This window comes from Sminthopsis crassicaudata, chromosome 1, assembly GCF_048593235.1.
Source record: "Sminthopsis crassicaudata isolate SCR6 chromosome 1, ASM4859323v1, whole genome shotgun sequence".
Lineage (NCBI taxonomy): Eukaryota > Metazoa > Chordata > Mammalia > Dasyuromorphia > Dasyuridae > Sminthopsis > Sminthopsis crassicaudata.
Genome location: NC_133617.1, coordinates 750,325,591 through 750,466,986, shown reverse-complemented (window position 1 = coordinate 750,466,986; position 141,396 = coordinate 750,325,591). Strand labels below are relative to the sequence as shown.

The following is a 141,396-nucleotide window of genomic DNA, read 5'->3' as shown; positions in this document are numbered from 1 at the left end:
GGTTCTAAACATGTCCTTGCTATGCATTTCCAATCACTGGGGGTTAGGATTTCATAAGCCAAATTATCTAGTAACATCTTAACTTAAGACGATGTAGCCCCATAAAGAGTGCAACCCTTTTTCAAATCCTTAATTTTTTCCAGATCAAAAGGAGTGTATCTTTTCCTTTTTGACCTGAAGAGTCAAGCACTTTAACCACAGGATATGCATTTGTTTTTAAATCAGATATATCCTGTCCTTTTTTATTTATTTATTTATTTGTTTTTGTCTTAACCAGTGCCTTTTGTAATCTTGTCTTAGGCTGCTTCATAGGTGGTTCTGATGGCTTTACTGCCTCTCCCTCTCCTCCTTCTCCCTTCACCCATGAAGGGTTAATTAAGGGGGGAGAGTCACAAGATGGGGAATGCTCTAATGGCTTCTGCTGTGAAGCACTGCACTCAGAATTGTACTTAACTCCATTCTTCTGTGATTCTTCATCCTTTTCACCTAGTTTATCTGGATCCTCCCCTTCCACTCTTTCTTCTTTTTTCTTATTCTAATAGTTAAATAATTTCTTAAAGCCAATTGTATTAAATTTTGTATATAAAGTATTTCTTTGGAAATTGAGTCAGGTCCATTATAATTGTAGTATTCACATAATTGCTCTCCTACTAATTTCCACTACTCTGGATTTAATTTTTTCCCCTTAGAGAACCAAAGAGATGTGTACTGTACTGTTTCAAAAAGTTCAATGATCTGCTCCCAAGTTGCAATTAAACTTTGATTTTTTTTATCAGGCTGACCAAGCTTTTGACACATTTCCCTTTTGGGGGAGAAATCTCTTTTCTAAACATTTGTTCCATTTTAGCTGGAATACTACTTTAACCCTTTAACAAAGTTTCCTTGTACTCACCCTAATTTCTGGGTCAGGGAGACTTTTCCACTGAAATCAGGATCATGTCAATCCCACATTCGAATGCCAAAATATAATGTTCTCTATTGAGGTTTTCTTGGGGTCTCTGGAGGCCTTCATTTCAGTTCAGGAATCACCACAAGTACAGCCAGGTGTTAAAGTCCAAATCCTTTGTCTCTTGCAAAGTCTTGTCTCCTTTCCTGGGGCCGGTTAGCTTTCTTAGAGTCCAGATCCTTTATTTTCTCCTTCCTGGGGGTGGGCAGTTTTCTGGAGAGCCTTTCAGTCTGGCCTTGGTCTTAGTTGGGAAAGTACAGGAGTCCAGGCCAGCCACCAGGAAGATTGAAGATGGAATTGAATTTCTCTCCTTGGTTCTGAGAGCTTAAGCTCCTGCTGCAGTCCTTTGCCTTCTCTCTGAATCTCTCTGAATCTCCCTGGCTGAGGTTTCTACTTTATATGCTCCCCACTGAGTATCCACCAATCATTATATCACTAGGAAACCATTACTTGTTGTAGGATGAAATCAATGCTAAACTAGAGTTAACCATTGTCTCCTCAATTCTACTCAGTACCTTGTTTCAAGTTCTGGCTCATATCATAGAACATTAAACTGTAGCATCAGGAAGAAATTATATACTCCTCCTCCCCTAATCAGCAATAATATACCACCCCTGACCTGTTAACTTAATGCTAGCTTTTAAACAACATATCTAATAACAAAATAGACTAGCAGCTCTGAAACCCAGCTAATTCTGGGAACCTCTAAGTTTTCAGGTCTTCCAGGACAGTATGATGTAAGGAGAGGTGCATTTACTACTCTTCTGACCTGTTCTCTAGCCTGTGAACAAGTACTCTGGGACTGTGACCCAGATCTGAGTATGGATAATGTAACCAAGTCCTGCTCACAGTGCCAGCAAAGGGACCTGGTAATCTCCTTCAGACCAGTTGTCCAGTTCCCTTATATTTGTGGCCTGAGAGCTCCAGAAGCAGATGCCGCTTCTGCCATCCCAAATATTTTTTTAATTTAAAGTTGTTTGGAGAAGGCGGAGCCAAGATGACAGTAAAGTCAAGGATTCACCTGGGCTCCCCACGAACCCTACCAAATACCTTTAAATAATGACTCTGAATAAATTTGAGAGTGACAGAACCCACAAAAAGATGGTGGAGTGACACAATTTTCCAGCTCAAGACCACTTAGAAGGTATTCAGGAAAGGTCTATCACATCTGGATGAGAGTGACCTGCTATCTAGCACAGACCTCTCCATCACAGCCCCAGCCCCAACAAACCAGGATCAGGCATTGGGAACCATTGAATCAGCAGCAGCCACGGCTGCTTGAAGAGGCAGACAGTAAGGGGGTAGAAGGAGATTACAGGGGTCTGTAGGCAAGACTCTGTTGCTTTGCCCATCCTTAGATCTGAATCCCAGCATTCCTAGCTGGCAGTACCAGGGTAGGAACACCAATTTGTGGTCACCGTGGAGTGGGGATCTTCCTCATAGTTTCAGAGTAGAAAAAAGTGCTTGCGGTCACTCATAAACCAGAACCCAAGTTGAGGGATTAGTAAACACCTTTCTGTAGGAAAGAATTGAAAAGTTATAGATCTCCAGAACTAGTTCTGAAAACAACTGCATAAAACCCCTGAAGCGTGGGACAATGCACCCTCCATCCAAAAAGAAGCGGCTGGACTCTAACCCTAAAGTCAAGTAAAAGGCTGGGAAAATGAACAAGCAACGTAAAAAACAAACAAACAAACAAAAACCCTGGCTTTAGAAAGTTACTATGTGACAAGGAAGATCAAAATCCATGCTCAGAAGAAGATAGCAAAGTCAAAGCTCCTACATCCAAAGCCTCAGAGAAAAATATTAATTGGTTTCAGGTTAGGGAAGGGCTCAAAAAGGATTTTCAAAATCAAATGACAGATAGAGGAAAAAACGAGAAGAGAAATGAGAGATACAAGAAAATCATGAAAAAGAGTAAATAGCTTGGTAAAAGGGGACTCAAAAAACAGCAAAGAAAATGACACCTTGAGAAACAGACTAAGTCAAATGATAAAAGATGTGCAGAAAAAATCTTTTCTTCCAAATTTACATTAGATTCAAATATACTTTTGCAAACTGTGCCATCCAGAATATTAAACTGTAGCCTCAGGGAGAAATTATATATATATATATATATATATATATATATATATATATATATATATATATATATATATATATATATATATATATATATATATATATACACACATAAAGAAGATTGCTTTTAAAAGCAGAATTGTTCAAATGGAAAGAGAGGCACAAAAATTCACTGAAGAAAAAAAATTCCTTAAAAAAGAGAATTGGACAAATAGGAAAGAAGGTACAAAAGCTAACTGAATAAGTGAGTAGAACCAACAAAACATTGTTCACAGCAACAACAAAATTATGTGATGATTAATTTTGATGGACATGGCTCTTTCCAACAATGAGGTGATTCAGGCCAATTCCAACAGACTTGTGATGGAGAGCCATTTGCATCCAAAGAGAGGACTATGGGGACTGAATGGGGATTACAACATAATATTTTCACCTTTTTTGGTGCTTGTTTGTTTGCTTGTTTTTTTTTCCTTCTCATTTTTTTCCCTTTCTGATCTGATTTTTCTTGTGCAGCATGATAAATGTAGAGATCTGTTTAGAAGAATTGCACATGTTTAACCTATGTTGTATTACTTGCTGTCTAGGGGATGGGGCAAAGGAAGGAAAGAGGAAAAATTCGGAATATAAAGTTTTGCAGAGGTGAATGTTGAAAACTATATTTGCATGTACTTTAAAAAAATAAAAAGCTATTTTTTAAAACTAACTGAAGAAAATAATTCCTTGAAAATTAGAACTGAGCAAAAAAAAAAAAAAAAAAAGAGCTTAGACATCCATCATCTTTCAAGAAATTAACTGGAATTTAGCTATAACATTCCTTGGAATTTTCATTTTGGAATCTCTTTTGGGAAGTGATTGGTGGTGATTATTTTAGCCTCTGTCTCAAAGATATCTTTATTTATTTTTTAAAATTTCTTAAAAGATATTGGCCAGGCTCTTTTTTAAATCATGGCTTTTGGGTAGTCCAATAATTCTTAGATTATCTCTCATGGATCTGCTGTCAGTTCAGTTATTTTTCCAGTGAAGTATTGTACTTTTTTTTTTTCTACTTTTTTATTTTTAAAATTTTGTTTGACTGATTCTTGACATTTTGAGTCACTGATTTACATTTGTGCAATTCTAATTTTTAATGAATCATTTTTTTCAGTTATCTTTTTTACCTTCTTTTATATTTGGCCAATTGTATTTTTAAAGTACTTGTTTGAACTTCTCCCCTCCCCCCATTTCTCCAAATCTCTTTGTTTTCAATTTCTTGTTTTCACCAATTTTTGTGCTTCCTTTTCCAAGCTGTTGGCTTCCTGCCCAAGTTTTCATAACTCTCCAACTTAGCTCTCATTTCTTTCTTCTCTCTTTTAAAATTCTGAGTTTTACAAGATTAGAAGGGAAGTAACAAATTGGGAAAACATTTTTACAGTTAAAGGTTCTGATAAAGGCCTCATCTCCAAAATATACAGAGAATTAACTTTAATTTATAAGAAATCAAGCCATTCTCCAATTGATAAATGGTCAAAGGATATGAACAGACAATTTTCAGATGATGAAATTAAAACTATTTCCACTCATATGAAAGAGTGTTCCAAATCACTATTGATCAGAAAAATGCAAATTAAGACAACTCTGAGATATCATTACACACCTGTCAGATTGGTTAAGATGACAGGAACAAATAACGATGAATGTTGGAGGGGATGTGGAAAAACTGGGACACTGATGCATTGTTGGTGGAATTGTGAAAGAATCCAACCATTCTGGAGAGCAATCTGGAATTATGCCCAAAAAGTTATCAAAATGTGCATACCCTTTGACCCAGCAGAGCTACTACTGGGCTTATATCCCAAGGAAATACTAAAGAGGGGAAAGGGACCTGTATGTGCCAAAATGTTTGTGGCAGCCCTTTTTGTAGTGGCTAGAAGCTGGAAGATGAATAGATGTCCATCAATTGGAGAATGGTTGGGTAAATTGTGGTATATGAAGGTTATGGAATATTATTGTTCTATAAGAAATGGCCAACAGGAAGAATACAGAGAGGCTTGGAGAGACTTACATCAACTGATGCTGAGTGAAATGAGCAGAACTAGGAGATCATTATACACTTCAACAATGATACTGTATGAGGATGTATTCTGATGGAAGTGGAAATCTTCAACATAGAGAAGAGCTGATCCAATTCCAATTGATCAATGATGGACACCCAGAAAAGGAACACTGGGAAATGAGTGTAAACTGTGATCATTTTTTTGTTTTTGTTTTTCTTCCCAGATTATTTTTACCTTCCGAATCCAATTCTTCTTTTGCAACAACAACAACAAAATTGGGTTCTGCACATATATATTGTACCAAGCATATACTATAAGATATTTAATATGTATGGGAATGCCTGCCATCTAGGGGAGGGGGTGGAGGGAAGGAGGGAAAAATTCGGAACAGAAGGGAGTACAAGGGATAATGTAAAAAATTACCTATGCATATGTACTATTAAAAAAAAAAGTTATAATTATAAAATTAATTTAAATATATAAAAAATAAATAAAATAAAATTCTGAGTTGGCCCCTCGTCCAAGTGAGACAGTCCTTTTCAAAATCCTTCCAAGCTATCTTAAGGTGGAAAATTGGTTCACTCTGAATGTGTGTAGATTCTGTCACTTCAAAATCCATTCAGAGGCTTGATCCAGTATTGATTCTGAAGGAAACTGGGAAGCTCAAGCAATGTCCTGACTTCTCACTACTTATCTTACCTCCATCTAAAATCCTTTCAAGAAATTATCAAGAAAAATTTCCCTGATATTCTAGAGCCAGAGGGAAAAACAGAAATTTAAAGAGTCCACCAATTATCTTCTGAAAGAGATTCAAAAATGAAAACTCCCAGGAATATTATAACTAAATTCCAAAGCTCTCAGATCAAGGAGAAAATATTGCAAGCAGCCAGAAAGAAACAGTTCCAAGTATCATGGAGCCATAGTCATGATCATGCAAGATTTAGCAGCTTCTATTCTTAAATGACAAGAGGGTTTAGAACATGATATTCCAGAAGGCAAAGGAGTTGGGATTACTATGAATCACCTATGCAGAAAAACTGAGTGTAATTCTTCAGGGGAAACCATTGATATTCAGTGAAATAGAGAACTTTTAAGCATTCTTGATGAAAAGGCCGGAGATGAATAGAAAATTTGATTTTCAAATATATATTTCAAGAGAAGCATAAAAAGATCCTCATGACACAAATTCAAAGCCTTCATCAATACAAAGACTCTTTGGAGGCTCTCCAGTTTTTCAATGTCCTTCCTCATTTGGAATGCCCAGAATTTCTCATAATACTCCAAATTTAGATCTGTCAAGTGAAAACTTTCTAATAATCACAACTACCAAAGGTGAAATAAGATGTTTATGAAAGTAATGAGTTCTCTGTCACTAAAGATTTTCAATCAAAAGCTAGAGATGACTTGTCAATGTTTTAGAATTTTTTGCTGTGATTTGCTTTGGATTAGATGACTTCTGAGTCACAGAAATCTGAAATTCTGTGGTATAGTCACCTGTGATTTTATGAATCCTCTGAAGGAGTGAGCTGATGTCAAAGAGGATACAGAGGGCGGCACCACGTCTCGGCTATACAGAGATGTCAAATATGCCAAGCATATGGCCCAAACACTCCCAAGTGAAGTCTGAATCATGTTAAAATGGAGTTGGGAAAGGTTTAACTAGATTAATTTCAATGCAACTTAGATTATGTTATTTTGTGGTTTTCTAAATCAATGTGCAGAGTGCTGGGGTTGGTTTCTATTTGAGTATTATTCTACTGGGGTACTACTGTATTTGGAGTTAAAAGCCTTACGTATTCCAAGTCTGAAACTGCCTATGATCACTGGGCTCCATTCATAAGACGAGAAATCAGATGATTCCTAGGCCTTGTCCAGATCTAAATCTTAGATTACTTTATGACAACTTAAAAGGTGATTTATGTCATAAAATGGAACAATGTATAGAGCAGGTAGCCAGCCTCAAAGAAATAAAATTTTGATGGTAGAATTTTAGGTTGTTCTGTGGTTTCAGTCATATCCAACTTTTTGTGACCCCATTTGGGACTTTCTTGAATAGAATATTGGAGTGGTTTGACATTTCCTTTTCTAGATCATTTTACAGATGAGGAAACTGAGGCAAAAAGAGTTGAATGTTTCATGTCCACGGTCACTCAGCTAGTCAGTGTCTTGAGTGTCTGAGGCTGGATTTCAACTTAGAGCTTCCTGACGCCAATCCCAGCACTCTTTCCACTGTGCTACCTGTAGGCCCTAGGTATTTTTAGGTTATGTGATGTTTATTTCAGGTCTAGTAATCTCTGCCCCAAACCCCTCAGCTGTTCTTTTACTCATAAGGACAGCCTGACTTCCTTAAATAATGGAATCCAGAATTAGGCTTTAGACATGAGTGACTTTTACCCATGTCTTCGTTTCTGCAAAACGGATTTTTTCACTTTTAGTGTCCAGAAAAATTACTGGGTTGTTTTTAGTCCAGACACAGCTACTGGCAACTGTTAGAAGAGTGGTTATGACTCAGGCCCACTGATCACAAATATTCTATCATAGGGACTTACCTGGATAGATTCTTCCCAGTTTTAACAGCCACTTCCTCCTGGTTCCACAGCTGCATTTGATGTCTAAGTCTGTCTTGGTATTGTTTTTTGGGGTGGAGGAAGTTGAAAAGAGGAAATGTGTCTGGAGACCTCACCAACTCAACAGTCCCTTAATCCAAGAGCAGTATTTTGCATCTGGTTTTTCTTTTTTTTTTTTTTTTATTTTTATTTTTTTTATTTTATATATATATATATATATATTTTATAATATTATCCCTTGTATTCATTTTTCCAATTTACCCCCCCTCCCTTTATTCCCTCCCCCCGACGACAGGCAATACCATACATTTTACATGTGTTACAATATAGTCTAGGTACAATACATGTGTGCGAATATCACTTTCTTGTTGCACAATAAACATTAGAATCCGAAGGTACATGCAACCTGGGCAGACAGATATTAGTGCTAACAATTTACATTCCCCTCCCAGTGTTTCTTCTCTGGGTGCAGCTACCTCTGTCCATCATTGATCAACTGGAAGTGAGTTGGATCTTCTTTATGTTGAAGATTTCCACCTCCATCAGAATACATCCTCATACAGCATTGTTGTTGAAGTGTACAGTGATCTTCTGGTTCTGCTCATTTCACTCAGCATCAGTTGATTTAAGTCTCTCCAGGCCTCTCTGTATTCCTCCTGCTGGTCATTTCTTACCGAGCAATAATATTCCATAACCTTCATATACCACAATTTACCCAACCATTCTCCAACTGATGGACATCCATTCATCCTCCAGTTTCTAGCTACAACAAAAAGAGCTGCCACAAACATTTTGGCACATATATGTCTCTTTCCGCTCTTTAGTATTTCTTTGGGATATAATCCCAGTAGTAGCGCTGCTGGGTCAAAGGGTATGCACAGTTTGATAACTTTTTGGGCATAATTCCAGATTGCTCTCCAGAATGGCTGGATTCTTTCACAACTCCACCAGCAATGTATTAGTGTCCCAGTTTTCCCACATCCCCTCCAACATTTGTCATTATTTGTTCCTGTCATCTTAGCCAATCTGACAGGTGTGTAGTGGTATCTCAGAGTGGTCTTAATTTGCATTTCTCTGATCAGTAGTGATTTGGAACACTTTTTCATGTGAGTGGATATAGTTTCAATTTCTTCCTCTGAGAATTGTCTGTTCATATCCTTTGACCATTTATCAATTGGAGAATGGTTCGGTTTCTTATAAATTTGGGGCAGTTCTCTATATATTTTGGAAATGAGACCTTTGTCAGAACCTTTGTTTTTAAAAATATTTTCCCAATTTGTTACTTCCCTTCTAATCTTGTTTGCATTAGTATTATTTGTACAGAAACTTTTTAGTTTGATGTAATCAAAATCTTCTATTTTGTGATCAATAATGATCTCTAGTTCTCCTCTGGTCATAAATTCCTTCCTCCTCCACAAGTCTGAGAGGTAGATTATCCTCTGTGCATCTGGTTTTTCAAAAGCTTTTAGTTGTTTTGTTTATTTGTTTTTCGGAGGCAATTGGGGTTAAGTGACTTGCCCAGGGTCACACAGCTAGGAAGTGTGATGTGTCTGAGGTCACATTTGAACTCAGCTCCTCCTGATTTCAGGGCTGGTGCTTTATTCACTGCACCACCTCGATGTCCCAAAGGCTTTTAGTTTTCTCTTAATTCTAATTTCAAAATCTCATTTCTAGCCTATTCATGTATAGCCATTTAGGACAAGAGGAGAAAGTCTTATTCATTGAGATAAGTAAATAGTTTGGAAGAGACTAGCAAAAAAATGTAATCAAAGAGTAAATTAGTGGAAAGAATATTTGATTTGGAGTCAGGATTCTGGGTTTCAGTCTTGGCTTTGCCCCTGGGTAGCTGTATGACCTTGAACAAAACCTTTGAGTTCTGTGAGCCTCAGTTTGCTCATTTCTAGAAGAGTTGAACTTACCAATATCTTAGATCTGTTTCAGCTCTATATTTATGATCCCTGATTTTCTGATTTGCAAACTGGAGAGCATTGGGAAAATGAATGAACAAATTGAGATATATGAATATGATGGAATATTATTATGTCAAGAGAAATGACAAAATATAAGTATATGTGAAATATATAAACTGATAAAGTGAAAGAAGTAGTTGTGAAAATAATCTATGCAATGACTACAAGAATATAAACAAAAAGAATAAAATGAAGCTAAATGAAAATAAAATGTTTCAGGGGGAATTTGGGAGAATTCAGATGAATCCCTGCCTTTTCTCCATCCACTTGGCTCTTCATTCTTGAAGGACTTTTTGCAGTTTTTTTTCAATTTATTAAGCATTTATTAATGCTATTTTTCCTTTTTCTGTTTATTTTATTTTTTTCTGGTTATACATATACCTTCATTTTAAAATTCACATTTCTTTATGAATCCTGTTGGAAAAGAAAAATCAGAATAAAAGGGGAAAACCATGAAAGGAAAAAAAAAAAACAGAAGAAAAAGGGAAAAATAATGAATCTATAGCATGAGTTGATTTACATTCAGTCTCCATAGTTCTCTGTCTGGATGCAGATGGTGTCTTCTGCCCAAAGTTTATTGGAATTGCTTTGGATCATTGAACCACTGAGAAGAACCAAGTCTTTCATAGCTGATCTTCACACAATTTTGCTGTTACTGTGTACAATGTATTCCTGGTTCGACTTGTTTTGCTCAGCATCAGTTCAGGTAAATCTTCCTAGGGCTTTCTAAAATCAGCTTGTTCCATTTTTTGTAGAACACTAATATTCTATTTCCTTCATATACCATGACATTCTTTTTGCAGTTTTTAACTTTCATACTATTCCAGCAAAGGAGGAATGTAGCAGCATCAAACTCTCCATTTAATGCATCTGGGAAAGATGGCTAAAAAGTTCACTCTGATAGGAAAACATCATCCAGTATCCGAGAAAGAAATGAAGATAGCTAACTTTATATAGAATTTACAGTGTGCTAAGGACTTTACAAATGTTATCTCATCTGATTCCCAAAACATTTCTGGGAGTAAAGACTATTATTGTCACCATTTTACAGATGGAGAGACTTCATCAAATAGAAGTTAACTAATGCCAAGAAGCACCTAGCTAGTAAATATCTGAAATTAGATTTGAACTCTCTTGGCCCAGTTTAGCTGTGGCAGCTGAGCTGGAGGTAAGGGGCACAGAACTGGGAATGGGATCCATTAGACCTTGCTTTTTTTTTTCCCCCTGAGGCTGGGGTTAAGTGATTTGCCCAGGGTCACACAGCTAGGAAGTATTATATGTCTGAGATCAAATTTGAACTCCAGTCCTCCTGAATTGAGGGCTGGTGCTCTCTCCACTGCGCCACCTAGCTGCCCCTAGACCTTACTTTTTAAAGCATCATCATGTGGCCTTTAGTTTATAGTCCTCCAAAGGATGGCCACATTATGGGTAATGGGGGATTGTCTTTAACCAAACCAATAGGTCATTCTTTAGTTCAGGGCAATGCAACAACTGAGTCGAGAGCCAGCTACAAACAAGAACCGCACCAACTACTAGAGATGCAGACATAGAAATGAAAAGCACTGCAGAGAGCTTATATTCCCTTGAGGAGCCAGCATTCCTGAAATGGAATATTCCACTATATATCTTGACCTATTACCTTAGTGTCCTGGGCAACCCCAACTGCAGAGTATGTGCCAATCTGGATTGATAAAAGGGGCGTCCTTGCTTGGGGTTCTCTACTTCAGTGGGATCACAAGTCTTGTTCCCCCAGACCTTGTAGACATGTAGATTTCTATTAGCTCACTCTGTCTTGTACAAACACACCCATGCTTTAACAACTTCTCAGGGGCCTTTTCCAGTTTAGTTTGCCCATGGTGAATAAATGTTCTTTTTTTTTATGAGGGGACAAGTGATGGTTTCAAAGCTTTTATAAAGTCCTCCCAAGCCACATTTCTTCCATTACACATCTCAATGATGCATCAGGAGATATTCAGTCCCAAAACAGAATTTTGTCCAAGTTTTCTGAGAGGACGCCACCAGATCTGAAGTCCACATGTGGGGGGGGGGGGCTGGGTGAATTTAATATGATTAATTTAATTTGATTATACTTATATCTACTCGTTGATCATCAAGGTTATGCCAGAGAAACAAGGATCTCATAGAGCTCCCCAGTTAGCCAGTCATTGAGTAAATGCTTGTTAATCGATGGCGGAATTGCTCACAGTCTTTGGAGGCTGAAAAGGGCCAGGAATATTGTGACAATCGGTAGAGCTGGAGTGTAAGAGAATATCCAGGGGAAGGCTCCGGTGGACTGTGGGTCTGTTTACTGAGGACGTGTCACCAGACTCATCGCCCGTGGGCTAACCATCTGCTGAGGAATTGTTTTGACCACACCAACTCATTAAGAAACCTACTAAGGCATGGAAGAGTGAAAATGAGCAAAATGTGCACACACCGGGCTCTTCCAGCCAAGGAGCCACCTACCCGAACCTCCCATCTGCTTTCACAATTAGCTGTGTTGACTGTTCACAGAGCTTTGGTTTTTGTTGGGTTTCTTTTCGTGTCTCTTGCCACTTGGCTGCAGGGTGAATTTGTATAATTGGAATTTTAAGAGATGATCTAAATGGATTCTATCTATGGGAGAAGATCCCCCAGAAGTCCTGGTGGGTGGGTGGCATTGGGCTAATTGCATCAAATCCCAGAATATATTGAGGAATCTCAAGGGAGGTTGGTTTATTATCGATGAAAGAAAAACCGGTTGAAAAGAAAGTTCTGTTGCTTGGCCTCTGACCTTATTCCTCCACTGAAACTGCTCTGCCCAAGGTTAAAGGGATGGATCAGGGTACCCCTGAGTTTGGTAAACGCTCTCAGACAACTTGATGAGATTATAAGTCATGGAGCTTGCTTTCGAGGCACTTGAAGGGCACCTCTAGTGGAAGTAGCCCATTGTTCTAGACCTTTGAGGGAGAAGGACAGAAAGTCTCCGATTACTTCCCATTGACTGGAGCTGCATCCAAGACGCTTAAGGACCAAGAATCCTGAGGGGGATTGCGAAAAGGAGATAGTGATGGAAGTAAAAATGATCAGCATTGAGCTGGTGAAAAGCTGAATAATTAGAAAGTGAGGGAACAATTCAGAGATCCAGAGAACCCTGGGTACCATCACATAGATACTAATAGAGGGGAAGAGAGCTCTACAGTTTCCTTCATCACTTAGGGCTTCCCTCCATAACCAGAAAGGTTCCTTGAGTTCAAGAAATTGAACAATATAGCACTACTGTCTATCTACCCAGGTTACTTATACCTTCGGAATCCAATACTTAACGTGCAACAAGAAAATTGCATTTACACACATATATTGTATCTAGGTTTTATTGTAACACATGTAAAATGTATGGGATTGCCTGTCATCGGGGGGAGGGAATGGAGGGAGGGGGGGATAATTTGGAAAAATGAATACAAGGGATAATATTATTTTAAAAATTATTCATGCATATATACTGTGAAAAAAAATTCTAAATAAAAAAAAGAAAGAAATTGAACAAAAAGGAGGCAGCCTGACCAGTCTCACTTTCTTTACCTGATAATGAATGACTAAGAGTGAGTCTATGGTAACCCTGCCTCTCCCTTGGGTAGAGAGAGTAGGTTGGATTTAGGGGAGAAGAAAACTTGTGGACTAGGCTCCTATGTCCGAAAGAGGTTGGGGAGACGATGGTTTTTGCAGCTGGGAAACCCAGACTGGAGTGATGACAGGGTGGACAGAATCGATGGGGCAGGTCCAAAGGCGGCTCCAGGGTTTCCTTTTGTTCCGGGAAGGTCGTGTATCTGATGCGTTTTAGGAACACTTCTTTCATGCTGGTGCCTGGGATGAAGCAAGATGCTGTCTGTGTAACACTGACTTCAGGGTCGTCCTTCCCCCCTCCCCCACTCAAACCATGGGCTAGATCCCAGAGGGTCAGTTCCTACCCAGCCTCCACAGGCTCTAGCAGGAACAATGAGGGGCTGGGGCTTCTGTCATTCACAGGCCCCCATTGCTGTCCTTCTTACCGTCAGCCAGTTAGAAAAGATATTTACTTACTAAGCTGACAAGCTGGTACTACCTGAAGATATTTACTACAAAAACTGCTCCTCCCCCAGAACAACAACTGGCATCATCTCTCCCTTTACACTCCCAAGTTCCTTGGGGATGCTGCCTTGGTTTTAAAGCAGAAAGATGCTGAGTCACATGATCAGAAACACGTGGAGCAAAGAGGCAACTCAGCTTCCTGGCCCCAGAGTCCCTTTCTGCCTTTATAAAGGGCATATGTGTCCTTCTTCCTTCCTCCTTCCTTCCTCCTTTCTTCCCTCTTTCCCCCCCTTCCTTCCTTTCCTTCCTTCCTTCCTTCCTTCCTTCCTTCCTTCCTTCCTTCCTTCCTTTCCTTCCTTCCTTCCTTCCTCCCTCCCTCCCTCCCTCCCTCCCTTCCCTTCCTTTCTTTCCTTTCCTTTCCTTCCCTTCCCTTTCCTTCCTTCCTTCCTTCCTTCCTTCCTTCCTTCCTTCCTTCCTTCCTTCCTTCCTTCCTTCCTTCCTTCCTTCCTTCCTTCCTCCCTCCCTCCCTCCCTTCCCTTCCCTTCCCTTCCCTTCCTTCCTTCCCTTCCCCTTCCTTCCTTCCTTCCTTCCTTCCTTCCTTCCTTCCTTCCTTCCTTCCTTCCTTCCTTCCTTCCTTCCTTCCTTCCTTCCTTCCTTCCTTCCTTCCTTCCTTCCTTTCCTTCCTTTCTTCCTTCCTTCCTTCCTTCCTTCCCTCCTTCCCTCCTTCCCTCCTTCCCTCCTTCCCTCCTTCCCTCCTTCCCTCCTTCCCTCCTTCCCTCCTTCCCTCCTTCCCTCCTTCCTTCCTTCCTTCCTTCCTTCCTTCCTTCCTTCCTTCCTTCCTTCCTTCCTTCCTTCCTTCCTTCCTTCCTTCCTTCCTTCCTTCCTTCCTTCCTTCCTTCCTTCCTTCCTTCCTTCCTTCCTTCCTTCCTTCCTTCCTTCCTTCCTCCCCTCTTTCCCCCCTCCCTCCTTTCCCATCATTCTTCCTTGCTTCCTGTCAGATCTCTGGCCGTGGTGGTGGGTTGAGTGCCATGAGGATGAGCACGGGATGTTTTCTGACTTAGCCACCGGGGGAGCCGTGGGCCGTCTGGTTCTCATCCCAGATTCCCGGGACCACGCAGCCGCCGCTGGCCCGTCCATCCAGCGAGTCTTCACGGAACAAGGAGGAGAGCCCAAAGCCGGGACGATCGCCCTCTGGGCACATGCGCCAATCCGGCGGCCAGCGCGGGGGGGGGGGGGGGGGGAGCGCCTTTGGGCTGTTGAAGGGACACGCGGCGCTTCAGAGACGGTCACATGACCGGGATGGCGGAGCTCCGGCCGCAGCTCCGCTGCCCCCCCACACACACACATGAGAACACGGTTTCCCGGCGGGCGGCCGCGGGTGGGGAGGAGCCACTTCCCGGCGCGACGGTGGGAGGGAAAGGGCCGCTTGGCCACGGAGCCCCCTGGGCCGGAGGCAGCTGCGACAGCAGCACAGGAGCCCCCCCCCCCCCCAGCCGGACCGGGCGCTGCCCCCGAGGACGGGGCCCGTGCCCGGCCGGTGCAGGACGCCGCAGCATCGCCCGCAGGCAGCTCCAGATTCTGACCGAGGGGAAGCCGCGTCCGCAGCCCCACGGCCGGGGCGGAGGGGGGCGCTCGCGCCCGCTGACAGGGGGCACAGCCCTGGGCTCCGCTCCCCGCACCGAGGGAGTTTGGAAAGTGCCCCCCCCCATCCTCAGCACCCGCCGGCTGGACTTGTCTCCCAGTGCTGGGACAGTGTCTGGCGCCCGGTGGGGGGTTGGCGGTCGCTCACTGACCGGACCGACGGCGGGCCCGGGGCCCCGGACTGGGCTCCCTCCCCCCCTCAGAAAAAAGGCCAGAAGATAGGGGAGGGGGGAGCCCCTCCGAGCCAGAGCGCTGGGTCCCGGTGGCCAGCAGAGGGCGACAGAGCGTCCTCCCCGCAGGAGCCCAAGCCCGGCTGGGAGTCTGGTTCTGGAACGTCCCGGGCCCCGAACTCCGGGCTCCGTCGGGGGCCCGCCCCTCCCCCACCCCGAGAGGAGCCCGTCGGTAGTGAAGGGAGCAGGAGCTCCCGTGGCTCCCGCAAGCTGCCCCGCCGCCAGAGGGAGCCCGGGCGCCGCTGGAGTCCCTCCTCCCCTGCGGAGGCTCCATCCCCGGCCCGGTGCATGGCACCTGTGCGGCACCCACTCTGGGCCAGGCGGGGGGGGTGCTCGGGCGTCGCCCTCCGGAGGAGGCAAACATCCAAACACACCCGAGTGCCGAACCACAGAGGGGGAGCGCGGGTCTAATCTATGTTAGACTACGGAACGAGACTTCCAGAGGGCCGGGGGGGGGGGGGGGGGGGGGGGAGAGGGGGCAGCGGGAGGGGGCCCAGGAGAAGGCGGGCGGAAGCAGCCCCAGGCTCTCCTGGAAGGCCGGGGAGAAAACCGCCAGGGGCGCTGACGTGGGTCCCGCGTGTGGGCTCCGTCTGCTCCGGTGGCTGCGGAGGCGGGTTCTTAGCTGTCCCCTCTCTCATTCTCTCCCCTCCAGCGCCCAGGAATGCAGCTCCTTCCGCAGAGGCTCCCCACTTACTCAGCGGTCACTCAGCCCGCAGTCTGTAGACACCCCGCATGTCCGTATCTGGAGCCATTGCCTGCCCCCCTCCAAGCCCCGGCTCTCGCTGCCCCTAATCCAGGCCCCATCACCGCGGTCACTTGTGTGAGGTCTCCCGACGGGTCCACGGCCTCCAGTCTCTCCCCTCCCCCACCTCCGCCCAGCCCATATTCTAGGAGCCTTTGTCACTCCTCCTCAGCAAGTCCCGCGGTCCCTCCTTTTGTCTAGGATGAACAGAGCAGAGCCCGGGGCTCTGGAGTCCTTGTGACCATCCTGGAACAAGTGACACCTCCACAGGCACAAAGTATGGATTCTTCCCCGTCCTAGAGCACAAGACACCCCTGGGCTCCAGGACTTTGCACATCCTAGGAAGTTTAACATGCTGGCCGGCATCAAGAGTTTTAAGGAGAGGAAAAAGAAAAGGCCGAGAAGGAGAGTGGGGAATCCCGGCCTGTGTCAGTAGACTAGAGAAGAAAAGACAGGAAAGAAGGGTCCTGGGGCACTTGGAACTGAGTCGGGGCTAAGAAGCTCTCTCTGTGTATTTGGACTTTTGAATGGGCCTGGGATGGACAAGGGAACTGGAAGTCTGCGGAGGAAGGAGCTTCTCACGCTCTTAAGAAGGACGGTGTGGATTTCTTGGTGCCATTAACCGGGAAGTCACGCAATAACAATCCTAAAAAAATTGAGAAAGGATGGTTGAGACTTGTTTTTTCATTTTCTATAACAATAATTTTTCATTACAATTACATAGAACTTGCGTAGCCATTCCTCGATTGATGGGCATCTCTTCGATTTCCAATTCCTAGTCACCACAGAAAGAACTGCGATGAATATTTGGGTACAAATGGGTCCTTTTCCTTTTTTTGAATCTTTGAAACAGACTCAGCAGTGATATTGCCAGTTCAAAGGGTCTGCTACATCCCTGCCCTGTAAAGTTGGGGCTTCCAGGGACCTTGGAGGGCAGCGGGCCCAAGACTCTCATTTTATAGCTGAGGAAATCTAGGTGCAGAGTGGCTAAGTGACTTACCTAAGGTCACACTGCAGTAAAAGTCTGAGACGGGATTCCAACACCAGTCTGTCTGACCAGTCCAATGGCTCTGCTGGCCATCTGAGAGCTCCCGAGCCTCTGGGTCAATGCCAACAAGAAAGGGCCCCATCCTTGGAGGGGGCTCTCTCCCACTTGGACAGATAGCCCATCAGGTGGTATTTTTGCACCCCCAGATCTATCTCTGCATTCTTCCCTGTGCGATAAACAAACAGTCCTCCAACACCCTGCAAGCTCCCGGGTGCAGCAGGGAGAACGCACTCCTGCCAGCTGGGGCTGGGCTGCCACTCACTATCTGCTCCCTGCTCCAGCGCCCTTTATTCTGCCTTTCCCAACAACTTCACGCCCTTGGCCATTCTCGTCAGTGAGTCACGTTCCCACACCTCTGGCTGCCAGGGCAAAGAACACCTGGCTCCTCGTCATTTCCTTCAAGTCAAGCTGAGCTTTGTGCAAGTTCAGACGAGGGAGCTCGGTGTCTCCACCTCGCATCTGACCCTCTCCCCTTCCCACCAAAGGGAAGGGCCTTTCTTGTTAGTCTTCAGTCCCCAACAACGTCGTACATGTGCTTTGTGTGCATTAGGCAGGATAATGAACATTTGCTGAGCTGAAGCAGACGGAATAAATCGTGACTTATTCTGAAGACATTTTCAGTGATATAAAACCCAAACTTCTATAACAACTTTTCTAAGTGTGTTGTGCCTGCAAGAAAAACACGAGCAATCTGTGGGGAAACGTTGGGTAGGCAAATCTCTGAGTCTGTGGTTCACACGCAAACACGAGTGTTTTTGCACTGGACACCCCCATGTCTGCAATGTTCCAGCTCCTCACCTCCATCTCTTAAAACCTGTTTCATTTCAAACTCGACTCAGGAAACACCTTCTGCAGGAAGGACTTTCTTGGCCCCTCCTTCTCAAAGAGCCGGGTGTTTAATTCCTATTTATGTTGTATTTATTCTGCATATACTCAACATAAGTACACGGTACTGCTCCCTAGTAGACTGCAAACTCCTTGAGCAAAAGGGACATTCATCTTTTTCATCATTTTATCTTTTTCTTTTTGTGCCTGTCATAACTATTAAAATTTTTGGTACATAGTAGCTTCTTAATAAATTATTTTTTTTAAAAAATTCTTAATAGTATCTTATTTTTTCCAATTACATGTAAAGTTAATTTTCAACATTTATCTTTGTTAACACTGAGCTCCGAATTTTTCTCCTTCCCTCCCCACTCCCCAAGAGAGCAAGCAATCTGATGAAGTTTATGTACAAGCGTGTCATACATTTAATAAACTCTTAAGGATTAGTTGGTTCTTCAAAGTTGAACAGCACTACCATGAAAAACCATTTGGGGGCCTACAATAAGTAGGAAATGTTAAAAAAGGAAAAGGAGAAAAAGAAGAAAAGTGGAGTTCTGGAGGGGAGGATCAAGAAAAGGGACAGACGGCACTTCCTGCCCACGGGCAGGTTCAAAAAGATGCCATGTCCTGGCGAGACTTAGATGAACTAATGCTGAGTGAAACGAGCAGGACCAGGAGATCATTATACACTTCAACAACAATACTGTATGAGGATCAATTCTGATGGACGTGGCCCTCTCCAATAATGAGATGAACCAAATCAGTTCCATTTGTTCAATAATGAAGAGAACCAGCTACACCCAGCGAAAGAACTCTGGGAAATGAGTGTGAACCACTACATAGAATTCCTAATCCCTCTATTTTTGTTCGCCTGCATATTTGATTTCCTTCACAGGCTAATTTTACCTTATTTCAGAGCCCGATTCTTGTGCAGCAAAATAACGATATGGACATGTATACATATATTGTAGTTAAGATATACTTTAACATATTTAACATGTATTGGACTACCTGCCATCAGGGGAGGAGGTGGAGGGAACAGAAGGTTTTGCAATTGTCAATGCTGAAAAATTACCCATGCATATATCTTGTAATATAAAAAGCTATAATAATAATAATAATAATATGCCATGTGCACAGTACTTGGCACAGGGCTTCACAGCAGGAGCTCTTGGGCTGGCCCTTGAGAGATGTGTGGATTTTTAGCAATGGGGACCCGCTCACCGTTGGAGCTGGTAGGAATTGTTTGCTGGTGAATAGGAGGCAAGATCGGCCGGGGAGTGTTTGCAGACGTGGAGCGCCTCCTCCTGCTTTCCTGTGCTCTCCGGGACGGCCCTCAGGGCCAGGAGCCCTCCTCCTGCCCTTCTTTCTCTCTGGGGAGCGGTCTAATGCCTCTGATGCAGCCTTCTCTTCACGGATGACTCTCAAGCCAGCGTAGCCAGGACTTGTCCGATGGGTAGCCTGTCCGTGGGGTGCTCTGCCGGAGGCAGCCCCCACCTGGACTTCGGGGCCCGGACAAGTATCGTTTCCTGTCTGGGGGGGGGCTTTAGTTGGCTGCTGGCCTGGGGCTGAGAGTGCCCAAGAAAGGCCTCCATGACTTACCATCTCTTATCCTGACCCTGATAACTGCTGTGATCTCTGGCTAGCCCCAGGGGGCCAGAGACAGCATCTGCTCCCTTTATCCCTCTGCTCTTGGGTTAAGGAGAAGGATGGTGACCACAAGATGAATGTCCCAAGGTCGTAGGGCCATAGTCCAAGAACTTGGTCCGTACCGGTGTGCCGGCAGCCCCAAGGAGCCAGCCACTGCCCCAGCCCGGGAGCTGGGACCTGACAGAGGCTGATTGGTCTATTGGCCATCCTGCTTTCAGAAGACAGCCTGAGGGGGGGATGCTGGGGATAACCTGCTTTAAGTTGCCCCCCCTTCCTTGGGCTGTGGCAGGAGACAGCTTGCCCCGGTGCTGGGGGACGCTCTCCAAGTTCAGTTGTTTCTGTTGTTCTTGGTCCTTGTTTCTGGAAAAGACCTCGACCACCGCGTGAATCTGGCAGAATGACACAAAGGGCTGCGGTTCGCTCTCATCAGGCGGGGGACAACCCAGCCTCTGGGGTTTGCAGCGCTCTCCAGCCCCCACCACTGGAAGACTGTTCTCACCGGGCCCTTCTTGGGACAGACCTCCCCTGACTCACCGAGCCCCCACACCCTGCGCCAGCCCCGGCTGCGATGGCTTGCCAGTGTGGCTGCTGCCCCTGCTACAAGGAGCTGGCGACGGGGGACCCGGAAGTGGACGGGCGTCGCTGCAAAGGGCGCACCCAGAGGGCCCGTCCTCCCTGAACGCCCCACACCGTTCTTGCAGCTTCTCAGTGAACGGCCCTGGGTAAAAGCCAGCTGCTGACACTGCCACGAGGGGCCACGAGGGGCCACGAGGGGCCGCGGGCTGGTTGGTTCTCGGAGGACCAAGCCGACATCACTACATTGGGATAAAGGTCAGACTCCCCCAAGCTCAGAGCCTCTCCTCAGACCGGGCCCAAGTTGTCCCCGTGGACTTTAGGAGGGCGTGGTCTAACCTGAGCATCTGCCATTTCTTTTTGAAACTAGGATTTAACGAGTCAATGATTCAGGGGAGAGACTTAACAGGTGACGGATTGTGGACAACGGGCAGAACGGGGGGGCCGCTCCCCAAGGATCCTCCTCGGGACAGACGCGGTCGGAAGCATCCTGGTGACGACGTGCCAGTATGAGTTGGGGTCTACATGGCCCACACCCGTAGCCCCCCAACATTCCAGACTAGTTCTTGCAGGGGGCCATGGAACTTGTCAGCAGCTGTCCCACCAAGCCATCAATTCCAAGTTGGCCAAAAATCCTTGTCTCTCCCCGACTTCCCAAATGTGTCCCTGTTTTCCCACCAGTCTCAAAGCCTCTGCTTTGCCTCCCTCCTCCCCACTGCAGCCCCTTTCTGTGGGTTATCTCATCCCCTCCCCCCCAGACCCATGGCCGCTGCCCCAGTCCAGGTCCCCTCTTCCCTGAACAGCCGACGTCCGGCCAGCGCCGAGTTCCAGCACTTTGCTCCCAGTGTAGTCACTGGGAACATCCCGGGGTGTTCTAACATAAGGAGCAGCACAAAGATATTTTTTTAAAAAAACCAGAAGTTTATTGGTCTTTAAATGGCTCAAATTGCAAGTAAAAGAATTGGGTAATGGCATCAGCCTAAGACAAAGGAAGTCTCTGTGTCCCCCGGCTTCATAGCACCTCGGTACCCAGATAAAGGTCGAAGCAAAGTCCCGATGTTAGTGGTTAGGTTCCCTGGTTCGGTAAGACTGAAATGAGTAACATGAAGACAGACCAGCGTCCTGGACGTGGTTACAAGAGGAATTCTGCACATGGGATAGCCTAGGAAATGGAAGATGGACACACAACCCCTCCGTGACATGGTTACCGTGACAAGCCAAATGCGCGTCTCGAGTCTGCCGTGGACGGCTGCGGGTGCTCGCTCGCCAGCTGGGACGCCTGGGCCTTTCTGCCCTGTTGCTTCTGATCCTCTCAGACCTCCCCACACTGGGCCCGTCTGCCTCGGGGCAGCGCTCACACTGGGGGGCAGGTGCCAGAACAGGTTTCTGGAAAGTGAGTTTGCCGATACCAGCTCCGAGTATGAGGAGGTGCTGGCCGTTCTTCGTCAGTGAGCACGCCCAGACCCTGCCGGCTCTGCGGGTTACCAACGCCAGCGGGCCACGAAGAGGTTCCCGATCCTTGGGGAGTGACCAGCGGCCAGGAGGACCTTCCCCCTCAGGGGCCTCAGCTCGGGCACCAGGCCCGCGAACCGGACACCGAAGGGCGGCTCATGACGTACGGCCAAGTCCTGGGCCTCACGGAGGAGGAGGTTCTCCCACGAGGGGCCCGGCCGGACTCGCCGCGGGCAGGACCGGCTCCTCTCTGTCCCTGCAGACCGCTCTGTCTTCTGACCCGATGTGACTGGCCCTGGATTCCAAGCAGCGGGGTGGCCGGCCTTCCACACTGGGGGAGCAGACCAGCCCGGCTCCTCGGCCAGAATCATCCACATCACAACTGGCCTCCTCCCGCTCCGGTGCACGGAGACAACGTCCAGGGTTTCCGGGATTCGGGCAGAACGGGCTCAGAACCGGGCAGCAGCCTGCTGGTCTCCAGATTTTAAGTTAAGGCGTGTTCCAGCATCTCCCCATGCAAGCTGGCGGCCCGCCTTTCTCTCCGTGACCCCCCCAGGCATTAGATCCAGGCAGATCACGGGCGCAGGGCCGATCCTTTTCCAGAAATCAGCCGGACGCCCGTTACTCTCTCAGCCACCCCGTTCACAATCGTCGTTTCTCAAGGCAGTAGATCCGAGACTTGTTAAATGTATAAAATGTACCATCCCTCCACCACCCCCACCCCACCCCACCCCCCCTTTATTAGAACAGCTCAGGAATCACTGCCCGTGAGGCCCCCACGTGCACATGCGCCCCTCCCTCACGCACGCGCGCCCCCTCCCTCCCTCCCTCTCTACATTCCGGAGCTGTGATCATGGAGGCGATAATGAAATGGGCCGAACGCCGCTTCATGGTGAAGCCACATTAATCCTTGCGTTCCTCAGGGCAGTTCCGGTTCATGCTGTGAGTGATACGTGACCATTTCCAAAATGCGAAAGTAATTTCAGTCATTTGAGCCTTCCATGGCAATGCTTATAAATTATATTTATTAGTGTGGTCAAGACAAGGAAGAAGTTTGGGCCGGGATTATAAAATGCAGCATCTCTCTCTGATCCTCTTGGCCAAGCTTTTCCTCTTCTTCTTTCCATTCTTCTCTTTGCTGTCTTCCATCTTCCGAGCTCGAATTTCCCTCATTAAATCAAAAAATACCTGGAACAACCAAAGAAGATGTCCGTTAGGGGAGGACGGCTAAGGAGGCCGGGGGCTTCCGGCCTCCACGGGTCACTAAGGATGCCCAGGTTTGTCTGGGGGAGATGAGAGGAAAGCCAAGCTGTGGAGAAGGGACCCAGATTCTGGGGGTCACAGAGTCCCAGACCCATCCTCTGCAGGTCAAGGAACCCCCCAAAAGGGGCAGGACTTGCTCAGTTTCCCCCAGTTGTGGAGCTACAGCCAGGCTGGAAAGTGGGATCCTGGAACCAGACCCAAGACGTGTAAAGAGGGAAGGGCCTCAGCGTTCACCAAACTCAATCCCTTCATTGACAAGATGGGACGACTGAGGCTCACAGAGAGGGAGTGACTTAAGGGGGAGGGGTCACAGAGTTTGGGGCAGGATGTGCCCCTGAGCCCTTCGGGCATCAGGTCCAGATGCTGCTGCTACTGTACCTTACCCACCATATCCATCATGGCACCCTTGACATCCTGCTGCCTCCCCCGCACCATTCCCATGCACGCTGGCTCTCCCTTCACATTAGATTCAGTCTACATGCGGACACTGGGGTGCTTGGGGCGCTCCCCCGGCTGCCCCCCACCTCGGGCGTCTAGGGAAGTCCTGAAAACCCTGGGTCTCCTGATTCTGATTTCCTCTCTACCCTCTGGCCCCCCTTCCTCCTGTGAGACTGAGGACGGGCTGGGGAGGGGGGAAGTTCTGGCACAGGGGTCTGGGAGAAGAGCACCCACAATGCCCAGGAGCCACGGGGAGAAGCTGAGGGGATCGTGAGGGCCCCCCTCCTGCTCTTGGAGAATCCTCTCCCCCAACCCCCAACCTGGCTCCGTGGCCACAGAACGTTCTCTACGTGGAGGCGAGTGGCTGAGCACCGTCTGCTCCAGCAGCGAGGGAGGACAATTGTGAACTCAAGGTGAGAGCACATCCACCATTCCTGCAAAGCAATGCCTGCTGGGAGTCAGCGGGGTCATCACCGAGCAAACCCAGCTCGGGACGTTTTCAGTCTCAGTTTTAATGACAGGATTCTGAAGGAATGACTGATCTACCTGGCGTCTGAAAGCAAAAGGGGGGTGAGAACAGCTCCCCCGGGAAGTCCTGCACCAGCCTGGAAGAGCGCTTCACTTACTGAGCCTCACTCAAAAATGAGCTCACTCAAAAATGGCTTTTTTCATGGAAGGGGCTGGTTTTCTCCTCAGCATCAGAACCAAGTCCTGCTGACCGTGCTGCTGAGGGAGGGGAGCGCAGCAGCCCGAGTTAAAAAGGGCAAAGGCCCCTCTTTTAGTCCATCAGAGGATGTGCTCACAGGCAAGACCCCCAGAGACACATCAGACGTCTGACTGAGTCGGGAAGCAAGGAAGCTGCAGTGCGGCTCTGGGGGTCGGGGCTCCGCTTAGTCGCCCAGCCTCACACAGGGGCCAACGCCCAGACGAGGGGGACCAGCCCGGACCAGCCCGGCCTGAAGGCTCAAGCCCTGAAGGGAAACCGGAGTGATCCAAATGGAAGCTGCTTGGTGAATTTTTGCCTCAGAGTCAAATGACCAGGACAGAGGGCCGGAGCCATTGCCATGGCCCAAGGGGACACAGTCGAGTGTGGAAAGAGACCAGGACTTGGATTCAAATTCCAGCCTTCGCTGGCAGGACCATGGGCTTCATCTGCAAGAGGAGAGGGCCCCCCAGGCGAGCCCCCCGCTGCCACCTCACTCTAGGTTCCCTGAGTCTCTGCAGAGGGTGGACCAGCCCCCCTCAATTCCACCCGCCCATTCTAATGGGCCCCAGGGAGCATCCACACCCAACCGGCAGCACAGGCAGAGTCCATCACTAGCCAGGGAAAGCCGGCCCCCTTCTCTCGCTGCTCCTCCAGAGCTGACATCAGAGGGGGGGTGGGACTAGAGTCAAGTCCCACCAGCTCCGACAATCATGGGTTAAAGAGATGATGCCCCGGCCCAGAATCCTGCAATGATTCTTCCAGCGGAACCAGTAAGTAGCAGCCCTGTCCCATCCGGAGGCCAATGCCAAGGTTGGTCCTGAGGCCCCTGACTTTCACAGGCGATCACTCCTGAGAAAAGTGGGGCAGGAAGGGCCTCTCCTGGTTAGAGGTGGTGGGGGGAGAGGGGGCCTCTGGGGATAAAGGGGGCTCCTGACAATGCTGACTGCCTCAGGAACACTCCCTGGGGAAAGGCCCACTGGGCAAGCCTCCAGGGTTGGCTGACCCCTTCCCCTTCCCCCCATGTCGGCAGGCCCCCAGGGCTGGCTGCCCCCCCATACCCCCTTCACCCTCCGCCGGCCGCTGGGGCATTTACCTTATCGACGTTAGCACGAGTTTTGGCCGAGGTCTCTACGTAGTTGACATTCCACTGATCAGCTCTGTTTTTTGCGTCTTCTACAGAAACTTGTCTTTTATCTTCTAAATCTGATTTGTTACCAACTAGAAGAAAGGGAACGTTCTCATCCTCCTTGACTCTTAAAATCTGCTCCCTGGAAAAGAGGAAATCAAACAGTAAAAATGGGCACATTCTCACTCTATGTAAAAATATAAAAAAACCAAATGGAAATCTCCCCGGAGTCGTTCATTTCATTCTGTTTTGAAACACTGAGCTCACTTGCCGTTTGAACAGATAATCACTAAAACCACATACATGTTAGCATGTTTAACATGTATTGGATTGCTTGCCATCTAGAGGAGGGGGTGGGGGGAAAGAGGGGAAAATCGGAAACACAAGGCTATGCAGGGGTCAATGCTGTCAAATTATCCATGCATATGGTTTAAAAATAAAGTTTTTTAAAAAAAAAATAATAAAATTAATTAATAATTTTTTTAAAAGTTCCAAATACTCTGCCTTAATTTTTCACCGATAAACAATCACTGATTATATGAATATATTATATTTCGGCCATTTTTGGCCAAAAAAGCAACAGAAAAAATCCACGCGTGAGAAGATATGGGAAAATGGGGCAGGAAAAGGCAAGAGTTACAACGGCAGAGCCCCATCCAGTGCTCTATTTAGAATATGCTCAAGTAATATCGTATTAAATACTGGACAGCCTCAGGAAAAAATAAACAAGAGCCACAACTCTACAACAGAGTGGAGCTGGATTTCAAAAACCTTGTCAAGTTCAGTTAAGGAACTGCTTCGAAGTGAAGTGAGCAGAACCAGAGGATCACTGCATACAGTGATCATCACTCCACGACTGCGGATAATTTGGCTCTCTTCAGCAACACAATCATCCAAGACGATCCCAAATCTTCCGATGACAAATGCTCTCTGCCTCCAGAGAAGGAACTGACAGAATCGGAAAGCACTCACACACGCTTTTAAAAACATTTTCTTCATTTCAATAACAACATGGAGAGATATTTTTATGATGCACACAGATAATCCATGTTGAACTGTTTGTTTTCTCAATGGGGGAGAGAGTGAAAGAGGGAAGAAGAGAATTTAGAATTAACAGTTTTTTTAAAAAGTTAAAAATTGCTTTTACGTGTAATTGGGAAAAAAATGTTGATGAAATCCCAGCATTCTCAGCGGTGACTCATTTTCCTCATATGATAAAGCTGGAAATGGAGAACAGAGTCCCCCGTGTCAGGGGATACACATGTCTGAGGCAAGAAGCTCCTCCTGACCCAGATCCCTTTTTTGGGATCCAAGTTTCCCTGAACATGGGCCTGCAGAAAGTCCAGAAACTGCTGGGCAAGGGAGGCAGCCACAAAGTCAAGCCACATCGCTGAGTGCACCTTAAGAGAAAGTTGGGGGAAGGCCCTTGTCTGCAGGCCCCGGGATAGAATCTCAGGCTGTGAAAGAGCTAGAAACTGTGATGACAAAGAAGCAGCAAGGGACAAAGAGGGGCTGGGAGCACCCGCAGCTTGTCGGCGTGCCAGGAGAAAGGGACCGATCAGCGATCTACCTGAAGTCAGCAGTTGCTGCAAAAGACTCCAGCTCGGTGATGGAGAAGACACACAGGAAGCCCTCCCCGCTGCGGAAGTAGTTGTCTCTGATGGCGGCGTAGTCCTCCTGGCCCGCCGTGTCCAGGATGTCGATCTGCACCTCCTCCCCGTCCAGGACCACCTTCTTCCGGTAGCTGTCGGCTTTGGTCGGCTCATAGTCTTCTACAAACTGGAAAAGAATAAAGTCCCGTCTCAGCGGGCCCCCAGCCCACCCCGAGCCATGCGAGCCATGCGCACCCTCTCCCAGCGGAGGACCGAGGCATGCTGCTTTGGAGTCAGGGGCCCCTAGGGTGAATCCCAGTGCTGCTCCCCTTGCTCTCAGGCCCAAGGAGCTGCACTTTGACCCAGGGTGTCCCCATGTGACCCAGGCCAAATGGACATCAAGTTCTTCTCCCACACACTCAAGGCCTGCAAAAGCCCTTTATCTGCCTCTACTTTGTCATGGGAATTCCTGGGTGGAAAACCCTTCTACCTACGGCTACAGCCATTTCCTGCACAATCTTAGGGGACTTTTACAGGGTTTTCAGGCTTAAAAAGCACTTCATATACATAAAATCACTGGGTTTTATCTCTTTAAAATGGGATCTTGCAGACCCAAAACACTTACAAACTTGTCACGCAGTGGGCCTGGCACACAGTAGGTGCACAAAACTTATGGAAGCGAAGCAGGGCATTTCCTAATGAGATCCGGCTAAGAGACAGAAGTGGGGGCTGGCAACAGTGGAGACCCGGCTTCAAGTCTGGGCTGCCTCAGTCTCTGCATCTGGATTACGGCCCGAGCCCCTCCCACAAGTGCCCTGGGGGGGCCAAGTCCCCTCGTCAGAAACTCTCTGTGGCTTCCCAGAGGCTGGAAGTTAGGAGGCCCCGAGAACAACCCGTGCCTCTGCTTCCCCCGTGGGGCCTGGCAAGTGGAAGGTATTTTAGAAACACTCCCCCCTTATGTCACTCACAGAAATGGAGCCGATGTACAAACTTGGCTTACCTCGTCGTACATGAACTGTAGGGTCAGAGCAGATTTCCCCACGCCACCACTGCCCACCATGATGACTTTGTGCAGAGCCAGAGAATTCTGCCCTTTGGGCTTATTTGCCGCCATCTTTGGTTATGGAAGTCTCCCAGGAGGAAAGAAGAATCTAAAGCAAAAGAAAAGAAAATGTTTCATTCCATTCTCTCCTAGAGCTTTTAGTTCTGCGGGGACCCCCAGCTGAGAGAAGGAACAACAAAACCAGACCCTCGGGAACTCTCTGTGGAAAGAGATCAAGTGAATGAGTGTGTGTGTGTGTGTGTGTGTGTGTGTGTGTGTGTGTGTGTCCATGTCCCCAAGGGGGGCCCCATTACTGTGGCTCCAGGCCCACCTCTCACCCCAGCCTGGACTCCCTGATTAGCACGAGCCCACGTCCGTGGCCCCAGCAGCCTATGGCCTGCACAAACAACAGTGAACGACACTCTCGTCTACGGGACAGAAATGACATCTATTCCTCCAAAACTCACTTTTGAACAACTGACAAATGTCCCGTCTAAGCAGAGTTATTCTGAGTGGGTGGCGACCCTGTCAAAAATCTGCTGCCACCTTTCCCATCGTGAGACTCTGTCACATGCCCTTCGAGGGGACGGGAAGATTCGGAGTTGTCCCTTCCACGGGCAGCTCCCAACCCCCACCAACGCTGGGCTCTCCTCTGCCTTGTTTTTTAAGAGAGATCCTGGTGAGGAGGTGCCCTCCCCCAACAGCTCCATCACTGCCTCCTTTGCTACTGGCTGCCTTGCCCAGGGTAACCCAACCAACGAGGGTTTATTAAGAGCCTTCTAAATGTGCTAGGCCCTGGCCTTAGCAAAGAATGGGAAAACAGTCCCTGCCTTCAAGAAACTTGTGCTCTCATGAGGAGGGCTCCCCACAGGCTGTAGATGATTTAATTACCGATCAGCCGCAGAGGGAGGTACCAAGGGCAAGGAGAGCCTAGAAGGAGAATCGGGAGGAGATAAGCCTGCAAGGAAGGAGGCGGCCAGGTTACAAAGGCTCTAAGAGCCAAATGGGCAGGTGGGAGCCATTGTCTGTAGGAGAGAGAACCGGGACCTCGGCCTTGCTGCCACCAGCCTTTACTCACATGTGATTTTATCTTTTTGTACAGAATCTGAGCAAACAGGGGAGAGGCTGGGGGGGAATTCCCCCAATCTCCTGTTTCTGGGCCACACGAGACTCCTCCAGAAGGCAGCAGCCCAGCTTGCAGCCCGGAGAGTGAGCCAGCAAAGGCCGCCAGCAGCCCGGCCCAGACGGGCTGCCCCAAAATGCGAGATCCATGGCTCGGTCTTCCTTCCAGAGAAAAAACAAGTGCTCGATGCTCTCTGAAGGATCTGGCCCAACAAATACAAAGTCCAAACCCAAGCCTGGTTGGCTTCAGTCTGGGGGCCGGCCTCCTCTAGGAATCCTGCCCTATTTTGCTTGGACCCTTGGGGATGCCAACCTGTAACCCGCAGGTGCGGGGGGCCAGGGCTCCATGGGCAGGCCCCAAGGGGAAGGATGCAGAGACAAACAGAAGTGAAGATCTCAGTCAGCCGGAGACTCAGGGGACAGTGCTCAGGACCAGAGTTCGAGTGCAGCGTCAGGCCCTTCCTAAGCAGAGAGGTTCTGGACTCTGTCTCAGTTTCCTGACAGTGTATCATTTAAATGCCAGCTGGGATCAGAGGGACAAAGCGGCTCGGGCAAAGCTTCCTCACCCATCACAGAGGTCACAAAATGATGATTTTGTCTGATTTGTCTACCTAGTTTTAGACCTAGATACCTGGAGTGCTGCAAAAATTTCTCAGGCAAAAAGGAGCTGCGAGTGAAAACGAATTTAGGAAGCGCTGGCCTGAGAGACTTCTCCCCAGAAACACAAGCCCGTCTCCACCTGGGCCTGGCAGCAGAGGGGCGGCTGGACTAGATCCCGTCACCTTGTCCAGACCCTGCTTCCCCAGCTGTCACCAGGCCCCAGGCTGCCTCCTGCCCCCTCAGACGGGGCGGGGACAGACAGGAGAATCAGTTCACGACATCTCGACTGGCGGTCACCGGATCTGCCGCCTAGATTCTTCCTTCCTTTGACTCTAAGATAATTATTTCTGATAATGAAGACTCAAGTAGCGTCAATCCATCATAACTACTGTCGCTTTGGCCACAAGACTCAGTTATTACTGAATAAAGGTGGGAATCATTGGAGAATCATTTCCTTTAATGTTTAATGAGAGTAATTAAACAATAAGCAAGAAAGTAGCATGGCCTCATATGGAAATATGTTAAAAATGAATGTACCCGGCTAACATACCAGGCTGTTTGCTCGTGTGGGGGGAGGGGGTAAGGGAGAAAAAAAAAATTGGAATTCAGAGTCTTGATCTAACCATTCTGGAGCGCAACTGGGAACTCTGCCCAAAGGGCTGTCAAACTGCAAAGCCACAGCGTCCAAATCCAGCAGCGTCTCTACTGGGCCCGTATCCCAAAGAGAGCATAACAAAGGGAAAAGGACACATGTGCAAAAATGTTGTGGCGGCCTTTTTTGTGGTGGCAAAGAACTGGGAAATGAATGGATGCCCATCAGCTGGAGAGTGGCTGAATTAAGTGAGTGCATATGGATGTTATGGAATATTATTGTTCTGTAAGAAACGATCAGCAGGAGGATTTCAGAGAGGCCGGAGGAGACTGACAGGAACTGATGCTGAGTGAAACGAACAGAACCAGGAGAATTGTACATGGCAACAGCAAGATTATGTGATGATCAATTCTGATGGACGTGGCTACTAGTGTGACAGCAAGAATAGCAATCAAAAGGTTAAAAAAGTAGGACGAAGAGCTCCGGCCTCCTTAAAGAGAGCCCTCCCCAGACCCCAGCTAGATCCCCTCATCGTGGCTGGTCACTCAGGTCACAAATATGACCAGTATACAATTGTTCTTGTGGGCAGTGAGCTCACAGTCAGGAAGAGTGAGTCCCAAAGGGAAAGGAGTTCACTTAACCTTCAGACATGCATTCAATACATCGCAGGCCCTGAATTCAACTCCAGACACTTAACACTTTCTAGCTGTGTGACCCTGGGCAAGGGCCTGTTATGTAATGCTTGTAGCAAGAAAAGAATTGGTCAAAAGACAGTTTACAGATTTAATCATTAGGTTTCCAGGAAAAAGTCTAATCTTCATTTGCTTCGGATTCTATGGCAAATTAGCTCTAAGTTTATAATTTATGCATTCTACCATAAATAAGTAGCTTGAGCTCCTGGAAGAGCTGCCGGTTGTAATTATATAAAAGATCTCTCACTCTGAAGTTAAGCCTCGCTAATTTGAAACAGGAGGAACTGAAGAAAACTCTGCCTGAAGGGGACCGAGCTCCCAACATGCCTTAGTAGAGCAACTTTGAAGTTCATAGCAGACGAAAACACGAGCAAGAAATCCAATGAGAAATAATGCCACAAAAATTTTAAATAAAATACTAGCAAGGACTCCAGCAATATGTCACAAAGATCACAACCCGGTGGGAGATATACCAGGAATGGAGGGCTGGCTCAATGTTAGGAAAATTATCAACAAAATTGACTAAATCAACCACAAAAAACACCAGAAAACATAGGATTATCTCAACAGAAGCAGGAAAAGCTTTTGACAAAGTACAGCACCTGTTCCTATTAAAACTACTAGAGCACAGGAATGGCGCTTTCCTTAAAATGATAAGTGGGATCAATCTAAGACTATCAGTAAGCATTGTTTATAATAAGAATAAGCTAAAGGGGGCAGCTAGGTGGCACAGTGGATAGAGCACCAGCCTTGAATTCAGGAGGACCCGAGTTCAAATATGGTCTCAGACACTTAACACTTCCTAGCTGTGTGACCCTGGGCAAGTCACTTAACCCCAGCCTCAAAAAAAAAAAAAAAAAAAAAAAAAAAAAAAATTAAAAATGTTCTTTACATTTAATTTTATATATAACTAGAAAAAAACAATACCATTAAAAAAAAATTGAGAAGCAACAGAAAGTGACTTCTGTTTCCCTGATAAAGGAGCATGGTGCTCAGAAAGTCCTGGGATACAGCATGACCAGGTATCATAGATGTTCTAGGCCCAGGAGTTTGAAACACCACAGATCCAGGGAAGATCAACTCCAGGAGGTGGAGGGCAGCACAGGAAGTCAGGGTCAATTACACAAGATAATGTCAAATTGATCTCTCTTCTGCAAAATATGGCACAAAAAATAAATTAAAAAGGGAAAACATAAGAACAAGAAAACTGAATCAAATTTATATCATCCAGTAATAAATTCAGTATCTTAATAGATTTTCATAGGAACACAGATTCAAAGCTGAAAGGGACCTCCAAAGTCTCATTATTCCTCTTCAGAAATCCTAAAATCTAGCCAGAGAGGTTTTCTTCCTGGTCCTCTCACATGACAATCTTCCAGTAAGCCTTCTCATACAGCTCCTCATTGCTTCCATCTCTTAAAATCTCAGTTTCCTTTCCAGTTTACCTAAAAATAGGCTTCATAGGTGAAACCCTCCTTGATTTTTCTAGCTTCTAGTATTTTTCCCTAAAAAAAAATTACCATTTATTTGCTTTTGCTTGGTATGGTTTCAAACAGGTACCTTATCTCCCTAGACAAAATCTAAGCTCTTTGAGGGCAGGAACTGTTTCATTTTCGTTTTCTTATCCTTAACCCTAGCCCAGTGCTTAACACATAGTAGGTATTCAATATATTCTGAGTGAATGATTTGTGATCTCATCAACATAAGCGCTCCTCCCAACAATACACACTGGATCCCACTCACACCTTCTCATCCTCAGAGGCTGTCTATGTTCTCCTAGAAATCTTTCTGAGGAATCAGCCCAACGTGCTCCCCTGGGAGCCTCTCCACCTTGATAATGAACACCCTTGGATGCAGAAGGCAATGAAGGTTGTCCATGAGTGCTTCCCTGCTTCTGCTACGTAACCAGTTCACTTACAGTCATCTCTCTTTGATGACATCCTTTTCTTCATTATTATTATTTGGGCACACATTACTTCATGAAGCATGTTGAGAGAAAAATCAGTACAGAAGGGAAAAATCATGAGAAAGAAAAGAAAAAAGAAGTGCACATAGCGTGTGTTGATTTACACTGTCTCCAGAGTTCTTTTTCTGGTTGCAGATGGAGGCATCATGTGTCCAAAGTCTATTGGGATTGCCTTGGATGATAACATTCTTTACACAATTCTTCTGTGGAAATATGTTGTAATCCACTTACACCCACCACGTGCCTTTCCCTTGCTCTTTGGATGACCTTTTATTATTTGGGAACTATGGGATTCTAATGATTTGAAGTCATATAGCATCATTAAAAAAGATTTTTTTAAAGATAGGGCTTGGTTTCAAGGAGATGTTTGGAGTTATTAAAAACCAAAATATTTCCTGCAAAACACTTCAGCACATTTTCCTACTCTTATTTGATTTGGGGTCCATTTGATCTCCCAACTGTACGTCTGTTTCAACTCTATATACCGTGTGTGTGTGTGTGTGTGTGTGTGTGTGTGTGTGTGTGTAATATATTATATATATACTATGTACTCTCTGCCAGTGGTCCTCAAACTTTTTAAATAGGGGCCCAGTTCCCTGTCCCTCAGACTGTGGGAGGCCGGACTAGAGTAAAAACAAAAGCTCACCCTCTGTCTCCCCTCAGCCCATTTGCCATAACCCGGCGGGCCACATAAATGTCCTCAGTGGGCCACATGTGGCCCACGGCCGTAGTTTGAGAACCCCTGCTCTACGCTGATGGACCATCTCTATAAATACAACTGTCACCACCACTACCATTCACATTTATGGAGTGCTGTAAGGTTTGTAAAGAGATTTACATATGTTATCTCATTTAATCCTCACAATAAACCTGAACAGTAGGCACTGTTACCCACATATTATCGAGGAGAAAAAGAGCTCGATCACATCCCAATCACAGGTTTGCAAGTGAAATTCAAATTCAGGTTCTTTTAATTCTTAAGCCCAACACTCGATCCATCAGAGTAGGCTGTCTACCTGTACACGTGCTTCATCATCCACTTGATTTTTCCTGTGCACATAGTAAGAATATATGTATCCCTCCTTGGGAGACAGAACAATCATGGGTTTGATGCAATCAACACATCCACAAACAAAAATCTCCCTTTTCCTTTTATCCCTAACATCTTCCATGACACTGGAAATTACCTTTCGTGACTATAGGTCTCCTTATAGTACAATTTAACAATCAGATGATTGAACAGTGTTATCTCTGTTATTTCTTTCAAGGATTCTTAATGGTGATGAACATTTAAAAAGTTATGAGATGGGGCAGCTAGGTGGCGCAGTGGATAGCGCGCCAGCCTTGAATTCAAGAGGACCCGAGTTCAAATCTGGTCTCAGACACTTAACACTTCCTAGCTGTGTGACCCTGGGCAAGTCACTTAACCCGAGCCTCACCAAAAAAAAAAAAAAAAAAAAAAAGTTATGAGATAAGGGGCAGCTAGGGGGCGCAGTGGATAGAGCACCAGCTCTGAAGTCAGAAGGACCCAAGTTCAAATGTGACCTCAGACTTCCTGGCTGTGTGATCCTGGGCAAGTCACTTAACCCCCATTGCCTCAACCCCCCCCCCCAAAAAAAAAAACAAGTTATGAGATACCTAGATAAAAACAAGTCAAATACTTTTACAAATTTTAACAATAAGCAAAATGGACTCTTGAATTCATTAATTCATTAAACACCCTTCAGTTAGAGAATGAAATCAAAATGCCATCAGCTCCCTTCATGGAGGAAGACCACCATGCCCAGGCACTCAAAACAGCATACAATTCACTTGGTTTTCACAGGTATGACAGACAAGCTGAATTCAAGCCGACTCTGCGGTTTCTGGGAGGGCAGGTCCAACGTCACTGGATGAGTTCGATGAAATGAAGCTCCGTGACCCACCTAGTAAGAATGACCAGTCGGTACTCCAGAGGAATAAAGCCTCTTGCACCCTTGCAAGTTATTTCAGGAGTTCCCGCTCGCCCTGTTACCAAAAGCTGGGCTAGGATTAGCTTTGAACTTTTCATCCAACTATGTCACGGCTGACTAGGATTTCGCTGCTCCCGTTTTGCTAGCGCGCTGGGAAAGCTTCCCTCATCTCTATTTCATGGATGAATTTCATGTATCAGTTAGCAAACATGACACTGTCTTTAGCCTGATCCTTTAACACACAGAAATCACCCATCTCCTTCAGCAAAAAAGAAATGACTCGGACCTGAAAGAGGTGATACAAAAGTAATTTCTCACAGGATTTTAAACAGTAGGCTTTTAAAACGAACTCTGAGCAGGGAACTTAATCCTAAGAGAGGCCTGTGGGCAATCAGGATCCAAATCAAGCTGACACACAAGTTTTAGGCCAACCCTTTAAAAGTCCCAGGAATACACTTAAATAAATAAAACACAGCCAAATGGAAGCTAAAACGGAAAGCAGATTTTTCATTTTTTGAGTGCAATATTGAAATGAATTAATTATTGTGAGCCAATCTTATTTCAAAAGACAAAATGCAAAATCATATTATTTTTAAAAGAAACTCAACTTGTCCCATGAGTCATTTCTGCAAATGTAGCAGCTGGAACACTTGCATGTGCTCATGACTGCCAGCATGTGTGGCTTTGACTACTGCTCTGCCCAGCCTCCCACTGGCACAGGTGGACAGTGCTGCTGACCAGCACGCTCTCCTTAGCACTAAGAGGGGGAGAGAAGAGAAAAAAGCTTCGGTTGCAGGCCACTGACGTGTCCGACGTGGTTCCTGTGAGCAGAGAGCTAGCGGGGCGAGCATGGGTGGTGGTCAGTGGATTCAAGCAAGGATAAAGGAGAATATTTTCTAGGCTCAAGGCAGGGAAGCAAAGGAGAAATGTTTCAAACACAATTGGGACATCACGGTGATGGAGGCCGGCGTGGCTGGTCATCACGGGCATGGGACTTGTGCTTCCCAGGCTAAACTTCCAAGAAGTCAGGGTCACTGGAGACAGGAGGCCCTGGGGTTTAAACTTAAGAGAAAAGGGTGAAAATGGTGATGGCGGAGCGAGGGTCAGGAAGCAGCGGTGAGGAACAAGTGATATAGTGACTCCACCTCCAGCTCGTGAGAAAGGGGTCAGACAGCTGCCACGGTGGGACAGTTACATGGTGCCAAGATTGCAGCTTTAGAGCCCGAGGGGCAGGCCATCAGCTGTGATGATGGAGAAATGGGGGCTGAGAAAAGCTGAGTGATTAACGGGGACAACAGAAAAATACAGAGAACGAAGGGAGTCAGAAAGGGAGACTGAGAGCCTGCTGAGGCTGGGGGGGCACAGTGTGAGAGAAGTGGGGGGCACCTGTGGAGCGGCAGTAATGACCGGGGCTATCTGAAATAAGAGTTTGGGAAATGAACCGAGGCTCCTCCATCTCCTCCTGGGAAAGATCTCCAGGTGAGCAGCCTGGGGTTTTGAGCACGGCAGCGTGACTGCGTGTGACACTTGGAGCACACCCCAGATGGAGAGGAGACTTACTCTTCGGGGTACGGATAAAGCTGCTCTCGGCTTCCTGGAAGAAGCGTGCCGCAAGGGGGCCCACATGAACAAGGCGGAGGGGCCCGGGTCTCGCCTGTGCAGGCCTCCCGAGGCCTTTGGCCAATCATGCACAATTACAGGAATGCTTTCATGAAGCCCCACAAGAAGCTCCATCCTTTTTAACCTAAAAGGATTTAAAGGCCTCATTTATATTAGTGTGCAGGACTGTTGTTGCAGTTGTTACTGTCACGGTCTGCGCGAGGCCTAAAGTGCCTGTTTAACTAAGTAAGCCAAAAGGCACTTCATCTTCATAATCCCACATAATCAATGCACTCTGGTATGGGAAACCATCGTCACATCTGGCAGCCATTCTGCGGCCTGTGAAATCTCAACCGTGGAGAGGAGGCTCTGCGGGGAAAAATCTAGGAGCCGGAACAAGTTCTGGAATTGCCAGCAACTGGCTGACAAGCCTGTCCCTTGCAAAATAAGATGTTCCACAATTTAAGGTCCCATTTAAGGTTCAGTTTGTCTTCCCTTCCCTTTCCTTCCCTTCATCCAACTTGAGTTTAACGGATCTCCCTTGAATGCTTCTTGTCTTTTAAAGGTGGCAGCTCCATCAAGTGGGGGCCGGCTGAGGGGGCATGATGAGTTCCCCATTGCCCAAGACCTGCCCACCCAGGATTCAGAGAGCTCCTGACGTCCTTCCCCATGGCACAATCCCAATACACTGGCACATTCACCTGCTCGTTGAAATTTTTGAGTAAATGACTAAATACCTAACAATTTTCCCCTCAATTGTCCTTCCTGCCTTGACAATAGTCTGTAGAAAAAAATAAAAACCAATTATATGCAAGAAGAAATAATAGTAATAGCTCGAACTTTAGATGCTTGATTATCTCATTTAATCCTCACAACAAACTTTCAAGGTTCTATTATTCTATAATAATAATTATCTATTATTCTCCATTTTACAGATAGAGAAACTGAGTTTGAAATAAGTAGGTGACAGGCTCAGGGTTCCCCAGCCAACTTTTCTCTAAGGCACAATTTGAATTCAAGATCTGCCTGACTCTGAGTTAGGAGTTTGGGGTTGGACACTGTGTCATCTGGTTCTTTTTCTACGAGTTGGTCAGTTTGACTGACGGTCCCCCCTTCTTCTTCCTCTTTTTCTTTTTTCATTTTAAACTCTTTCTATAAGGGATGGTTGAAGGCAGGAAATACAGGAAGAATCCCAATGAGATAAAAAACAAAGAATCAATAAAAATCTGTTTTTTCAAAGAATAACTGGGGATTAGAACAGTCTGTAGCATCCTTTGTCACGAATGGAAGAGGCCTCCAAATTAAGGGATGGCAGGGGGAGTCAGGAAAGCAGGCTCACAGGGTCTTCTACCGGCAGTGTCTAAACTCCAGCAGACCCCTCTCAATCCCCCTCCTCTGCTCAACAGATGGACTGAAAGAGGGCCAGACCCAAGAGCCTCTGCGGCTTCCTTCCAACTCTGAATCTAAGATTCATCCTAGGATTCCATCCAAGATGGAAGCCGTTTGAGAACAACCCTCACAAGCTCTTTACCTTGCAATGCCCTCAGGTACCCAGAGCTAAAGGTGCCCCATCACCTCCGCTTGGCCGGCTCCTCCCAACCATGGCACCCATTTCTCTGGCCTCTCCAGTCATGTCAAGGCCTCCTTTCCCCCAGGGATCACTTGAATCTTAATTAGCAGAACAGAACTTCCTGAAGGTGGGGCCTGAGCCTTGGCTGAGTTTACTGGTGCTCTGTCCCATGCCCAGTGTGGCACGCTGGACACCACAGGCTGTGAGTAGGATTTAGGAGTGAGCCAGTCCCTCTGGAAGAAAAGCCCTGACCTCCAGCCACATGGCTCCCGGGGGTCTCTACCCCTTCTAATGCTCCTTATTGCCTGGACTCTACTTCTGATTCCACTTAAATAAAGCGAAGGAAAGAGGAATCAGGGGAAGCCAAGGAGAGCCTAGCACATAACAGCCCACAGGCTCAATAATTTACAGGCACCTTCACGGTCTCCTTGCGTGATTCCACTCTGTATGTTAAATGGGTCTGTTTTTATTATGAACTCGAAGCAACAACAAGCACCGTTATTCCCAACACAAAGGGAAAGAGAGTGCTATACAAAAGCGTGACTTTCTAGGGCAGGCGGCTCGTTTTAAGAGATATCTACATGCTTGTGTTGGAGAGAGTCACCTGTATCTAGAAGGAGGACTGTGAGCACTGAATGTGGAGCACAGCACAGGATTTTCATCTTCATTGTAGTTTGCTTGGTTTTTTATTTTTTCTTTCTCATTTTTCCCACTTTTGATCTGATTTTTCTTGTGCAACATGAGAAATGTGGAAATACGCTGCAAAGAATTGCATGTTTAACCTATATTGGATTGTTTGCTGTCTAGGGGAAGAGGAAGGAAAATCTGAAACACAAGGTTTTGCAAGGGTGAAAGTTGAAAACTATCCTTGCTTGTATTTTGAAAAATAAAAAGTCGCACAGGCTCTGGGAAGGCTTCTTAGACTTCCCACAATGCAGCGAGCCCCAGCACGAGGGGCACTTCAAACATTTCTCCCTTAGACTCTTTTTGATACCAATTCTTTTTTTTGTCCTGAACTGGAAGCCAAAAGAGCTCTCAAGCCTTGGTGGAGAGCAGGTACTCAATAATACAGTCACTGAAAAATGTAACAATTGCTTGTGGGACTGATTTTTGTATGGATTTAAAAACCACAAAACAGGGAGCTTTTCAGTCATAAGCAAAATAGCTGGTCTTTTAGAACCTCAAGAGGAATAAATCTATAAAAGAATTCTCCCACCATTCGCTTGACAAAGCAATAATTGGAAAAAGAAGGTATTATGTAGCAATCTCCACATCTAACTGCTTTAAGAGTCAAGAGTCCATTTAGTAAATTATTCTATTAGTGAATTATAATATCTGAATCCCATTTTTAAAATTCAACTTGAGGAAATGAGGCTTTCATCTTGTTGGCAGCCTATGCCAACTATTAAATAAAGAAGTAAATTTTTCTCTGATAATAATCTTTGTCAAAAATATAAGCAGACTCTCTCAAAGGCAAAATTCTCAAGGATTTTGTTTTCAAGAAGGCTGTTGCAAACAGAAGCCTCTTCCCAGCAACAACGAAGAATTTATTAGCACGTCAAGACCCCCAAGTAGGAATATTACTAACTGTATTCTTCCTTAAGAAAATTCTATGGCATAATCAGACCTTCATTAGGGAAACATGTGGCCTCAGACTTTTGTGATTGGTTAAATAATAATAATACAGTTTTGCCTGAATGAAGGTATACAGAAGGTTAATAAGATTAAGCTTCTGCCACAATACAGACCTATGATTTTGTTGGTGTGGGTGCTTCCTTGGTTAACACCGATGCTGGCCCTTCCTTACAAGCCTTAGTCTCTGAGAGCTATTGTGGTCAAATACTTCATCATCTTGGGTCTGCTCTTGGGATGATGAACCTCGTCAAAGTTCACTGGGCTGAACTCTCAGAGGCAAGACAAAGACGAAGACATCTTGGGTCTCTCCAGCAGGATTAGATGTGCTGGTTTAGGCTTCCACAGGCTAGAAGAACCTGGTGTGACCCTGATGCCACAGATTTCACCCAGACAACAGAGGGGTTCTTTGGTAAAAGCTCCATCTCTGCTCTGGAAAGACCTGTGCAAATTCAAAGGCGCGGTACCAGTTTTGTTCTTCTCATTCTTATGATGTCTTGATTAAAATGCAAAAAGCAGGTTGAGTTGGACTGAAGCTTCATGTTAGGTAAAGCAAACGGGATCAAGTCTAGGATGTAAGAAGCCTGGTTGGCTGACTGGGCAACGGAACCCTCCCTAGCTCTCCACGATGTTCTGGGTGCCCTGGACCAGTATTATAGCAATTTGGACTAAGTGGGGTGCCAAAAGCCATTCTTGATGAGAAAAAAATCGGACTTGGAGAATATTAAAATGCATTGTGAGGAGCAGCGGAGGGGGTTCCTAGTACAAGTCCTTTCAACGCAATAGTAGCCCCTGGACCCAGCCACAATGCTCTCTGGGCCCACTGTCTTCCTGGAGGCACTATCCTCCAGGCCCAAGAGTCCTGCTGTCTGCTTTCTCACTTGCCTTTGGAACCAAAGGGCCAAACCTGCCTCAGTGCGCCCCCTTCCTCAATTAGAATGAATGCCTGGAGAACAGGGATTGTCCCAGCTTCCCATTTGTACTTCCAGTGCTTGAGATACATTGAGTAAATTCTTATTCATTCACATTCATTTTATTACTCTTCAGTTTATGTAGCAACACAAGGCTTAACACAAAGAATTGGCTCAGAATGAACTATAAGGAAACAGGAGACTAAGGAGACTGGTTTGTGGCCACATCTAAACATTTGCTTCCTTAGTCCCTTTCTGACATCACAAGAAATGAATTTCCTTTCCTCCCTGTTTCAGATCCCATCCAGCCTCCTTTTTGCCAACTTTCCTGTCTCCTTAGGCCTCAGCTGGGGACTTCTCCACCAGACCCCAGGATGACCTCCTCACAGGCCTGAGGCCTTCTCTTGACTCTTCACCTTTCTAACTGGAGGATGGGGCCATGAGTTCCAAACTTCCATGTATGGAGAGAGCTTTGCTCAGATGCCTGGCTTCTCAAACTGATTTCTCCACCCGGTACCCTATCACTCTCCTTTTGTTTTATCTTTCTCCTATTAGAATGTAAGCTCCTAGAGGTCAAGGGCTGTCTCTGTCTTTCCATATAGGTAACCCTACCATATGGCACAGTTCCTGGCACACAGCAGGTGCTCAGTAAATATTTATTGGCTCCTGACTCTCTCTATAAACTATGGACCACAGACATGGCCCATAAGACTTAAGCCATTAAATTTAGAACTTCAGGACCGAGCAGTTCAGACTGGTGAGTTCCCACAAGGCCATGTCTGGGGCTGCCATGTTTCGCAACTCATCCAGCATCCATGTTGGCTGTCTTTTTGAGATCCAGCTTATAGCTGGGCTGGGAATGATAATTAAATCATTACCCTTGTTTCTGGAAAGAGGGTGACGATCCACTGCCCGAAGGCCTTACTTACTACCACCCCTGGGCTTCATATATTATCAATGCAACTGAGACAGGATCAAAGTATATTTTAGAAAGATTAATCTGGCAGCAATGTACTGGATGGAGAAGGACAGATGGAAGCAGCCAAACCAGCTAGAAGTCAATTGCAATACCCAAGTCTGAGAAGATACAGGCTTGCAACAGGCTGGCAGCTGGGAATTGTAAAAGGAAGAGAGATGCAAAAAGCACAGTCAAGAAGAAACAGGACTAGGTGTGCTGGTTCCTATTTGTTTTTTTTAATAAATAAATACATATGTGTGTGTGTGTGTGTGTGTGTGTGTGTATGTATGTATGTATGTATAAATAAAACACGGAACATATCAAAGATCATTGAGGGACTCTAGCTCAGGGGTGTGTGTGTGGGCTGACAAGAGGGAGAGATCAAAGGAAGATAATTAATACGACAAGATTTGCCCAAACTTTTGAAGGATGATTTTCCCTGAGGGAATCAAAAAGGTAGTTCTAAACCTGTAGGCAATTTGTTGTTCAGTTGTTTTTCAGTCAAGCCCAAGTCTTTATAACCCATTTTGGGTTTTCTTGGCAAAGATACTGAAGTAGCTTTACTACTGCCTTCTCCAGCTCATTTTATAAATGAGAAAGCTGAGGCAAAACTTCACTGAGGTAAAGTGACTTGTCTAACTCGTAAGTGTCTGAGGAGGGCTTTGAACTTGGGAAAATGGGCCAATAAAATGAGCTAGGAAGGAAATGGCAAAGCAGTCCAGTATATCTTTCCCAAGAAAGTCCCAAATGGGATCATGAGAACTCATAGACATGACTGAAACTACTGAACAACAATGTTCACAGCATAACAGAGAATTTTTTAAACGGCCATCGTAGCCTTCATGGAATTTGTTCTAGGACTTACAGCGTAAGTTGGTTGTATACAATTCCTCCAGTTTTAGGAAAACAAGCAGCTACATGCCCACCCTGCACAGTACATTGACATTCTTACACATTCATGACAGCTGACGAAACATCTGAGTTCGAGCAATATCCAGAAGGTCTGAGATTCTGACAACATCCATCTAGAAATTCCTTTAAAAATTCTCTGTTGGGTCTTCACTGAGCTAAATGGGATATAGCTTAATCTATCATTTTACTTTTAAATATATGGAAAGAGAACATAGCTCAGGTTCTCTACTACATTAAATGTTCAAAGTGGAACCTGTGATGCTAAACATTTGCTTCCTAAGTCCCTTTCTGACATCCCAAGAAATGAATTTCCTTTCCTCCCTGTTTCAGATCCCGTCCAGCCTCCTTCTTGCCAACTTTCCTGCCTCCTTAGACCTCATCTATACAATAGATGACTTAGTTCCATTTGAGGATGGTTGCCAAGAAAGCAGTGTAGAGAAGCAGATGTCACCAGCAAATGTAGCACACAGCAATGAATGATACTATGCAGCTCATAGTAGCCAGAAACCGAGAACAAAGTGGCTAATAACTACTGGAGAAATGAATGCTGAGAAAAAAGCAAATATGCCCACACTATTCAGCATCGATATTTCTACAACTGGTTCATCTCCAGCTCCAAATTTTAAATAAGTTTGTACGACAATGCAGTAGGAAGCCATCAAGGTATCAAGTGAAAATTGTTCAAGATCCTCCTGGCTCTCCTGGGCATTAAGAAGGAAGACGGACATCTCCAGGTAATCAGGTAAAGAAGACCATGGCCTTGGGATCAGGAAGAAGGGGCACCTATACCACCTTTCTCATTGGGTAATCAGAGGTCTCTCACTAAAGCTCCGTTCTACACGGGGACGATATCCCCTGTACCACCCTGAGCAATTGTGTAGCTTGGACAAGATACTGTGATGTGCCTCCAACGGAGGCGGAAACAAGTTTGAGCTTAGTCTGGGACACACGTGTCATCTTCTGTCCAGACTGCAGGAAATTTTTCCCCAACTTTTAAAGAACGTGCTATGAAATGAGAGGAATTTGCTTCTTACCTTTTATGTGCACAACGTTGTTTTAATAAGCTTGATAAGACATCAAAATGGTCACTGTCTCCAACCCTAGAAGAAAAATGAAATAGAATTCAATTGATTCTCTGAGCGACTGATATCTAAGCTCTCACCAAACTGAAGCGACAGAGTAGAGATGGGCTGAAGGGATGGGACTCCTGTGCAGGGGAGGGGTGGGTCTTTGTAAGGAGTGAGACTGGGGCGAAAGAGCAGAGTGAGAAAGCATCAGATGGATGAGATGAGGAAGAGGGGAGAGGAGGGGCTTCCGCTATACAGAAAGAGGCCGGGAGGGAGTGGAAGGAGAGGAGTCTGAGGGGGCGTGAGAAGGTTTGAAAGAGCTGCACAGTGGGACACTGGGCTGAAAAGGGAAATGCACAATTACTTGGTGGCCCTGAGAGCCTGGCAGACATGGTGGAACATGAATCTGTAGTGGATCCGGTGAGAACGGCTGCCTGATTTTTTTCCACCTTTGTTCAGCAGCTTGTGTGTAGGAGCAAAGGTGCCAAATGTGGGTGGGAGTGATCCAAGGCTGAGGTTTGGCAGGGAGCAATGAGAAGGGGGCCAAGGATTGGTGATCTGAGGAGCTCCCGAAGTCAACAGTACAGGGAGGAGAAGTTTAACTTTTTTCTATTCTAGGAAGTGCCTAAGGCTAGATAATGAGGCTTCTTGTAACTGTGTCAAGAACAAGAAAACGGAAGTAAAGCATTTTTTTAGTCCATGGAGTTTTGTGACATTTTACTGGACACAACATCGGACAACCAGGAAATCACATCTCATCTCTCTGCATTCGAGATTCATTATCTGTAGTAAAATGGGGCTAAAACTTGTCATCAGAGCTAAAAAGGTTGTTGTAAGGATAAAGGAGATAAAAGTTTGAAAAGCATTATATAAATGAGATAACTCAGATGGGGCCAGTGAGGGATGGTGGGTAAACTTCTTACTCTGGCTGTTGTTTCATTATAATGAAACAATAATAATAAAACATAAAACAAAAAATAATAAACAAATAAATTATAAGTCCAAGGGAGCACAATTAGGACCTGTGTTATGAGTGGCGATGTTCATACTCTGGCTCATTCTGCCAAGCCAGGATTTTCCTTGAAAAGAGTCTGACTCACAGCTGTTTCCACAAAGAGACCTCCCACGCAAGGACTCACATCCTCCACCTGCCAGGAAACACAAAGGCCTAACAGAATCCTAGACTGGAAAGGTCTGTGGAGACTTTTAGTTCATCCTGTCCCTGAGAAAGTGTCTTTTCCCACAAGAGCCCAACAAATGAGCCATAAGCCTTGCTCGAGAAGGAAACCACCGTCTCCCAAGGCTCCTCAATGCACATGGATCCTTCACATTGTGAAGGTGTTGGAGCTTTTTTGGATATTTCCTCCTCTTGATATGTTCCATGTTCCCCAAAGCCTCAACATTCTCCATTATGACACACTAACTACCTTTTTTTTAAAGGTTCCCTAAAAGAACTTGGGCTCATTCCCCCAAGTCTATACTATCCATTTAACTGACAGCATTTGCAAAGGGCAAGATCTAGGTGAGAACCTCCACACTAAGCTGCTCTTAAAATCTAGTTCCTGCCCATTTTAAATTCTATGACACATACAAAAGAAAATAATAATAAAAGTCAATTATATGAAATCTAACATTACGAATCTTTAAGTAGGCAGGAATTTCACATTTTAACATAGCCCTTATCCAAAACAAATAACCAAAAAAAAAAAAAAAAAAAAAAAAAAAGATACATGCTACATTATAAGTAACTAGTTGAAAAGAAAGGCACTATTTTTAAAATTATCAATGTTATTTTGGGGTAGAAGGGGAAATGGAAAGGAGGGAATAAGTGTATGTTGCACACATAAATGTGCCCATGTTTTAAAAACTGCTTTATCGATGTCTTTTGTCTTTGTATCAGTTGTTTCAACATGTTCCATGATCCCTCCCCTTATCCTCAAGTGATCTCTTGTGAGGGAGAAAAATGATTAAGGAAAAGCACTGGGTGGTATCCTAACAATATATACAATATTTGCTCTCAGGAAAGTGCTCCACAATAGCACCATGGGTGTGTGGAGTGGGAGTGGGGTGATTATTTCATCTTTTCTCTTCAGCCATTCTGGAGAGCAATTTGGAACTCTGCCCAAAGGGCTCTCAAACTGTGCCTACCCTTTGATCCAGCAGTGTTTCTACTGGTGCTGTATTCCAAAGAGATCTTAAAGGAGGGAAAGGGACCCACATGTGCAAGAATGTTTGTGGCAGCCCTCTTTGTAGTGGCAAGAAACTGGAAACTGAGCGGATGCCCATCTGTTGGAGAATAGCTGAATAAGTTATGGTATATTATTGTTCTATAAGAAACAATCAGCACACTTAATGCTTCCTAACTGTGTGACCCTGGGCAAGTCACTTAACCCCAGCGTCAGAAAAAGAAAAAGAAAAAAAAAACAAACAAAAACAAAAACAAAAACAAAAACAAAAACAAAAACACACACACACACAAAAAAGGAACAATCAGCAGGATGATTTCAGAGAAACCTAGAGAGATTTGACATGAACTGGTGCTAAGTGAAGTGAGTAGAACCAGATCATTGTACCCAGCAATATCAATATTATACAATGATCAATTCTGATGGACATGGCTCTTTTCCTCAGCAAGATGATTCAGGCCAGTTTCAATGGTCTTGTGTTGGAGAGAGCTATCTGCACCCAGAGAGAGGACTGTTGGGCACTGAGTGTGGATCACAACATAGGATTTTCGCTTTTTCTGCTATTGTTTGATTGCATTTTTTTTTCTCATTTTTTTCCCTTTTGATCTGAATTCTTTCGTGAAGCATGATAACTGTAGAAATATTAAAGAAGAATTGCACATATTTAATATATATTGAATTACTTGCCATCTAGGGGAAGAGGTGGAGATAGGAAGGGAAAAAAATTTGGAATGCAAGGTTTTGCAAGGACGAATGTTGAAATTAATTATACATGCATATGTTTTGAAAACAAAAAACTTTAGGGGCAGCTAGGTGGCACAGTGGGTAGAGTACCAGTTCTGAAGTCAGGAGGACCTGTTCAGATCTAGCCTCAGGCACTTAACACTTCCTAGCTGTGTAACCCTAGGTAAGTCACTTAACCAGCAAATAAATAAATAAATTTAATTTTTAAAAAAGTTTGTAAAAATGGTTTTTGCATCTTTTCCATTTTTCTGTTTACAGCACTTTAATTTCCATCATTAAGTACCCCAGCTTAGGTTTTACTCTTCAGTTTCTTCTTTATAAGCAGGCATCTTTCATAATCATCTACTGCTGTAAGAGTTTTCCAATGTTTGTATTCTTTTTTTTAATAAGATTTTTATTTTCAGAACTTTGTGTTCCAAATTTTTTTCCCTTTCTTCCTCCTATCCCCCTTCCCTAGACAGCAAATAACCAATACAGGTCAAACGTGCAATTCTTCTAAACATATTTTCTCATTTATCATGGGGCAGAAGAAAAATCAGCTCAAAAAGGGGAAAAAAAAGCAAGCAAACAAAAAAAGAGTGAAAATACTATGTTGTGATCCATGCTCAGTCTCTTAGTCCTCTCTCTGGGTGCAGATGGCTCTTTCCATCACAAATCTATTGGAATTGGCCTGAATCATCTTATTATTGAAAAGAGCCACATCCTTCAGAATTGGTTATCATATTATCGTGTTACGGGGTACATTGTTTTCTTGGTTCTACTCACTTCACTTTGCAGCAGTTCATGTAAGTCTCTCCAGGCCTTTTGGAAATCATCCTGCTGATCACTTCTTAAAGAGCATTCTCAATGTTTGTATTCTAACCCAATGATGCCTTTAGAAGCTCCCTCTCCCCATTTGACCAGTCAGATGTTTGCCGAATAAATTGCTTTCTGAGATTTTTCAGTCTCCTTGTTGCAGGAATTGATTTATAGTGGTTAAATTTTGGGACATTGATATTGGGCTTGATGTCATTTCTGTTGTCCATTTCTCATTTTTGACCATCACTTAATTGTTTATATCACACGTTAAAACATGCTGTTTCTCAATATTATTCTTTAAAAAAAAAAAAAAAAAAAAAAGTGTTCTTAGCTTTTATGAGTTGGCAATTTGACAGCTTACTCAAGGATAAATCTAATACTAACAAGTCTTTTTCTGTCTGTAAAAATATGGTATTATTTAGTACTTTCTATGGCCAGAGCCTATCAATTATTTTTTCAAAGCAAATGTTAATATAGGAGTGTGAGGTTTTTATATAACTACATGTTTTGGACCTCTCTCAGTTTGTCCTTTCATCCAATATTACACTCCATTTTTTTTTGGGGGGGGGGCTAAGACAATTGGGGTTAAGTGACTTGTCTAGAGTCACACAGCTAGGAAGTGTTAAATGTCTGAGACCAGATTTGAACTCAGGTCTTCCTGACTTCAGGGCTGGCCCTCTATCCACTGTGCCACCTAGCTGCCCTTTATCCTCCATTCTTATTTTTTCCTATCTTTGCATTAAAGTCACCATTTATTAGAATATAAGTTTATTTGGAGAGTCTTAAATTCTATATATTTCCTCTATTACTCCATCCTCAGCAATCAACCTAGGTGAGTAAATGAGATGTTTGAAAAGCACGCAGCACAGTGACTGGCACATTGTAGATGTTCTATAAATTCTCATTGCCTTCCACCTGCCCTCCATTCAATTCAAGCATAAACCTGAATTCCTTAAGTTCTATGTCTGTGATTAGACAATATTGTAAAATGAGATTATATATGTGCTTCATCTTTTTTTTTGAGCCAGTTCTCTGCCCCAATGGAGAAAGCTACGTTGAATATCTTGGTATGTATTGGATTTATTTTTGCCTGGCTTTGTCAAGAATATATGCCCAGGAGTGAGTCTGAGATGTCAAAGGCATCGGCAATATGGTAACTTTCACTGCATAATTTCAAATGTCGGGAATGGCTGGACCACTTCCCAGCTCTACCCAGAAATCGTTATTGTGTTTATATATCCACAGTCCCTGGATATTAAATGTTCTTTGACATCTTTGCCAATCTGAATGGTATGCTTTAAAAAAAATTTTTTTTGAGAGGATTTCTGCATCCAAAAAAAAAAAAAAAAAAAAAAAAAGAGCCACTCTTTAGAACTAAACCAATATTAATAAAAAGTAAAAATAATTTGAGGTATTTCTTACATTGGAGATTGTTATCAAAATACCCTGTGGAACTCACCAGGGTTGGGGAGTAAGCCCATTACGAGCTGCCGCTGCAGCCAGTTGCAAGTGGTCCAGGAGTAGTGTTACCACCAACCTTCTTTTAGAGTAAGAGAAGAATCCTTTATTCAATGTTTCTCATGAGAAGTAGGTGAGCTCACTAGCAAGATACACCCCAATACAGAAGCAGGAGCAAGCTTTATACTGTTAAGTTTGGTTCCTTACTCCTCTCTTGGATTTAGAGTCAGTTAGTTAAAATTGGTTGACTTACAATCAGAGTTATTGGATTTAACATTTTTTTTTATTCACCCACTGCATAGGTTAAAAGGCTTGTACACTGTCACTGACCCTAGCTGCTTTGGGCCTGGACCCCTTTGTTGTTTAGCCAGTTCCTTAACTCACAGGGTGATTGGTTGGAGATATTTTAACAAAATATTTTACCTCTTCCTTCATCCTGTTTTAACAGTTATTTGTGGAAACTTGACTTCTCATAGTCCTCACAAAGATGATACAGAACAGTCTACAGTATGAAACAATCCACTACTGATCTAGTCTCTTCAGACCTCTCTAAAATCATCCTGCTGATTGTTTCTTACAGAACAATAACATACCATAACTTATTCAGCCATTATCCAACTGATGGACAACCCCTCAGTTTCGAGTTTCCAGCTACTACAAAGAGGGCTGCCACAAACAGTTTTGCACATGTGGGTCCCTTTCCTTCTTTTATGATTTCTTTGAGATACAGGCCCAGTGGAAACACTGCTAGATCAAAGGGTGTGCACAGTTTGATGGCCCTTTGGACATAGTTCCAAATTGTTCTCTAGAATGGATGGATCAGTTTACAACTTCACCAACAATTCTACAAAGGTTCTTAAACTGAACATTTATTTATTATAGGTAGAATACACCACTATGTCAAGGACATATGGCAGAAGTGATGTTATCAGAGAACTTTAGGCCTTACTTTGCCATGGCAAATTGAACAAATCTTAGAATTAGCACTTGTGGCTAATAGTAAAAATACAAGAGAAAAGCAGCAAACTCTTTTAAAAGTTAAAATGGAAATGTTTTACATGATTGCATAGGTATCCTATCTCAGATTGCTTATCATCTCAGAAAGGAGGGGAATATTAATAACTAATTTGTAAAAGAAAAAAAGAGGCAGGAGAGGGGAAATGGAAGACATCAAATTGCATGAATCTTCATCTTGCCAAAACCTTTCTGTTACTGAGCTCCCTCAGTAAATACAGGGCAATTAGCAGAGATTTATAACTTTTTTTGGTGGTAATGTACAGTATATACCATCATCACAACTTCTAATTGACTGTAACTAAAAAAAAAAGTTAATTGGATATAGAAAGGGAGAACTACAAGATTATTAAGGGGTGGCGATCATTTATTTCCTTGTTTCAAGATACATACATATACAGGCAGATTAAGCATAAGGTATAGGAAATATATAAAATAGTCCCTCAGAGTGAAGAAGTAAAAGTGACATACTGTTTGAGATCTTATTGTGAAGCAAAGTTAATATTATGTGATAATAAGTAATAACATCTTTAAATTATAGGTATATACTTGAGCAGATTTCCAGAGTGGTGAAAGGAGAGCCAGCACTAAGTACCACGGATGCAAAGTGGGGACAGTCAGAGGCCTTGCTTCCAGAGCTGCTGCAAGGGGCCAACCAGATGTCAGTGCTGGGAAAGCCATGGGATGCTCTCTCTGTCCACAATGGACAGAGAATGTACAGAGAACAGAAAGATTGACCTCTCAAGCTTAGGAGGAGTCAGGGAGCCCGATGATGAACTTCAGGTCTATTCCCATCATACCCATATTTGTGGTCCATATTGCTTCCCCTAATGGATTGCAGAATGGCTCGTTACTGTCTTTGTATCCCCAGCACCTCATTCAGTGGCCGACACAAAGTATGAGGCACCTAACAACTTAGTAACTGCTCATCTTCAATCAACTGTTCAAAATCTAATCACTTGTTACTTTGTATTTCTTTAGTAAAATCTGTTAGAAAATTGTTGGATTTAGGCAGCTTGAGCAGTAGAGAGAACTGGTTTCTGAGCCAGGAGAATCTGGATTCAAATCCCATTTCTGAACACATTCAGGATATGAGAAGTCATGTGAGCTTAAGTGCCGGGTAAATTAAATGAAGAGAATGTATGGGTGGGCTCAATGGGTGGGGGGTGGGGTTGTTTACCCTGAGAAATCTCTTATATCAAAGAAATTAACTAGGTTAAAAAAGTGGGTGAAGAGTGAAATACCAGTTTTGCTCCCCCTTAGCTACACATTTTGAGTCAGAGAATGTTGCCAATAATAAGTACACTTATACTGCTATCAATATTTGTAGCCTTTAATTCCAATACTATGCAAACTATTTGGAAAAATTGGGAAAGAAGGAATCCTACAAAATTCTTTCTATGACAAAAACATGGTGCTGATACCTAAACCAGGTAGGGTCAAAACAGAGAAAGAAAATTATAGATCCTAATGAATATCGAGGCAAAAATCTGAAATAAAATATTAGCAAAGAGATTACAGGAAGTGATTACCAAGATAATACATCATGACCAAGTAGGATTTATGCCAGGAATGCAAGGCTGGTTCAATTTTAGGAAAACATTTGCAGCTTGCACACATATCTCGAACTACCCAGTGATCATTAACAGATGAACTCTGACCAGAAAGAGAAGCCCAGAGGATGAGGGCGTGGCCCACGGTCCCAAAGCAGGGCGGAGTAAAATGGAGCCCGAATTCCCACCCACCACTCCCTCAATCCAGCTCCTACTACAGAGCATTCAGGATGTCCCAACCTTAGCTAATACTTCAGTCCCTCCCAAAGTGTAGCCCAAAGTGTTACAAAGTAGCCTTAAACAAACCCCAGGAATAACAATGTAGCACCGGAGAGGAGAAAGCCCCCCGAGAGAGTGAGAGTTGGGTTTAGGTAGTCTGGTAAGAGTCTTGGGAGAGGACCAGCGCACCAGAGCAGCTCCTTCAGGAGGCGCCCACCCTCTGCCCCCACCTTCTCTCCAGACAGCTGGGGGACGTGGAGCCGGTCAGCGCATGGCTGGCGACACTCAGCTTCCCCGGTGGCTCGCGTACAAGGTCAGCTTGATTCCCTCAGACACCGAGGACTCAGACCCAAGGGAGCGCAAGAGCCCACATCTCAGCCTGCAAAGAACGAGCCTCTACCCTCAGTGTACACAGAATGCCAGGCACACACAATGCAATCTTTTTGCGATCTTAACCCTAGTTTTAAAATCTGCCCTCAAGAACTTCTGCCTAAATCTCTCCGGAATCTCTCCCCAAAAGGAGAGCCCCTCCCCCACTGCCCTCGGGCAGGCCGCCAGAGGCTCTGCCCCACCCCCACCCCCAAGGTGGAGAGTCCAGTGGTTCCTTAGGCTCCGCCCTCCAGGACCCACAGGCAGAGAAGTGTTCCCCAAGTAAACAGCTTTTGGCCAATGCAGGAAAATGGCCCAGAAGGCCAGGCTGCCCAGAATTCCAGGCTCTCAACTTTATCACTGAGGCAGCAGGAAGTGGAGCCGGGGCGGGCTGAGGCTTGGGAAGGCCAGAAAGAGGGAGCGAAGGGAGACAGCCCCTTTCCCCATTCCTCTCAGGGCCTCAGGCTGCTGTTTGGTAAAACGTGAGCAAATGCCAGGGGCAGAACCAGCCTGGGCCACAGTTCTCTTTTATTGTCCTGACTCAGTTTCCCTAATTATCCTGACCTAGTCCTGCCTTGTTCTGCTTCAGTTTATAATTATCAGCTCAAAGCTCAGTCCTGCAAAACCTCCCCTAACTGTCCCTCTTTATCAGAATATATGATAAGGATAAAAGATCTTATGTTTTAGAATAGCAGAATGCCTAGTATGGCAGAAATTAGATATGGATCCACACTTAACACCATATACCAAGATAAGATCAAAATGGGTCCATGATTTAGGCACAAAGAATGAGATAATAAATAGATTAGAGAAACAGAAAATAGTCTACCTCTCAGACCTGTGGAGGAGGAAGGAATTTATGACCAGAGGAGAACTAGAGATCATTATTGATCACAAAATAGAAGATTTTGGTTACATCAAACTAAAAAGTTTCTGTAAAACAATAGTAATGCAAACAAGATTAGAAGGGAAGTAACAAATTGGGAAAATATTTTTAAAGTTAAAGGTTCTGACAAAGGTCTCATTTCCAAAATATATAGAGAACTGACCCTAATTTATAAGAAATCAAACCATTCTCCAATTGATAAATGGTCAAAGGATATGAACAGACAATTCTCAGATGATGAAATGAAACTATATCCACTCATATGAAAGAGTGTTCCAAATCACTACTGATCAGAGAAATGCAAATTAAGACAACTCTGAGATACCACTACACACCTGTCAGATTGGCTATGATGACAGGAACAAATAATGATGAATGTTGGAGGGGATGTGGGAGAACTGGGACACTGATGCATTGTTGGTGGAGTTGTGAAAGAATCCAGCCATTCTGGAGAGCAATCTGGAACTATGCCCAAAAAGTTATCAAACTGTGCATACCCTTTGACCCAGCCGTACTACTACTGGGCTTATATCCCAAGGAAATACTAAAGAGCGGAAAGGGACCTGTATGTGCCAAAATGTCTGTGGCAGCTCTTTTTGTTGTAGCTAGAAACTGGAAAATGAACGGATGCCCATCAATTGGAGAATGGTTGGGTAAATTATGGTATATGAAGGTTATGGAATATTATTGCTCTGTAAGAAATGACTAGCAGGAGGAATACAGAGAGGCCTGGAGAGACTTACATCAACTGATGCTGAGTGAAATGAATAGAACCAGAAGATCTCTGTACACTTCAATGATGTATGAAGATGTATTCTGATGGAAGTGAATATCTTCAACATAAAGAAGATCCAACTCACTTCCAGTTGACCAATGATGGACAGAAATAACTACACCCAGAGAAGGAACACTGGGAAGTGAATGTAAATTGTTAGCACTACTGTCTTTCTACCCAGGTTACTTATACCTTCGGAAGCTAATAATTAATGTGCAACAAGAAAATGGTATTTACACACATATACTGTATCTAGGTTATATTGTAACATATGTAAAATGTATGGGATTGCCTGTCATCAAGGGGAGGAAGTAGAGGGAGGGGGGGGATAATTTGGAAAAATGAATACAAGGGATATTATAAAAAAAAAATTACTCATGTATATATACTGTGGGAAAAAAATTCTAAATAAAATTTTAAAAATTAAAAAAAAAAAATAGCAGAATGCCTCTCCCTATCCCTGGGGTTCCTCACCCCATTAGATCATCCCTCTCTGGAGACTCACCCCACCCTGTCAGAGTCCGGTTTCTGCTGTCAGCACCCTGACCCCGCCCCTGCCTCCCTCTACCCCCTGAGTCTGAGCCATGTGTTTTATAGGTCATTGAGAACTCACGTTGTTGGCTGGATTCTTGCAGCAGATAGTCTCATTCAGCCCTGGGACCAAACCAAAAATTGGTCCCAATAAATCTCTCCCTTTTAAATAAATTATTAAGTAATCTCTAATCTCTATCTTGACTCAGTTTCTCTGGCATTACACCTCCTTTATATTAGGAAATGCTCATTGTATGTGAATTTTTACGCCATCATTTTAAAAGAAGGCAACTCAGTGGAAGGACCTTGAGATCCCTATGGGATGATTAGCTGACAAAAGTGGAGAAACTCTAGAGGGGCCCAGAGAAGAGAGAGTGCTCCACCCCCCAGCTGCCTGGAAGAAATGGCTCTGCTTAGCCTTAAGGATGTAGCTGGTAACAAAAGGGGGAAAGAGGCAAAAAGGCAAATAGAAGCGGGGTTCCCAACATTCTTATCCTGGATCTCTCTGGCAGTCTGATGAAGTCTAGAAATCTGTCCTCAGGAAAATGTTTCCAGAAGTGTAAAATGCATAGGGTTACTAAGGAAAACAATAATGCTGAAATATAAAATCAAACTACTTTTGTTTTTGTATGAACATGAAATCTAGATTAAGAACCTGTAATGTAAGAAACAATGTACTAACAAGGAGAGCTAACCCAAAGTTAGGAGGACAGCCTCTGGAGACCATGGGCACCTCCCTGCCACAGAGCTCTCAGCCCAAGGGGGTCAGATAACTAAGTCAGAAGATTACAAGGGACCCTTTGCAGGCCCTAGGAGCAAGACTTTGTTAGATTGCCCATAAGTGGTTCCAGGTGACACAGGTGAGGGGGAATACAAACACTAGAGTGTGCACAGGATTCCTGGTCACAGTCCCAAGGGCTGAGAAGAATCATTATGGTCTCTCCTGAACCTGAGCACAGGCCAGGAGAGCAGTGACCACATCTCCCTTAAGATTACAACACTCTTAAAGAACTGGAAACGTATGGACACATCGATATCTTCCACCCTGCCCAAACTAGCCTTTAAAAGGGCTATACAAGGAAACTCTAAAGCTTGCAAAATACCCACTCTACCCCAGAAGCAGAACCCAGCTTAAAAATTTCAAGTCAAGAAACAGGCTGGGAAAATGAGCAAACAGCAAAAGCCAAAACAAAACAATCACAGTATGTTACTATGGTGACAGAGATCAAAGACCAAACTCAGAAACAACAAAATAAAAACAGCTACATCCAACGCCTCAAATAAAAATGTGAATTGATCTCAGGCCCCAAAAAATTTGCGGAAAAGCTCAAGAAGGATTTTCAAATTCAAATAAGAGAGGTAGAGAAAAAAGAAATGACAATAATGCAGGAAAATTGCTAATGGAAGCCAAAAAAAGAAATGCTGAAGAAAATAACAATTTAAAACACAGAAAAGGCATGTGGTAAAAGAGACACAAAGATGAACTTAACAAAATAGAATTGACTAAATAGAAAAGGGGATACAAAAGCTTAATGATGAAAAATCATTCCTTAAAAATTAGAATAAGGCAAGTGGAAACTAATCATACATCAGAAGATACTAAAAAAAAAGCCAAAAGAATGAAAAAAAAAAGGTCAATATCTCATTAGAAAAACAATTGAGAGGCATAGTGGCTAGAGCACCAGCCCTGAAGTCGGGAGAACCTGAGTTCAAATCTGCCCTACTTAACATGGTCTAGCTGTGTGACCCTGGGCAAGTCATTTAACCCCAATTGTCTCTGCAAAAAAAAAAAAAAAAAAAAAAAAAAAAAGAAAGAAAAAGAAAAGCAATTGATCTGGAAAATAGATCAAAGGGGTAACTTAAGAATTATTGTATTACCCAAGAGCCATGATCAAAAAGAACCTAGCTATCATCTTTCAAAAAATTACCAGGAAAACCGTCCTGATATCCTAGAACCAGAGCGTAAAATAGAAATGAAAAGAATCCACTGATCATCATCTAAAAGAAATCCCCAAAAGAAAACTATCAGGAATATTATAGTCAAACTTCAGAGCTCCAGATTATTTTTATCTTCTTCCTAAATCTGATTTTTCTTGTGCAGCAAGATAACTGCATAAATATGTATACATATATCATATTTAACATATGAAAAATTACCCAAGCATGTTTTGTATGTAAAAAGCTATAATAAAAAAAAATTTTTTTCAGAGCTCCCAGATCAAGGAGAAAACATCATAAGGAGTCAGAAAGAAACAATTCAAGTATCATGGAGCCTGTCAGGACAATACATCAAAGGATCAGAGGATTCAGAATACAATATTCCAGAGGGCAAAGGAGCCAGAATTACAATCAAGAATAACCTACCCAGCAAAACTGAGTACAATCCTTTAAGGAGAAAATGAACATTCAATGAAATAGAGAACTTGAACCTTACTCTCATCAGAACTGGCTAAAAGAGGAATTAACATACACACTCATTTAGGTATAAAAACCTACTTTACTGATGGAGAAAGGGACAAAGAAGCCTTGTAAAGGGGGAGGGCAGACTGGGAAAGGCAAGTGGTTGGAAGTAAAAAACTTTTGAGAGAAGGTAAAAGGAGAAAGGATAAATGGAAAAAAAAAAACAGAATGTAGGAAAATATAGTTAAGCACAATTGCAAAAAAAAAATTTACAGCAAATTTCTCTGATAAAGGCCTCATTCTGAAATATACAGAGACCTGAAAGATATGAACAGGCAGTTTTCAGAAAAAGAAATCAAAGCTTATCTATAATTATATTTTTAAAAAATGTTCAAATTATTATGGATTAGAAAAATGCAAATTAATAAAACAACTCTAAAGTACCATCTCATATCTATCAGTAACAAATGTAGGAAGGGATGTGGGAAAACTGAATTGGTGAAACTATGAACTGATCCTACTACTCTGGAGAGCAATTTAGAACTATGCCCAAAGGACTAAAAAACTGCATAAAACTTTGACTCAGCAATATTGCTACTAGGGTTGCACCCTAAGGAGATTCCCCCCCCCCAAAAAAAGGAAAAGGACAAAAATATTTACAGGAGTTCTTTGTGTGGTGGCAAATAATTGGAAATTGAGGGAATGTTCATCAATGAGGAAATGGCTGAACAAGTTGTAAATGGTTGTGATGGAACACTATGGTGCTATAAGAAATGATGGGCAGAATGAACTCAGAAAAACCTACAAAGATTTCTAAAAACTGATGCAAAGTGAGTACAACCTGGAGAACATTGTATACAGTAACAGCAATCAACTGTGAATATTTAGCTATTCTAAGCAATACAATGAGTGAAGACAAATCTGAAGGCTTGTACTTTCAGCATAAATTCATGTGTATATATATATATATATATATATATATATATATATATATATATATATATATATATATATATATATATATATATATATATATATATATATATATATATATATATATATATATATATATATATATATATATATATATATATATTTGCTTGCTTCTCAATGAGGGAAAGAATTTGGAACTCAAAAAAAAATTTTTAATGAATGTTAAAAACTGTTCATATTAATAAATATAAAACTGGGAAAAAAGAAAGATAGAATGCAGGTTTATAAAAACTCAAGGACCAAAGAATGACCAAATATGTGAAAGTATGTGGGGGGAGGGAGTCTACCATCATCACAGCTTTTTATCTAGATGATTCACTTTTTCCTCATGGCAGTACCCGCAGACCCAACACAGCAAAATGATATGTGTACACCCACAGCCACCCTCACTCTCCCTCTTAGATATTCTTCATATCTTAAAAGTGTGTAAGAATGCTACTTGGATCATCAGGATGAACTGACAAGCCCCTTGTTTTTAAACTTATCTCCAAAGCATAGAAAGCACAGCAGCTATGGATGGCAAGACTGTACATGTATATCCCACATCAGATTGCTTGCTGTTTTGAGGAAGGAGAAAGGAAGAAGAAAAGTTTGGAACTCAAAATCTTATAAGAAATGAATGGTGAACATGATCTTCACATGTAATTGAAGTGCCCGATGGTGCAGTGGATAGAGCCTCAGCTCTGTTGTCAGAACCTGAGCTCAAATCTGGCCTCAGATACTTAATACTTCAGATGCTGGGCAAGTCTTAACCCCAATCACTTCCCCAAAAAAACCCTTTAAAACCCCAAGACACATATAATTGAAAAAAGCCAAATACTATTAAGTGGGAAAAGAAAAGACCACCTTATATCCCACCTTGATTGGAGTCTTTGCACTGCCCCTGGTTTCCTCAGTGCATATCCCACTAAAGTGAAAATACTATTGGCTGAAGTCTCTTAAGATAGATGTTCACAAAAAGTTGACTAATTAAGTTCAATGATTTCTTTACAATCCAAAGAGGGGAGAAAGCAGCCCTGCAGTACAACTTCTCCACAGAAAAGCAGATGATCTCCTATCCTGCAGGGACCAGCATGTGACTGCCCAGGCACATGGGGGCATCAGGTTTCAGGTGAGCCTTCCAGAGTTCCTATGGATACCCTGCACGGTTCTATCATGGATCACTTTTCTAACAGGAGCTCTTCCCTTCCCTTAACCACCCCCCCCTGAGCTTCTAGTTAATCTTGAGGACTCTTTATGGCAGAGTCCAAGAAAAGCAAGCCATCGATTTCAAACTCTACTGTGACCCAATTCTGAGCCAGTCAGCTTCCTCCCAACTAGATGCTGGGCAAATAAACCTGTAATTGCACAGGATTTACAAAGAAATTCAATATTTATATAATCACACGCATTCATTGTATCGACACACATGTGCCACATGTAGGTACTTACAGTGTATATTTACAGCCTCAAAAGGCTGGAGTGCTAGACTAGAGTCAGGAAATTATGAATTCAAATCCAGGCCCAGAACTTCCTAGCTTTGTGACCCTAGATGTTAAAAACTTAACTTGTTTGCTTGGATTTATTCAATTACAAAATAGGAATAATAATAGCATCTTGCTCACAGGATAGTTGTGAGCATCCAGGGAGGGAATGTTTGCTTAGTGCTCAGCACAGTACTGGCACATAGTAGGTGGGTAAGTTTTTTATTCTTTCTTTCCTTTTTTTAAAATGGCAGAGTCTGTGGAGAAGCCAAACACCACCTCTGTCAAGAGCCACACAGAACCTCAGAATTGGAAGGGCTGTAGGAGCACCTAAATCACCTGATATCACCCTGAGAACGCTTCCAAAGGTAGAAGCTAATTGCTCTTTTAAGCTCTGATTTCCATAATCCCAGATCACAGATAAGAGAGCTAGAAAGGACCCAGCAGGTCCCCTTCAGCCCAGCTCACATTACCCATAGGGCCCGGCTCATTGCTCCAAGGTAATGCTCATAACCACAGAGCCAGTCATGCGCCCAGCCAGGGATTTAGCCCCAGATCCTGCCTCAATGCAGAATTCTCTCCACTTCATTATATAGTTAAAAGTTTCAAAAGTGCCCATTTGTCCTGATGTATAGGGAATATAGATTGGTTATATTAGGCATATCAAGGTACATTTTGGGCTTAACAGGAATTTTGCATCTGCTTCTGCTTAGGCAGAAAGCAGCGAATGGCATTACCTCACAACAAATGATACCCCACCCCCCATCCCGCCACCTCCCTCAAGCAAACTTCAGGTCTTGGTCAAGATCAAGGTCTCAATTTCTAGTCTATTTTCTGACGCAGGAGGGACCTAGCCAAAAGTCCCATCTTCCCCTGGCCAGTGGCCAAGGACTTACTGGAGTGTTTATTTCTTATATATCTGACAGGCAAAAAACCTTTTCTGACATGTCATTGAGAAAGTTTTTGAGCCCTGTGTCAAGATTATTTTCCCAAAAAACTCTGTGGTTTTCCAAAATACCATGGAATCCTTTTGGGATCACACAGCAGATTCCTGGAAAAACACTTTCTCCTCAACTCCCCTCCCCCCAAAAACAAATGGAATACAAGTCTGGGAATAGAAAATCTTATAAGTTATTGATAGTCTCCTTATTAAGTGGCTACGATGTTCTAGGCACTGTGCAGGGCTGAGGATGCCAAGGAGACAGGAGGCCTCCAAAGGATACTCAGTGAGGTTCAAAATTGAAACCAAGCAGAGCTAATGGCGAATGAAGTTGATTGGGAAAGTCTGACCCCATCACAAAGGGAGACTTTGGGCAGAGCTTACTGTTTCCTCCTCCAGTCAGAAGAGAAGGCATGTTATGGAATATTATTGTTCTGTAAGAAATGACCAACTGGAGGAATACAGAGAGACTTGGAGAGACTTACATCAACTGATGCTGAGTGAAACACGCAGAACCAGGACTATACACTTCAACAATGATACTGTATGAGGATGTATTCTGATGGAAGTGGATTTCTTCAACATAGAGAAGAGCTGATCTAATTCCAACTGATCAATGATGGACAGAATCAGCTACATCCAGAAAAGGAACACTGGGAAATGAGTGTAAACTGAGAGCATTGGGGTTTTTTTTTTGTTTGTTTGTTTTTGTTTTGTTTCTCTTCCCAGATTATTTTTACCTTGTGAATACCATCCTTCCTTTGCAACAACAACAACAAAATGCGGTTCTTCACATATATATTGTACCTAGGATATACTATAAGATATTTAATATGTATGGGAATGCCTGCCATCTAGGGGAGGGGGTGGAGGGAAGGAGGGGAAAAACTCGGAACAGAAGGGAGTACAAGGGATAATGTTGTAAAAAAAAAAAAATGACCTGTGCATATGTACTGTCAAAGAAAATGTTATAATTATAAAAATTAATTTAAAAAAAAGAGAGAGGCAAGGCAGTTAAGGATACTGAGGAGGCAAGGAGCATCAGAGTGGAAACGGAAATGAAGTCAAGACTAAGATGGAAGTCATGGAGAAAAAATTATAGATACCAGCAACAGTCCATGGGAAATCTCCTTCCTAGCAAAACATTAAGGACTAGTCGTGGTGCCTGATCATTTAACCAGAGAGGAATCCATGTCATGGTACTATCTTCAAAAAAGGAAATGAGCCAAGGAGTGGCCCAACCTGTCTTCGATGAAGTTGGCTGGCTCATTGTGATCAAAGCTTCTTCTTCTATAGGTTCACTTTATCATTCCCTTAATAATAAGTTTTAGAGTTTTACTAGGAATCTCAGTTGATCACAGGCCTAAAGTTGTATAGATTCTATTCCTTTCCCATTTAAAAAAGCAACAAAAACTCATGGAACCTGCCATTCTACAGGCCTACAAACACCTCTCCTGTTCTCTACCATCTTTCTACAAAATGACAGTGACTCAGGAACCCCAGGAGGTAGAATTAGTTCATTTCTAATGCCTTAAATGCACACAGTACTCAGCCAAACGAAGCATTTAATAAGTGCATAGCATGTGAGGGGCACTGTGCTTGGTGCCAAGGATATAAAGAAAGGGGATGGTCCCTGGTCCCAGGAAACTCACAAATACAAAGCACTTTATACTCAGGATGAAAAGGAAATAGCAGGAAGGCACTAGAATAAGGAGACTGTGCCTCACCTTCACATTAAGTCAGATTCATAGCTATCAGCAAGCATTTATTAAGCACCCACTGTGTGTCAGGCATTTTCCTTCCCATCCTCATCGGGCAGTGAAAGCAGCAGCAGCTCGCACTTGTGCCCTTGCCCTCTCCTCTAGCTACAGGCTCCTTCCTCTTGTTCAAAGAATTCTATCAGCCTCATTTAGAACCTTTGTGCACTTGGCACCTCTTACCCGATGTCTTCATCCACCATGACCTGCATTTCTGCCTGTACAGGTCATTTGTCAACATCCATTTGAAAGATTGCACCAAATCACAAGAAAGAGCAAATGGAAAAGTCCAAAGGACCAATTGACATCCTCTGAACTGGCAAAGATGATGCAGACAGAGATACCGGTTCTGGAGATCACCATTCTGGAAAATTAACCAGGAGTGACAGCTGAACTCTACCCACCTTTGACCCAAGAAATCCGGTGGGCACATCCTGTGAGAGTCAGAGCCTCAGACAAGACTGATGACTCACCAGGGGAATCTTCCTGCCAGACTGGACTTCCCAGGTGAGGAAATCACAAGGCGATTAGCCAAGGCCTGGCACCAACTAGTAGGCACAGAACACTCCTGGGGCATCCAGAGGACCAGCCACCAGCCTGGGCTAACAAAGCGGGGGTCAGAAGCGGCACTTCAAACCAGAGCTTCCTGGCAGAGGCCTGACCTACCCTCAAGGCCAAGGAGAAGGTGAACTAATGTGCTCTGTGTATGTGTATCATCATTACACCATAAGAAAAATGACAAATACTACTTAATCTTCTTATTCAGTGCCATACAAATCAAACTCCCGAGAAATTATTTTACTGATCTAAAAAAATTAATAACAAAATTCATCTGGAAGAACAAAAGGTCAAGAATTTCAAAGGAATTAATGAAGAAAAAACAAATGAAGGTAGCCTCTTTCTACCAGATCTAAAACTGTAATATAAAGCAGAGGTCATCAAAACCATTTGGTACTGGCTAAGAACTAGAGCAGTCGATCAGTGGAATAGGTTAGGTACACAAGACAAACTAGTCAATGACTATAGTAATCTAGTACTTAACTAACCCAAAGACCCCCGCTTTTGGAATAAGAACTCACTATTTGATAAAAATTGCTGGGAAAATTGGAAACTAGTATGGCAGAAATTAGGCACTGACCCACACCTAATAGCAGGTTCATGATTTGAACATAGTGATATTATAAGCAAATTAGAAGAACAAGATAGTTTACCACTCAGATCTGTGGAGAAAGAAGGAATTTGTGGCCAAAGAAGAATTGGTGTACATTACTGATCACAAAATAGATAATTTTGATTACATTAAGTTTAAAAGTTTTTGTACAAACAAAACTAATGCAGATAAGACAAGAAGGGAAGCAATAAACTGGAAAAACATTTTTACATTCAAGGATTCTGATAAAGGCCTCATTTCAAAAATATAGAGAGAATTGACTCAAACTTATAAGAATTTAAGCTATTCTTTAATTGACAAATGGTCAAAGGAGATGAACAGACAATTTTCAGATAAAAAAATTGAAATCATTTCTCGTCATATGAAAAAATGCTCTAAATCACTATTGATCAGAGAAATACAAATTAAGACAATTCTGAGATACCAATACACACCTCTCAGATTGGCTAAGATGACAGGAAAAGATAAGGATGTTGGAAGGGATGTGGGAAAACTGGAACATTAATACACTGTTCGTGGAGTTGTGAACTGATCCTATCATTCTGGGCTATTAAACTGTGCATATCCTTTGACCCAGCAGTGTTTCTATTAGGTTTGTATCCCAAAGAGATTATAAAAGAGGGAAAGAGACCCAGATGTGCAAGAATGTTTGTGGCAGCCCTTTTTTGTAATGGCAAGAAACTAGAAACTGAGTGGATGCCCATCAGTTGAGTTATGGCTAAATAAGTTATGGTTTATGAATGTCATGAAATATTATTATTCCATAGTAAGAAATTATGGGGTCTAGAGAGACTTACATGGACTGATGCTAAGTGAAATGAGCAGAACCAGATCATTGGACATGGCAACAAGAAGATTATAAGATGATCAATTCTGACAATCTTTTTTCAACAATGAAATGATTCAGGCCATTTCCAATGATCTTGTGATGCTGATAGCCATCTAGACCCAAAGAGAGGATTATAGGAATTAAATGTAGATCACAACACGGTTTTTGTTGTATGCTTGCAATTTTATTTTTTTTCTCATTTTTTTCCTTTTTGATCTGATTTTTTTTTGTGCAGCATATAAAGATGTAGGCATATTTTGGATTTAATATATATTTTTAAATGTTTAATATATATTGGATTACTTGCCACCAAGGGGAAGGAGGAGGAGGAAAGGGGCAAAATCTGGATACACAAGGTTTTGCAAGGGTCAATGTTGACAAATTATCCATGCATATATTTTGAAAATAAAAAGCTTTAATTAATAATAATAATATAAAAGAATTTGAGACCATGCCATCCTACCCACCTTTTCTCTGAAGCTCCTTGAAATCAATCTACCACACTCAAATCTAGGGTATATAAGCTTTTCTCTCCTTTACAATTAGTAATTTAAAACAGCCACTTCTCCACAGAGGAGCCAGTTTCTACTTCTCTAAAATCATTCAAAATTGGTCATAATTCATTCAGTCCAGAGAAGCAAAAGGTACTCTAATCACTTCCTAAAGCACCAGAAGGATGCAATCATCAAGGCAAGACAATACTTTATCACCTCTGGTTATTATGGCAGAGGAAGAATTCCAGATGTCCAGATGAAGACCTCCAAAATGAAAAAGTATTTGTGATATGCTTACTTCCAACAGAAAAGAGGGCACCAACTCCTGAGTTGCTCCCAAACTACTGGGGGGTCACAAGATGGGTTTGAAGTGCAAGAGAACTAGAAAGACAATGACGGCCAAAGGAAAGCCCATAGGAAAGTCTTCCTTAAATGCCATTTGCACTGAGGAGATCCTATCATTTTTCTGACATTGGGTGTGAGAACCTTTTCTGTGCATCTTCATGAGCTGTGGTAGTAATAGTGTAATACTTCCCCATTGGTACCAGGATCAAATACCATTTCCTGTTTGTGTCCAAAGTCCTTCCCTCCCTTGCTCCATCTACCTGTCAGCCATATGCACGGTCAGCCAAATGTGTCTTTCAAATACATTTCCTTGTCTTCCTAGTGGGTGCCTTTACATGGGAGACTCCCTAGGTCTAGGATGGCCTCCCTTCAGTAACTCTTCCTCCTTCCTCCATTCTTCTGCTTCTGGGAATTCCTGATTCCCCTCAAAGCTCGGTGTGAACTCCATCCCTCATGCAGCTACACCTTTTCTCCCCACCATGATCCTTTCCTAAAACCAGCTGTTTTCTGCACTAGAAGCAACTAGTTTTAGTTGGTTCTTACTACACAATGCTGTCTTGCCAAGGCTACATTCTGTTTCCCACACTTCTTCCTTCTACCCAAGTTGTCTTTCAGGCCTATTCACTCTCAGTTCCCTTCCTTTTCACCCCAGAACTCCCCACCAGGCTTCCCAGCTCTGGTCTCTGTGCCTCTCCACACTTACTGCTATCATCCCTTTGATCCATCCTGTTTCTTCAGATTTTATGAGTTTAGCTGAACTCAAGGATCGAGTCTGGTCCTTCTGAACCCACTACGGGTTTCGAGGCTGCCAAGAAAATCAGGTGCCCCATTTGATGTTCTTGTTACCACCCAAAGCTCGGGCTTCTCCTGGAAATTGCACCTTTGGGCAGCTCTCCCTCCTCTGGAGCTACTCTCAGAGTGTTTAGCTGCTTCTCTCTCTCTTTTTTTTTTTCCTGAGGCTGGGGTTAAGTGACTTGCTCAGGGTCACACAGCTAGGAAGTGTTAAGTGTCTGAGATCAAATTTGAACTCAGGTCCTCCTGAATTCAGGCTGGTGCTCTACCCACTGCGCCCCCTAGCTGCCCCATAGACACTTCTCATTTCCTTCTAACAGCCCTTGGAAATCTTTTTCCTAGCCCTAACTCCAGTCAAGAGCCTGTCACGCCTATATTTTAAACCATTATCCAAAAAGTCTTAATGGCTTTCTGAATCACTTCCATTGAACTGTCTTGGGAAGATTCTGAAGATCACCTGGCAAGGTAAGGCACTGGGCACGAAGGTCCTTCTCCAGCTGAACTGCCATGTTGTTTAATTGGCCTATGTATTTCCCTAAAAGCTTATTTTGTGGAGAACTCACACAGGGCAGTGGAAAGAAGCTACTCAAGGACATTCTCAAGGTTATGACATGGGAGACACAGGCCCAAGATCCCATCCTAGAAGGTGCTCTGCCCTATGAGCAAAGCAGGACTGCAGCAGCTCAAAAGCAAAGTGACATGTGCCCTTTCTGAGGATCCCAACCAACAGCGCCAGCCCTGACAGAGCCTTCCAAGCTGGTGGTGACCGATCAGCCAGTCAGACCCCGTCTCCCCTTTCTAAGTCGTGCTGTTACTTTGGTCATCTCGGAGAGAGAAAGACTAGAACCGATCACCCACCGTCAAGGCCCTCGCCAGTGTCCATTCTGAAATGTTCTCACACTTTCTCCTCTTCCATAGGCTCAATTCCAAGAGACAAATAAAAGCCCTCGCTATTTTCCACAACTGAGCAGAAGATAATTAGCCAAAGGAGCAAATGACTGTGGGGAGGAACATCCATCACACATGTGACCTCAAAGCCAGTCTGCTCACACCCAGGAGATAAATGTGGCATCTTTTCCCTTCCACAATTTAATTGCAACCATGAAGCTAAAGGCACCCTTTTCCCGGGATAACTTATAAATCTTAACCCGAAATAGAATGCAGCCAAATAAATCCCTGCTGGGAGGCTCTCTTCCGGCCTCAGATTTTAGTTACACATCTAAGTTGCTTTACCGATAACTAGTGTAAACCAGCTCTGTTAAAGTCTACACGGGACCGAGAGATTCTATTATTGGAACTCAACATCCCTGGGAGCTGAGTCTTTCCTCGGAGCATCCTCAGCCCGTCCTAGGGATGGGCAAACTGGCGGTCCTGCGTCTACCCCGGCAGAGTTAGAAGCCGGCTCTCCTCTCCCGACCCAACCGTGTGCTCGCACTCTGCCGCTGCCCCGGAATCGCCTGGGACACAAGCAGAAAGGACCCGCCGGCCAATTTTCTCTCAGCTGGAAATAAATCAAAGCCCGAATGGCCTGAGCCCCCCGCAGCTCCAGCCCGGCCCGTTAGGGGTTTTTAAGAACACTGCAAGGATCTATCAAGCGACAGCTTGTGGGTTTCACTAGGGTGTGGCCCCGGAGCTCGGGAGAAATTCAGGTTGGGGGCCGAGGCCGGCGGGGAGGGACCTGGGGAGGATTCTCGGCCTTTAAGCCGCAGCCCGGAAGGTCCCCGTGAGCCAGGCCTGTCTCCCCTCGCCCGGAACGGGCTCCAGTCCTCCGGGCGCGCCGGAGCCCCTGGCCGCCCGGTATCCGGGGACCGGGGAAGCTGCCCCTCCCCTCCCCGTTTCCTCTAAAGCAAACAGTCCAGCAGCGCCCACACCCAGGGCCGGGCTGCCTCCCCTTCCCCCAGGAGGCCTCGGGAAGCCGCCCCTCCTTTTCCCTCCCCCCTGCCAGAGCCTTAGCCATCTCTAGGGGATTCCTCAGCCCCGGGAGCTCCGGGGAAGGGCGGGGGTGGGTGGGGAGTGTGCGGCCCAACCTCAGCCCGGAATGGAGATCTGTGGCCCGGTAAAGGGGAACCTGGGGGGGGGAGGGGGGAGAAGGCAGCACTCGGGTTCCACACGGACCCGCAGACACGAGCGGCCGAGGGCTTGCTCTGTACTCCCCTTCCCGGGAGACCTGCCCTGTCCCCCCAGCGAGCCGAGCACACAGCAGGGGATTAATGGAAGGATGCTGCGATCGCCCCCCCCAGACCCGAAGGGGCCGCCCCTTTCCTCCTTGGGACCCACGGGAGCTGGGTACACAGCAGGCGCTAAACGGAAACTGTGGTTCTCCATTACCCTACAAAAGGAACGGCCTCTTCGAGCCCTGCACACAGCAGGAGCTTAATGAATAAATGCTGCGGCTCTTCCCCTGCTTAAGGAGGGGCGCACTTTTCCTCCCCCCTTCCGCCCAGCCTGGCACACAGCAGGCGCTTAATGAATGGATGCTGCGGTCCTTCCCCACCCTCTGCAAAAGAGGGACCTTCTTCCTCCCTCGCCTCCCTAACCCGGCACACAGCAGGCGCCTACTGGGTGGATGCTGCGGCTCCTCTCCCCAACGCCCGAAGGAAAGGAGTCTCTTTCTTCCTAGATCCTCGCGGAGCCCAGGCACACAGAAGGAGCCTAATGGATGGACGGATGCTGCGGCTCTCCTCTCCATCCCCCAGAGAGGGACACCCCCTCCCCCGCCCCCCAGTCTGGCACCCAGAAGGCACTTAAAGGATGGATGCGGCGCCTCTGCCCCTCCCCCTGCGGGAGGTACACCCCTTTCCTCTTTTTACCTCCTTCCCCGTCCTCCCCCACCGCGCCCTGCACTCAGCAGGCGCCTAATGAATGCCCCGGCGCGGGCGGGGTGACCTTCGGGCCGCGCTCCCGAGGCCTGGCCCGGCCCGGACACACCCACCGCCCGGCGCCCCGCGAGCCCGCGCTCACCTGCAGCCGGCCGGGGAGCGGAGGCGGGCACGCACGCACGGCCGGCCGGGGTGAGGCTGAGGCCGCCGCCGCCACTGCCGCCGCCGCCGCTGCTGCGGGGCCGGGACCGGAGCCAGACAGCTCGGGGCTCCTCCTGGCAGCCGCCACCGCCGCCGCCGCCGCCGATCGCTTCCGGGGCGCGAGGGCTGGGGTCGCACCACCGGGGAGGGGGCCCCTAGCTTGGGAGCGACTTCCGGCGGAGCGCACGACCAGGACCAAGACCGGGACCGAGCCCCGAGCCCCGCTGGAGAACAATGATGGGAACCCTGCTCGTCGCCCCGCCCTCGGTGGAGGGCGGGGGTTGGGTGGGGGAGAGAAATGTGGTGCGCCGGACCCTTCTGCGCAGGTGCGAGCGTCCTAGCCCGCTGGAAAGTCCCTCCCCTCCCCCTGCGCAGTGGTGACGTCAGCGCAGTCCCCGAGGCGGCTGGGCGCCAGAATCCCAATCGAGATTCCCGGATGCTGATGTCACTGACGTCCGGACGTCCTCGCCCGCTTAGGACTCGTGCTTCTCCGGGGCCATCGCCATCTTGTGCGTCGAGAGGATCCCCGTCCTGCGTTGTGCTGTGGCTTGGTCCATCAAGATGGACCTTCTCCCCTCCCCAGTGTCATCCCATCTTCCTTCAGCTGGGTGGAAAATGAGGCCCCGGCAGCTCGGAGGGTCCGCAGCCGAGGAGCAGAGCCAGCCAGGGGGCGGGGGGAGGGGATGTGGAGACAAGGGATCAGAAGTAGTTGGCCAGTGGCTCTAACTGCGCGTGCGCTTCCTGCCCCACTGTCGGAGAGGGGGAGAGGAAGAGGAGTAAAATCTCGAGACTCAGACGGTCCTTGAACAGATGAAGAAACTGAGGCCAGAGAAGGGGAATGGACTTGCCCCATCCACCCCTCCCCCAATGAGTAACTTAGGAAAGGCTGCAGGCCTCTGCAGGCCCCCTCAGACCGGCAGGAGCCGCTAGGACTGGCCCGCGGAGCTTCCACTGCCTTTTATCTATCATCCAAGGGGGCCCCGTGGGTCCTTGCTGGCGGGGGGGGGTGCCCCAGCCAGCCCCTGCTCCATTCACGTGGCACAAACGCCGAAAGGTGAAGCCCGGCCGCCCCTCTGTGCTGCCAATACCGGGCCCACACTGTGGAGGGCCGAGGGAAGCTGCCCCAGCAGCTGAGCCGGACGAGCGGGCCTTGGGAAGAAGGAGCAGCTGAGACCCAGAGGATCAACTCAAGGCGGAAGAAACAATTTTCCCCAAGCGGCAAAATGCAAAATAAATCCGTGTGAATTATTGGCATTTCTATGTTCTCCACAAAGTTGTGCCGCAGGAGACAGAGAAAGAACATTTAAGTAACTGGATAATGTAAAATACCCCGGAGTCCCCCTGCCAAGGCAAAGCCAGGAGCTATGGGAGCGCAGTCACAAGACACTTTCCGCACTGTTGGAGCTAAACAATGGAAGAATGTCAGCTCTCCCGGGGAGGCCGAGCTACTATAATAATGACAGTTCTGCCTAAACTACCCAACCAGGGCCAAGACGGCCAAGAAATGATGGAGCTAGAAATACCAATTTATCTGGAAGAAAAGGCTAAGAATTTCAAGGGAATCGATGAAAAAAATGCAAATGTAGGTGGCCCGACTGTACCAGACTCCAAACCATAGTATAAAGCAAAGGTCATCAAAACCGTTGGCTACTGGCCAGAAAATGGCAGTTTAGCTTCCCAAGATACACTAGTCATTGACTGCAGTAATCTGGCGTTTGACAAACTCGAGGACGCCAGCTTCTGGGATAAGAGCTCACTATTTGACAGAAATTGAAAAATAGTATGGCAAAAACTGAGCACTGACCAAGACCACCAAAAGAAGGTTCAGATAGGCTCATGGTTTAAATAGAAAGGGTGATACTAGAAGGAAATCAGAAGAACAAGGGATAATTTAGCCTCTCAGATCTATGGAGAAGGAAGGAATTTATGACCAAAGAACTAAAAAACATTATGAAATGGAAAATTTTTATGTTAAAAAGTTTTTGTACATGCAAAACCAATGCAGCTAACGTTAAAAGGGAAGCAGAAAATAGGGGAGGGGTGGTCGGATAAAGGCATTTCTAAAATAGAAAACTGACTTAAATTTATTAGAATACAAGCCCTTCTCAATTGGTTAATGGTCAAAAAATAGGAACAATTTTCAGATGAAATTAAAACCATTTCTAGTCATAGAAAAGGTGCTCTAAATCACAATTAGAGAAATGCAAAATAAGACAACTCTAGTACCACTTCATGCCTTCCAGATTGGCTAAAATGATAGGAAAAAATGACAAATGCTGGAGGGGGTGTGGGAAAACTGGGCCTAATACATTGTTGGAGTTATGAACTGATCCAACCGTTCTGGGGAGCATTTTGGAACTATGTCCAAAGGTCACTGCATTCCCTTGATCTAGCAACAATTCTATTGGGTCTGTATCCTAAAGAGATCATAAAAAAGGGAAAAGGACCCACCTGCGCAAAAATGTTTGTAGTGACAGGGAACTGGAAACTGAGTGGAGGCCCATCAGTTGGAGAATGGCTAGATAAGTTAGGGACATGAATGTGGTGGAATATTATTCTATAAGAAATGATGGGCAAGCTGACTTCAGAGAGGCCTGGAGAGACTTACACAAATCGATGCTAAGTGAAGGGAGTAGAACTAAAAGAACACTGTACACAGCAACAGCAAAATAATGTGACTATCAATTGTGGCATATATGGCTCCTCCCAAAAGTGAAGTGATTCAGGCCAATTCCAATAGACTTGTGATGGAGAGAGCCATATGCATCAGAGAGGAGTATGGACAGTGAATGTGGATCACAACATAGTATTTTCAACTTTGTTGTTTGCTTGGCTTTTTTTCCCTCGTGTTTTTTTTTGTTTGTTTGTTTGTTTGTTTGTTTTGTTTTGTTTTTCCTTTTTGATCTTATTTTCTTGTGCAGCATGATTCATTTGGAAATATGTTGAGAAGAATTGCACATTTAACCTATATTGGATTGTTTGCTGTCTAGGGAGGGGAAGAAGGAGAAAGATATGGTTTTGCAAGGGTGAATGTTGAAAACTATCTTTGCATGTATTTTGAAAATAAAGAGATAATGTTTAAGAAAAGGCAAAAATGACACATTATTAGCAAAAACAAACAAACAAACAAAAAAACAGCTCTGCTTGCCTCGCACATGGAGGGTAGCCCCAAACAAAAAAAATGCTAAGTGCTAAAGCAGCAGACCATCCTCCAGAAGAAACACTGAAAAGGGGCTCCCTGCTTACGTTCTCATGCTAGTAAGAGCAAATTCATCACTATGAATTGACTCGTCTATTGCTAGACCATTTTCTTATTCAAATCATTTCCCTAGAATGCAGCCTAACTAAATTGTCACACTCCTACTGTTATAATTTATTGTAATGCCCCCACTATATGGAGAATGAGAAAATAAAATGCAATGTATCCTCACTTTTCTATCCCCACTTTGTGACCCTAAGAAAGTCGCAACCTTTCTGTGCCCTAGATTCTCTTGCTATACAACTGAGATAATAATAACCTTCTGCTGCTCTATCTCACAGGGATATTATGAGACATAACAAATTAATGTTTGAAAAGCTCTTTGAGGTTCCTGGATGAAAGGTATTACTGAAAGGACATATTATTAACAATGAGCACTAATCCCCAGGAGCACAACTGAATCTGAACATTTACCAAGAGAAGATATCAAGGCTTCTGCTAAAAAAAAATAAAAATAAAAATAATCTTTGGCTTTTTTGTTGAACTTAATTTTGATTGTATTCAAAACCACTTCATAACTTATTAGTAAAGGGTTGGTTGGTGGCTACTCTTCATTTGGAAGAAGATCAAAATGACATTTATTAAGAGCTTAGAATGCTGTGCAACAGGTTGGACACCAATAGTCCCCATAAACATTTGGGGTGGATTCTGTAACTTTATACATTTCCTGTTTTGTCAGAGTTATTTCATCTGCTCACAGAGCATAGTATGAGGGCATGCAATGCTGGGCCGTCCTGTGCCAGGGTCTCCCATGTCATATAATCAAGTCTAAAGTTCTTAAGATTTACCTTGAGAGTGTCCTTCTTTTTCTGACTACTTGTGAGCACTTGCTCTGTGTGCTTGCTAATTAATATATGTTTACTTAAAAGAGTGAAGTGTTATTAATGTAAGATTCACTACTGCCTACTGTTATCATATGAAAGCATTTTCATTGTCTTGTCAAATTATTTTTGGATTGAGAGTCCACTGCGGGATTCTGAGCCTTTTTGTTCCATGTCCTTTGGATCCCTTACACCCCCAAAGAAAATGATTTGTGAGAGGCAGCCTTGGTGTCTCTCAGGGAGACTTAGATTCACAGTCCACCTCCATCTCATTTTATTATATGACCCTGGACTGGCCCTTGAATCTGTCATGGTCCCAGACAACCCCTCCTTAAGTGGCAGAAAAAGTGGCTGATCTGCATTCAGAGATGGAATTTCCTCACTGGAAATTCTTTGCAACATGAGAATTATATTTACATCCTTGAAAAGAAGGGATTTAATTAGAGTTAGACTTTATTTCTTTAGTGTTACTCTAAAATTCTATCCATTGTTTTTAGTTCATCTAGAATTTCTTTTCATCTATTTCATTCCTCCTAAATTTATTGGTCATCCTTATTGCAGCCTCAATCCCTATCCCACCTTGCTCTCTCAGTCCAGTAACCCTGTCTCACTTTCCTCCCACCACTTTCTTGATAAATTTAACTCTACATCTCCTTGTACCCTTGGTCATTATTTCACTACTAATCCTCACCTCCAGCAACCGCCTTCTCTTTTGATCACATCCTACAGTTGTTAAACACTAGAGGAAGAATTAACACTATCATACTGATCGACTCTGGGCACCTATATGTTAGTCCACAGAGTATCCTAAGGAATCCTCCAGATCAAATCCAGCCTCAGACACTTATTGGGTGTATGACCCTGGGCAAGTCACTCATCCACCACAAATTGAGGTCATCTAAAGTCAACAATGTCTTTGGTTCTAAATGGCAATACTTTTATTCTTCCTTGCTTGGTTTGATCCCATCTCCAAAATTTTCATTTAGAAACTTCCTCATTTTTCTGAAAGCCATCAGAGTCATGCCCCTTCCCCAGAATCCTCATCTCTCTTATTTTACTGACAAAATCATTCATTGTGAACACCTACATATCTGCTTCACTTCTTCAACCATACATATCCCTTCTTCTCAGATACCATCATCTTAGCAAGTGGTGACCTTGTTGGACTAAACCTCCTAGCTGTGTACTTCGTATTATTTTCTTTCTTTTTCTTTTCTCTTCCCCTCTTTCTCTCTAATAAATTGTAAAGTTTGCAACACCTAACACAACTCTGGCTTTTTTTTTTTTTTCATTTGTGGCACCCCCTCTAAATACCATCCCAATCCTTACTTAAACTAGAAGATTGATTTCCCCTGGAGAAATTAGGATTTAGACAGATGTGCAGATAGGGATTGTATTGTTGGCTCGTGTTTTGGGTGGCTTTTTTGTTGTTGTTCTGTGAATTTCTAGTAGTCTTATCTGTTGCCTGTTGTACTTAACTTGGGAAGTTTTCTCCTTCCTTCTTCCTCTGTTAACAACATCAGATGAGGTAAACATAAACTGATCTTACACTTAGCCAGGAAATATTTATAATTTCAATGAAGAGGAAAGTTTTGTTTTGTTTTGTTTTGTTTTTTAGAATTTTTTTTTTCACAGTATATATGCATGAGTAATTTTTTAAATAATATTATCCCTTGTATTCATTTTTCCAAATTACCCCCCCTCTCTCCATTCCTTCCCCCTGATGACAGGAAATTCCATACATTTTACATGTGTTACAATAAAACCTAGATACAATATTTATGTGTAAATACCATTTTCTTGTTGCATATTAAGTATTAGATTCCGAAGGTATAAGTACCCTGGGTAGATAGACAGCAGTGCTAACAATTTACATTCACTTCCCAGTGTTCCTTCTCTGGGTGTAGTTATTTCTGTCCATCATTGATCAACTGGAAGTGAGTTGGATCTTCTTTATGTTGAAGATATCCACTTCCATCAGAATACATCTTCATACAGTATCATTGTTGAAGTGTACAGAGATCTTCTGGTTCTGCTCATTTCACTCAGCATCAGTTGATGTAAGTCTCTCCAAGCCTCTCTGTATTCCTCCTGCTGGTCATTTCTTATAGAACAATAATATTCCATAACCTTCATATACCATAATTTACCCAACCATTCTCCAATGGATGGACATCCATTCAACTTCCAGTTTCTAGCTACAACAAAAAGAGCTGCCACAAACATTTTGACACATACGGGTCCCTTTCCCTTCTTTAGTATTTCTTTGGGATATAATCCCAGTAGTAGTACGGCTGGGTCAAAGGGTATGCACAGTTTGATAATTTTTTGGGCATATTTCCAAATTGCTCTCCAGAATGGCTGGATTCTTTCATAACTCCACCAACAATGTATCAGTGTCCCAGTTTTCCCACATCCCCTCCAACATTTGTCATTATTTGTTCCTGTCATCTTAGCCAATCTGACAGGTGTGTAGTGGTATCTCAGAGTTGTCTTAATTTGCATTTATCTAATCAGTAGTGATTTGGAACACTCTTTCATATGAGTGGAAATAGTTTCAATTTCATCATCTGAGAATTGTCTGTTCATATCCTTTGACCATTTATCAATTGGAGAATGGTTTGATTTCTTATAAATTAGGGTCAGTTCTCTATATATTTTGGAAATGAGACCTTTGTCAGAACCTTTAACTTTAAAAATATTTTCCCAATTTGTTACTTCCCTTCTAATCTTGTTTGCATTAGTATTGTTTGTACTGAAACTTTTTAGTTTGATGTAATCAAAATCTTCTATTTTGTGATCAATAATGATCTCTAGTTCTCCTCTGGTCATAAATTCCTTCCTCCTCCACAAGTCTGAGAGGTAGACTATCCTCTGTTCCTCTAATCTATTTATGATCTCATTCTTTATGCCTAAATCATGGACCCATTTTGATCTTATCTTTGTATATGGTGTTAAGTGTGGATCCATATGTAATTTCTGCCATACTAATTTCCAGTTTTCCCAACAGTTTTTTCCAAATAATGAATTTTTATCCCTAATGTTGGAATCTTTGGGTTTGTCAAAGATTAGATTGCTATAGATGTACCCTTTTTTGTCCTTTGTATCTAATCTGTTCCACTGATCTACCGGTCTATTTCTTAGCCAATACCAAATGGTTTTGGTGACTGCTGCTATATAATATAGCTTTAGATCAGGTACACTTAGACCACCTTCATCTGACTTTTTTTTCATTAGTTCCCTTGCAATTCTCGACCTTTTATTCTTCCATATGAATTTTATTGTTATTTTTCCTAGGTCATTGAAATAGTTTCTTGGGAGTCTGATTGGTATAGCACTAAATAAATAGATTAGTTTGGGGAGTATTGTCATCTTTATTATATTCACTCGGCCTAGAGGAAAGATTTTTTAAAATGCATAGTAGAGAATCTCAGAGAGAAAATCTCAGTAACAACAAAATATATCACTTTGAAAGAGTAGATGGTAATAATGAAGAAGTAAAGGGAAATCTGGAAGAGGTTTAGGAGCATTGCAATATTTGAAAAATCCCAGCCTACAAGGTTACATTGCTCAAAGTCCATTGTTTTCAGTAGCAAAGAATTAAAACCAGTTCAGGGACATCTGTGCTGGAAAAGATATGCAAATATTTCAGATAAGAATAGGAAGAAAACCTTGTCTATGGGAGAGACAGAAAAACACTGAGTTAGGAATAGTTGAACAATCAACTGTAGGTACATGTGTCTACAGAAATGGTGTTCATTTCCACTATATTTGATAAAATGTGAAATACCCATCTCTACCAGTCTCATAAATTGATAAATATGGAATATAAAGTGCTAGGCTGATTTGTATTTTATTAAACAGATATTATTCAATTATCTTGGATGGACTTCGATTCTGTAGAACAGTTTTGGTTTAAGGTCTGGGATACTAAAATCTGTCTTTGCAGATAGAAATAGGAAGTTGTGGGCACAACTTTATGTGTATATACAAGTATAGCAACTGGGCTTAATGGTGTCTTCCCATTCCTGACTCTCCCTCCCACCCCCATGTATAACTGTAGCTACTGGGAAAGAGAGAATCCCCTAGCACCTGTCCATTGTTTGTTCCCTTTTACTTGTGATTTTAGCCCTAAACTCATAGTATAGTACAAATTAAATACAGGTGAAAGGAAGAAATTGTTTAATTTTCAATGTGCTTTTAGTAGCTTAAAACAATGAAGCAGCTATTTATGAACACAAAGTTTAAATCCTAAAAATCTATTGCATACTGCTGAAGCAAGAAGTTTTAACCTGGCATCTGTGAACTTCTTAAAATGTTGAGAACTGTATTTCACTGTAATTATTTCAATTTGTAATCCTATGCTTTTTATTTTATACATTTAAAAACATTATAGTCTTTACCAAATTGCTGCCAAAGGTGTCAGTGACACAAAAGGTTGGGAAATCCTGTTCAAAAAGCTCTCTTGCCCTTGTGCTTCAGCATCCTGTCAGTCCACGAAAATAAAGGCAGGAAACCTAAAAGAGAAACGGAAGGACGTGGGCTCTCAGGAATGGAAAGGACCTTGAAGGGAGGCCAACTAGTTCACTCTCTCACTCACGCAGGAAGTTTTTATTTTTTTTTTTTTTTATTTATTTTTTTATATATATATATATTTTATAATATTATCCCTTGTATTCATTTTTCCAAATTACCCCCCCTCCCTCTATTCCCTCCCCCAGATGACAGGCAATCCCATACATTTTACATGTGTTATAATATAGTCTAGGTACAATACATGTGTGCGAATATCATTTTCTTGTTGCACAATAAACATTAGAATCCGAAGGTATATGCAACCTGGGCAGACAGATATTAGTGCTAACAATTTACATTCCCCTCCCAGTGTTTCTTCTCTGGGTGTAGCTACCTCTGTCCATCATTGATCAACTGGAAGTGAGTTGGATCTTCTTTATGTTGAAGATTTCCACTTCCATCAGAATACATCCCCATACAGTATTGTTGTTGAAGTGTACAGTGATCTTCTGGTTCTGCTTGTTTCACTCAGCATCAGTTGATTTAAGTCTCTCCAGGCCTCTCTATATTCCTCCTGCTGATCATTTCTTACCGAGCAATAATATTCCATAACCTTCATATACCACAATTTACCCAACCATTCTCCAACTGATGGACATCCATTCATCTTCCAGTTTCTAGCTACAACAAAAAGAGCTGCCACAAACATTTTGGCACATATATGTCTCTTTCCGCTCTTTAGTATTTCTTTGGGATATAATCCCAGTAGTAGCGCTGCTGGGTCAAAGGGTATGCACAGTTTGATAACTTTTTGGGCATAATTCCAGATTGCTCTCCAGAATGGCTGGATTCTTTCACAACTCCACCAGCAATGTATTAGTGTCCCAATTTCCCCACATCCCCTCCAACATTTGTCATTATTTGTTCCTGTCATCTTAGCCAATCTGACAGGTGTGTAGTGGTATCTCAGAGTGGTCTTAATTTGCATTTCTCTGATCAGTAGTGATTTGGAACACTCTTTCATGTGAGTGGAAATAGTTTCAATTTCTTCCTCTGAGAATTGTCCTTTGACCATTTATCAATTGGAGAATGGTTCGGTTTCTTATAAATTATGGTCAGTTCTCTATATATTTTGGAAATGAGACCTTTGTCAGAACCTTTGTTTCTAAAAATATTTTCCCAATTTGTTACTTCCCTTCTAATCTTGTTTGCATTAGTATTATTTGTACAGAAACTTTTTAGCTTGATGTAATCAAAATCTTCTATTTTGTGATCAATAATGATCTCTAGTTCTCCTCTGGTCATAAATTTCTTCCTCCTCCACAAGTCTGAGAGGTAGATTATCCTCTGTTCCTCTAATCTATTTATTATCTCCCTCTTTATGCCTAAATCACAGACCCATTTTGATCTTATCTTGGTATATGGTGTTAAGTGTGGATCCATATCTAATTTCTGCCATACTAATTTCCAGTTTTCCCAACAGTTTTTTCCGAATAATGAATTTTTATCCCTAATGTTGGAATCTTTGGGTTTGTCAAAGATTAGATTGCTATAGATGTACCCTTTTTTGTCCTTTGTATCTAATCTGTTCCACTGATCTACCGGTCTATTTCATAGCCAATACCAAATGGTTTTGGTGACTGCTGCTATATAATATAGCTTTAGATCAGGTACACTTAGACCACCTTCCTCTGAGTTTTTTTTCATTAGTTCCCTTGCAATTCTCGACCTTTTATTCTTCCATATGAATTTTGTTGTTATTTTTTCTAGGTCATTAAAATAGTTTCTTGGGAGTCTGATTGGTATAGCACTAAATAAATAGATTAGTTTGGGGAGTATTGTCATCTTTATTATATTCGCTCGGCCTATCCAAGAGCACTGAATGTCTTTCCAATTATTTAAATCTGATTTTATTTTTGTGGCAAGTGTTTTGTAATTTTTCTCATATAATTCCTGACTTTTCTTTGGTAGATGGATTCCCAAATATTTTATACTCTCAACATTTGTTTGGAATGAAATTTCTCTTTGTATCTCTTGCTGTTGCATTTTGTTAGTGATATATAAAAATGCCGAGGATTTATGTGGATTTATTTTGTATCCTGCCACTTTGCTGAAATTTTGAATTATTTCTAGTAGCTTTTTAGCAGAGTCTTTGGGGTTCTCTAAGTATACCATCATGTCATCTGCAAAAAGTGATAGTTTAATTTCCTCATTTCCTACTCTAATTCCTTGAATCTCTTTCTCGGCTCTTATTGCCGAGGCTAGCGTTTCTAGTACTATATTGAATAGTAATGGTGATAGTGGGCAACCTTGTTTCACTCACGCAGGAAGTTTTTAAACAAGACTCCTTCACCATGGCTATCCCAGCTTCTGGGTGAATGTTCCCCGGTTGGCAGGGCCCATGAGTCATTACCCATGAGCCATTACATTCATGAACTACTCTCATGGGCAGAAAGTTCTTTATATTAAGTTCAACTCTATCTCCATGAAACTAGTCTATATTTTTTTCCCCTCCATTGCTGTACAGGATGAGACAAATTATTTTTCTACCAGGTAGATTTTCAAAAGATGATCAACCTAGCCCTTAGCACTGTGCCCAGCACATAGCAGAAGCTTGATAAATATTTGTTCATTTGACTGTGGACAGCTCTCAGGGAATTCATCACACTACTCAACAAAACAGGATTCTGAATTTAAAAAATAAAAGAAATGGGATTAAGAAGGCCAGAAATGAGAAGTATATCACAGCACCCCGACGCCTATCAGAACGGTCTTCAGAAGCATACACTAATTTGGGATAGAAGTCAAAACATCACCCCAAAAGTTCTTGAAGAGAGAGTAGAGAAGAATAGGGGACTGTGGGCAGAGCACCGAACGCATCACTGGGTTTTCTCCAAAACAGGGCAATTGAAATAAAGAATTTTGTAGCATTTTATAAAGTGCTGACAATATGCCAAGAACTGTGCTGAAAGTAACTACAAAAGAGAAGATAGTCTCTGCCCTCATGGAGTTTATATTCTAGCAGGGGAATTCATACAGACAAGGCATATACAACCAAGGGAATACATTGGTTTTCATAGCTTCTAGTAGGGTGAGTGGAATAGGGGAGTTCTGCTTTGAGATCAATACTCAAGTCATGAAATCTTTGATTCTTCAGCAAATATTCTGGTTTTATTCCTAGGCATTTTCAAACCAGATAATTTGAAGCATTTAACTTCACGTTAGCTTTAATGTTTTCTAGAAAAAATGACTGATAATGATTTCCAGCTCTTGATGATCTTATACATTTTCTCTGTTCCTTTCCCGGAGCTATCAACTGCCTATTCCAGTCCACAGTGACTTCATTCCATCACTAGGGCAGACCAAGGTGAATCACCTAAAGTTTCCTGGCCTTGTTTGCTCCCCTTGCCCCAGATAGTATGTGAAAGACCCTGTCCTGAAAAGGAGAGATCTGGCTTTGGTGGAAGAAGTGAGTTATCCCTCCAACCTGGACTAGCCATGTGCTCATGGGTTAGTGTAATCAAATCAAGACATGTCATCAATAAGCATTTATTAAGCACTTACTATATGCCAGCCCATATGTAGAGTGAAAATCCTTGGTCTTGAGGAATTTATCGTTCAGTGTAGGAAACAATGTGCATACAACTATAGATAAACACAATAAGGATCTCAGATGAAAGGCATAATTAAGAAAGCCTTCTTGTGGAAAGTAGTAGAGCTAAAATTTGAAGGAGGCCAAGGGAACCAGAAGGTGAGGAGGGAAAAGAGCTCCAAGAAACAAAGAATGCCGTGTCACTGGATCTCATGTACATGGAGGGGAGTGAGGGGATCCTCCAGTTAGTAGAGAGCCACTGGTATTTATTGAATAGGAGGCAGGGACATCATCAGACTTGTACTTTAGGAAGATTAGTCAGACGGTTGACTGAAGGATGGACTGGAATGGAGAGATAATGTGGCAGAGAAACAACCAGCAGAATAATTGGAATGCATGAGGTGATGATGGCCTACACCAGAATGTGGACAATGTGGATGGAAAGAATGGGTCATAGAACAAAGATGTTACAATGGTCAAAGCAAACTGGGCTAGGAAACAGATTAGATATGGGAGCTGAGGAGGAAAGGATGAAACCTTAGCCAAGAGACTTAGCCATGTGAGGGTATCCTCAACAATGAAAGAGAAGTGAGAAAGGGGGTAGGGTTGGGGGGAACAATAAATCCAGCCTTGGATATGTTGAGTTGAAGATGTCTATGGGACTTCCAGTTTGAGATGTCCAATAGGCAGTTGGAGAAGGAGACTAGAAGTCAGGGAAATGTTAAGACTAAAACATGTTTGAAAGTCATCTGAATAGAAAAGATCATTGAAACCATGGAAGCTGATGAGATCACCAAATGAAAGGACGTGGAGGAAGAAGAAAAGACTGCCTAGAATAGAGCTGATGAAATAGATAAAGATAAGCAAAAGAAATTGGTTAGACAGAAGAACCAGGAGGGAGCAGTGTCATGAAAACCTAGTGAGAAAAGAGGAGAAGAGGGTGAAGGAGAGAAGTTTAAAAAAATTGAGGATTTGATAATTAAGAGATCATCGTAATTTTGGAGAAAGTCATTTCAGTGGAATGATGGGGATGGGGCCAGATTTCAGTTAATTGTGGAGGGTTGATTTGGTTGTGAATGGAATGACAGTAATAGGGAGCAAGGAGCATTCCAACCTCCCCACCTCACCTCTCAACCATTAGGGTGGGAGACCTGGGAGAGAGGTGAGAATAAAAGTTTCATTAGTCCTGGAAAAGACAGCCAAGGAGGTGGAGTGATCAAGCGAGTGCCAGGATCCCCAGAGTGCAAGAAGATAGAAAGACCAAGAAAGAAAGTAAATTTGTTCCCCCAGGAGCCTGTGGGCAGATTTAGAGTACCAGATAACATCAGAAGTGGGATTGGACTTTGGTTGAAAGGGATGGTAATAAGGAAGTGTTTAATGGAGGAAAGGGAGGTGAGTAATTTAACCTTTGCCCCCAGGCAACTCTAAATTAAGAGTCAATACTGAAGAAAAGAAAAGGATCTGGTTTGGGTTCTCTACATAAGAAAATCACAGATTTAGACCAAAGAGAAAAAAATAAATAAATAAAGCAAAGCTAGCAGAGCTCATCAATTCTCCTGAATTTAATGATCTAATTTTGAAATTTGAATATAAATAATAGAATAATTCTTAAAAGGCTGAAGAAATAGACTTGGGATCATTTTCAAAAACTCTTCAACTGCAAGGCTTCTTTACCTAGGCATTGGGAGCTTCTGAAAACATTTTTTGAAAACTGAATTTCAATATAATTGGTTTTCTTTGTAACCTATGATTTCATGCCTTTAAAAGCATTTGGAGAATTAAGCATAGATTAGATTACTTTAAGGAATTGAGGCTGGAGTCTGTGAGGGACTGGGGACTAGGATCCTCTTCCAGCTGTGCTTCCAAAGACTGGGAGTGATGATCAGGAGCCGGTCAGTTTGAGATAGCCAGCCTAAGTCCCTCCCCACAAATCTCCCTCAGTGCTCCTTGCTTGTTTAGCCATTTCCCCTTCTTTTTCCTTTCCAGGCTCCACTGTATTTGATTCTTATTTCAAAAAACAAATTACAGGCAACTGTGAAGTGGCCAGTCCTCAGAGAACTGGACCTGGAGTTAAGAAGACCTGAATTCAAATTCAGCCTCCAACACTTACTCTGTGACTCTGGACAAGTCACTTAACCTCTGCTACCTCAGTTTCCCTAATTGTAAAATAGGGAGCACCCACCTTGCAGGGTTGTTGTGAGGATCAAATAAAATAATATTTATAAAGCACTTGGCCCAATGTCTGGCACATAATGGGTGCCACAGAAATGCTTATTCTTTCCCTTCCTTATGAAGTAAAATCAGATTAATTAATTGATAACAAAAATTAGTTTTGATGTTTTTGATGAAATTAATGTTTCCAAATTCAGCTGAAGTCCAATCAGTGAGCATTTATTAAGCACCTACTATGTACTAGGTACTATTCTAGGCTCTGGGAACCCAAAGACCAAAATCAAAACGAACTCCAAAGAAAACTACTTTGATAATGAGATATTAAGAACAAGACCAAAAAGGAAGTCAAACCTCTCTCCCTTCCCCAGTCAGTAAATGAAGGCCAAGCTTTTTCTAGTTCCAGACTCTAGAAGCAGAAATCGCCTGGACCGCCCAAGATAAGCAAGGTGTGGCCATATGGACTGCTGGAGGAACCAGGGAGCTTCCTACTCTGGGGAGAAGCAAACTGTGCTAGGGAAGGAAATAGGAAATAGAAACAAAGCAAAGATAAAGGGCTTTGGGTGGGAGTGAGAGGGGCAGAGGAGAAAGCATCCAAAAAGGCCTTGGGGAGAGGATGGTAGAGGGTGGAATGCTGGGTATGGCAAACATCCAGCTGCTGGTCTGGCTGGGATGGAAAGACCTGAAGGGTGGGGGGAGGGAAGGGATCTACACTGAGGCTGGAGAGCTGGCCTGGAACCCGGAACAGCAGCAACCAGCAGGGTCTGCAATGGATCCTAGAGCCAAGGGAAAGCCCCCCGAGCAGAGCTGGGCTTCCCCAAAATCATTGTGGAAGATAGATTGAAATGTAGGAGCTCGAGGTGGGAGGAACAAGAGGCACTGCAGCAATAGTGCAGGGCTGAAGTGATTTCTGAGCAGACACAAGGGCATGGAGGGAGTCTGGAGAGGAGGCAGTGAGTCAAGGAGACTCAGAAACTGGTGCTGGATGGTGAGGGAGAATGAGCCCTGAAATGTCTGCAAGGTCGGGGGTCCTCCCTGTGACCCAGGCCCATCTCCCTCTTATTCAATTGTGACTTTGCCCACACACACTGGCAGACAGATGAGGAAGGGCCATCATCCCGCTCCCTGAGTGCCACCGTCTAGACAGCAAGCTTTGGGGTGGATTGTCAGCCCACCTCCTCTGAGTGGCTGTGGATTAGTGCTCATGTCATCCCTTGGGGACATCACCATCCGCTGGGAAACTGCAGAACCCCTGGGTCCTTGTTGATATTTTAGACTTTGATGTTGATAAGAAGGGGAATCACTGCATAAATTGGAGGCTCAAGAATCATGCTTTGCAAACTCAGTCCTGTATAAATATGAGTTATCGTCATTATTACAACTAACATTTGCATAATGCTCCAAGGTTTACAAAAATTTTGCATATATTATTTCATTTGATTCTCAAAACAATTCTGGGAGGTAGGTATTCCTATTATTCCGATTTTACAGAGGAAGAAACTGAGGCTAAGAGGTTAAATAACTTATCCAGGAAGCAGGTCTTCCGGATTCCTCATCTAGCCCTTAAAGCATTTTGTCACCCATTTTGTTCTGAAACCTAGGATTTCATCCTCCTGGTGAGAAAACTCTCTGTCTCAAGGCTGATCAGTCTCTATATTCTAATGGAAGAAGATGCATATAAAAGGAGCAGAAAAGGGGAAGAAGTGAGGGCTAGGAAGAGATGAAGATCCCGGGGTCAGGGCATGGGAGAGAAAGTTGGGAGAATCTGGAAGGTGGCCTAGAGAGTAATGATAGCCTGGGTGATCTGACTGGCCACCTGTAAGGTGGAGGGAGTGGAACCCCTCGGGGCTGGAATGATGTCCAGATGTAAGGGGTTTCTTTGACATGTCAGAGAAGCTCTAGAAAAGTCAGGGAGATAGCTGCAGAGGATTGAAGATGGTGGGGGTAGTGGAGGTCTTTCTTGTCTAGACTTTAAGAGCGCATCTGGGGTTTTCTAGGCAAAGGTACGGGATGGTTCGCCATTTCTTCTGGGTCCAAATCTCGGATCCCATAATCCTGTCCAGAGAACAGACTCCATCTAACCTCCAAAAAGGAAAGACAACAGGAATCCATGTTTCTGCAGGATTTTAAAATTGGACTTTGCAAAGAAGGGAAAGGGATCTGTATGTGCCAAGATGTTTGTGGTAGCCCTTTTCATAGTGGCTAGAAGCTGGAAGATGAATGGATGTCCATCAATTGGAGAATGGTTGGGTAAATTATGGTATATGAAGGTTATGGAATATTATTGCTCTGTAAGAAATGACCAGCAGGAGGAATACAGAGAGGCCTGGAGAGACTTACATGAACTGATGCTGAGTGAAACGAGCAGAACCAGGAGATCGTCGTACATTTCAACAATGATACTGTAAGAGGATGTATTCTGATGGAAGTGGAAATCTTCAACATAGAGAAGAGCTAATCCAATTCCAAGTGATCAATGATGGACAGAATCGGCTACAACCAGAAAAGGAACACTGGGAAATGAATGTAAACTGTGAGCATTTTTGTTTGGTTGGTTTTCTTCCCAGATTATTTTTACCTTCGGAATACAATTCTTCCTTTGCAACAACAACAACAACAAAATTCCGTTCTGCACATATATATTGTACCTAGGATATACTATATGGGAATGCTTGCCATCTAGGAGAGGGGGTGGAGGGAAGGAGGGGGAAAATTCGAATAGAAGGGAGTAGAAGGGATAATGTAAAAAAAAAAATTACCTATGCATATGTCCTGCCAAAAAAAAAGTTATAATTATAAAATTAATTTTTAAAAACTTTAAAAAAAATTGGACTTTGCACACATCCACTTGCTCCTCAGGACAATCTATAATCAGCTCCACTTTGCAGAGGAACAGACTGAGGATCAGCTAAGTTAAGGGGCACAAAGCTACCAAGAGTCCATTATTTGAAGCCAGGTCTTCCTGACTCTGAGTCTAGCCCTGGATCCTCTACAATGACAAAGGTGATCAAAGACAGCATGAGAGGATTTGCTCTAAAGGTGTCTCTGCTCACCTTGCAATAGGGAACCTTAAGAGTATCCAGGGCAATAGTTGGAGCGCCAAGGAGGCTTGCCATTGAATGTCTTTGCTTGTCAGCCTTCCTTTTCAGCTCCCTTTTCTAGCCTCTTCACTACTGCCATTCCCACTCCCTAGCAGGTAGGATACCTTGGCTCACCTAATTTGCCATTTCTTTCCCTAATTCCAGGGAAGCAACTCTTTTACCGCAGACTCTGGGCCCCCCTTTTCTTCCTCAGACTATGCTGATTAGAAGGGGGCCTGGGAACTCTTTGTTGTCTTCCTCTTCTGGGGTTCCAGGGATTAAATTAAGAAGACTCTCAGCTGGTCTTTGATGTTAGAACGAGCAAAAAAAACCCCACTTCTCTCCTAATGTTTCTTTTTGTCTTTAGGAATGAAAGAAGGAAAATCTTTTCCTTCTAAGGTCATCAGTCTTTGTCTGCCAACGGTTCTCTTGGACCATCCATCATTCCCCATTCTGACATCTGTTCCTCAGGATATTGCTGCTGTTGGATAGAGCTAAGAACAGAATCAATGTGAACGAGAAGCTAGGAATGACCCAAACCCTCTTCTCAGGGAACTCCTGATACAACGATCAAGATAACAAGAGATAGAGTGAGAATGTGCAAGCGTTCCAGAAAGGTGCCTTAAGAGGTTTGAAATGACAGACTTGGGCCTTCAGGGAAGAGAGTGGCAGTGTCAGGAACAGGAACAGAGACATTAGGGCAAGGGAAGGATGGAAAGGTGATAGGAAGGGGGAGTTTGAGGTTGGTTTGTTTTTTCACTTCCTAAAATTCATCCCTTATTTCCTTAAATACTCCATATTCATGATTTCTTAGGGAGAAGTAATTTTTCATTGGGAGCCACCCAAGGGCGACTGTCATTCTCCAGGAAGGAAATATGCCACTCCTGGGAAATCCATTTTTAGTTTGATATGGACTTGATGCATGGAGAGAGGGGACAGAGACAGGCTGGTCCTGGGAAGCCTGGAGCAAAATGTGTGTGAGAGATGATTGCTATTCCCCCTTTTTTTGGAGGGGGTGTTTTCAGAGTTAGTGGAAGGAGAATAATGGCATACTGGAGAGCAGTGGCCAAGAGGGGGTCACCCTTTTTTAGACCACAAGGAGAAAGGGAAGATAATGAGGACTGCCAGGGAGATAGCAACACTATTTTGAAGATTGTTTTAATTTTGTATAACCCAATTTCTGTGTAAATTACTGGTTGATAAAAATTTGATCCCTCTTTATATTTTGAAAGACATAATGTTCTTTAGTTTTGTTAATGATTTTTTAATCATTTAGATTATTAAACAATCTGGAATATATTGTGATATATGATATGAGGTGCTGGTTTGCTCTCACTTTTGACTAAATTATTACCCAGTTTTCCCAATAGTTTTTGTTGATTGATCAGTGCTTTTCCAAGTATGAATATGAGTCTAAACTTAGAACCCTAGTCTTATGAGTGAAACTGGTTCTAGTTCATGATTACCCAATCTGTCGACCAATCTGTCTTATGTTTTTATCTAGTATCAATTTGGAAAATTACTGTTTTCCAGTCCTGTTTGTAGTAGCAAATACTTGGAAACAAAATAGTTGCCCATTGATTGAGGGCTGGTTAATGGAAGTGGTGTTAAGTATTATCACTGAGTTGTAGAAAACTATGAATGTGAAAAATAAAGAAAAGCATGGTAAGATACACACACACACACACACACACACACACACACACACACACACACATATAAGTTGATGCCAAAAATTGATCCAGAAAAGCAATAATACTATGAATCTAATCACGTATATGGAAAGAATAACAATTTTTAAAAATCAGTGTGTGTTAAAAAAAATCCAAAATAAATAAAAACTAATCATTGTGCAGTAATGATCACCTGGTCCTGCACAAGAGTTGAGAAAATCACTGTTTTTTGGTGGGAAACTATCAGAGTCAATTAATTTGTTGATTAGATTTACTGATATGTTTTATTTTTCTTTTCTGTCTTTGTTTCATTATAAAGGGTGAGGAGGGGGAGAAATATATTTAGAATTGAAGATGATATGAAAAAAGATATCAAAACTTTTTTTAAGTTAAGGGAAAAATATTTCACTAGAAATTCTGATAGAAATGCTCCATTTTTTCTCTCATTGTTGCCAGTTTTATCTATGATTACATTTTAAATCACAGGGTTTAATTCATCCTCATGTCAAACTTTTTACATATTTATTTTCACCTGGCTGTGGGCAGGATAGCAGCAGATCCTGGAGCAGCTTCAATTAACTTCCTTGTCTCCAAACCAACAACCAGGGCTTTTGTGAGCACAGATGCTATAGAACAGACATAGGGTAGTTTGAGTTAATTTTGCCTATACCTATAGGCAAACTCTGATCAGATCTGATCTGAAACTCTGATCAGAAACTGGAATATCTTGTTTGAGGAACAGCTGGAAGTGTCACTGTATGGGAGTATATATGTGTGTGATAAAGATGGGGGTGCGGGTGTATTGTGTGTGTAAAACATAAAAAGGCTGAAAAGGTAGGAGGGATCAGTTGTGAAAGGCTTTGAATATCAGAAGATTTTATATTTGATTCTGGGAAATGAGAGTGAAATACTGGTGCTTATTGAATAATCAAGGAATATGGTTAGATCTACACTTTAGGATGATTAAATTAACAACTGAGTAAGAGGTAGACTGGAATAGGGAGAGAATCTGCCAGGAGGTTGGTGCCGTAGTGCAGGTGTGAAGGGTGAGGGTCTGCATCAGAAAGTGGAGAAGACCCATGTGAGAAGTTAGGAAGATAAAGCTGACAGGTTCTGGCAACAGATGGGAGAGGGGATACAAGAGCGAGGAGTCCAGGATGACACCCAGGTTTGCATCCTGAAAGACTGAGACTGTGGTGGTATCTTCAGTAGTAATAAGGAACTTCAGAGAAGAGGAGATCTGGCTGGGGGGTTCCATGGAAATGAGTTCCATTTTGGACATGTTTACTTTAAGATGTCCATGGGACATCCAGTTTGTTAAATCTACTAGGCAGAATGAGTCTGAAGGTTAGGGCTGGATAAACAGATCAATCAGTATAGAGACAACGGGAACTTGGGAACCAAGTGAAATTGTATGGAAGAGAGCCCAGGAGGATACCTTACTTTTAGCATGAGTGACCTTGATATAGATCCAGTAAAGGAGGCCAAGAAAGAATGATCAGACAGGTAGGAGGAGAACCCTGATAGACGAGTGAAATAATTGGCTTGATCCTAGATAATTTTTGTATTGTTCCTATTTACAGTTGATTGATTCGTCCTATATTTGCCCAAGTCAGTTAGTTCACAAATTCAGCTGACCAAATTATCCCCAGGTTAATACACCCATGATCAATTTTTAGGATTTAGACCAGGAATGCAGGACTAGTTCAATATTAGTAAAACTATTAGCATAATTGATTATATAAATGACCAAACTAACAAAAATCATATGATTAATCTCAATAGAGGCAGGAAAAAGCATTTGACAAAATCTAAGACCCATTCCCATTAAAAACACTAAAGAGTACAGGAAGAAATGGAGTTTTCCTTTAAATGATCAATAGCATTTATTTAAAGCCATCAGCAAGCATTAGATGTAATGGGGATAAACTGGAACCATTTCCAATAAGATCAGGAGTGAAACAAGGTTGCCCACTATCACCATTACTATTCAATATTGTATTAGAAATGCTAACTTTGGCAATGAGAAGAAAAAGAGATTAAAGGAATTAGAGTAGGTAATGAGGAAACCAAATTATCACTCTTTGCAGATGGTACTAAAAATACTTAAAGAATGCTGGAGAATCAATTAAAAAACTAGTAGAAATAATTCACTTTAGTAAAGTTGCAGGATATAAAATAAATCCACATAAATCATCAACATTTTTACATATTACCAACAAAGTCCAACAGCCAATACTGAATCCACCGACTAGCACGTTACGCAACAGTGGAAAGCTGAGGAAATTAGCTTAATTCATCCTCAACTGAACCCATCTGGGATGAAATTATCAGGGACTAGAAATTAAACGTTGCATATTTATCTCTGTAGCCAATTTTTCTGCAGTTTGCCTGATTTCTATAACTTGCTAATGTGTATTTTATGCCTCTGAAGCAGTGCTTTCTATTGGGTAAGGAAGAATCATTGAAAAGTCATTGAGAGTGGGGGGGGGCGGAAGAGACAAGGTATTTACAAAGGATTTTCCATCCCTTTTCCTCTTTTAAACACTTTGGGGACCTTTTCCTAGCGTGAGCCTTTGAGATATTACAGAGGGCTTTGGTTCTGCATGGCCCAGCCTCCATTCTCATCTGCCTTTGCCACTTATACCACCAGACTTGATTAACTTGCCCACAACTTCCTCTTTGGAGACTCCCCTCATTTCTCACTTGTCTGTAACTTGGAGGATACAGCTGCTGAGCTGATTTGTAAAAGGCAGGCACATTTGCCGCTCTCTGAATCTTAGCTCACAAGGGTAACTTCCAGGGCCCAGAGTGTGTCTGGGAAAGCCCTCCACCAGATCTTTTGAATGAGTGATAGGTCATCTATTGCAGGTCACTCACTTTTTTGGCTTTTTCTACATTGTTCCAGAACTTCCTCTTTGGCAATGACAGCCCACTGAACAGGATCAGCTGCAGAACCTTAGGAGAGGAAGAGATTGGAAAATCCCCCAAAGATCTGAGAAAACTGGTCACTCCTGCATGATTTACTCCTGCTCAAGTTAACCCATTTTTCTTGGTTTAGGACAGGGTGCCAAAATCATGGGACTGCAGGTGAAAAATCATAGGAGGGTCATTTGAACAAACCCCCAGTATTTGGCTCTAAATGAACCTCATGCCAGTTGAATCCTAAATCCTAAATAAAATAGTAATCTATCTCACCAAAAAAATTTAAATGATCTAGAAAATGTATGCTTTGACTTCTTGATATCAAATCAAAAACAAAAGTGAAATAAAAAGCCTACATGCTTAAATTCCTTCTGGAACTTAGGTAGCAGAGTTCAGATCCTTCCCAGGGAGATGAGCTGATTACATTGATCAGGGAACTCCCCCAATCAACATCTTGCACATATAGATGATTAATAAAAGCTAAGTGCTCAGTGAACTGGTCCAGCTTAGGTTCTGGTAAGCCTGTTAACATACACAGTGTTAAAGACCCTGATTCCCCCACTCCGTTTCCTTCTTCATTACTGTCAGTGTTTCCTTTGCACCCTAAGAATTTCAATCTTAGGAGCTTCCCATCCTTGATAGATGGTATAATTTACCCCTTAGTAATTTTAGACCAAGGGGTTCTAACCATCCTTTCCCTGAAACTACTGTAACTTCCTCTTTAGTAGTCTAGGCAGTATGTCTGACTGTTCAGGTGCTAAGATGTGGTGTTCACTTCTCCTCCAGCTTCCTCAGTTTCTATCCCAATGACCAGTTCCTCTTTGCCACTCAGAATCAGTTCTTGAATTACAGTTCCCCTCATGATTTCCATTATTATTATTTTTAATGACTTAATAAAATAAAAGTCACATCATTCATATTTAGAGAACTTTTGTGTCTGTGCTGGAAGACTGAAATCTTCCAATATGAAAAATGGAGCCTTCTTCATGATAGCCTTTTTTCCCCATTTGATTTCAATACAGCTGAACTCTTTGTCAGTTTGATCTAATGTTGAATTGTCAAGATTCGGAGCTGGGGATGCAGTTTGGATGGCTACCGTTAGTTTGCCAGGACATTAAAACAAACATTTATTAAATACCCAACTTGGGTAGACCATTGGGGAAGATGAATTATTTAAATAAGAAACGATCTCTGCCTGATGATTTAGTAGGGAGATGGTATCAACAGAGAATTGGATTCAGAACAGAATTTATATGGCACTCCACCTCCCAATCACCCTCGTGCTAACTTCCCTGCTTGTGTGGAGTCCCAGCCAGATCCACAAATTCAGGGTCCTTTAAATTCAAATTTACTTGGAAAGTCTTGTTGATCTTCTCTCCACAATATCCCTCTCCTCTGTCCCCCTTTAGCCTTTATTTTCTCCTGCTTGGATTACTGAAGTAAGCTCCATTCTAAAGCAAGGATGTATGACTCTGTCCTGTGAAAGAAACCATAGCAACTCCTTGCTGCAGCTGGGTGAAAAGTGAAGTTCTTCCCCTGGAGTTCACCTCCCTTGCCAGCCTCTCCCCTGGTCATGGCCCTTTGTGCAGATGGCACTTCTGTCACACTGGGCTCCAAGATATTCACCGCATGAATTCTTCCTCTCCCATCTTTGCCCCGAAGGCTCTCCCTTCTCACCTTCTGCTCCCAGAATCCTTGCCCACCTTCAAGGCTCTTCTCTGCCTTTTGCAGAAGTCTTCTCTGATCTCCCCCTTGTAATGCTGAGGTCTTGCTTTTTTGGTTTTTTCATAGTTTTTTGTTTACTTATTTGTTTGCTTATTATATATGCATATGTATTATTATATTTTTGCATATTATATATTGCATATGAAGTATAAATTCTTTGAAGGCAGGGACCGATTCTGGTTTTTCTTACCTAGCTCAGTACTTGGCACAAGGCAGGTGCTTAATACTTATTGAATGAAGAGCATTATGCAATGATTACATTAGAGAATGAATAAATCAGGGGAAAGGTCTGGTGGGAAGTGGTGACATCTCAACTGTGGTTCACATGATGGGTATGTGAGGGGGAGGGAGGGCAAGTCCCACAGAGGGAAAAGCTCAAGGAAACAAAGGTGGCTTAATTTTACTGGAGTGTAGCATCCTTGGAGGGGAGGAATCCGAGACAAGTTTGGAACAGTACCGAACAGTACCAAAGTGTCAAATTGGTTTGACTTTTTTTTTTTTAATTTGGATGGGGGAAAAATATATTTTTATTTTAACAACCTTGAACTGAAGTTGAGCTTTTCTTTAAATTATTTAAAAATATCATTCTGATGTAGAAATATGTTTTACGTGATTGCACCTAGATAACTCATATCAAATTGTTTACTGTCTTAGAAAAGGGGGAGGGGAGAGAAGAAGGGAGGAAATTTGGAACCTGATTTTTTAAAGAATGAATGTTAAAAATTATCTTTATGTGTAAATGGAAAAACAAAATAATTTTAATATTTCAAAAGAACAAAAATACTATTCTCCGGACAAGGACCTATGTTGTTTGTGTTGTTTGCCCTCCTTCTCAAAGAGGACCATGAGACGGGGAGGTGACGCCGTGACACATGAGTGAATTGGATTTCAGTGAGGGAGGGCTGGGCAAGGCCACCAAATCCACCTAAGTGAAAACCACGGTCAGAGGCCTCCCAAGCTCTGCGCTATCTCCACGATGTGCAGTGCCTTGCCCACTGGGTTCCAATCTAGCCCCTGACTCTTGGGTTCCTCCCTGTGCCTCCATTTCTGCATCTATAAAATAAAAAAGGCCCTGAGGTGCCTTTCAGACTGGAAGAGGGGAGAGAGGGACATGATAGATTTTTAATAAACGTTTTTTGAACTGAATTGAATTGCCATGGGTTTAATCTGGTGCTGGCATCTGGTGGGAGGGGAGTCCCAGGGTATGCGCCAGGCAGCCAGCAGGCAGGGGAGGAGAGAGCCAGAGAAGAAGGGATTTTTCTATTTCTCCAGCGTTTCACTCACATCATGCACTGCTTACAGTAGGCACTAAAAAAATGTTTCTTTAATTGGAGCAGTACTCAGTAAGGAACCCGCTTGGGTTGATTCCAGAACTTTAATGATAGGAATGGGCTGGATCTCCTGGAACTAAGGTCTTTTGTCATTTGTTTTCACCGGCTTTAGATGGTTATCATTCACTTCCTTCCACACTACTCTAGATTCAAGCAGGAGTGGGCAGCAGAGGACATAGCTCTGCCATAAGCCTGGAAGCCCCTTGAGGGCAGGGGCCGGGCTTTGTCCCTCTTTGTACCCCTAGTACCCAGCACAGGAAAACCACATACAGCAGTGGTCTTGAGTAACCGGGTGCAGTTGGCAGGGACGGACTGCGGTGTTGATGGAATCGCTCCCTGTGTGGACAGCAGGGAATGGCGCTGACAGGGGTCAGTTCAGCCTCATGGTTCCACTCTCTGTGAGGTCATGGGGCAGCCCCACCTTGTTATGTCCGAAATCCGAGTTATGTTAAAGCTCCCTTACGCCATCGTGGTGAGCCCCTTTTGGATCAATCCACCACAAAGCTCTGCCTCCGTGTCTTTCCCCATTCTCCTCTCCTGCCTCTTTATGTCTTTCTCCTTTTATAGCTAAATAAGTCTTTTAAAAGGGGGTTAAACTACATAGAATTCCCAATCCCTCTATTTTTGTCTGCCTGCATTTTGGATTTCCTTCACAGGCTAATTGTACACTGTTCCAAAGTCCGATTCTTTTTGTACAGCAAAATAACTGTATGGACATGCATACATATATTGCATTTAATTTATACTTTAACATATGTAACATGTATGGGTCCTACCTGACATCTGGGGAAAGGGGTAGGGGGAAGGAGGGGAAAAGTTGGAACAAAAGGTTTGGCAATTGTCAGTGCTGAAAAATAACCCATGCATGCTTCTGGTAAATAAAAACTATAATTTAAAAAAAAAAAAAAAGGGGTGGGGGTGTGTTAAACTCCCCTATAGATTTAGCTTGCCACCTAAGGGCAGACTCTAACCTCAGAGTGTTCCCTTTCTCCTAGATAATTGTAAATTCCTGGGGAACTTCTTATCTTTTCCATCATTGATTGTTGATAACTAGATACTCTCCCAACTCTATTTTCTATTTCTCACTCCTGGTATCTGCTGTATCTCTTATTTTTGCCCGTAACCTCTTCTCCTAAATAAACCTAGATTTTGCCAAAGAGAATGGCCCTGGGAATTCTTCCCCTGAGTGCACCCCAACATTTGGGGCTGAACCCCAAACACATCAGTAGCAGTTTAATGAATGTAAGTCTCAAACAGCCACGACAGAGGAAGAAAATGGGCTTCAGTTTCTTAGACGAAACCCTCCCGTTCTCTGGGTCTTCATTTCTTCATTATTCATTGACAGAATAAGGGAGCTGGACTCGGGTTCCAATCTCTCCTCTGTAGTCTTAGACCACTCGTCAATCTCAGGTTCCTCATCTGTGGAAGGAGAATTTAGACTTCTAGATGACTCTGGAGTCCCTTCTAGATCTACAGTCTGGTGACCTACTTCATATCAATATTTAAAAGAGCGGTTTATGCTTAATTTTATTTCCTGCTATTTAGTATTCAGTATAATTGAAGAGATTTTTCAGGACCTGGCTTGAATCCTGCTGCTGTCCTGTCACGGACTACCTAGGGGGCTTGGGCAAGTTCCCTGGTCTCGGTTTCCTTAGGGAAATTTAACCTCAGGGATTTGCCATAAGCCGGGTTTCTTACTGGATTCAGGAAGGCAAGGCTGCCCATGACTCCCGGGAGGCTGAGACTGACGCTAAAGTGGTTCCCAGAAGAGCCGGTCCCTGTTGGCTTCAGGGACTAATTCCGTCAATACTTCAGTCTTTCTCTGCTAACCCCACTGGTTCCCCTGGGCCTCATCCATACTTTTGGGGTGACAGCTGTTTTCAGACCCCGTGTTTAGCAAATAGCCCCGTGTGTGTTTGGGAACTCATTTAACCTGTCCAGCATGTGGTCTTTGAGGTCCCGACTGAGCTGCAAGCCGTAACAAGGGGAGAGTGACCAGGGCGAGCTGTAACAAGACCTGACAGGGACCCGGGACCAGAACACGATCCTCACTGTGTCCACCACATAGCCTTGGTGCTGGGGGGAGCCTGAGCCCTGGGACCCAGGCCCAAGGTTGGAACTGTTTGCTCAGCATAATGCAAATCCCTAATGAGATGTGACAAGGCTTTGCAGCTCCTCCTCCTCCTCCTATTTCTAGAAGTACCATGGGACTTGGGGGGGGGGTGACTTTATAGGATCAACTGAAAGTCCGCCCCAGACTGCATGGGGGGGCGCAGCTGAGTGGGCCACAAGATCCTCATGCTGGCAGCACAGCCCGGCCTTATGAATGGAGGCTGAGGCCCTAATGAGGCCGGGGACAGTCCCCTTATATATAGTCCTGGTCTGAACACATGGATGGCACTGGCTGGTCCCGGTTCTTCTAGGACGGAAGGACATTGAGGAACCAGGTGTTTCCAAGGGATGTTGGTGTGTGTGTGTGTGTGTGTGTGTGTGTGTGTGTGTGTGTGTGAGAGAGAGAGAGAGAGAGAGAGAGAGAGAGAGAGAGAGAGAGAGAGAGAGAGAGAGACAGAGGGAGACAGAGACAGAGAGAGAAACAGAGAGAGACAGAAAGAGAGACAGAGAGACAGAGAGAGAGACAGAGAAAGAGAGAAAGGAAAAGAGAGAGAGAAACAGAGAGAGACAGAGAGAGACAGAGAGACAGAGAGACAGAGACAGAGAGACAGAGAGAGACAGAGACACAGAGACAGAGACAGAGAGAGAGACAGAGAGAGACAGAGAGACAGAGAGAGAGACACAGAGAGAGACAGAGAGAGAGACAGAGAGAGAGAAAGAGAGACAGAGAGAGAGACAGAGAGACAGAGAGAGAGACAGAGAGAGAGAGACAGAGAGAGACAGAGAGAGAGAAAGAGACACAGAGACAGAGACAGAGACAGAGAGACAGAGAGAGACAGAGAGAGAGAGAGAGAGAGACAGAAAGAGAGACAGAGAGACAGACAGAGAGACAGAGACAGAGAGACAGAGAGAGACAGAGACAGAGAGAGAGACAGAGAGAGACAGAGACAGAGAGAGAGAGACAGAGAGAGACAGAGAGAGACAGAGAGAGAGATACAGAGAGAGAGAGAAACAGAGAGAGACAGAGAGACAGAGAGACAGAGAAATGAAAAGGGAAGGAAGAAAGAGGCTGATTGATAGAGGAAAAAAAGAGAGAGAAAGAGTAGAAGGAAAGGAGAGAAAGAGAAGACAGGGGAACAGGGGGGCAGAATGGGTCAGGGTGGAGGAGAGGTGGGTCCGGGGAGGAACTTGGGGAGAGGGGGACGGGACCAGGCTCAGTGGGGTCACCCCGGGAGCGTGGGTCACCAAAGCGGGGGCAGAGGAGGCTGCCAGTGGCCGGAGGCCAGACTGGAGGATTTCACTTCCTCCATAACAAGCTCCTGGGACTTAAGGAAGAGTTATCAAATCTATTCTCCGCCGACCAGAGAAGTGCTCCCTTCGCCCCTGGAAGGGGGCCAGCTTGGCTCCTGGGCGCGGACGGCAGGCTTGCTACATGTTAAGGAGGGAGTGATGGAGGGGGGGTTGTCTTTCCCATAAATCCCATAAATAAGGTGCCTAAACCTCCCCAAGGAGATAAAAATAGGTCTCCATTATGAGAAAAATGGGTAACCAGAGAGCCTCTCCCTGTGATGTGGGCTACTCCCCTCACGGTCCGCTGACAAAGGTCACCGCCCATCCCTGCCTTCTCCTGGGGAGCTAGTCAATATTTAACCGCTGGCTCACGGGAGGCCGAGGGGGAGATAACAATTAAGCAGCACAGACACACTGTAACCTGAGTGTGCATGAACATTTCTCCACCGCTTTAAGTCCACACAAGCCACAAGGGGCACCAAGTCCTGATTCGGGGAGTCTGCCGCATTGTGGGGTGCAGGCCTCAGCTCTGAGAGCCATCTGGAGCTGGCTCTGGAAGCCAGGCTCCTCCCCGTGGGAAGCCGGGCTCCTCCCCCCGCCCCCCCCTGGGAAGCCGGGCTCCTCCCCGTGGGAAGCCGGGCTCCTCCCCGTCGGAAGCCGGGCTCCTCCCCGTGGGAAGCCGGCCCCCTCACAGATCCTGCAAAGCGGCTTCCCTTGCGCAGGGCCCTTCTCTTTCCACTGCAAGGACCTGCTGGCCCAGGGAGCGCCAGTGCTCCGCCTTCCCTGGCCAGCTCTAACATCTGCTTCTGAGCGCCTTAAAAACTCATTAAATCTTTTGAATGATTAAATTTTGTCATTAATTATTCAAATAAATAGTAAGTTCATTTATTTTTAAAAGTTTTATTTTTTCCGATTACACGTAAAGATCGTTCTCCACGTTTTTCTCCCTCCCTCCCCAAGACCACGAGCAATCTGATAGCCGAGGCCCCGTGCAATCCTATTTCCAGAACAAACCAGAGCAAAAGGGGAAAGTCCCCCAAACAAACCCCCAAGTGAAAAGTGCTCCGGTGCGCGGGCGCTCCCTGGCCGCGGTCAGCTTTTTGTGCCATGCCAGCCTGCTTTTCTAAACTTAGTCTTCAGCTTTTGGTCTTTGCCTTTCAGCCAAACTGACCGCCTGGCCGTGCTCCTCCCTGCTCCCCGCCCTCCTCCCTGCTCCCCGTCCTCCCTGCCTGGGCCCTGACAAGGCTCTCCGCTGCCCCGGGCTCCCTCCTCCCCGGGCTTTCTGGGACTCAATCCCTGGCTCCTTGTATGACGCAGCCTCTGGCCCCCAGGGCAGTCATTTCGTGCGCACCCCCAATCCCTCTGTGCAGTATCCAGGCTCTGACTCTTCCTCTCTGGGAGGCGGGCTCGGAGAAGGGGGGCCGGCTCCTTTTCCCTCTGCCCGTCGGGCGCTCCTCAGGGTGCAGACACGTGGTGGGCTCTTGCTGAAGGACCACTAGGCTGCCCGTCCTCTCGCTTCCCACAGTTCTGCCTTTCCTTCCATCACTGGCGCTTGGGAGGCCTCTGAGAGCCCGCGGTGCCCGTAGTGTCCGACTTCCCTCCCCAGGCCGCCCCTCCCCGTGCGCCCCCCCGTCCTGGGGCCCTGGCTGTTCCGCCTGCAGGTGCTCCCACACGGAGGGCGGCATGAGCAGCGGGACTTTAGCCTTGGCGGGCTCACTGACCCTGGGCGGCCTACACGAGTCACAGGAGGAGGGAGCCCGGGAGCGGGGGAGTTTTATGTTTCTAGATCCACTGCGACCCCCCTGAAATGGGGACCTCCTGAGGAAGCCGTGTCCCCCCAGGCCGCTCCCCGCCCCCACCTTCGCGGGCCGGCTCTCCGGCCCAGGTTTCCTAAATTCGCTGGGGCCCCGTTTTGCCCCAGAAATTTTGGGGAGCCCAGGCACATAGGTACGTAAAGGAGCTGTGCTAATAGGAGACTTCCTGATCCTGAATCATGATTTGCAGCCCCCCTTCAGTCACCAGACTCCAGATGGGGTCAGGGCCTACAAGTCAGCCCGAAGGGCGGACCGGGAGTTAAGGGGAAGCTGTAGATTCATCAGGGGCAGAAGCAGCGGGACGGTGGGCCAGCCCGGGCGGTGGCGGCGCCCTCTCCGAGACTGGGACGGGAGAAGGGAGGCCGGGGTGCGGGGGATGGGGGCGGGCGGGATTATCCGGCCGCGGCCCTTCTGCCTGTGAGATGCTGAGAGACCAGTCTCTATGACACGGCTATTTCTTCTTCTTCTGTGAGTCTGGGCAATTTATGCGCTTGTAAACATTTTTTCTCGAAGAATGTCCAGTTTATTGGCCCACAATTGGGCAAAATTGTTAATTTTACCTCCGTTAACATACATAATTAATAACACTGAATTTCTTCCTCATTGGGAGAACATTCACCCTTCTACTTTATAGTCATTCGGTTTTCTTCCCTTTATCAGAGTAACCGGTGGTTATCTGTCCTATCGGTTTTATTAGTTCAGTTTTTAAGCTGGAATCGCGTTCCTCTCCTGGACTCCCCAGCACTATCAGGCCTCGCGCTTATGGAGCCGGATTTCCTCTCACGGGCCTGAGCCTGCGGCTCCTGGGGCTTCCCGGAGGTTCGGTGAGGGGCAGGGCCCGGGGCTGAGTCACTGCCCGCCCCCCCCCCCCTCACACAGCACTGGGACAAAGGGGCCGCCCCTCCCCCCCTCAGCATTTACAGCCGGGAGGCGCATTTAGGGTTAGAGTGGGGGGGCCTTAGTCCCCAGGGCCGCCGTCGGTTCTCCTGATAAAACAGACAAGGCAGCCTTCCTCCCGATCCCGGGGCGCTCAGCTCGGGCCACTCCGTGCTCCCCCTCTTGTATCTCCTACGGAGAGCAGCACAGGCCGGCCCCTCAAAGGTGGCTCCTGACCCCGCACTGTCCCCAGTGAGGTCACCACGGCCCGCGCCAGGAGGGGGGCTGCTTCTAGGGGCGGAGTCTGAGGTGAGACCCTGACCACAGGGGGGAGGCTGGGCCAGAGGGAGAGCAGGAGGCCTGCAGACCGCCCGGTGGGGGGAGGGGGCGCCGGCCTTCTCAAACCCAGGCCTTTCCAGGTCTCCCGCACCCACAGGTGATGCAGGCCAGGTGGGGAATGGGGTCAAAGGGCAACAGCGCCAGCCTCGGGGCCTCAAACACTTGGCATTTACAGCCGTGTGATCCTGGACAAGTCACTTAACCCCAGTTGTCTTGTAAAAAGGAAAAGAAAGAAACGAGGCAAACAATGGCCTCTCACCTCACCCCCCCCCCCCCAAAAAAAAAAAAAAACAACCGTCCGCCAGGGGAGCGCCCTCAGGGATTCTGGTCAAAAAAGAAACAATTGCTACTTATGCTCCCTTGGCCTCTGCAGGACCCAAAAGATGGCCAGCGGGGGCGGGGCCGAACGGGTTCTGGCCTCAAGGAGAGCTGGAGGGATTCGGTTTAAGGTGTCTAGTCCCTAAGCCCCAAGGTGTCATGGGAAGTTTCAGCGATTAAAATCTCGGCGGGGCGGGTGAGGTACATACCCTAAGTGGGCAGAGAGAAAAGAGGGAGGATGGAGGGGTGGGGGAAGGAAGAGAGGAGGAAGGAAGGGAGGAAGGAAGAGATGGAAGAAAAGAGAGAGGGAAGGAAGAGGGGAAGACAGAAAGGAGGAGGGAAGGGACGCGTGACCCAGATGACGCGGCTGTAGGCCACGGGGAGGGAGGAGGGAGGAGGGAAATAGAAGGGGAGGGCTCTTTTAGTCCTTTGGCGCCCCCTGGTGGGGACGGACCCCCGTGCAGGCAGCTTGAGTCAAGGTGTGGCGAGAGGAGGGGGGAGAGGGGGGCCGCGCTTCTGACCCGACCCGGGAAAGGGCACTTGGCTCCCGCGCCTCAGAGGCTGCTTTTCTCGGGGCGTGTGACCCTTTTCCCCGCCCTCCAACGAGGAGCCCCTCTGCCGCTGGGAGGCGTCCCCTCTAGGAAACTGCCAAAGGAAACAGCGCGAAGGATCCCCCCAAGAATACTCGGACAAACCAGCGCGGCTTCCTAGGGGGGCTTTATTGAGGGGCTCAGATGCAAAAAGGCAATTTGCAGACAGTCCACAAGAATTTATTAAGCCCCGGGGGTGCCAGGCGCCCATAGGGGATACAAACAACAGTCCCGCCCCTCAGGAGCCTTGTCATGTGGGGACATCCACTGAGCAGGAGGAGGGAAGGGTCCGGGGGGAGGAGCCAAAAGAGAACTTCGGGACCCCAGCCGCCGTCTGCTTGCCTGACAGGGCACCAGCAGGTTTAGCCCGACTGCAGCCTCCACAGAACGGGGGTCCCAGGACACCAGGCGGCGGGTGCTGAGCATCCTGGGGCGCCTCTGCACAGACGCCGGCCCACGATCGCTGCCCCTCAGACTCTGGGCAGGGAGCCGGGGTGGGTGCCAGGCCGGGGCAGCCGGCCGAGTTTTGGCTGAAGTGCCCCGGCTGCGCTGGGGGAGGTGACCCCCTGGGGAGGTGACCCGCTCGGGGAGCCACAGGAGCCCGGGGCCGCCGCCAGGACGAACGAGGTCCGGTCAGGTCCCGTCCACCACCAGGCCATGGCTCCAAGAGGCTCAGTCACACAAAATCCCGAAAATCTTCCCGTTTCACTCCGCTGCAACCGGTCAGATCGCCCTCGAAATCCTGCCTCATTCTTGGCTTGAATGAGAAGGCAACAAGGTAGTCCTGAGGTCACCCAGAGCCTTGTGGGTGCTTCCTTTTTGGGTGGTTCCCCCCCCCTCCCCCGTGTTCTCTGCGGCCTGGAGAGCAGAGAAAGGCCGAGTTCTGTCCCAGCCGGGACTTCCCCACAATCAGGGCACCGGACATGATCTCCGGAGGGGGGAGAAGCTGCCATCACGGATGAGCTTTGGGCCGCCAGGGGTGAGGCGGGACCACCATTAGGGCTTCTTCCAATTCCAGAAGGAATTTGGCCAGTACCAACCAGTCAGCAATGGTCCTTTAACATTTCAGTCGGGGCGAGGGGCCATCGGCGGGCGCTATCTGAGATAATCAGGGTCTCTGTGGCTGCCTCGCTTATCTACATAACGGGATAACAATATTGCCCCGGCTCCCTCATTGGCTGCCGCTGGAAAGCCATAATCAGCTCGGGAAATGGGAGTGTTTATTCTGTGCATGCGCAGAGGGAAGGTTCCAGTGATTTACTGGGCCTGGCGGCTAAGAGCTGGGGGCTGGGCAGATTAATTTCTGAGCCTGTGACAGATCCGTGATAAGGACATCCGGGAAGAACCGCTCCAGCTCCAGCTCCAGTCCGCTTTGGTTACCGAGTCTGAACATTAGTCAGTGCTGGCCTGGCTGCTAGGATTTGAAGCACATACAAAAGTGCATTGGACTCATAATTACAGAAGAATTGGGGGAAACTTCTGGGAGTAAAGACTTTTCCCCCAGTTCCTTATTCATCGGATAAGGGAGCAGAGACCGTTATTACCTGAGCAAGACAGCAGACACAGTGCAGGGTTAAGGGCAGGTGCGAAGGGCCGGGACCGGAGAGAGAAGCGTCTGCTCAGCCCAGTTTATGGTCTACAAGTGCACTGGTAACAGCTGAATAGACTACAGTAGAATTCACTAAGTATTTTGGTCCAACTGCTGATAAAATAAAATAGATTCCATAAAAAGGATTTTAAAATATTATTTGTGACAAAAAGTGCAGCTAGTTTCCTGGTTGCTCAATGTTCTGCAGGATGTCCACGGACAGACCCAGCTGTTGCACTATGTTGGCGGTTTGTTCTAAAATCCAAGAGAAGTTAGGATTTGGGGGACGTGTCCCCCTCTGTGTTCTGCAGACTGGAGAATGGGGGCAACTGGGCTGATCGGCCTTGGGGTGGCAGTTTTTGTTGAGGTCGGCAGAGCACCTCCCGGGTCTTTCCTCTTCGATATTTTCATGGACTGAGACCGAGGGGCAAAGGTCCATGTCCTGGAGGGAGTCCAACAAGTCCCCCACGTGGGGCTGGGGAGGGATGGAGGTCAGGTGCTGGAGCACTGACTCTTCAGACTGGCCCACAGCGTCCAGAAGGTCATTTATGGGAGCGATCCAAGGGGAGCCGTTATCCTGCAGGTGACACCAGGAGAGCAGAGCACTGGACGAGCACCAAAGCAAAAACATCAAGGGGTGTTCTCAGAAATCCTGCCCTCTTTTATAGAAGTTACGCTACTTCCCAGTTACCCGGGCTAACCACAACCTGCTGCCTAAAAAGTGTAATCATAACTGCCAAAGAGAGCGGGATACCCAAGTGCGGCCTGTGTGGCAGGGGGCAACTCAAGGCTCTTTTTTGGCTTTCGATCTGTGTAACACTGATCCTTTGATTTTCATGTAATAGATTTTATTTCCCTTATGACATGGTACTTTATTAGAATTGGTTAGGGGGCAAATGACTAAAAATGAAATAACATTTATATAGCACCTACTGTGTGCTGAATGCTTTACAAATATGGCCTCACTCGATGCCCCCCCCACAACCCTGGAAGGTAGCGGTTATCATTATCCCCATTTTACAGAGGAGGAAACTGAGGCAAGCAAAGATGAAGTTCCCAGCCAGGGTCACACAGCGAGAAAGGTTCTTTCTGACCCCAGGCCTGGGCTCTCATCTCCTTCTCTGGTAGAAAGTGGTCCACAAAGGAGCACCTTCAAGAAAGCCAGCCCTGCTCTGTTCCTGTGCCCCTCCCCCCAAGCAGGACTGTCCGTAGGGCTGAATTTCTCTGACCTACGAACTCCCTTTGTTTTTGGACATCTCTTCCTCAAGTTCTGCTAAGGCTGACACAGTGAGGTGGGAAGTGCACCCTACGGCTCCCACAAGGACAGAGGCCCCAGGGGTTACCTTAGGGTTCCTCGGAGCTGCCCGTAGTGGAAGATCACTCTGGCGCCCTCCTTATAACCTTGATTGAAGCCCTGCTGCAGGACGGCCGCTTTCCCCGCGTCGACACCGTCTCTGTAACCTTCCTAGAAGCCAGACAACAGAATTAGCTCTGCAAGGCGACAGGGTTTCCCCGTCCGAGCTCCAGGCCTGGTCCGTGAGACGGTGGCAGAGCCCTGCGGAGGGGCCTCCCCTCTTAGTCACAGAACCACGGGCGGGGGTCCTGGGTGCCAGGGAACATCTCGGGAACGCCCCTTGGCAGCGGTGTGGGATTAGAGCAGCCACTGTCCAGGACTTCACTTCCTAGCACTGAGCTAACCGCAGCCGGAGGGGCCCGTTTCCCCAGGCTCCAGGGGCACACACTGCCTTTCTTTTAAGGCTGGCGAATCCCGTTTTAGGAAGAATAGAGTAAAACTGAGGGGAGTTCAGAAGAACATGGCTGAGATCGGATGAGGTGGCCAGAGAGGACAAAGGCATGGACCTGGAGGGGACCTCAGAACTCTAGTTAAACCCTGACCTAAATGGGAATGTTCTCTACAATATCCTCAAGAAGAGGTTGTTGAGCATCCAGTGAAAAAGCCAGCAATGGGGAACTTGGCCCCTCAGCACCTTCCACCCCTTGGGACGTGTGGCCTCAAGACCCTCGCAGCAGGATGAGGAGAAACCTTATGGCAAACCACACAAGTCTCTGGTGACGATGGGACTGTCCTCAGTATTTTCCTTCTCTAGACAAAATTATTTTCAAATCTTCAGGTACTTTCTCCCCCACCTGCTGGAGGCCAGAATTCCAGGGGCCTTCCAAGTCCGTTGGCAGTTAAAGCCCAGAGGGCAGAGCCACAGCGAGCTCCCCAGCCCGAGTTCTAAAGGCCCTGCCCACACTGGGAGGGTGTCTGAGTAAAGCCCAAGACCCCTGCTCCTGCAGATGGCCCTGGGAGAGCATGGCCACACCTCATGGTGCTGCCTCCCGAGGAGGCCGAGGACACCCAAAAGCAAAAGCAAGCCCAGAGGCCCCCTGGGAGGAGCAGCCCTCGCCCATCCTGCCTCATCTTCTGTCCCAGGTGGGAAGCAAACTCTTGAGGAGCTCCTTCAGTCCAGCCATGATTCAGCTTGTGGGTGTGTAACTGCCACTCGCAGGTGCAAGCTCAGCAGGGCTGCTGAGGTGAACTTCCACCTCTGTTAAGCCAGGGACAGGAGTCCCTTCCAAGGAAGGAGTGGGTTGGGGACCAAGCCTAACCAGGGCAGAGCCACACTTTCATCCCAGTGCAGGGGATCCTATGGACCCTTCAGTTTCCACCAAAGGCAGGCAGAGAGGCAGATCAGATTGTCAGAAGTCTGGAGGCTCCAAGTTCAAATCCAACATCAGACATAGCCGTGTGACCTTGGGCTGCTCTCTTGTGGAGTTTTTCAGATTCTGTGTCCTGGCCTGTCAGATGGAGATAAGAGCACCTGGGGCCTAAGACTGTGAGGATCAAATAAGACATATAAGACCTCAAAGCTCTGCAATGACTGGCAGCCATCTCTGGGACTGGCAGATGGGCCAGGCTATCTCAAAAGGTTCACTCCATTATTGCCAAGAGCCGCTGAGCTGAGAAAGCCTCATGCTCCCGCAGGGTCGTGGATTTAGAGCTGGGTGACCCCCGAGAAGGCCTATTCTAGTCCGATCGCCTCGTTTTTACAAATGTGGCCACCGAGGCCCAGAAGGAGGAGGGCCCTGTCTAGTCCCATGAGAAATAAGTGCGGTCACAGGGAGGATCCATTATTCCTGAGTCAGGGTTTTTCCTACTTGAGCCATACTTGTGTTCCCACAGTCCATCCTCAACTTTCCCAGAGGTAATGTTCCTAGAAACCAGCATAAAGTAAAAATGTGAATGGCTACCCCCTGCCTCTCCTGACCACCCCAAACTGGGCTCTTTTGCTAGAACTGGTTGAAAAGACATGGTTCTGCCAGGAGGGGCAGGGGCTGCCATATTCCCAGTCACAGGACATGCCTGGGACCAGTGCCCCGCCCATAGAACCTCCCCTTTTTCCTCTAATGCAGAGCTGTGAATGTGCAATGTGTGTGGTTGCTAAGGTGACAATGAAAAGGAAATCCCTAATAAAATCACGCAGGTGCTTCTAGTTGAGTGTCCAGGGTTGTTCCCGTTATTTCCTCCATCAGAACTTGAACTCCCCGGTGGTCCCCTTTTGCCTTTCCTTGAGCCCTAGTGACTAGCGTCCGACAGGCACTAAATAGATATCAATAGAAGGGACTGCACATTTTCTAAGACTGTCCCCGAGCTGTTCACTGAAAGCAGCTTGTTATTCTTGTTAACATCTCAGTCACCTTGAGATAAGCTTTTTATTCCAAGCTGCATGCGTCCAAAGTTCATTCTCAGAAGCTGCACAATCTGTCTCCGTTGGCGTCCTCCCCTGGCCTCGGAGCAGCAGCCTGAGCCCTTCTCTGAAGAAAGTTCTTTGCGGTCAGCCCCCCAGCCTTAGCCCCCCCCCAACTTAGTGCTCCTGACGTTTCTGTCGGGACCCTGCTCTGTCTGCAGTTACTGGCCCGTCTCCCTCCTCTCCAGCTGGGGCTCATGGAAGCTCGGGCCATGGGGAGAGAAAGTCTTTCCCACTAACTTTGGTTTTCTATAAAAACCACGATTTTGAGAAGGCGGGATCGTCTTTTCCACATTTCAGATGGTCCATGATACAAAAAAGCCCAAGGAGTATGTCTTAATTAAAAAAAAAAAATTCTATTAATAGATAAATGAGAATAAAAGAAAATAAAAGAAAAATCTGTCTTTAACTTTAACGAGGTCCTAACATGTATGTGACGCGCCTCCATGGTGCTAAAGCCTCTTTACACCTTGATCTTCCTGCCATGACTGCAGTTTTCTTGCATTGCGTCTCACCTTTAAGAGCTTCACTATAATATCTGCTCCAGACCGCAGAGAGAGGGCGGCCAGAAGGGAAGGGCTCCGACCCGCCCGGGGTCACGGGGTCATGAGGAGCCCGTGGAGGGCGTGCCTTTTATTTCTAAGTAAACGCCTTTGACAACATCCAGGTCCGCCCTACGCACGCACGGACATCTCACTCTCGCTTGGAGACAGACCTGTTTGGACAAGGCCGAGAACCGAGACCAGGGGGAGGAGCTGACCGCCACGTGCAGGCATTGCGTAGTTCAAGTCCCGCCCCTGGCACTCCTTATTGGCCACCCAGACGTATACATCACTTCCGCTCCCAGTCCTCCGTCACCCCCACAGCCCCCGCCTTCCTGAACTCCAGAGGCTTCCGGGACCGGCCTTACCCGCACGCGCCGCTCCACGCGGTTCCGCCACTCCCGCTGCGCCGGCAGCGTCTCGTCTGCTTCGTCGTCGAATACGTCCGCGTCCGCGCTCCCGTCCTGCCCGGGTCTCGCGCATGCCGCCCTCAGCCACGACATCGCGACCCCGCCAATGCCGGACCCCGCCTCCGGAAATGCCCGCCCCTGCTTCCGGCCGTCGTGGGGCGAGCCCCAGAGCCCCACCCTTTCGTTCTCAGAGCGCCGCCGCGAAGTCCGCCGGCGGCGGAGGACAGTGCGGCCATCTTTGGAGAGGGCAGGCTTTGCCAGACGTTCTTATGCGCATGCCCCAGAAGGAGCCGAAGTTAAAACGCTCGTTGTACGAAAGCCATTTTTGGAGAGGGCGGGGACTGTTCGTCCTCGCCCCGCTCTATGCAGGGAAAGCTCTTGCACTTACGACTGCCATCTTTGTGAAGGGCAAACTTTGCTCTGTCCCGCCCCCTTTTTTTCCACTACTTTACGCATGCCCGGAAGGGAGTCATCGGTGGCAGGGGTAATAGAGGAAATTCTTTCTCTGTGGTCGCCATCTTGGTAAAGAGCCGGCGCTTCCCCATCTCTCCATCCTCATTTTTTTGCGCATAGACGGAAAAGGGGTCGTTGGTGGCGGGCGAACAGAAGGGTTTGCTTCGTGGCCGCCATCTTTGTAAAGGGCAGACGCAGCGCCTACCCTCTGCAGCAAGCGCGTCTGCGTGGTGGCTCTATGACGTCAGCTCTCTCTTCTCACTCTCTCTTGCCCCCTTCTCACTCCCTCTTGTCCCGACTTTTGCTAGGAAATTAGAGGAAACAAGGGTCTTGGACTGAAGGCATGGCCCAGGACCAGACATCGTGAGCCGTAGGGGCCCACGGGGAGCCCGGATACTCTGGGTAGCCCCGGGAGCTTCGAGTGCTGCCTGGATACTGCGAATCAGCGGACAGCTCCTCCCCCCTCCCCCAGGAAGGCCCTGCCCTCCAGTGGGCCTGGCAGCGCGGGCCTGCCCTCGGGGAGGTTACACTCTATGTGGGAAGCAGAACTCTGCCCTACTGTGTGCCTACTTTTTGCATGTCTGCCCTCGGGCTCTTACAGTGCAAGACTGGTCCCACTGAAGTTCTCAGACTAGTGGGGGGGGGGGGCTTTCCTGTGGGAGGGGTCGGGGCTGAGACTGGTCCTACCCCGAAGGGACCTCCCTTTCGCCCGATGGCCTCTAATATTCCTGTATCCTGGCTTTGGGCTCCCCCACCTTGTGGTTCCCCACCTTGGAGCCTCCTTGGGTCGTTTTTTTTATTTTTTAAATTTAATTTTTATAATTATAACATTTTCTTTGACAGTACATATTTATAGGTAATTTTTTTTTTTTTACAACATTATCCGTTGTACTCCCTTCTGTTCCGAATTTTTCCCCTCCTTCCCTCCACCCCCTCCCCTAGATGGCAGGCATTCCCATACTTTTATAGTATATCCTAGGTGGATTTGTTTTTATAAACTTTCCCACCCGATCCCGCCCCTCAGGGCCGAGCCGGGTCTTAGCTGCCTCATCAGGTGCTTGCCCAGGCTGCCTGCGGATGGAGCCATGTCCGTGCTTCGAGCTTCCCAGAGTGAAATCTCTCCCGGGACTCGAGGGGGCCCAGAGTTTGCAGACCGCATTGGGGGGCGGAACGCTGTCCCTATGCTTTGGTCCGGCTGCGGCCCCCACCGAGCCTGGCCTGCCACGTACTTCTGCTTTATGACTGAGCTCTCCCATCGCCTGTGAAACTGCCTGACTTGAGCAGGAGAAGCTTTGCCGTGTTTTGGCGGTGGAGATTTCAGCCACTCCATAAGTGCTCGTCTCCTCCCTCACACCTCACGGCTGTGCACGGCCGGACTGCGCAGCCTCCCACTTCCTCTTCCCGCTGTGCAGAATGAGTCCGGCTGGACGAGAGCGCGCTGCCGGTATAAGGCACCCGGTGTGACGCCATTTTGTAGCTGAGAACTAAGGCCCGGGGAGCGGGAGGGAATGGAACCGGAGTCTCCCACTACAGGCGGGACGCTTCCTGCTCTTCCATGGGACAGAACTGGGAAAACTCCCCCCTGACTTTTTACTTTCGGTGGAAGGACACCGGCTGCCTGACAAGGGGAGAGAGCGCAGTCAACAAATCGAAGACATTTGGGGGCTTGGACTGTGTTCGTGCGGCTCCAGCTGGGGTCTGCGGCTGCGGGAGTTCCCCCAGAAGTCCGCCGCGTCAGGCCGTGTCTCCTCTCTGTTTCCCCCAGTGTCTCCTGTTTCCATCGCTCCCTGGCCACTTAACTGGTTTCTTGCCCACTTTTTACACTGGGTCTTCCGCCAGTGTGGGTCATGGACTGACCCGCCAAATCCTCAGCCCCCCTCACTCTTGTCTCGGTCTGATTTCTAACCCAGCACGCGGCAGAAGCTCCCAGGCCACCTGAGGGCGTGCATCGCGGTCTGTGAAGGACCACCAGACTCGTCTCCGCTCCCGTCCTTGGCGACGGCAGACACCCCGACCGAGCGCTGATGGGCGGCTCCGCCCCGTTTCCGGGGTGACTTGATTTGGACAGTTCCGTGGAAACTTCCTGCGTGATGCTTGGTGGGCTTTTTAGTTCGTGTCTTTTCCATAAATTCTGCTCTGTCAGCTTTTTGATGGCACTCATTTTCTTCCCACACTAACGCTTTTAGTTTCCCTTTATCCTTTCAAAATCTTCTGCATTAAAAAAAACCCTTCTCTTCCTGGGTTATTGTTCCATTTTATTTTGTTTTCTTCTGCCCACAGAGAGGGTGGCGAGCCTTCCTAATGCCTTTTACTAAGAAAGCTTCTAGTGTTGGGGACACTCACAGAGTACGGGGTAGCTGCTCCGCGGCCCTCCCAAACCCCCTCTTACGGTCTCCGGGATGTCTGGGCTTTTCGATGGCCAAACAGCCCGCCCCGGGGGAACATTTGACTGCTGCCATCGATGTTGGTAGAAACACATGCTTTACCCATTGGAGAGTTGGGGAAACCCGAGTTCAAGTCTGCATCTCTGACGCCATCTCCGTGATCTTGGGGAAATCACTTGACTTTTTTGAGCTTCAGGAATTAATTTCTTTCTTGGTGGAAGGAATTCTCCCACTAGGAAATCAGAAATTCCTGACATATTGATGGGGAAGCATCGCGTGCTACCCAGGGTGGCCAAAGCATAGGCACATTTTCTAACCGATTTTTAGGGTTCATGACGTGAAGGTTCCTCCGAGTGTCAGAGCTGTGACTGTCATACTTGCAAATAAGTCATTGGTCTCCGGACACTGGCTATTATTGAACGACGTATGCATTGTCTCTGGGCCCTTCGTGTCTCTAGCACTGACGGCTGGCCGGTCTGTGTCGTACAAAATAACAGTGGTCGTTACTGAGGGAGAGGGTTCGTAGGACCCCAGAATCACCGAATTTTACATCCAGACCAGGTCTCGGTCCAATCTGAACGTGAGCAAGAACCTTTCCACAACATTGTCGACAAGTGCCATTATTTGTTCCTAGATGACGTCTAGCAAGAAAAAGGAGCCGTTATCTCCCACTTTGCTAGAGATCTCTTGGGCTCGATGTGAATCCCTTAGTTGCTACTTTGGGGTCGGACCCAGAATGCATTCTACAGTTCCAGGAATGGAAGGCAGGCTCACTGGCCTTTAGCTCACAAGCTCCTTACACACAGCTATCACGATTCCCCAGCTCTGGGCTTTCATGTTTTGGCCATAATTGCAAATATGACAGATTGGAGGCTGAAGGAAGGCGCTAATATTAAAGAGGGCCAGAGGTGGACACCAAGATGGGGAACCATGAAAATGCCTAGAGTCAGGAGATGACATGTCATGTCCAAGGATCAAAAGAGAGGCCATGGTCAATGAAGGAGAAATAGAGTGGGGTTTTGCATTCTCTGCTTTTTCAGTCAGTCATGTAATATGGAGACGTGTCATCGGCAGAATTTTACTTGCCAAATCCTAGCTTTTTCCTTCTCGTGCCTTAATCAAGATGTGCCAGTTACCCTCATAAATGTCTTGTAGGGATGGGAAAATGGCCATGTTAGTCCGGAGTCATTTTTTTTTTTTAAATTTTTAATAAGGTAATGATAATCAGAGGTTCAAGATCTAAAGGTTGAAGTTTCTTTAGAGGCCATATTGTTGAATTTTTATAAATGAGACTTTGAGGCACAGGCAGATTTAAGATCCCATAATCACACAAATAGTATTAGGTTTAGAATTCTGATTTGAAATCCAGCACCATCAACCTGATGATTTCCTCCACCATGTGGGTTATCCTCCTTTTTCAGATTTCTTGAGAATCTTCAATGAGCTTGTCTGCCTCTACATAGATTTCATCTGGTCAAGCTATTCTTGCCTTTTTTGTTTTTGTTCGAGCCATTTGTAAGTATATCGTCTTAAGTCTCGTGATTGGTTTTGGCTGCCATTCTTTTAGAAGAATATTGATAAACTAGAACTCCCTTAATCAGTCAATCACTCATTAAGCATTACTAAGCACTAACTATGTGCTGGGCACTGCACTAAGCATTGAAATTCTAAGACAAATGTGAAATCCCTGACCTCAAACCTACATTCTACTGAAGAAGACAACATTCACACTCCTAAGCAGTCAGGGTTTTTAAGATGAAAAATGTTCTAGAAGACACGTCGTTCGAGAACCCAAAGAGAGTGCTTGGGGTATTTAACTGAGAGAAGTTTCAGGAGCTCCTCTTGAATATTTGAAGAGCAAATATGAAAGAAGATAACACACTTTTGGTCCCTCTAGAGAACATCATTAGAACTAACAGATGCAACATGGAGCCAGATTTGGGAACAAGGACTTTCTAATAGGACTGTATAAAGATGGAACAGCTTTGTCTTTATTTTTTTTTATTACTTTTTACAATTATAACATTTTTTTGACAGTACATATGCACAGGTAATTTTTTTTTTTTTTTTTTTACAACATTATCCCTTGTAATCCCTTCTGTTCTGAATTTTTCCCCTCCTTCCCTCCACCCCCTTCCCTAGATGGCAGGCATTCCCATACATATTAAATATGTTATAGTATATCCTAGGTACAATATATATGTGCAGAACCGAATTTTGTTGTTGTTGTTGTTGCAAAGGAAGAAATGGATTCGGAAGGTAAAAATAAACAACAACAAAATGCTCACAGTTTACACTCATTTCCCAGTGTTCCTTTTCTGGATGCAGCTGGTTCTGTCCATCATTGATCAATTGGAATTGGATTAGCTCTTCTCTATGTTGAAGATATCCACTTCCATCAGAATTGATCATCATATAGTATTGTTGTTGAAGTGTATAATGATCTTCTGGTTCTGCTCATTTCACTCAGCATCAGTTGATGTAAGTCTCTCCAAGCCTCTCTGACATCCTCCTGCTGGTCATTTCTTACAGAGCAATAATATTCCATAACCTTCATATACCACAATTTACCCAACCGTTCTCCAACTGATGGACATCCATTCAACTTCCAGCTTCTAGCTACAACAAAAAGGGCTGCCACAAACATCTTGGCACATACAGGTCCCTTCTTTTTATTATTTCCTTGGGAGCTTTGTCTTTAAAGTGATGGGTTCCTTGTCTTTGGAAGACTGCTGGGGATTCTTCAGGAGGGATTTCTTCATTGACCTCCTAAGACCGAGAGAACACTGCTCTTTGGTTGATTTCACAATTCTTGACATTGGACTCATTTCCCACTAGGTCTTATGATTTTCTCATTGTATGTTTGAAATGCCAGCAGCCCCTCAAATAATGAGAGTGATGTGTTAGCACACATCAGGGGACTCGCATTTAAATCCTGTCCTAGCCTATGTGACCATGGTCAAGTCACTTTCTCTCCCTGTGTCTTAGTTATCTTTTCTCCAAAAGGAGGGGATTGACTACATGGTACCTAATGTCCCTACCAGGACCTTAATCTTTGAGTCTATGATTTTATAATTACTTAATGGACAATATGTTAATTAAAGGAACTCCAGGTTGAGAAAATTCCCTTTCCCCATGAAGATCATTGCCTAATGTCCTTAGAGTTCAATGATTCACTGGCTATGGCTAATGCATGCTGGAGGGAGGACATTTGGGTGACCTGGTTAAGTGGAATCTGTTCTGGGACAATCCGGTTTACTTCTAGAACTCTTTCATCAGTAACAACTGTGTGTGGAGTTCCAGTTTATTAAAAATCTACAAATTTAATAATTTACTTAAAGACCAGTGACATCTATCTTTGAACCAATCTAATAGATTTGCAAGGAGCCTCTGCCAAGTGATATATAAAACACTTTACAAATGTGCCTCAGACAGCAATTTACTCTTGTCTTAGGTCTGGGAGGTGTAGTCTGACATACCTGTGGTTTCCTTCACCCCATTTTTGTCACAACCATTCTCCAGTGTGCCCCTCATGCAATCCTGTCTGTCTGAGTCCTTTCAGTCACCGATGTAGCTCTGATTCTGGTTCGTCAAATGATTGAAAAGGGGCCCAGTAGGTGGCTATTGTCCCTGGAGCACTGTGGGCCCATGACTCCCAAGGAGTGACATCTTTAATTTAGAGGCTGGGCTGGGAGGAGATCGCCTAGCTGCTTCATGGTTTCTAGGCAAGAATATTTTCTGGCCACCTACCCCATGTGTCTGTCTTTCTGAAGCATCAGTATTGCTGAGGGACATATTTCAAATTCACACTGACAAGGGCTCCAGGTTTCTTTATAGGGATTTTATAAAACTCCTTCCCTTTGAATGTGGTGAGTAATCTCTAGTTCTCCTGCAGGCTTTTTCTCATAAAGCTTTCAGTGAGTGGGCTGGCTAGGGAGGGTGTGTGTCTGGGTGAGAGAGTGAGTGAAGGTCTAAGAGTCCAGAACGTGTGTAGTTGCTTCCATTGAATTTCCAATGTCTTATCACTCTGCTCTGAAATTTACTGTAGCAATAAAATGGAAGCTCTCTTCTGCATCTGAAGTGAGCTGCCCATGAAGTATAGGATTTGAATTCTCCCTCACTCCCATGTCTCTCTTTGTGCTTGCATTTGTATTCTTAAGGCTTAGCACAGTTCCTGGCACATAGTAAACACTTGATAAATGCCTGTTGACTTGACCTTTTGTAAATCAACGTTCAGGCCTTTTGTTCCAATCTATCTGGTAAGGCGGACTTTTTATATTAGTTGTAGGAAAGACTATTACCCTGGGAATCCTGCTACTATATATTTAGTATTTTATTTTTTTGAGGGCAAAAAATTGGATTTCAGCTTGATCCTAGGAGGAGAAAGTTTGGTCTTGCCAAGCCTCTTATGTTGGGGAAAAACCTGGGTTTTCCACTGCACTCCTCACCTCTCTAGGAAGCACAAACATGATGGCTATGATTTAGGCAGAATTTCCTTTTCTGACCAACTTATTAGATGATGGACATGTAAATCATAGCTTTAACCACAATTTTTGAGCTAAGGGAAGTTGAAGGGATGGAGATATGAGAAGTTCATCTAGGGAAAGGCCATTAGGTATAAATAGAAAGCTTTGGTTGCTGGCTTAGAGTCATGGGTAAGGGGTTAGCCATCTAGATTTGCCAACCACAGGATGGAGAAAGTGTTTCCTGAATCAAGGATACTACCATGGGCAGAATCATGCAAGGGAGGAGATTGAGACGGTGGAATTGCCCACACTGGGACAAAGCACCGTTGGTCCCTCTTTAGATTCAGTTCTGTATACAACTGGAAGAACACATAATCTTCTTCAGAATTCTAAACCCACGTTATAACTCATCTGAGAGCAAAAGCCTACAAAAGAATACTTACTGTACAAAGTAGTTATTAAGCAACAGCCTCACTGTCACCATAGCTAGTGAACCCACCAACAGCTATTTTTTCCCAGTGGATTGTGATCTGTAAATTACTGTGGGCTTTACAAGGCCAATGTTGGAAGAAATTCGTTTGTATCTAGAAGAAGCCAGTCTGCATGTGAATTTAAATTTGCTTTTCTTTTTGTTTTGAGGTTAAGGAAGAGAAAACCCACTTTTATTCCACCAATCAGATGTTGCATTCAACCCATATTCATTTCCAGGGATTAATTACTATTAAACTAGTTGCTGTCTTACAAATGCAAATTTATATTATAGTAATACATTATAGACCATTGCTCCAGCCCTGAGTGAATTCTGGTTGGATTCAAGGATTAGTTAAAGGGAGCATCAATCTTTTTATATTAGTTGTGGACATGGGAAGGACCAGGGGGCATACATTACATTCTGCATGCAAAAAAAAATTGAGAATATTTATTGAAAAGGAAATAGTAAAAGGCCTCCATTTGTTCATTGCTATTGGATATTTTTTATATTGAAAATAGGGGAAAAGTTGGAGAAATTTCTACAAAGGTTACAAAAGGGGGGAACATATCCCTGACTGGGAGATAATTATGTTCTTTTGGAAACCACATTCCCCAGAATTCTGTAGAGATATGCTGCTGGAATAATGTCACCTAGGAAGCCAAAGTGAGGATTGAAGAAGAAATTGCCCAGATTGAGTAGGTTGAAGAAGAAAGGGAAAAAAAAAAGAAAAAAGGAGAAGGAAATGATTACAGAACCATTGAGTTCCCCCTTTTAGTGGTTTGCAGAGATTGAGGCTTTCTCGTTTCCTACGATGCCACATTTTCATCTTAGATGCTCTGCCAGCCCTGGGAGACTTTACCCATTCTAGCACAGAGAGAGTATGAATGGGATGTCTGGCACAGCTCGGAGCCAGCCTCCTCCAAATCTCTGTGAGGTATTTTCTCTTCATTCCTATAATGCCCATCTCTGTCTTGATGCTATTTTGTTTCTCCCATTAGAGTGTGAATTCCTGAAGAGAGGGAACTGTTCTTTGATTTTCTTTCTATCCCCAGTGCTTCTCTCAGATACATGGTAGGTGTTTCATAAATGTTCACTAACTGACTAGCCCACTATTCTAAGGCAAGTCATTTATTTTCTTGTCCTTGTTTCCTTCATCTATTAAATGAAGGGCTATATCATGTGACTTAAATTAGTATCCCTTTAAACCCTATAAGATCCTACAATAAATTGGTTTTTGGGTTGAGCTGCTCTCTGCTGGGTCTCCATTACTGTCACATGCTGATTCTTCAATTAAAAAAATTTACTATTTTCTATATAGAAGAGAGGTGAATCAGCTCCTTTATCTCATAGTCTCATGGATTATTTCAGTTCTTACGTTAGTCAGGTTCCACAAAAATAGTCTTTTTGGCAAGCATCCATTTGGCATTAGAACAATATGGCTAATCCACCAGAATTGTGCTCTCTGCAATAGAATTGGATTGCTTGGTAGTTTAGTTTAAGGAAACACCTCAGTGTCTAGTATCTTATGCTATCATGTGATCTTTAGAATCTTCCTAAGATAATTTAAATGGAAGTCCAGATTTCACGAGGATACAACAATGAGGTCAGCACAACGGCTCTGGAGAAGTCACACGGGGCAAGCACACCCAAGATGGTCAGAAAAAGTGACATAAGGACACTCTGAACGTGTCTCTTGATCATATGACATGGGAGACATTGGCACAGGATTGCCCAGCATGGTGTGCCCTCATCAGGTGCTGTGCTCTATGAGCAAAGCAGAATTGTATTAGCTCAGAAGGTGTGCAAATTTAGAGTCCACCCCAATGTTCTTTGGGACTATTTGTGTCCACCTGTGGCAGAGCACTCTGAGCCCATTATTGTCCAATCAGCTGCAGCTGGGCCCACTATAACTTGACTCTAACACAGCGATGTCATTTTGGTCCTCTGAGGACGAAGGACAATAACCAACTGATTCAGACCATGGCTATAGCTGTCTAGGGAAACTCTTATTGTCTGATTTCTGAACTGCTTTTTTTCTGTCCTAACTTTCAGTCTTTGAATTCATCCTTTGATTTAGAGTGAGAAAATTTCATCTAACTCTTTTTATCTCCTAAAATGCCTCTAATTAATTCATGCAAATTACTCTCCAAGCCCTTCACTCAGAAAGACTGGAAGGAACAGGATGAGCCTACTGACTTTTGTTCTCTGCAGCACCACACTTGTTGCCCTCCCTACAGATAAAATTACATGCCCTCACATCCTCTTAGTAGCTGAGGAAATTAAAATTATTCCGTATTATTTAATAATTGGTTTTATTTGTAATTGACCCTATTCTGTATTACTGTCCCACTTGGTTAAGCCACACTTCTTTGAGCTAGTTTAAAGGTGTGGTTGAAAATAAAAGTTATCATTCGTGCTGTTAGCTTCTGAGACATCTGCTCATTATCAGCTTAACCTGGTGTTTTGTCTTTACCTGTCCTTGTGCCATTGAGGGAGATTTGATCTTCTCCAAGGGGACAGCAAAGCCATTAGTAGTGATTTCCTAGCAAAGATTAGAGGAGGCAGATACATCCCATAAAGGATGAATGTTCCTTTGTTGTTAGAGAGGGGCATGATTAGCCACACTTCAATGCTAACCCATTTCTCTTAGGATAGCCAGTTCTATCGTTCCCCAGCTATCCAGACCTCATCTTTTCCTGTGTGTCAACAAAGAGGTTTCCTACCTCCCTGGGGCCACTAGCCTTACTAAAGCGGTAAGTTTGACCCATTTTAACAGTTATGCGTGTCACTGTTAATATACTGATTTTGCTTGGGGTATGTGTCTCAGATTACCTTCATCACATTTACTGGTGACATAGAACTCTCTCTAAACCTTCAAGGCCTTTGAAGAAAAGCTATTTCTATGATTTATAGAGATTTCAGAAAGATCAGGTAACTATAGGGAAACTGAGGCTCTAAAACCTAAGATAACTAGAAAGCGACTCAGATTCAGAAGAACACCAATACTGGCCATTTGGAGGCTTTCTCAGCTCAAGATCTAGCTGAACAAAGGAAGCTAGTTGTGCCCTTGGTGAATGCATTTATTTCTCCTTAAAACAACATCAAAATACCCCCAAACCCTTAAAAACTCTGGGCATTTGATGTGAATGTAAGGAGACTTTTGACTTCTTGACAGTGGAGAGTTAGGGGTAGTGGTGGGGAAAAACTAATAATTTTCTTTCAAAAGTAAATGGATTCACCAGTTTTGGAAATCTCATTGCAATTAGTTTTTAGCACAGGCTTTGCTATGTTGGGTGCCTGATTAAAGATTTCATTAAGGGCTATTTTTTTTTGTTCTTTGTTCTGCTACAACTGAGCTCGATAGGTTAGGCTTCTAAATTGTTCAGCCACATTTTGATTTTTCTGCTCCATATCCAATAACATCTGATTTCCTCCTTATTTTTTATTGGTAAGGGTAGAGTAGATCAAATGATTGAACATCATAAAATGCTCTTTGGCAGCTTCTCAAATTTAGGTTTCATGAAAAACATCCCCCAAACACCAACATTGTTTAAACAAACAGAAAAGGAAGGAAGCCTCTTGTTTTGAAAGAGTTTGTGATTTGACTTAAAAGAGCATCAGGGTGAGTTGGAAAAAGCCAGGATACATGCCAAGTGAAATGGAGGGACAGAGCTATTTTCTACCTAATTTGGGTCAAAAATATATCTTGACATAAATAATCTAAACATTCCTTTTGGAGCTAGCCTGTTCTCAGCCTTGAGGAAGCTTTGATCCTGTGTTTCAGGAGTTCATTTGGGTTGGAATTCAGCCCTTGCCACACTGTATTGTCTGTCCTGCCCCCTTGCTTTTCCTGGTTTCATCAGGACCTCTCTGCTCCACTTCCAGGCAGGGTTTTCCTACTGTCCTACAAAAGGTCTGATTTTCATTCTTTTTATATCTTAAGGATATCATTCCAATTCATGAGATCCTAGATTTAGAGCTGGAAAGGACTTTAGAAGGCCAAGTCCAATTCCCCCTCCCCCTGCCTGCCATTTTTCAATGTGACCCTCTTTTCAATTGTCTTAGCTGAAGAAATGGAGACATAAAAGATTAAGGAATTTTCTAGAGTTATATAGTTAGTGTCTGAGTTAGCATTTGAATCCCAGGATGTCTTGACTCCAAGTCCATGCTTATTGTGACCAATCAATCTCCTTTTCCAGCAGTGTGTGTGTGTGTGTGTGTGTGTGTTCGTGCAAAAATTTAATGTTTTTTGCTTCATTTTTTGGATTTGGATTATCACCGACAACTTTGCTGTTGTCTATTATCTTTCCATTGGCCTTTGAATTGTATATAGTTTTTTTTCCATCAGAATAATTAAAATCATGTGAAAAATGGTCTCCCTTCTTCACTTGGTTACAATTAAAGCAGTGTCTGCATGTATGTTCCAAGATCCTGGTAACCATTTTCTAGAGCTTCCCTACATAGCATGGTAGATCATTAGGCAGAGTGGAAAGAAATACCTTTCTTTAGGATTTCATCAATGTGGCCTTCTTTTATCCTTGAAGAGAATGGGCTTATGAGAACTCAGGGGCTTGTGGGAAATACTTCAACCAATGAACTTGCTCCTTTTAAAGGTGCAAACTCCTTTAAATATGTAAACTCCTTTTCTTTTTAAATTAATTTTATAATTATAACATTTTTTTTACAACATTATCCCTTGTACTCTCTTCTGTTCCGAATTTTCCCCTATTTCCCCCCCCTCCCCTAGATGGCAGGCATTCCCATACATATTAAATATCTTATAGTATATCCTAAGTACAATATATATGTGCAGAACCGAATTTTGTTGTTGTTGTTGTTGCAAAGGAAGAATTGGATTCAGAAGGTAAAAAATAACCTGGGGAGAAAAACAAAAAAAAATGCTCACAGTTTACACTCATTTCCCAGTGTTCCTTCTCTGGGTGTAGCTGATTCTGTCCATCATTGATCAATTGGAATTGGATTAGCTCTTCTCTATGTTGAAGACAGCCACTTCCATCAGAATACATCCTCATACAGTATCATTGTTGAAGTGTATAATGATCTCCTGGTTCTGCTCATTTCACTCAGCATCAGTTGATGTAAGTCTCTCCAAGCCTCTCTGTATTCCTCCTGCTGGTCATTTCTTACAGAAGAATAATATTCCATAACATTCATATACCATAATTTACCCAACCATTCTCCAATTGATGGACATCCATTCATCTTCCAGTTTCTAGCCACTATGAAAAGGGCTGCCACAAACATTTTGGCACATACAGGTCCCTTTCCCTTCTTTAGTATTTCCTTGGGATACAAGCCCAGTAGTAACACTGCTGGGTCAGAGGGTATGCACAGTTTGTTAACTTGATAACTAATTCCAGATTGCTCTCCAGAATGGTTGGATTCTTTCACAACTCCACCAACAATGCATCAGTGTCCCATGTAAACTCCTTTTCAGAAGTCTAAAGTTTTAAACTCCTTTTAAAGGTTTGAACTAAAGGTGTGAATTCTGAGCTAGAGAATTGTTTTGACACCCTGAGTTATCACCTTGTAATCCTAACATTCCCCCCAACTCACTGAAAAAAATCATCCAGGTTTTTTTAGGTTGATTTTAAATATTCAAATTGAAAAAAAGTTACAAACCAGAATTCTAATTTATGAAGCTATAATAGGAGAGATACTTCTCCTCCTCCTCCTGTCTTCCTCCTCTCCTCCCTCTCCTCCTCCTCTTCCTTTTTCTCTTCTTCTTTTTGATACTCTCTCTTTTTAGAAAATTTCATTTTCTACTCAAAACAGTTTTACATTTAAAAAAAGTTTTGAATTCCAAAATCTATTCTTCTTTCCTTTACTCCCCTTCCTTTCCCTCAAATTATAAGTAATCCAATATGGTTATACATGTGCAATTATGTAAGACATTTTCATATTATTCATTTTGTACAAGAAGACTCAAAATAAGAAACTGAAAAATAGTATGCTTCAGTCTGTATTCAGACAGCATCAGTTTATTCTCTGGAGGTAGATAGTGTGTTTCATCATAAATCCTTTGGGATTGTTTTGGATTACGGTATTGCTGAGAATAGCTAAGTCATTCATAGTACTTCAGCATATAATGCTGTTACTATGTACAATGGCTGGTTCAGCTCACTTCACTTTTGCATGAGTTCAAATAAAATGGTCCAGGTTTTTCTGAAATCATCCTGCTTGTCATTTCTTATAGCATAATAACATTCCATCAAAATCATGTACCACAGTTTGCTCACTCATTCCCCAATCGATGAGCATCCCCCCAATTTCCAGTTCTTAGCCACCACAACAAATGGCTATAAATCTTTTTGTACAAATGGGTTCTTTTTGGCTCCCCTTTTTGATGGTCTAGCAATGGAATTTCTGAATCATAGGGTATGCATGATTTTGTAGCCCTTTGGGTATAGTTTCAAATTGTTCTCCAAAATGTTTGAATCAGTTCACAACTCCATCAACAAGGCATTGGTGCCCCAGTTTTCTCATATCTCCAACATACTTTTTGTTATATCAGTCAATCTGATAGGTATGAGGTGGCATCTTAGATTTGTTTTACTGCACATTTCTCTAATCAAGAAAAAAGGTATTCTTAAAGTATATTGATGCCAGTGATAAATTGTCTTTTCAAGTGGTAATATATGCATCATGGATGTGGCTGACTCTATAATCCAATTCCAGCTTGGGGATAAAGGAAGCCAGAACTAAGCCAGTGTGTTGGGAACATGTGAGTACAAAGATTTGGTTGGTAGAGGTAAGAGAGCAAGAGATATGGAAGGACAAGAAATTATTCATTTACTCATTTAACAAACACTTATAAAGTGCCTTTTACAAGACAAACACTCCACGAGGCACTGAGGAATTCAAGGACAAGCTTGTAAAATGTCCCTGCCCTAAAGACACATTTTATTGCGAAGAAACAACAGATACAAGAAAAGGAATTCCAAAATATATGCAAAATAATGACTACATGATCAGAGAAATTTCTGAGGTTAAGACCTAAGAATGCAATTCTAGATGATGGTAAGATCTAGTAAGGCAGTGAATCTATAGCAGTTAGTAACTGACATGGAGTAGAATGAAAATTCATTAAAGTGAGGCAAAGAAACTGTGCTTGGGAGATAAAAAGGCACATTTAGGTGGCAGCAGAGAAGCAACACAAAGGTGCAGAGGACAAGAGTGATGGTGATGAAGTTGGAAAAACTCAGGATTAAATCCTGCCTTAGAAGTTTAGTAGTTGTGTGACCTCAGGCTAGTCACTTAACTTCTTTGCCTGAGTTTCCTCATCTGTAAAATGGGCATAATACTTACACAGCACTTATTTCACAAGTTTATTGAAAGAATCCAATTAGATAACATATGTAAAAGTACTTTGCAAATCTTAAAGAAAAATATAAATGTTTATTATTTAAAAATCAAACACAGATGAGATAGAAAATAAGATTGACTTAGAATCATCATGGAAGATGTGGGTATACTGGAAGTGTATAGATAAAAAAGATGAAGCCAGAGAATGAGTGGTATAATTCAATGTAATAAATTAGAAAACCCTGAACTAGGTGGCAAAAGACTAGTCAAAACTGGGGTCTAATGCCAACTTTACCACTTGCTAGTTTTGTGTGACTTTGATTATTATATTTGTCTCGGTCTGAAAGGGGTACATTGAGATCCTATACTATTATAGTAATTGTCTATTTCTCCCTATAACTTCATTATCTTTTCCTTTAAGTATATAGATGCTATGTCATTCAGTGCATATATGTTAAATATTGATATAAATTCATTGTCTGCGGTACCTTTCAACATCTTTTACTTTTTTATATGTTTTAATTGAATATATTTTTGCTATTTCCTCAGTGATGTTGAGTGAAATTTAACTTCTCTGAACTTCATATCTTTAAATGATCTCTGAAGTTGCTTCCATGTATAAGAACTTATGCTCTATGATTTCCAGGCAGGGGCTAATAGCACAAAAATAGTACAAAGTATATGTAAGGGTAGTTAAGGACACAAGAAGAACAAGGTAGACACTTGCCTCAGGAGTGCAGAGATGGAATGAATATACAAAATATAGACCTGTTATTCTAAATACACCATGCTTAGAAGAGGAAGATGGTTTTATAGTCTTGTTCCAGACATAAACTTAGATGTTTATGGTTCCAAGAAAGGATGCTGCCATGGCTAAAGAGAAGAGCCATGTTGGATGTTCAAGGGATATTTGTTATGTAGGGAAGTATCAGTGTCTAATTCCTTGATAGTGCCTAATTTTACTATGGTCTCCATCCCCAGGGTCACTGGTTTGGAAACAGTCTACATGCTATTGACAGAATCCCTGCCTTAACTCACTTTCCTTCTACTGTCCAAAATAAAGAGCTCCCAGTTTTTCAAATCTTGCTAGGATGAGAACTCATCGGGAGCGTACACATTTCCATGCCACGGTATAATAAAAAGTACAACAAATGGAGAGAATGAAATTTAAGACACAAAGTGTAAAATAAATTTAGTGTCTCATAAAATCATTTTTTGGGGGAAGGGGTGAGGAGGGAAGAACTCATTAGATTGTGAAAATTAATCACAATGTGAAGAGTGTCCCTTTGGCAAAGCATCGCTCACAGCCAAGTAATTCTCCTGTTGTCGTGGGACGCGGCGTAGAGAGCAGATTGATGGTGATCTGGGCTTTATTGAGATTTGGGGCTCACATCTCATTTATGTTTATGCCTGCCAGATGGCAGCTTCTTTATTTGTCATTGTATTTCTTAGAGATTCCTTGATCTCCAAAGCTGGGGAACTTGCAAGCCAAAGTTGTGCTGAACCGGGAAAGAGCTTCAGTAAATACTAAGGAGATGAAGAAGTGACACTTAAGGTGGGAGATAATTCCAAGGAATAATGGGGAAGAAATGAGAAGGAAAAATTGAGACTTAATATCCAAGGACAAAAATCCCTTTCCCTTCGACTTTAAGAATAATATCCCGCGGGAAGCTGCAAAAGTCCCATTGCTGGAGACATTTCCGAATAGATTGGAGGATACACTCTCATTTATACAGTGAAAAAGGAAATGTACTCTGGGCCAGAGATAGACTGGAATAGCCAATGGCTTCTGCTTATCCCTCGTGGTTTGATTCTGGGAGTCTGATCATGTCTTGTCTACAGATGTGGATGTTATAATCCTGTACGTGAGATTCTAGAGGATGAACTCAAGAGCAGCCTCCCCAGACTTATGCCTTTGTGATTCTCACATATCTCCAGTCTGGGGAGCTAACTTGCTATTCCAGGCTAGTTCTATCTCGTATAATTGCCCTAGTAGGCACTATAACTCCCCCTTTCCACAATCTAGCTCTCCTCTGGGAATCGCTAATGTGAACTGTCCAAGGGAAAGAGAAAGGGAGTAAAGAAAAGAGATATGAAAACCATAGAGTTAAGGAGTGTGGTTTATTCTCATGCTTGGGAAGTTCTGCTTTTTGAGTACACATTATCAGGGAATCCACTCATGCTGTGATACAGGCTGCTAGGTGGCTTGATAGTCAGAGGAGAAAAAAGGGGTCAAGACCTAGCCATGTAAGTATGAAAAAAAAAAAAAGAAAAAAAAAGAAAGGATGAACTTGAGTTAGTTCACATACTTCACAAAACATGCTAGAATTTTGAAGTTGAGCTGATTCACTATTCCTGAAGTCTTTCAGAGAAGAGCAGGGAAGAAAAGGCAGAGCAGAAAAATATGAAGATTAGTTTGAGGGATCCTCTGTGTTTTGTTGTATAGACATTTGATACGTCAGAATGTGGGAGAACTGATGGATTTAGTACCTCCCCCCCAACATTATAGCAAAAAAACTACTCAGAGAATACATGAAGATACCTGCACACAAGCTACCAAACTGAAAATGTTGTCATCGAATAGGCTGTCTTCCAGTTTTTTCTTAGTTATAACTAGTAGCTAGTATTACTTATGTTTTGCGAAAGTCTCTGAATCTCAGAGCTAGGAGTAGAAATATAAATTAGAATAGGGTTTGAGAACAAAGTGATCCTTGAACTTGGTAAGGGACTGAGAGTTCATCAGAGAAAAAGTCGCAGGGCTGTGTCCTTCCTTCTTACGTCCTCAAGCCATCTCTCTTATGACCCATGATTGTCTACATGCCCATCTACAATGTGTATCATGATCATTCCATCCCCAGTAATTGTCACCATCACTAATTCCAAGGTGTTTGGGTAAAGGGATAGTGGTTATTTCTACTGTGATTTAAAATTTGCAAAGGACTCATTTATATTATTTTATTTAATCCCCCAAACACTGCATATGCTCTTGTTAATTCCGTTTTTACAGATGAGAAAAGGGAAGCAGAAAAAATTTAAGTGACTTACTCGGAGTGATATAACTAATAAGTGTCAGAGATGATATTTGAATCCAGGTGGTTTTAACTCTAGGTGCAACCCACTAACCACTACATTACTCTATTAGCTGTTTCACAGTTAATTATAATTTTACATATATATATATGTATATATATATATATGTACACATACTTAGCATTTCTATAGGCCTTTCAGATTTGCAAAGTGCTTTACAACTATTTCATTTGTTCTCACAACAATCCTTGGAGGTAGGTGCTATTATTATCTCTATCTTACAAGTCGAGGAAACTGAGGCAGACAGTTTAAGTGACTTTCTCAGGACCATATAGCTAATAAATGTCTGACCAGATTTGAACTGAGGTCTTCCTGATTCTAGATCCATTGTTTTATTTGTTGTGCCATATAGCTGCCAAAAATATACCCCATATCCCTGGACATATGTCTCTGAAATGTATGCTATTGACCACAAAAGGGTTCAGCATAGAATGTGAATGGAATAGAGTAAGTCTATTCCACTACAGAGAAACTCTGTCACTGAAGGAACTTGATGTATTGGGGGCAGGATCCCTTAGAGTGCTGCAGGATTTTGTGTTTGGCCCTGTCCTGCCCAACATTTTAGTCAATGACTTAGAAGTCATAAAAGGATCACTCATCAGATTTACAGAGGGCAAAAGCTGGAAATATTTAAAAGTATAGAAGGCAATCTGATTGTAAAACCATCCTAACAAGCTGGAATTTGGGGCCCAAACTGTCAGGGTGCATCATAACAGGAACCAATGTAAAGTCTCACAATAAGACTCAAAAAGTTATTTTTCCAAAAGCAAGTTCATGGAGGCTAGCAGCAATCACTTGAAGATCTTGGAGTTTAACTTAATATGAAATGGCAGCAGAATGCTGCTGTTATACTAAAGCAAAGCAAACCAAATCCAACCAAACCATAAATACACAACCCAATCCAATAAAATTCAGTAAACCAGAACAAATTAAGTCAAACCCCAAAATACAAATAAAATTCAATAAACTAGAGCAAATTAAACCCAACCCAATACAACTCGAAGAAATCAATCTACCCCAACCCATTAAACTCAACCAAATGCAGCTAAACCAAACTATCTCATTATGCTGTATTAACACAGGACTAAGATAATGTCAAAGAGACTTAGAATTGAACAAGAACTTTTCTAGTTTTTAGAATCAGAGAGTTGACACCAAAAGGGACTTTAGAACTCAACTTCTTCACAACCCTTAATTTAGATATGAGTTTCATTGAGATCAAGAGAAATGAAGTTAATTGGCAAAGCTAGTTGGTAAGCAAGTAATAAATGGCAGAACCTGATTCAAATCTGCATCTGACATTATTAATTTTCTTTTCCTGATACCTGTTGCAAAACACTGCCAAATAAACTAACAGAGAAGCCCTCTTTAGAATATCTGATAAGTAGGCAACCAACTTATCATTACTGACATTCAGCAAGGGAGAGAGATTGCATTATCTCCCGGGGCAGTCTATTCCACTTTTGGATTACTCTACTTGTTAGGAAATGTTTTCTTAAACCAAGTCTAGATTTTTCACTCTGAAAGTTTTACCTATTGCTCGCATTTTTCTCACTGGGACTAAGGATTAAATCTAACACTTCTTGTACTTTATACACCTACAAAATAATAATCATATTCCCTCCAAAATTTTCTACTTTAGGTGAAACATCTGTAGTTTAGGTGATTTTTATCTGCTGTATTCTCCAGTCCCCTTGTCATCCTGATTGCCCTCATCTGAACTTTTTAAAGTTCCCTTCCATCAATGTGTGGCCTAGAACTAAGCACAAACATCCAGGTGTCTTCTCATAGTTTTCTTCTCTCTCCTCCTCCCCTCCCACTCCCTTTTCTACCTGAAGCAACTGGATTAAGTGACTTGCCTAGGGTCACATAACTAATAAGTGTGAAGGGTCTGAGGACAGATTTGAATCCAGGTCTTCTGACTCTAGGACTGGTGCTTTACCCTCTGTGCCACTTTGTTGCCCCTTGGTTTTTTTTTTTTACATCTAGCCATGAGCATTTTCTGAAAGGAATTCTAGAATGAGAAGTCAGGACACCCTGGTCAGGATTTTTAAGCCACACAATGTCCCATTTGGAGCCAACTCACCCAGCTGTTTTTTTTCTTCCATCTTTAAAAAGAAGCGATGACCTCAGTTAGAAAGGTGTTAAGGACTTTGGGTTTACTCGAGAAAAGGTGCTTGTTGTGAAACATTATTTTTGTCTGCCTGCTCACTCACACCACTACAGAGCTTAACTGGTTTGCCATTTTTTTGTTGTTTGTTTCTAGAAGCCTCAATAAGATGGGGGAGATTACTGTATGAGGCTTGCAATCCCATTATCTGTCAGCATGGGAGAGATAAAAAGTGCCACCAGTGGCTCTGGGAAATCATTTTTCAGTAGCCATAGGTGAGAGGAATTCCATTTCTTTACCAGGATGTGTTGATATGGCATATCATAAATATTCAGCTTCCCGAGACTTTAAAAAAGAGATATAATGCTTCCTCTCCCATCTAACGGCTTGGTACTGGGACACTTCCATCTCAAGGTCAGATTCAGTGCAACTCATAAATAGGAGCTATGCATTCTGGCTTTTACAAATGAGAGGACAAAGAGGAGGGGTAGAAGGGCTGCTGAGTAGACATGGGGAGTGGATGATGGTGAGAAAAGCCAAAGGAAGAGATAGGGGCATAAGCTCAGGGATATTGCTTGGAAAATAAGTGATCCAATTTTTAAGATATATATATGTATATATATATATTAGCTATAATATGCATTATAGCTATTAATAATATAAGCTTCTTGAAGGCAGGAACTACTTTTTTCATTTCTCTTTGTATCCATGATGCCAGGTCTTTATGATAAACTTATTTCATAAAAGCTTGTTGAAGTGAACTCAAGATATCTGGCCACCAGAGAGGGAGGAAGCTTCAGGGACTAAGGCTCAACTCATACCTAAGAATTATCCTATAATATCCTGCTAGTTAGCTTATTTTCCTCTGCTGGATAGCTTTCATCATAAGGAAATATTTTCTTACATTAATCCTTCATCTTCCTCTCAGCAATTACCTATTTATCCTACTTCCTTTCTAATGGATCAAGCAGAGACCAATGTTATTCTTACATTTGCCAGTCTTTCAGATTCTCACAGGTAGCTATGACATTTCTACTCAGTTTTCTCTTCCCCAGGCTAAACATTCCCATCTTCTTCACCTGATAATTATATGGTATGAACCCGAGACCTTAATTTACTCTGGTTGCTCTGTCTTTTATACTTTTCATCTTATCAATATCCTTCTTAAACTCTGGTGCCCAGAACTAAATGCAATCATTCAGATTTGGCTTAAACAGAACATTGGACTATAACCTGAACATGATTCCTGTCAGTAAAAGAGATTAATTGAATTTTCTTCACTGCCATGTCACACTATTGACTCACATTGAGCTTCAAACTCCCAAGTATTTTCTATGTGAATAATTGTGCAGCTAGGCTTCCTTCCTCTTGTACTTATGAAGTTGATTCTTTGAATCCAAGGGAAGAATATTACATTTTCTTAATAAATATTATTTCTGGAGAGTTGGTCCCAATGTCGTAGCTTGTTAAAATCTTCTTGAGCCCTTTGTCATTTGCATCAGCTATTGCTTCTAGTTTTGTGATCTTTGGACTTTAGACAAGTATGCCCTCAACTGAGCCACTATAGTGAACAATTTGGTACCACGGACAGTTCCCTGGGTAGCTCCATTACACAGCTTACTCTAAATTGAAATGAATTGAATTATATGCTTTGGTTCTAATCATTCAAACAATTCCTCATCCACCTTAACTGTGAGTTTCATCTATTCCACATCTCTCCACCTTGTACTCGAAGACAGTGAGAGAAATTTTGTCAAATGCTCTGCTGAAATCCAGCTCTCTCATGTTATCCTTGTCCAAAGAATGTTGTTGGCTACCCTAGCATGTGGTTCAGTTTAATACAAAGCAGTTCTGGGATCTAAGAAGATGAAGAGGTTACAGAGTTGTTGGGTTTTTTATAGCCACATACACACACACATATATACATATATGTATGTATATATGTGTGTGTGTGTATATATATATATATATATATATGTATTTTTTTTTCTATGAAGGGTTTCATTTAATAGAATGTCAAAAGGGTCCATGTCACAAAATACTGAATTCTCTTCTCAATTACCATATTCTTTTTTGTAAATCCAATATAAGATACATATTTATACAATTATCTGGCTGCACAAGAAAAATAAGATCAAAAAGAAAAAAATGAGAAAGAAAATAAAATTCAAGCTAACAACAATTAACCCCGTGATTAGGCAGAGGAGTGGGTACTTGTAGCCTGCTGCATCATGGAAGGTGTTGGGATGCTTCTGTTTTACCTGTCCCTGTATCTTTCTCCATAAGCCTTCCATGGTGCTTGAAATTCCCATCCTCCCTATCATTCCTTTGGATTTCAGAACAGTCTGTAGAAATTGGTTGTTAAAGGCAAGTGGGGTTTATCTTTCAACTTTAGATTAATCTGTCAGATTCTTCAGCATTTTGAAGAAAATAGGACTCATGAGACAAGGAATATGGGAGACTATGGAGCAGGGCTTCCTGTGATTGGGGAGGATGGCACCAAGGGAGCTCTCTGCTCAGATGTAGGAACAGGAAGGCTCAAGGTGTAGTGGGCAAAAGGAGCAAGAAGGTGCCAGGGTACAGCAAGGTGGGGTAGCATGTAATCCTGCATGCAGTAGGGTGAAGATCCATTTTATTTCCTTCCCAGTTTTGTCTGAGGACTGCCTCATTTCCTTTGGAGATTTGAGGATGAATTAGCAATGACTTTTTCCCTCTATCTAATGAAGAAGAAAGTTTTAACACCTTTTGGGGGTTAGGTTTGAGAGGAAGAGTCACAAGCAGGAAATTGGCTTTTCTAAAAGACTCCTAAATATGAAAGCTTCTCTTTTCACTGGGTAATTTTTGTTTTCAGGAATTTCAGCAAATGAATATCCTCTCTTTCCCTTCCTTGTCTCCAATTCATTTTAATGTTCCTTTTCTTTTTTTCCCTTCCTCTCTCTTGCTTTCTTTCTTCTCCTTTCCTCTCCCCCTCCTTCTCCTCCTCCTCTCTTTTCTTTATGGTTTTCTTTTCATCTGCAGTGAGAGATGCTAGGAAGAGCATGTCTCTATTACTGGGCAACTTGACATATTTCTGTATAATATTCTTGTGAGTCGTGAGAGACCTTCATTTTCTGGCCTTGCTCCCTCTCTTTTTGGTGGAATGATTATTTATTTAAGGTGTTTCTGGGTTTTAATGATGTTCCCATTCTTCTGTGGAATATTCCTACAGACAGAATTTCAGAGAGTGCCCTTTAGATGGTCTATATTTTCTTCCCCTCTCAGCACTGAACAATCACTAGTATCTATCATGTTAGCAGAGCCAGAAACACAAACCTCCCCCACCCCCCAAATATATACACAGCAAACAGACCCAGAATCCTCCCATTGGACACCTTCTGCCCTGGAGTCTACAACAGAAAATCCCACTTCATTATGCTGCTTGATTCCTAGCTTCTAATTGACTTAGGCTGTCTTTTCTGTGATTGTCTATCAAGGTTCATGCAACTTTCTCAGTTTTTTTAAATCAAGTACAAGAGAGTTGAGAGCTCAATATGCTCCCAGGAGTAAGGAGGGACCCAGATTATGTTTTTTAAATTATTTATAGCTCCACAGTGTCTCTGTCTTTAAATTATTGATGTCAGTGATAGCTTCTGTCAGTGAGACCGGGGCTCTAATAGGAAGCAATGGTAGCGAGATCAGTGCTTAGCCGATGATGGAAGATGCCCATTCAACCCTCCAACTTTTCTGGGCCAGGGAAAGACGATATCATTGGTCTCTTGGTTTCCCTTAGTCTAGACCATGTTAGTTGTTATGAGAAACGATACTGACAATAAACAGCCATTGTTTTAGTGTTCTCTCTGCAATGGATGTGGCTACCCCACAAGACCTGTGCTTCTGCCACAGTCTGACCATGTAATTATCTCACTTCCCTTTCATTCATTCTACAAAAATATATTTAGCATCTAGTATGTATAAATCATGTGGTGGGTGATCAGGAATATAAAAGCAAAAGTAAAATGTCTCTGTACTCAGAGAGCTTACATCCAGTAGGGGTTGGGGAAGGCAGGGGAGATAGGGTCAATGGAGCATTTAAACAGATAAATAAGTATAAAATAATATGAAGGAGAATGTGCTGCCATCTACATGAATCTGAAAAGGTTTCCTATAGGAGCTGAAACTTTCCCCTGCCATATTTCCCTTTCCAGATTACCTTGTTTACTTATATGTTTCCATGTCATATTTTACTGGGCATAGAACAATACACAAAAACAACAGTTTGACTATAGTATAGAAAAGGAATAAGGAGAATAATGATAATTGCAATGATAGTAATAACCAGTATTTATATCGCACTTTAAGGTTTGTGAAGTGCATTTACGTGCTATTCATCTGATTCTCACAAGAACCTAGGGAGGTAGGTGCTATTATTATTTTCATTTTCCAGATGAGGAAACTGAGGCTTAAATGATTTGCCCAAAATAAATGAATATGGTACATATGAATAATGACAGTTGACAAGGAGAGAGTAGCAGTATTTGTGTGTGTGTGAAAATTATTATAAATTATTATAAATAATTAAAATTATAAACTACCTTACAAGCCAGACAAAGGAATATTTTCTCATTGTATTTCAGTTTTCAAGGTTGGAAAAATAGTGTCAGTTGTGCATGAAAACCCCCCATGATATTTTTACTAGCTTCTGCCTTCCAGTTGTTTCCTCATATTAGATTTCCTTTATTTATTTGGATGGTTTTCCCCCAGTTAACTATAAGCATTTTGAGGGCAGGAATTACTTTATCTTTATATACTCATTACCTAGTTCAGAGCCTTATACTTAATAAATGCTTATTAATATTAATAAGATCAAAGAATCAGATTTAGAACTGCGAGAGTCCTTGAAAACCATCTGGTCCAGCTCTCTCATTGTACAAGATGAGGAAACGGAGGCACAGTGATGTGGTGTGATTTGTCTAAGGAAACACAACCATTAAGTATTTGAAGTTGGATTTAAATTTTGGTTTTCCTATTTCCAGGCCAGTTGACTCTTGACTATACCATAGTGCTTAAGGATTTTTATTGAAGCTTTTCTTCTCCCATCCTATTCACTTTCTGAGAATACCAGACCCCTCTATAATATAACATTTGGGGAAATATTAATAGTGTTTTATTTTTCTGAATACATGCAAAGATAGTTTTTAACATTCACCTTTTTAACATTCACATTTTGAAAATCTTGTGTTCCAAAATTTTCTCTTTCTCTCCTTCCTTCCACCTCCTCTAGATAGCAAACAATTTGATATAAGTTAAACACGTGCAATTCTTCTAAAGATATTTCTGTTTTTAATTATGCTGTGCAAGAAAAAGCAAATCAAAAGGGGAAAAAACATATGAAAGGAAAAAGCTAACTACAACAACAAACATGAAAATATTATTAAATATGTTTAATAATTCCTTTAACAAAGAAAAAGAGGGAATCAGAAAAAAAACAGGAACGTGGCCCATGCTTGGTAGTTTCTTTCTTTCTTTTTTTTTTTTTCCTGAAGCTGGGGTTAAGTGACTTGCCCAGGGTCACACAGCTAGGAAGTGTTAAGTGTCTGAGACCAGATTTGAACTCCGGCCTTCCTGAATTCAAGGCTGTTGCTCTATCCACTGCGCCACCTAGCTGCCCCCTTGCCTGGTAGTTTCCATGTAGAGTTGGTCACCTCTGTATACAGAGGAAAAATGGGGTTCATTCTTCCAACCAGCAGGATGCAAGTTCCTTGAAAGTAGGGACTGTTTTCTTTTTGGTCCTCAGCACGTGGAATGGGAGTTTGAGAAATACTTGTTGACTTGAATTAAATGATTGTTGTCGGTAATTTCTTTTGGTCATTGAATTTGATTTGAATTCTATCATCTCTTCGTGCTGTTTCCATTTATGTTATTGTGATCATTGTGCCTATTGTTCTGATTATATTTGTTTCTCTTCATAAGGGACAGGACCTTTAAAGGTAGTTTTCTACTGAGTAGGAAGACTGATTGTCACAGTTACCACCAGGTGGTGCTATAAGATTGACTTTGGAATGGCTGCTCTGGGTCTTGGGTGGCTGCAGACAAGAGAAAGGGTCTATTTTCTTCTACTTAGGGAAGATTTGCTATAAAGGAGCTGGAAGAGCCTGGTACCAATTACCCCTCATTCCAGCCGATGTTCTGACCACATCATCTCTAGCCTGCCTTCATTCTTTCCTCCTTAGTTGATTCTTTCTAAAACTACGGTTCAGGGGTGGTAAAACCCGCCGAATTTAGACTTTCCTTGAATTTGCCCCAGACATCACACAATCAGACACACCAGTAAACAACCCCAACAGTCCGACAGCATCCAAACCCAAGCCACCCTAGCTTGTCTGAAGGAAAATGAAAAATTCTCCCTTGAAATGGCTTTTGCTATTGGATTTAGACTTTCTGTTCTCATCAATCGTCAGAAACCTGAAGAGCAGCTTGTGCTTAGAGTAGCAAAAAAAGGGGAAGCAGCAACTCCCAGGCTGTGAATTTCCTCTCTTCCTCCCTGCCCCCCTTCCCCAGATCTCTACCTGAGCATCCCATGAAATGGCCCTTTATCACTCTTGGCCCAGGGTAATGGCGATAATCATTTTTATTTCTTCTTCAGACTCTCTAAGCTTATAATACAAAGGTTTTCTTTCTGGGGCTCTCCAAAATGCTCAGAAGTTCTTTTCTAGATGAAAGCTAGAGGTGGGGGGAATAAAATTTCAAGCTGAGAGCACAGATTTTTTAAAAAATGAAAATAAAATGCCCTTCATCAGGTCAAGGGAGAAGGGGAAGAAAGGAGAGAGCTGTATTAAAATGATTTACAGAAGAGGAAGCAAAAACAATGATATTAGGCCGACGGCCCTGAGTCACTTAGTGCCTACTGTGTGCGTATGATGGTGACAATGAGAGCTCACATTTACCTATGGGGTTTGCCAGGTACCTTAAGTAAATGCTCTCATTGGAGCCTCACAGCACATCAGTGGTGCAGGTACTATGGGCTTTTTTCTCCTCATCTTAATTGAGGAGCCTGGGGCTCAGAGAGGGGAAATGGTTTGCCAAGAGTTACACAGTTATTGATTTCCAGAGTCCGGGTTTGAGCTCTAACTCTAACACATTTTCCCCAACACCACAGTGCCTTTCTGAAAGATTAAGGCAGAATCTTTGTCCTCTGATAAATGTTCCTTCCCTGGAATGGGTATTGGTTAGAAGCCCTGATGCCACATATTGGAATACGATTTGTCACCCTGTCACTGTGTGAACTTGGATAAGTCATGTAATCTCCAATTGAATAATAAACTGTTTATTTCATTATCAGATGAACTGGATGCGGCACTAGCAGACTGAGAATCAATTAGTATATGTTACTTTGTCCTGCCTTTCAATGAAAACTTTCAAAGAATTTTCATAATCAAAGAATTGGACAACTTCCCCCACTGAGGGGGTTTCTCCAAAAAGTTGTTGAAGCGGACTGCTGGAATGGTACATAGTACCACAGTGTAGTAGGCATTTAATGAATGTGTGTTGAATTAAATTGAACTGAACCAAACAGAGTGGGTGGTGTGAATATGTGAACCACTGGATTATAGATCTTTTGAATTTTGGAGGCAATGAAGTAGTTTTTTTTTTTAAAGGTAAAAATGTTTTCCCACTTTATTGCTTCCTTGCTAATTTTGTCTGCATTAGTTTTGTTTGTTATAAAACTTTTTTTTTATTTAGAATTTTTTTTCACAGTATATATGCATGAGTAATTTTTTTTTATAATATTATCCCTTGTATTCATTTTTCCAAATTATCCCCCCCCTCCACTACCTCCCCCTGATGACAGGCAATCCCATACATTTTACATGTGTTACAATATAACCTAGATATAATATATGTGTGTAAATACCATTTTCTTGTTGCACGTTAAGTATTAGATTCCAAAGGTATAAGTAACCTGGGTAGATAGACAGTAGTGCTAACAATTTACATTCACTTCCCAGTGTTCCTTCTCTGGGTGTAGTTATTTCTGTCCATCATTTATCAACTGGAAGTGAGTTGGATTAAAGTAGTTTTTTAAATTATTTTTTTTTGAAGATGTAGTTGACTTTGAGAATTGAGAAGCCAAGTAGCTTTCTTATGGACATGATCTTGTAAGGTTGAATGTCTGTGGATCATTAATTCACTCATTGTTTATGTCAATGTACTATGGAACCATCTGGCAAAAGGGCAATATTTACTAAAGTGCAAGAGGGTTCAAGTGAAAATAATGTAGAGATCCTAGTTCAAATCGGTGCACCACCTCTGTGGTCTTGGAAAGAAAGTCCTTCACCTCAAGGGGCCGTGTTTGTCTCTGAATATGTGTTCTGGGTTTCTTTGGACTCTAAGATTCTTTAGTACTAATGAAAATTAGTTATAGAATTGTAATACATTTTAATATGGCTGAGTTTGGAGGACATGAAAATCTATCACTAGGTGACTTATTACCTTGAAAAGTATTGGGCCAATATCCATATCTACCTTTTAAAATTGCTATTTTAAAAATATGAACTTAATTATCCTATAGCCCCTTTTCCGTGTATAAAAGGGTCATAGCTAGAATGGACCTTGGAGACAGATCATGCAGTCCAAACTCTTCATTCAGAGGAGAAAATTGAGTCTCAGGGATGGAATAGGACTTACCTAATATTGGACCAAACACCAATTTAGGTCAGATCAGGACTGAATAGCATGTGGTCACTAAGACTCAGTTTTCAGTGCCAAACCACCCATTAAAGTAAACTAAGCCACATTCAATGTTCATGTTCTGTAGTAAGTGAAGCTGTAATACTTGTAAACGTTATTTGGACTTGTAACTGTGAGAATGAATGTTTGGGTGAGTGGGGCATAATTCATTCATTCATTTTTTAAAAAATTAAAAAATATTTTTAATTTTTATTATTATTATAGATTTTTATTTATAAAACATATGCACAGGTAATTTTCCAACATTGACCCTTGAAAAACCTTCTGTTCCAACTTTTCCCCTCCTTCCCCCACCCTCTCCCCTAGATGGAAGGTAGTTCAATACATGTTAAATATGTTAAAGTATATGTTAAGTCCAAAATATGCATACATATTTATACAGTTATCTTGCTGCACAAGAAACATCGGAACTAGAAAGAAAAAAAAACCTGAGCAGGAAAACAAAAATGCAAGCAAACAATAACAGAAAGAGTGGAAATTTTGCTATTTATTTTAAAGTTCCAGCTGCTATAACCCATCACTTATAAACTCTCCCAGTTTCAACTATGCCAAGTATTTGTTTGCTTCCATTTTGATGATTATCTTTATAATTACAAGGGGAACATTGGAAATACATCATTTCTTCTGTCAATGGAAGCTTTTAAGGGCTTAGAATATCTGAGTTAATAAAGATCATGCATTGTATGGCCTAGTCCAACTGCTGACCCTATGACAAAGGACTTCATTAAGATAAATGGCAGGATCTGATTTTTAAAACATTTATAATCACCTATAGCTTTTGTGTTTGCTGTGCTAAAGAAATGATCTTGATAATAACCATTTTGACCGATCCAGTCTTTGAGACAATCAGTATGTACTGAATGGACATTCTCCTTTGTCCATGAAGAGCATGAGGGAGTTATTAATTTGAGACACTTGAGTATTGTGTGGTAAATGATACTAGAAAGTGGAAGGATGTGATAGGAGCAACATCTACCTCATTCAGACTGGAGTGTTTTTCCTCTAAAAGTCAACAAGGTCATTTTCAAGATTTAATTGACTCATGGGATTAAGATTTCAATAACTGCCATAGCTTATTGGTCATCTGAGTATAAAATCCAGTGCATGGGAATTTGGGGGCTCCTCTGGTTTGCCACAAATTGCTTTCTGTGCATGTGGTTGTGACAAATATGGAGGCAGAGAAACTACCCAACTGAACCAATGCTGCATCCTCCCTGAATATCTCTTCCATCCTATCGTTAAGGCAATTTCTTTTAGTGAAATGTTAGATTGTTTAAAAGTGATTCCTTTCATCCAGATCTTGAACCTCAATTACTGGATCTATTTGGATCAGTCCTGACCAAGAAAAAAGAAAGAGAGAGGTAAGTACATATTAGTAGAGCAGAGTGCAGGGCTGTCACAAAATGGGGGGGAGGGAGTGGAGCTTTGTTTGGAGTTCCAGTATTCAAAAAGTACAAAAAATTAAACCCCTATACTTCAGCAACATAGAATATATCATTATAACAAATTCCTCTTTTCATTCTTTTTTCTCCATTATAATGAATTTATATTAATGACTTCTTATATTGTTTTCACTTCATTAATTACAAAATTCTTCTGAGGACAGATTCCATACTGGACAGATTCCATACTGTCTAATTCAAGTGTCAAAATGACTAGTTACAGTTCTAGAGCAGTCTTACACTATCTTCTTCAAAATAGTATTTTATTTTCCCCCCAATTATATGTCAGGACAGTTTTATCTCTCCCTCTCTCTCCTCCCCTCCTCTGAAAATGGTTGACAACTTGATATAGGTTAAACATAGTACATGTCTAATATGTAAACATATTTACATATTTGTCACAATTATAAAAGAAGAAACACGAAAAAGAATAAAGTAAGTGAAAAAATATGTTCTAATCTGCATTCATAGTCCATCAGTTCTTTATCTGGATGTGGATAACATTTTCTTTCATGGGCCAGCTAGGTGGTGCAGTGGATAGAGCACCAGCCCTGAATTCAGGAGGACCCGACACTTAACACTTCCTAGCTGTGTGACCCTGGGTAAGTCACTTAACCCCAGCCTCAGAAAAAGAAAAAAAACCAAAAAAACAAAACAAAACATTTTCTTTCATGAGTCCTTTGTATTGTCTTGGGTCAGTCTTACACTATCTTCATCCATAAGTAAATAATAATAAAAAAGATCAATATAGACATAAGTAAATATAGATCAATTATTAAGCATTTGTTATGTTCCCACCAGGTTCCAGGCACTGGGGATACAAAGACAAACAAACAAACAGATAGACCTCAAGGAGTTTACGTCTATGGGGGAAACAAGTATAGTACACATATAAATAGATACAAAATACATCTAAAATCCTACAGGTCACAGATGTGGTTTTTTTTCTTAGAGAATGGGTATGGAGAGATACGTCTATCTGCAAGTAGGTAAAGTAGGGTGGATTCTTCCATATCCTTCACTTGAAATTCCTTTTGTTAGAGTCTCTTCTCTGGGGGCCAGCGCTTTGTGTGTTGGCTGCTGCTACAGAACTTTAAAATTCTGTAAGAGAATAGCAATGCATCAACCTATCATGCCAAGGGACATCTGAGTAAGGATTCCTTTGGGGGGAATTACTTTCCAAAGAGAGTAAACAGCAAACCACTCCAGTATCTTTGCCAAGAAAAACCCACAAGGGATCATGAAGAGTCGTGGAAACAACTAAACAATTCCAAAGAGTGGACTGTGTCTGGAGGAGGCAGAAAAGTCCTTACCTGGGGGAGGAGGAAGGAAAAATCCAAAGACAAGGGTGCTGATGTCAAGGGAACACTGGCCTTGTTGGATTCTCCAATGGGCTTTCTGTTTTGAATTGAGTTCAATTCAATTCTACAAATTCTACAAAAAATTAATTAAATATTGTGCAGATTATGTGGAAGGTGCTGAGGATATATGAAGATGACCCTGCTCCTGTATTTCTAGCAGTATATTATTAGTCCAGGTCTTTGAGCAGTTGGGCCCAGGCTGGTATTGCATTCCAACATGATTTTTGCAAGGCACACTTTTGGCTCCCATTTGCCCATGTGTGAAGATTACATATATTTGTGCACAAGAGAGAACTCTACTTCTGTTTTTTGTGAACCAAGACTTGGGATTTTGGTGACCTGCCAATTGTTCTTGTTCATCCTTGGGTGGAACTCTAGGGCTTCAAGGGAAGAGTCAAATATTAAGCTATAGCTTTGAAGCTGATACAGGATAATTATGGAAACATGACTGAGGGAGATCAGCACTTAGGTGCAGTTTAACTCTAACTCTAAACTTGAAGGAGAATAAAGATTCTGATAGTTGGACAGAAGTACCATCCAGGTCTGGGGGACTATCTGTGCAATATGCTTCTACAGGGGAGTATGGGAAATAAGTCTGAAAGAAAGACACAAAGAAGCTTTCAAAAACCAGAAAGAGATTCTAATTTGTCCTGGGACAAGGGGAAGCCAGTGAGGATTTTGACAGGAGAGTGGCAGGATCAGACAGAAGATTTCTTTGCCATCTGTGTGGAAGATGGATGAGGACAATCTATTTTATTGGGAGTATGCACATATTGATGAGATCAAAGATTTATTAGAGTATTTGATTGGAAAGGGGATTAGAAGGGGGAGCAATTGTAAGCAAGGACACCAACCCAGAGTCTACTGTAACAGTACATGTGAGAAGTAGCAAACTTGAATTTCTTCTTTTGGACAGCATAACAGCAATTTTCCTGATTACTTATAATCTTGGGACATTTTTTTTGGTTTAAAAATTTTCAAACAGCTGTCTGGATGTAGGGTAGAGGAAATTTACTATGGGTTTAGCTTCAACTTTGGCCATAAACATTTGCTAGTGGTCTGGTGTTGGGAGCTTTGAGTTTTCCTCCTTTGAGTTGGGAGCTAAGTTTCCTCTTTTATAAAACATGGGTAATTTATACTGTGCACCCTCCCTTCCAAAGTGCTATAAAAGGTAGGTTTTGCTTAATTTTGAACATCAAGCTCTTCATATTCACTAAGACAGAGAAAGTCCTTAACCCTAGGAGAACTAGACTTGTCAATTGATGCAAAAATTTTATTGTAATCTTACTTTGAAATAAAAGTTTTCATTAATCCATCTTTGTTGGATTGAACCTCAGTGTTGGGTTTGTCCATTGGCTGCAGAACTTTACTTGACTTAAATGTTTTCTCAAACTGATGCCCTTTATCACCTTGATTTCTATATATTTCCATCCCCTTCTGTCCTTTGAACTTTCCTTTAAAGTTCAAAGTAATTATGGAAACATGACTGACGGCAATCAGCAGTTGGATGGAGTATAATTCTCACCCTAACTATGATCGAAGATCAAAAAACTAAGATTAAAAAAGAAGAAAAAGTTCATCAAAGCCAATCAACACATTTGTCCTATCTGATATTTTTGCAATATCTGCAATGAAGCAGATGTCTGCAATAAAGCAAGGAAAGGTGCATTTTCTCAACTTTTCCCTGTGGCCAACTTTAATCATTGTAATTATTCAGTACAAAATTTCTTTTTTTGTTTTTTGTTTTGTCCTTTCCATTTACATTGTTATTGTTATTGCATATATTATTTTTCTGATCCTGCTCCCTTTACTCTGTATTAGTTCATATGACATGTCTTCCCATGTTTTTCTGTATTTATCATATTTAAATTTTCTTAGGGTGCAGTGATATTCTACTATAATTTTGTATCCTAACTTGTTTATTCCCCAATTGATGTACTTTTAAAATATATTTTATTTATTTTGTTAAATATTTTCTAATTATGACATTTTTAAAATAATAATTTAAAAAAAATTGAGTTCCAAATTCTTTCCTTCCATTTCTTCCCTCATCCCTTTGAGAAGGCAATTATATATACAAAGTCACACAAAATGTATTTCTATATCAGTCATGTTGCAAAAGAAAACACAAAAAAACCCCCAAGAAAAATAAGGGAAGTTAAAATAATATGCTTCAATCTACATTCAGAGTTTATCAGTCTTCTCTCTGGAGTTGGATAGCATTTCAGTTCTTTTGGAATTGCCTTAAATTGTTATCTTGATCAGAATAGTGAAGTCTTTCACAGTTGATAACTTATAATATTGCTATTACTATTTGTATTGTTCTGGTTCTCTTCACTTTGCCTCACTTTGTATAACCTTCCTAGGTTTTTCTGAAACCATTCTGCTCATCATTTTTTATAGTACAAATCAGATACCACAGTTTATTTAGCCATCTTTCAATTGATGGACATCTACTTTGTTTTCAGTTTTTTTTGATACCACACACATTAGTGTATGTGGTACCTTTCTATCTTTGGTCCCATTTGGGCCAAAGTAACATTTTAGTCACATTTATAGCA

The 141,396-nt window shown here is 43.6% G+C and overlaps 2 protein-coding genes and 2 long non-coding RNA genes across 5 annotated transcripts; 1 reads left to right on the top strand and 3 right to left on the bottom strand.

Moving 5' to 3' along the window:
- Positions 1 to 22,812: 22,812 nt before the first annotated feature.
- Positions 22,813 to 68,539, bottom strand: RALA (RAS like proto-oncogene A). 2 transcript variants are annotated; one of them, XM_074284494.1, is made up of 6 exons: positions 68,225 to 68,539; positions 43,514 to 43,579; positions 27,932 to 28,082; positions 26,910 to 27,118; positions 25,307 to 25,481; positions 22,813 to 22,994 (listed from the first exon to the last, which is right to left on the bottom strand). In XM_074284494.1, the coding sequence occupies exons 3-6, from the start codon at positions 28,043 to 28,045 to the stop codon at positions 22,872 to 22,874; spliced, it is 621 nt and encodes a 206-aa protein (XP_074140595.1). In that variant the 5' UTR covers positions 28,046 to 28,082; positions 43,514 to 43,579; positions 68,225 to 68,539; the 3' UTR covers positions 22,813 to 22,871. The 2 variants fall into 2 exon arrangements, with proteins under 2 accessions (XP_074140595.1, XP_074140597.1); XM_074284496.1 differs by lacking the exon at positions 68,225 to 68,539 and adding an exon at positions 67,823 to 67,896.
- LOC141552074 (uncharacterized) lies at positions 65,596 to 70,231 on the top strand. The gene is made up of 2 exons (XR_012485050.1): positions 65,596 to 67,265; positions 67,326 to 70,231. It is a non-coding gene; the product is annotated as an uncharacterized LOC141552074 (long non-coding RNA).
- Positions 70,232 to 75,682: 5,451 nt separating this feature from the next.
- On the bottom strand, positions 75,683 to 97,301 carry LOC141555934 (uncharacterized). The gene is made up of 3 exons (XR_012486391.1): positions 97,191 to 97,301; positions 87,925 to 88,018; positions 75,683 to 76,880 (listed from the first exon to the last, which is right to left on the bottom strand). It is a non-coding gene; the product is annotated as an uncharacterized LOC141555934 (long non-coding RNA).
- A 3,521-nt stretch (positions 97,302 to 100,822) lies between these two features.
- Positions 100,823 to 109,690, bottom strand: YAE1 (YAE1 maturation factor of ABCE1). The gene is made up of 3 exons (XM_074284493.1): positions 106,963 to 109,690; positions 103,644 to 103,765; positions 100,823 to 102,905 (listed from the first exon to the last, which is right to left on the bottom strand). The coding sequence occupies exons 1-3, from the start codon at positions 107,095 to 107,097 to the stop codon at positions 102,479 to 102,481; spliced, it is 684 nt and encodes a 227-aa protein (XP_074140594.1). The 5' UTR covers positions 107,098 to 109,690; the 3' UTR covers positions 100,823 to 102,478.
- Between the last annotated feature and the right edge of the window lie 31,706 nt (positions 109,691 to 141,396).

Coding starts and splice junctions, on each gene's coding strand:
- YAE1 (XM_074284493.1), bottom strand. CDS start 107,097: ATGTCGTGGCTGAGGGCGGCATGCGCGAGACCCGGGCAGGACGGGAGC. Junction 103,766..106,962: donor GCGTGGAGCGGCGCGTGCGG/GTAAGGCCGGTC, acceptor TCTGGCTTCTAG/GAAGGTTACAGAGACGGTGT. Junction 102,906..103,643: donor CAGCTCCGAGGAACCCTAAG/GTAACCCCTGGG, acceptor GTGCTCGTCCAG/TGCTCTGCTCTCCTGGTGTC.
- RALA (XM_074284494.1), bottom strand. CDS start 28,045: ATGGCGGCAAATAAGCCCAAAGGGCAGAATTCTCTGGCTCTGCACAAA. Junction 25,482..26,909: donor GCAGCAACTGCTGACTTCAG/GTAGATCGCTGA, acceptor CCTCTTTTCCAG/GGAGCAGATTTTAAGAGTCA. Junction 22,995..25,306: donor CTCGTGCTAACGTCGATAAG/GTAAATGCCCCA, acceptor TGGTTGTTCCAG/GTATTTTTTGATTTAATGAG.